We start from the raw sequence: 144,179 nt of genomic DNA, 5'->3' as shown, positions 1-144,179 counted from the left end.
CATACCCAGGGGGCAGTTTGTTAGACTTAAAAAAAATTTCTCCAAGGCGGAGGATTTTGGAGAACAGGCTGCTATTTTTGAGGAGAAATTTATACAGAAAGGATATGATAGGACGTTGGAGAATAGACTAGAACTAGATGAGGTGAAAAACATGGAAAGAAATTAGTTATTGACAACTAAGGAGAAGGTACATAAGAAGGAAGGAAATGAGTATAGGATGGTTCTAAATTACAATATTCAAAAGAACAAGATTGAAAATATTATTAGGAGGCATTGGAGTGTGTTATTAAGAGACAAAATATTGGGAGGTGTTCTTCCCAAACACCCCTCATTTCAGGGCCGATCCTAGAAGGGTGCATAGGGTGCACCACACCCAGGTGCCGCAGAGTAGGGGGGCGCTGAAGTGCCAGAGTGCTCCCCTCCCTCCTCCTTTCCTTGTGTGCTTTTTCTTAAAATGCCCGGTGTTCGGGCAGCGACAGGGGTGGACTGAGCATTCAGGTCAGCTTACTTGCCACTGTGGGGACAGCAGTCATTGCTTCTAATTACATACACTGCCCAGCGATTTATGTACAGTCAGAGCTTTTTTTTTCAGAAAATAGGTGCAGGAACTCAACCACGACCCGTTCAGATTTCACAAACAGTAGAAGGGTCTTAAAGGGGCATTAAATACCAGGATTGCATTACATACAGAGTGTAGAGTTCAGGGGGTTACACACAGAGTGCAGAGCTGTCACTTGTAAACACAGAAACCAGACTTCTTTGTTTACAAGTGATTGTGGTGAGCAGGCACCAAAGGGTCTGAGCCAGAGGTGGTGGAACTCAGTTCCCCCAAGTTCCCCCTGAAAAAAAGCTCTGTGTACAGTAGTTAGAAGCGCCTATCCTGGCGTGTGTCTCCCCCTTCCCCAGTAGTGTCCTGCACTCACTGTGTAATCTCTGCTTAACATCCTCCCTGCCGCCTCCCTACCTTCCCATCATCCCTCCCTATTCAACCCTCAGACACTGCCACTTAGGCCACTTTCACACTGAGGCATTTTACAGGCATTTTTGTGCTAAAAATAGAGCCTGAAAAGTGCCTGTAAACTGCCTCTTCTGCAGCCCCAGTGTAAAAGCCTAAGTGCTTTCACACTGGGGCAGTGTGCTTGCAGGACAGGAAAGAAGTCCTGCAGGCAGCATCTTTGGAGTGGTTTAGAACCAGTGAATACAGCGCTCCCAAAACACCCCTGCCATTGAAATTAATGGCCAGCACTGCCCAAGTGCCTGCAAAGCGGTTCAGGAGCGGCGATTTGCAGGCGCTTTTAACCCTTTTTGGCCGCTAGTGGGGGTTAAAAGCGCACCACTAGCAGCCGAAAAACGCAGCTAAAACGACATTAAAGCACCACTAAAACTAGCAGCGCTTTACCACTAATGCAGCCAGCACCTCAGTGTGAAAATGGCCTAAAAAATATCTCCCCAACTAAAAGACACCCCCCCCACAACTGCCTTCATACCATCTGCACCTCCCACCTGCATGCAGTCATCCCCTCCGCACTCCTCTCCTGTATATACTGTCACTCCTCTCCTGTATATACTGTCACTCTTCTCCTGTATATACTTCCACTGTCAGAACCCCTCCTCACTCATCTCCTTTACATACTTCCCACTGTCATACCCTCCACACGCCTCTCCTGTACATACTGCGCACTGGCATACCCTCCACACTCCTCTCCTGTACATATTACCCTCTGTCATATCCTCCACACTCCTCTCCTGTACATACTGCCCTCTGTCATACCCTCCACACTCCTCTCCTGTACATACTGCCCTCTGTCATACCCTCCACACTCCTCTCCTGTATATACTGCCACTGTCATACCCTCCACACTCTTCTCCTGTACATAATGAGCACTGACATACCCTCCACACTCCTCTCCTGTACATACTGCCCTCTGTCATAGTGTGGAGGGTATGGCAGTGGGCAGTATGTACAGGAGAGGAGTGTGGAGGGCATGGTGGCAGCCATCTTTAAACCTTGGGGGCCCATGATTTCCTATTGCCTGGGGGCCCCAAGAGTTGTCAGTCCACCCCTGGGAAGTGCTGTAACAAAGTCCCGCCTCCTAGAACGGCTCCTGTAATAGATAGAACACTGATCCAATGCAGTGAAATTTAATCAGTGTGACGTGTATCATAGGAGCCGCAAGCCGGCCTAGGAGGTGGGACTTTGTTACATCGGCCACCTGGCAGATCAAAATTCAAGCACCGTGACAGCAGGAGATTGTTGCCCCTCTGTGTAATCCAGGAGCACTGGAATGCTAAAATTGGTGGGCACTGGCAGGCTGTATTTGTTGGGCACTGGCAGGCTGCATTTAGTGGTCACTGGCAGGCTGCATTTGGTGGGCACTGGCAGGCTGCATTTGGTGGGCACTGGCAGGCTGCAGTTGGTGGGCACTGGTAAGCTGCATTTGGTGGGCACTGATACGCTGCATTTGGTGGGCACTGATAAGCTGCATTTTAAGGGGCACTAATAAGGCTGCATTTGGGGGGCACTGGTAGGCTGCATTTGGTGGGCACTGGAAGGCTGCAAATGGTGGGAACTGGCAGGCTGCAACTGGTGGGAACTGGCAGGCTGCAACTGGTGGGCACTGGTAGGCTACAATTGGTGGGCACTGGTAGGCTGCATTTGATGGGTGCTGGTAGGCTGCAATTGATGGGCACTAGAAGGCTGAATTTGATGCGTTGATCTCTTGTATCATTTCCACAATCTCTGACCATCTCTTGTATCCTGTCCGCAGTCTCTGACTATCTCTTTTATCATGTCTGCAGTCTATGTCCATTTCTTGTATCGTTTCTGCAGTCTCTGACCATCTCCTGTAGTATGTTTGCAGTCTCTTACCATCTCCTGTAGTATGTCTGCAGTCTCTGACCTTCTCCTGTAGTATGTCTGCAGTCTCTGACCATCTCCTGTAGTATGTCTGCAGTCTCTGACCTTCTCCTGTAGTATGTCTGCAGTCTCTGACCATCTCCTGTAGTATGTCTGCAGTCTCTGACCATGTCCTGTAGTATGTCTGCAGTCTCTGACCTGCAGTATGTCTGGGGGCTCATTAGAGAGACACCCCTCCAGGTCCCATTAGAGTACTCTCTTTCTGTATTTTTTTTATTGTTAACAGAGCATGGGAGGATCCCAGGGAAACAAAGAATCCTTAGGGGAGCATCTCTGGGTTTATGTCGTTGCACACAGAAACATTTGTAAAGGGGTGGAGTTAGTAAGATGACCACGCCCGTGTGGGGGCGCCAGAAATATTTCTGCACCCAGGCGCCTGTGACCCTAGGATCGGCCCTGCCTCATTTGTATATAAGAAAGTACCCAACCTGAGAGACATTTTAGCCCCAGGAGCCCTAGACCCCCCTAATAAACACATTAACAATATAGGAAGTAATGTTAAAAAGAAAAGTGAATTTGTAGCTACAGTCATGGGAAGAGTACATAAGATTAAAGATTTTATTACTTGTTCATTCAAAGGGGTTGTATACATGTTGGAGTGTTCATGCAAACTCCAGTATGTAGGTCGAATTTCTAGACCACTGCTGGTAAGGGTGCGCGAACACATCAATACAATTAAAAAAGGGAAAAAGTAATATTGTGTTTCTATATTTTGAGAGCCGGTTCACACTGGGGCGACTCGTCAGGTGACTCAGTCGCCTGACAAGTCGCATCCCATTCTATTCACCAGAACCGTTCTAATAGGAGCGACGCAAGTCGCTCCGACTTAGAAAAAAGGTTCTTGTACGACTTGAGGGGCAACTTGCATTGACTTCTATACAGAAGTCATTTTGCAAGTCGCCTCTGATGTCGTCTTCAGGACGACTTGCCGAGTCGCCCCCAAAGTCGTGCCGCCCCAGTGTGAACCGGCTCCTAGATTATTCCCCTTATATTTTTTCCAAATAACAATTTTTTATTTTTCAAAAAAAATTTCAGTACAGAGTATAGCAGCAGTTCAAGTACAGAAGAGGAGCGGAGATACAAAATTCCAGCTAGGTGGGCTTACACAGTGGCTCCGTATCTATGTCTGCTATCAGTGACATGTAGCCCAATTGGAGATCTAAAAGAAAGAGTAAAGAAAAGAAGAAATAGGGAAAGAGAGGGGGTGGATGTAAGGAGGGAGTGGGGTGAGGAGGGGGGGACAGGGCGGAGAGGGAAGCGAGAAGGAAAAAGGTAAAGAGGAGAAGGGACAGGAGAGACGGGGGGGGGGGGGAGGCAGGCAAGATTGTCAGGGTGAGCAGTGTACCTTGGCGGCCCATTGTCGACTCACGGCGGGTCCTCCACCGCATGCCACCTCTCCCAGACCAGATCGTGGGCATCCAACCTATCCTGGATCCTAGCCGTCATTTTTTCCATGAGTTCTACATCTTTGACCCTAGCGTAGAGGGCTTCTTGTGATGGGGGGGTTGGTTTCTTCCAATGAAGCGCTATCAAGCACCTCGCAGCTGTGGTTATGTGTCTCAGCAGTTTCTTGTAGGGTTTAGCTATGCGAGGGAGGGATAGGCCTAGCAAGAACAGCTTCGGGGAGAAGGGTATGGGCGCCTCCAGGAGGCGAGATAGGAGCTCTTGCGTTTGAGTCCAGAATGGGACAATCAGGGGACACGTCCAGTAGATATGGAACAGTGTGCCCTTGGCTTGGCCACAGCGCCAGCATCGGTCAGAGGTGGAGGGGTAGATCCTATGGAGGACGTCCGGTGTCAGGTACCAAAAGAACAGCACTTTATACATGTTTTCCTTATAAAGGGTGCAGATTGAACTCTTGGCCGCCTGCCTCCAAACTGCCCCCCACTCGTCCTCCGAGAGTACCTCCCCCAGCTCCTTCTCCCATCGGAGCATATATGTATGTTTACCTTTGGTTTGTATGGGGTATTCATTAAGGATTTGGTAAATGTCTGATATGAGACCCCTTCGGGCAGTGCCCTCGAGAATGATTCGCTCAAATGGGGTCGGTTTTGAGAATAGGAGCCGGGGAGCGATTGTTTGGGCGTAGTGCCTGATCTGTAGGTAGCTGAAAAAAGCTTGCCGTGGAATGTCATGTTTGGCTTGGAGATCAGTGAAGGAGTGTAAGGTGCGGGATCTGGGGTCTACTAAATGACCAAAGTGGAATAGGCCTCGTGAAGCCCAGGGCCAGGACATCTGGTGGGTGAGACTGGTCGGTACTTTAGGGTTGTAGAGGAAAGAGGTCAGCAGGGAGCTATCGGACCTAAGTCGACCGTCTCGGGCTAGCCTCCTCCATGTACTTTGAAGCTGCCGCATGGAGCCCAGTAAGCGTCCGGGCTCCACTGCCGCATCTGCGTTCCACAGGAGGTTGTTGGGGTGTATCGGCGCCAGCCAGATCTTTTCCACCTCCGTCCATCTATTGTAAGACTTTTGGGGGAACCATGATGCCACCGCCCGGAGCTGCGAGGCCTGGTAGTATTTGACCAGGTCTGGGAAGGCCAGACCTCCCTCGGCTCGTGATGCCGTCATAACCGAACGTGGGATCCTGTGGCGTTTGTAGTTCCACACGTACCGGAGGAGGTCAGCTTGTAGGGTTCGCAGATGTGCGCAGGGGACCGGGACAGGGAGGGTCTGGAAGAGGTATAGTAGTTTTGGGAGGACAACCATCTTTATTGCCGCTATCCGGCCCAATAGGGATATCTGGTGGGGCTTCCATTTGTGGATCAGCGCCCTTATTGAGCTGTATAGGGGGGGGAAATTGGCCTGGTACAGGGATGCAAAGCTTGGGGTCAATTGGACCCCCAGGTATTTCAGGGAGGTGCTCTCCCAGTGGTACGGGAAGACAGATTGCAGGTGTAGGGCCTCTGGTTCGGGCATATTGATCGGCATGGCCATAGACTTAGACGTATTAGTCTTATATCCCGAGAGGGCCCCGTAGCACTCTAGTTCCCTGTGTAAGTTAGGCAGGGAGATGCGGGGGCGCGTTAGTGTCAGGATGATGTCATCGGCAAAGAGGGAGATCTTAAATTCCCTCCCCCTTACTGGGATTCCTCGGATGTCCGGGTTGCCTCGGATCGTCGCTGCTAAGGGCTCGACGCAGAGAGCAAAGAGGAGGGGGGATAGGGGGCACCCCTGGCGTGTTCCATTAGTAACGGGGAAGGTGGATGAAGTGGCAAAGGGGGTTTTCACCTGCGATATCGGGTTGGTATAGAGGTGTCGGACCGCCCGGAGGAAAGGTCCCCTAAATCCCATATGCCTTAACGTGGCGAGCATGAAGGGCCAGCCAAGGCGGTCAAACGCCTTTTCTGCGTCCAGACTCAGGAGCAAAGACTCCGGTCCCTCCCTGCTCGCCACGTCAATTAGGTCAATCACCTTCCTCGTGTTGTCCCCCGCTTGGCGGAGGGGGACAAAGCCCACTTGGTCTTTATGGACCAGAGAGGGTAAAACTACATTTAGGCGGAGGGAGAGGACCTTTGTGAAGATCTTGAGATCAGAGTTCAGCAGGGCTATCGGCCTGTAGCTAGCGCATAGTGAGGGGTCCTTGTCTGGTTTGGGGATGAGGGTGATGAATGAGCGCTGCATGTCTTGCGGGATGGGGGTCTGCTGTAGGAAGGCATTGAAGAGCTTCGTCATGTGAGGGAGGAGTGTGGGGAGGAAGGTCTTATAGTATTCGTATGGAAACCCGTCAGGGCCTGGGGATTTGTGGGCGGGTAGGGACTTAATGGCCGCGGTCAGTTCCTCTCCTGTAATGGGAGTGTTAAGGGAGGTTAGGTCGTCCGGTTGTAGCCGGGAAATGCCCGCCCGAGTTAGGTATTGTGTCATCCTGTCTAGCAGGTCGGGGGGGGGTGGGTCATGTGGGATTTCTGGCTTGTTATACAGGTCGGCGTAAAATGCTGCGAAAGTATCCGCAATACTCTGTGGGTGTGATATAATATTGCCCGAGCCGTCCTGGACCTGGTGTGGGGTGGACGCGAGTGAGCGGTCCACTAGTTTCCTCGCCAGTAGCGCCTGTGCCTTGTTACCCTTGTCATAGTATACCTGGCGGAGGCGTACTAGAGCTTTCTCGACTCGACCCAACGCAAGGTCCCGGAGTGTTGAGCGTACCAGGGCGATACGTTTAAGTAGCGTCAGGGAGGGGGAAGACTGTAAGCGAATCTCTAGGGCCCGGAGCTGCGCTTCCGCCTGTTTTCTAGCCGACTCGGCATTCCTCTTAAGGGCCGAGGATATGGCCATGCACCGTCCCCTAATTACCGCCTTGTGGGCGGCCCACAGTGTGGTAGTGGAGACGTCCTGTGTGTCATTTTCACTGAAGTAAAGTTGCAGGGTGGAGTCTATTTCCATTTTGGAGGGGGTGTGTTTCAGGAGAAAGTCATTCAGGCGCCAGTTATAGGGCCTGCGGGTGGGGGTGTTGAGGTCAATGGTCAAGGTTATGGGGGCATGGTCGGACCAGGAGATGGGCAGGATCTGTGCGGAGTCAGTAACACGCAATGTAGTATTGTTGACTAAGAAGTAATCTATACGTGAGTGCGTATGGTGGGGGGATGAATAGAAGGTGAACTGGCGATCCCCTGGGTGAAGCGCCCTCCATGCATCGAATAGAGCATGTTTCCTCGTCAGCTGACGGAATAGTTTAGAGTCCCGTAGGGCTTTTGTTTGAGAGGCTCGGGGGTTCACCACCAGGCGGTCCCAGGTCGCCGAATGGGGCAAGTTAAAGTCCCCCCCCACTACCAGTAGGTCATGGGGGGATTTAGCCAGGCGGGTAAGAACCCGGCTTAGAAATCTATGCTGATGTGCGTTGGGGGCATACAAGGTGCATAAAGTTATGTCTCGAGAGTGCCATGTCCCCCTCAGAATGATGAAGTGGCCCAGGGGGTCGATGTAGGAGTCTGTGCAAGTGAAGGGAGTGCCCCGTTTGATCAGGATTGCAACCCCTGCCCGTTTGCGTGGACTGAAGGCCTGGTATATTAAGGGGAAATACCTGGATGCAAAGGTAAAGGAATCGCCCTTGGAAAAGTGCGACTCCTGTACCATTATAATCTCTGCCCCTGTTTGCCTGAATTCCCTAAGTGCTAGGTGACGTTTTCTGTTAGAGTTAAGCCCGTGTACGTTTAGAGATAGCAACTTAGCCATACTGTGGGTGGAGAGATCGTGGTTTGTACTTAGCTGGAGTTGGTCGAGCTGCATCTGGTTCTGGGAGGGCGAGTGGGGAGACCGCCGGGACGACAGCAACCAAGGCGTGCTGTCGGGTGCTGCCTGCACGGGAGAGGAGAGATAGGTGTCTGAAAAGAGAGAAAAGAGTGAGAACAAAGACAAAACATAACACTTCAACAATCAACAATGGGGGCCCGAATGGCCCGAGGGCCCTCAGGTCCCAACAGTTCCTTAAGGACCTCCCGACCAAAAAGTCCGAAGGCATAGGTCGGGGGGGCAGGGGGGTGGCGTGGAGGAACTCCACTGTGGGGGTTAGGGGAATAGGAACTCTTAGGCTATCAGCCATGGGGGGGTCCGTGATCAAAAGGACAGCCTCTTCGACTTCTCATCCGAGATAGGCCCGATGTGTGGCGTAGGGGTAAGGCTAGGGCAACCGGGGGTGAATGGTGGGGTAAGAGCACAGAAAAAAGCAAAAGTCCAAAAACAGCAACAGGACCGGAGAGTCTCCAGCAGTGTTCGAGGCGAATTTCGTGGCCGGGGCGACCAACTTAGGAGTGCTTGTGCCTGGGGGAGTTGCGGGCAGGGTCCCGGCCCCTGGGACGTTTAGGCGGCGGGACTCTCTGCCAGACTACTGGTGGGGGGGGCGGTGTGGCCACGAGGTCCCAATCCGGTAGCCGGGGGACGGGAATGTCCAGAGTTTTGCAGAAGTCATCCAGGTCTTCTGGGTAGCGTAGGGTGGCTGAGGTCCCCTGGTGGTTGGCGGACAGGCTAAAGGGGAAGCCCCATCGGTACACAATGTCCTTGTCTTGCAAGGTGCGGAGCAGGGGTTGTAGTAGGCGTCGTTTCTGCAATGTGATCCAAGATAGATCCGGGTAGAGCTGTAGAGGGTTGTTGTCAAAGCGGAGGTTGCGCATGGGACGGGCTTTGCGCATTATGTTTTCCTTCAGCGGGTAGGAGTTTATGCGGCATATGACGTCCCGTGGTTTGGAGGCTGGGCCCTTTGGTTTAAGGGCTCGGTGGGCTCTGTCCATCTCAATGGTCTTGTCTGTTGGTTCCCCCAATATTTCGTTAAATAAATTCTGAAGGGTGAGCTGCAGATCTTCTGCCCCGTCTGCCTCAGGGAGGCCGCGTATGCGGATGTTGTTGCGGCGCCCCCTGTTGTCCAGGTCTTCAACATGCCGCTGCATGTCCCTTAACATGAGACGGTGGTCTGACGCCTGAGTCTGGGTGCGATGTACTGCTAGTTTAGTCTCTTGGATCTCCTCCTCTGCCATTTCCATTCTGTCGTTCAAATGTTTGAGGCCCGTTTGGAGGACTTGAATTTCAGCGCGGCATGTCGCCTTAACGTCCTCCACAAGCTGTTTGAAATCATCTTTAGTGGGGATGGCTTGCAAGTAGGACTGCCATGGTGGGGGGGGGTGGTAGGGGGGTCCCCTGGCATCATAGGTGGGCTGTAGTGGGTCAGTGGGGGATAGGTGGCGAGCGGAAGCTGGTTCCCTGTGCTGTCTAGCCTCTCGGGGGGGTTGCTGGGGTAATTCCCATGGGTTGGACCAGGCCTCAGCCTGATCCCCGGGTGGGGTGTGGGCCCTCCCGTGCCAGGGAGCGCTGGTGCTGGTCATGGAGGCATATGAGGGGGGAGAGATCCCCAGCTGAACCCCAGGCTCCAGGTGAGTAGGTGTTTGGGTCTGTCTCTGAGCTGCTGGGGAGGTGGAACCCGGCCTAGTAGTAGCAGAGGAGCTGCTGCGTTCTGGAAGGCCCATGGAGGCCTGGGAGCATGCGGAGGCCTGCAGGGCCGGAAAATCCTCCTCAAGCGTGAAGGAGGGGGAGAGCTGTGATCCGCCGTGCTGTTCGGGGTCCGGGGCCGTTCGTAGCAGGCGGGGGAAGGCCCCTGTGCATTGCGTGTCCCGCTCCAGAGAGGCAGTGAGGGCTGGGGCCTGTGACTCGTGGTCCGCTGCGGGGGGGTGGGGGTGCACAGATTCACTCACCCACGGCTGCGAGCCATCCTGGCTCAGGGATGGAGCGGTGGACTGCCCTCGCGTCGGGGATGGCTCCGGATGGTGAGGCAGGAGGGAGCGAGGCGGAGAGACCTCCGTTCTGTTGGTGGCCGCGTCCGGCGCCATCTTGTCTCCTCCGCCCGGCGGCATGTCGGGCGGTTTAAAGTAGTCCTTGAGGGTCGCAGCGGAGCCTGGCGGGGGTTGGGATGATCCCCTTGTCTTGCTGGATCTGGTGGTCCGCGATCCGCCCATGGATGGCGGCGATTACCCCCGGTTTTTTGCCTGTAAGCTGCGGGCTGGAGAGGAGCTCTCAGGGGATGCTTCCTTCCAGGCTGGCTTCCGGTCACGCCCCCCCTTTCCCCTTATATTTTATTGACATTTTAATTTCAAATTTTTCATAATGTTTAAATATATGTGTGTAATTGTTAGCTGCGGTAGTGTATTTGTGCCTGTAACTGGACTGTAACTGGAGATTGCTGTGTATGTCTGTGGGGGGTCATGAAGAAAAACACCCTAACTGTGAGCTGATGGTGAGCAGTAGGAGTGACATGCTCCCACGTCTTGGAATTTGTACTTCCTGGAGACGCAGAAAGTGGGAGGATCTTTATGCACCTCAGACATGGACGTAGTGACGCCCGGAGGGTTGCTATAGCAACGATATACTATGTAGCGCCCCCTTACTTTCAGTAAAGGCGCTACGCTAAAGTTGGTGGGAGAATGAGAGAAATAATTTGCTCTCATTCTGGATTATGTCAAATTTGGCTGTCGCCAATTCTGGATTGTTCTGTGTGCTAGACTGTGTTCTAGGGATGAAACACCATCCCTGGGCGGCAGATGGCGCCAGAGAGGTCCAGGCGGAGCCGCTTTTCCCTAGCAGCCAATTAGAGGAGTTTTCCCTCGCGGGGCATGCTGGGGAGGAGTATTTCTGTGGTGGAGGCCGTTGTTCTGGGTTCTTCGTGGGTTCCTGGTTTCGGGTGCGGCACCCACATTTAGGGTGTGCGCACATCGCGGGCCCCACCACTATGGCCTACCTGGCCTGAGGTCGCGCGCAACGTGGCGTTCCTGACTCTGGGCCCTCATGGCCTGGAGCAACTGATGCTACCAGGGGCCCCAGTGACTTACTGGGTTCCCAACTCTACTGAAGAGATCCCAAGCTGTGTGCTGTGCGGTGGGGGATCGGCTCAAGGAGAACCAAGAGGCAGATTGTCTGAGAAGCTTGAACGAACCATCGGGGATCTGGGTGACCTTAATACTGTCAGTCGGTGACCCCAAAGCACAATTTACTGGGAGGATAAGCTCAACTATTCCGCTCATCCAATTTTTTGGCCTGTGGCAGAGGCCCCACTAGAGTCAGGCCTGTGGCAGAGGCCTGTTCCTCCCAGCAACCTTAAGGTGACACTTCGGCTGCCAGGCTCGTGGCAGGAGTCTGTCGGGGGGCACTACTACTGAGAGCAGGATTGCTCGTCTCTTATCCAAGCCTGATACTGCAAGGTTCTCTTACTTCATCAACCTTTTCTGTCCTATCTCATGTTGATGTTGGTCGTGTTGAGCCGAGACAATAAAGCATTCAGAAAATCTTATCTGCTGATTGGACATTCGTTTACTGCTCTACTCACTACAATCACCCTAGACAACGATTGAAGGTAACTTAATACGCCAATCCCAAAACAACCAGCGGCTCCTGAGGGGGTAGCTCTACAACTATATATTAGCTTAGAGGTGATCGACCCACCCATCTACTGAGGAAGGCCTGTGATTGGCCGATACGTGTCTAGAAGCGAGGAGCCGATTGTGTGACGTTCAGCCAGGCACTGTGAGGCCCCGTACTCACGACCAAACATGTCTGCTGAAACTGGTCCGCGGACCAGTTTCAGGGGACATGTTCGATCGTGTGTAGGCAGTAACGGACAGGATTCCAGCAAACATTCGTCGGCCAGACCGTTTCCCAACGAACAACTGTTTCCTGGTCTTGCTTTAAAACAGTCCACTGGAATCGTGTCCGCTCGGACATGTACGGTCGTCTGTACACAAAAGCAGCGTACAAAAACCCTGCGCATGCTCAGTCAAAATGAGGAGACGGGAGCGCTCGTTCAGGTAAAACTCGCGTTTGTTTGGGATATGGCACATTCGTCATTTGCAAGCTTTTATTCTAGCAAGAGAACAATGTCTTAAAACGGCGCACTAAACCACAGTTTATTGCCTCGTTTTATTAATTCTTCTCTTGCTAGAATAACCCCGTTCTCTTGCTGATGCAATTTCAATTGAGTTGTCCCATACTGAAATGTCACATTTCTTGCTTGCGATGTAATCATTTAAAAATGTTTTCTAGGCCAGACATGTGTTTTTGTTGGTGGTCCTCCATATTTTTTAAATTAAATTTTGTAAAGGAATGTTCATCTTCTTTTTTTTGTGTGTGTTTCTAGTTATGTCACCATTTTCTTCATTTTGTTCTTACATGTTCTTTTTTTTTTTATAGGGCATTTTTTTTTTTTTTTTTTTTTGGTTTAATTTGAGAATATTGAACCATGTTGGCACACCAAATGTCCCCCCCCCCAAGGAGTGTGTCCTTTGTAAATGACCCATTGTATATTTTTTTAAGGTTTGCTGCCTAATAATCCCCACAGTATAACAAACAATAGACATGTTTTCAAATGATAGCAAAAAGACATTTATTTTGTCAAATGTCATCCAAACAAAAAAAGAACGGCAGCACTAGAACAGATAGCAAACTATATGCAAACTTGCATTTCCAACATGGTGAAGGATAAACTACCAAGCCTCAGGAGGCAAAAAAAAAATCTGAAGCAGCAGCACAGAACCAAAGGAACCCAAACTGTGGTAGTCCAAACAAGATGTCCTTTGTGTGGAAGGAAATGGAAGGCAGGGAATCACCGTTTCCTCCTCTTTCCAGCCTTCCCTCCAGGCTGCCTTCCAGCAGATCTTAGACAGGCTCTTGCAGGTGGGGTCGATGTGGCAGCAGGAGGATGGTGTTCAGCAAGCCGGGCCGGATCACATAGCCCAGTGTCTGGGGTCAGCAGGCCCTTCTGCATCCACCAAAGGACCTGGTTCATCAGGGCCTTTGCCAGTCTTCTCTGCTCCTCCTCCCCTTCATTTAAATCGTGTGCCAAGGAGGCACTGAAGGCCTCTGTGGGGTTGAGGGGGGCCCTCATGATGGCGCTTGCCTCCTGGATCATGCGGAGGCTTGCCTCCTCCACAGGCCTCAACTGCCTCCTTCGGCCTGATGGCCTTACCTGAGGGGGAGAAGACTGGCTGGTGGTGGTTGTCCTGGGCGGGGGGACCTGCTGCAGGCCACTGGGCCCGGCCTCCTCCTGGCTGCCACTGACCCCGGGCTCCTCCTGGCTGACAGAGACGTGAGGATATGCCACCTCCTGGCTGATCTCTTCTTCCTGTGTCAAAAAAAGGGAAATTTTTTACTATTTCGCCAAATCAAACCACACTCATTTTCCTGTTTTTCGTTTAGTATTTTCGGTTCATTATTACTTGAATAGACTCTCCTTCTGACCCCTGCAGTTGTCATCCCTGACACCTATTTGTCTGGCCCCCTTTTTTTTGCTTTTTCCCAGCTTGGCTTTTCTTTTACAATATCAACTCATTAATCCACCAATAATTATTTACGCAAGAAATATAGAGGAAACTACTATACCTCCTCATCGAAGGGTGGCAGATCTGCATCTCTGTCAGCCAGGCCCTCTTCCTCCGACTCTGCAGGGCTGTGGTCATCTTGGGAAGGTCCGCTGGAATGTAGCGTGGAGGGAAGGTTGGAAGCAAGACTAGACATCGATTTCCTGCCCTCCATTTCGTTCCGCAAAAAAGCCATCTGTTCGTAATACCACAGTTTGGGTTCCTTTGCTTGTGTTGCTGCTGCTCCAGATTTTTTTGTTTTATTAGCATTGTATGCTCTTCTATATGTGCTTCTCAGGTTGGCAAGTTTATCCTTCACCATGTTGGCAGTGCATCCTGGCACCCATGTTTGCATATAGTTTGCTAGCTCCTCTAGTGCTGCCGCTCGTACATCTTTATTGCAATATAAAGAGTTTTTGGAATCCCACAGGATGGGCGTGTCCTGAAATTTTTCTAGTAAGGCCTCTATTGATTCCTTAGTTTGGAGGAGGTCCATTTCCCGGTCTTATTTTCTAATTGTTTTTTGGAGTCTAGATTAGCAAAACATAAACCAAAGAAAAATAGATATTAAAAAGGATCAGCGTTGACCTTGATATAATATGTGTCTCCAAATTTATGACCTATATCTAATTACAAACACAGTCTCTCTTGTTGTAAAAATGATTGGCAGCTCGGCCGCATTGGTTGTAACAAACATTGATTTGCTACATGCAGACCCATTGTTAACATTGCAGTAACTAATTTTAATCTAGAAACCTAAACAATGCTTACAAATGAGAGCATTCATCTAGGCACTCTTTCATGTGTAGATCTCCTGCCCCTGACAATGGATGACATAAAAGACACTTCCTAATGACCTCTGTACAACCAACACTGAACAATACTTTGCCTGATCTGAATACACCATTCAAAAACTTTTCAATGAGGTACAGCATTGTTCACATCTCTATTTTGTGAGGTGTCCAAAAGCATTTGGAGACCAAAATAACATTGTGGTACTCAAGAGACAGAATAGCTTAAAAAGGGTGCAACCAACAGACCAAACCCCCATCCCATGGCTCTCCATTTTCTAGGCCTCTGCTGATCCCATTTTGAATTTCCTTACCTTCCTGTCTCTCGCTCCTCGTTTCTCACGCTCGCCTAATTACCGCGTAAGCTGCGTAATCACGGCGTGCGCCTTTTAAACACTCCGCGTATGTATGAAACGCCGCCCTCGTCAGCTTTGCCATGCCCCTAATCAATGTGTTTCGGAAATATGGCGCTAACTGTGAATGTTCTGGATGCGCTCGAATATTCTCCGCGTAACCTACGTAAACACGTTGTTTGCATTCTCTACACTCCGCGTATGTATGAAACGCCGCCCTCGTCTCCGCCCATGGCGGAACATTTCCTCTTTTCCCCGCCCATAATCTCTGTGGGAAAGGAAAGATGGCGATGTCACACGAGCGGGCACGATGCTCTCAGGCCGCAAGTGAAGGGAAAGAGGCAGGGACGTCCCAATCCAGGCAAAGAAGATACAAAGCCACTAATATGCGGTTCGAGGAAATGGTGGAGTTAGTTTCCATCATGCGGAGGAAGGACTATGATGGTGAATTAGGGCCATACAAGACCCCTAACCGCCGAAAGGCACATATTATGGACAAGGTGGCGAGGAGAATGCAGAGGATGTTTGGGATCACCAGGTTCAAGGAACTGCTGAGGAAACGCTGGTCCGACTTAAAATTGAGGGAGCCACATCAGATGAAGAAGATCCTTAAAATGATGCGTAAAAGTAAGTAAATATTTTTGGGGTTGGGGGGGGGATTGTCTGCAAGAATGTGTTGCCATGTATATTTCACCATCTGCCTCCTTGGCCTGCTTGTACTTTTGAAGACATATTGTCATTTATTTTTTCTAACGTAAATACCTACCTATTTACAAATAGTGTTCTTAGTAAACCGCGTAACATCACATCGTTTCTCAGAAAGGCTCGGTTATTCCAGGAACAACACACCTGGACATGGCTCACTGGCCAAAAACTTTGTTTGTAAACATTGTGTAAAAGCTAGTTTTTAAAAATCTAATTAATAGAATGTGAAAGGCAAACAGGATTCATTCTAAAAACAGTGATAATAAAGCAGATTTTTTTCCCATCTGCAATGCAGAGCACCTGTGTCTCCCCAAATAAATTTAGGTTTTTGGTAGGGTCTCCCAGAAATACAGTTTAGGGGGGACATCCATGTGTGTCACTTTGCTAAAAAGGGGCAGGATCAGAGCTTGCCATAGAAGTCTGTCAAAAATGTAGGTTTGGTGAAAGAAAAAACTAAATAAATGAAAGCCTCTTCTAAACAATGTGTGCGATTTCTGCTCTCCAATATCTGTGTGCTGATGAGTATACCTTTTGTTTTGTGTTATTTAGGGGAAAGAAGTCGCCAGCATTTGGAGGAGGCAGAGAGGGCCAGACAAGGCCAAAATCTTCCATCTCGCCATGTGGAGGAGGAGGAGGATGTGGAAGGAGAAGAGGATGTGGAAGGAGAAGAGGATGTGGAAGGAGAGGAGGATGTGGAAGGAGAGGAGGATGTGGAAGGAGAGGAGGATGTGGAAGGAGAGGAGGAAGTAAGAAAGGAGGAAGGAAGAGAGGAGGAAGAAGTAATTTTGGACTTAGAATTTATAGCAGATGAAGGGCAAGTGGCGGAAGAAGAATTTGGCGAATTGAAAGAAGGTGGATTGATGGATGAAGGAGGAGTCGATGATGATGGGGAAGTGGTTGAAGAAGGAGGAGTCGTGGAAGATGATGGGGAAGTGGTTGAAGAAGGAGGAGTCATGGAAGATGATGGGGAAGTGGTGGAAGAAGGAGGAGTGATAGAAGATGGCGAAGTTGTGGAGGTGGAAAGGAGAAGACCATCAGGTCAGTGTCACCCCAGCTTGATTTGGAAAAACATATGTAGATAGGCCTCATCAAATATTTAAGTTTTGATTGCCCATTTTTATTTATTTTATGGGAGGAAGATGGTGTGGCAATATTTTCGCGTGCAAGTGCTGCTATAATTATTCAGCAGGTAATGGAGTGCAGCACTGAAATGCATAATATGCGTGAAAGGATGGTTGTCATGGAACAGAATGTAACAAATGTCCTTTTGGAGTGCAGCACGGAAATGGACAATATGCGGCAAAGAATGATGGTCATCGAATCAAATTTTAAAAATATTATTGACATGATGGGCCGTGTCAAAGACTGAAACACCCCCCGCCCATCCCCCGCCCCCACAACCATTTTGACTGTTTTAATAATGAATACGCCAAAATTTGAAGATGCACACACAGTGTGGCAACATGTGCTATCTGCCATCACAGAATATCTAGTGTCTGTGCTTTTGTGGGTCCAACCCCCTCCTCCATCCTCAAGTAGTTGAGAGGAAGGGTTTGATCCCACAAAACACAGACATTGATCACCCATGATGTCAGATAGCACATGTGGCCATTTGTCTGTTGAACCAATGACATTTGGCGAGTTTTCCCTGAATGTGTGCATCTTCAAATTTTGGCGTGTTCCAGTGTGAAAGCACACCATGACTGACTGCTGTTGTGAATTCTTATATTTTTATAAGGTTTATGTTCTTTTGTTTGTCCATTTTGTTAATTTTTCCACACTATAAAGTTTAGACCATAAACAATCAAAGAATAAACACCAAAAAAATAAATAAATATATATATATATATATATATATATATATATATATATATATATATATATATATATATATAATAATATATCTCTAAAAATCCAAAATTTAGTGAAGTCGAGATTTGACACCAAAATCAAAAACAAATATAATCGTATTTCAAAAAAAATAAAAAAATATTTATAAATTCAACAAGAAAAAAAGAAAAACAAAAAAATTATATATATTTGGGAAAAAATAGAAAAATCAAAAATTAAGAAAAATATAAAAGAAATATTTAACCAAAAGAATTGTGTTTTTCGGGAAAAAAAAGCTAAAAAAAAAATAGAGGATTTTTGGCGAAAAAAATATGCAAAAAAGAAAAAAGGAAAAATGCGGTAAACACCCCACCAAAAATATTCGATATATATATCTCTCTATTTTTGGAGTTTATTGGCAAAAGTTTGACGACATTATATATATTTATATCTATGTAAAAAAGAAATAGAACTATATTTGATAACCAAAACTGTGAACTTGTTTAAAAATGTATATTCTTGAGAATATTTTTTGTTAAAAATACTACAAAAAGGACTAAAAATATTGTAGACTCCTAAGTCAAAAAGCAGGGAGTACTTAAAAAAAAATTAAAAATTGTTGTGGTCATGAACAAGCAGAAATTAAAAAGCTTGACCTCAAACTTTGAAAATGGAGTGGCTTCTTATTTCTAGACTCGATACCGTGTTTGTAGATGAGTGAATAATGTGCAAATGTGGTTATTTACTAAAAGTGGAGAACTAAATTTTGCACTATAAGTGCAGAAGTTAGTTTGAGAACCAGGAAGACAGATAAAAAGAGAAAAAGCATTAATGACAAACAACTGTATAAAGTCCAATGGTCTAATTATTTATTAGTTCTGAGAATATTTCTTTCTTTTGGGGGCCGAATTAGAAAGAAATATGATCTGGCATAGCAATGGCCCCCCGACCCATGAAGTACTCAACATATTTGTCGCGTACCTCACGAGCTGATTGGGTGGCCAAGCCAGCGCGACCAGTGTCCAGCCCGGGAAGGGGATCTGAGGGTAGTCTTGCCTCAGAACCGATGTCGGGTAGGTACGTCTGGGAGTGCCTGCGTAAAAAGTTGTGCAAAATGCAGCAGGCAAATACAACGGTGTTCAATTTATATTCCGCCAAGTGTATCGCTGTCCTGAACAGGCGGAACCGGTTGGTGAGTATCCCAAAGGCATTCTCGACTACCCTCCGAGCCCTGGCCAACCGAAAATTAAACACACTCCTCTCTGAGGTGAGGGTCCTCTGGGGAAAAGGCCGCATGAGGTGAGGACCAAGCCCGAAAGCCTCGTCCGCTAGGAACACAAACGGAAGTCCTTCCACATTATCTTCATCTGGTGGCAATGCCAGACCACCAGCTTGGAGACGATCATAGAAATTAGTCTGTGCGAACACTCCCCCATCAGACATCCGGCCGTTCTTCCCCACGTCCACATATAGAAACTCATACTGTGCCGACACCACCGCCATCAACACAATACTATGATAACCCTTGGGGTGGGGTGGGGGCACTATGCGGACGTGTTTCCCATCTATTGCTCCACCGCAGTTTGGAAAATCCCACCGCTGGGCAAATTGGGAAGCCACAGACTGCCATTCCTGTGGTGTGGAGGGTAGCTGTGGGGACAAACAAATAAAGAGATTTAGTACTTTGGCACATAAACATTCAAAACATAATCCTACAAGCATCCTTGTGATACTTCACAGTATTAAAATTGCATTTCAAAAATGTGCAGGGAGAATTTGGGGAAATGAAATATATAGGGACACTTAATTAAGAGACTCCGCAGCCCTCTGATGGGGACTAAAAAAGTTTTAAGGGGGGGGGGGGACACAAAAACCAAAAAGTCCTGTTTGAAAAATTGGCAAGGTGGGTTTGTCCCTAGGATAACATGCTGGACAGGTTAATATTGGGTAAGGGACAAATATGCAGGTAGGCCAAGAAGAAAACATGGAAAGCTGATATCAACATGCATAGGGAGAAAAGGGAACGTTAGTTAAACACACAGCATATCTGGGAAATAAAAAAAATGGTTAGTTGCCCCCATTATTACAGCCAGATTGTGAGGTTATAATGAGGAAACTTACCTTAATATACTCCTCCTGCAGAACTTTGATGATGGCAGCACACGTGTCCGGTATGATGACCCCAAGCGCCTGCGGAGAGATGCCTGTGGAGAACTTGAGGTCCTGCAGGCTCCTCCCAGTCGCCAGGTACCGCAACGTGGCAATAAGCCTCTGCTCGGCCGTGATGGCTTGGCGCATCACAGTGTCCTGCCTCGTGATATAGGGGGACAGAAGATCCAGCAGACGGTTGAATACGGGGTCCGTCATGCGGAGAAAATTCCTAAAGTCATTAGGATTATTCTCCTGGAGTTCCCTAAGCAGAGGCATATGTGAGAACTGGTCACGCTGGCGCAACCAATTCTTGGTCCAGAAACGCCTCCGCCCCCTGTTTCTGGCCAAAGTACTGGAATGATGAACATATCCAGCAGCCATCCCATAAACAGCACCAACTCGCGAAAATTGACGCTGCTGCTCCATCATGGCTTCAAACCGGCCGGCTGGTCAGTCAAGAACACACTCCAACAGAAAGCACTCGCAAATCCAGCACTACCTGCGACGAACGCGTGACAAACAGATACGAGCGCACAGGATGCAACTGCAAAAGCAGAAACAACCTGCTAGCCTATAGCCGAATGACAACTACGATCCCGCAAGCACACGCACTGAACCTGTGAATACAAGCTGTCAAAGCGTGGAGACCGAAAAGCGCGAATCAGCTCTGACCAAACCTTCACTAACACGAGCAAACACGTAACTAGCAAAAGAGGAACAGAGGGCGGCGCCATTAACTTTGGTCTTCCCCTTTATAGTGACGTCGTACGTGGTTTACGTGCACGCGTTCCGGTACGACGGGAATTTGGTCCGCTGGTGTGTACAAGCCAGCGGAACAAAACAAAAATCAGCCTTGTTCGCCGGAAACTGTACGTCAGACAGTTTTCAGCGAACCCACATCCGGTCGTGAGTACAAGGCCTGAGTGTGTACATGATGGCGCTACTGTGGAGGTTATTATATGTGATTTTATCAGTTTTATCTTGTAAGTGTAACCTTTTTTTAGGGGCTTTGAATAAATTGGCATACGGAGAACACTATGATTTTCTGTATTTATCATTTACATGTCCTGAACTCATGGAGTCTTGAGCAAAGCTGGGAGGTGATTTGTTTTCCTAGATGCAAGTGTGCTAAGTTACCACTAGAAAGGAGCAGTCTGCAGATTGCCTGATTACCCACTATTGATTACTTAGGCCTTGTACACACGACTGAGTTTCTCGGCAAAAACCAGCAAGAAACTTGCTGGGACATATTTTTTTGCCGTGTGTACATTTTCGTCAAGGAAACTGTCAAGAAACTCGACGAGCCAAAAAGAGAGCATGTTCTCTATTTCCTTGTTGGGAATGGAGAAAATTGGCTTGTCGAGTTTCTCCTCGACAAGCAAAACAATGTTTCTCCTCGACGAGCAAAACAATGTGTTTCTCCCGTCGAGTTCCTCAGTCGTGTGTACAAGGCTTAAGAGAAGGAGATTGTAAAGGACTTGTGGAGAGACCTGTTTATGAGTTTTAACTCATCTGGGAGCCGAGCGCTTATTTTTACTGGTGGTGGCGTGCACTCCTTTTGAGGACAAACAATCACTGGGGTGGATTTGTGTGGAAACACTGATTATAAGAAGAGTTTTTTCATCTAATGGACTATATATTATTTATGTGTATGATCTATTAATGTAGCGCCTGTGTACTTTATGGTACCGGTGCTAGTTAAATTTAAGGGTAGATCAGAGTGTAGTTTAGACTCTGATCCAGATTGTTAAGTGCAAAACAAGGTCTCTGTCTCAGCTTGGCTTTGCTGTGGGCTTATTCTGTTGTACTGGGGTCTTCTTCCAGCCCCGGTGCTACAGGTGGCAGCAGTGGAGTCAAGGTTTGGGTGCTCTTTCCCAGCATCCAATCAGGAGGGTTTGACCTCACTGTGCATGCTGGGGAGGGGTATGTATGAGGCAGACGACATTAGTTCTGGGTCTTCTTCATCCAGCGTGGCACCCATCTTTAGGGTGGCCACATCACGGCGCCCCGGCGTTATAGCCTACCTGGCCCGGGGCGTGCGTGCCACGCGGTGTTCCTGGTGCCGGGGCCATGCTGGCCCGGAGCATCTGAACAGCGACGGGGACCCAGTGAGTGACTGGGTTCCCACATTTGAGGATCCCAAGCTGTACTGCTGTTCAGTGGGGAGTCAGTCTGAGGAATGCCATTGAGAGGCTGGCAGTCCAAAAGGGCCTGGACAAACCACCGGGGATCAAGGTAGCCGGACACTGAGGGATTGATCACCCGTCAGTCGGTACCTGGGCGACAAGTTTAAGGAGATCCAGACGTAACTCATCTAAGGAGGGATATCTCCAAGAATTCAATCCAGAGAGGGCCTGTGGCAGAGGTATCTTTCTGAGGCTCACCGAGGAGGGTCTGTGGCAGAGACTTTTCCTCAAGTTCAAGTTTACCAAGGAGGGTCTGTGGCAGAGACTTTATCCTACAATTGTCCAAGTGATACTCCGGCTGTCAGGTCAGTGAGAGAGGCCTGTCCGGGTACACTAAACACACTCCGGCAGGAGGGGCGCAGAGAAGTGTTACGCTTGGGAGCAGGACTGTTTCCTATAATCACGCCTGAATTTGCTATTCTCCTTCAATTTTACTTTCCTCACCACAAGTTTACTGTTTTTACTTAGCTGGTTAATAAAGAGCACAGCAAAGAGCACCTGTCGTGGACATTCCTTTACCTCTACTATATGCAATACGCATCACTCACCCCTAGGAATTCGGAGGTGCCATGAGGTAATGTGCCGCCCAAACATCCAGCAGCTCCTCCGGGGGTAATGCTACATTAATATTATATATTTGCGCCTGTATTTTATTCAATTTGGTATACATAGCGCTACATTAATTTATTATAATTATTTGCAACCAGTGTGGTGTATCACTAAGAATGTTTAGCAGCTGTGCACATTTATATTAGGGTATATCATAGAGTAGCACAGGATTTATTCACTGAATATTATTTCACTGTAAATTGTATTTTTATTTTTTGGCGCTGATTGTTTCTTTTCACAATTTGTTAAGAAAAAGCACGGGGGAGAAGAGGGCATTCACGTATTTAAATCTATTCCTTAAAGTGATTGTAAACTCTCAAAAACAAACAAAAAAAAACAACAACCTGCAAGACAAAGGCATAATGAGCTTGTATGCATCGCATACTAGCTCCTTATGAATTCCTTACCTTAGATCAAAGCTGTTGCAGTGGTCCCCATACCGCTGTGACCGTCGGCATGTCTTCTGGAGTTATTTCTGGGTTCGCCGGCTTCGGTGCTGTGATTGGCCTATGCCGCAATGACGTCACTCCCACGTATGTGCGTGGGATCTGCCTGTCATGGCACAGCTCCTAAAAGAAATTGTACAAGTGAGCTGTTTCTTCAGTGCAAATGTGCCAATGTTGTCAGCATAGGAGATATTCATGGTACCTACAGGTAAGCCTAATGCCCCGTACACACCATCACTTTATGTGATGAAAAAAAACGACATTTTCTGTGAAGTAAAAAACGACGTTTTGAAAAACGACACATAAAATTGAAGCATGCACACGGTCAATTAAAGTGACGTTTTTAAAAACGTCGTTTTTTTTCATCACATAAAGTGATGGTGTGTACGGGGCATTAGGCCTCGTACAGAGGATAAGTTAACCAGAGGACACCGGTCTGATGGACCGTTCTCATCGGTCAAAACCGATCGTGTGTGGGCCCCATAGGTTATTTAACCATCGGTTAAAAAAAAGCCAACTTACTTTAAGTTTAACCGATGGATTCCTAACCGATGGGAAAAAAAGTAGGCACAACCATCGGTTAAAAATCCACGCATGCTCAGAATCAAGTCGACGCATGCTTGGAAGCATTGAACTTTTTTCAGCACGCCATTGTGTTTTTTCAAACGATGGTGTGTAGGCGTGACGGACCATCAGTCAGCTTCATCGGTCAGACCGTTCTCATCGGGTGGACTGATCGTGTGTAGGAGGCTTTATTGTAGGTTTACCTCTGGGTAAAAGTGGTAGTACAGGCTTTACAAACCCTTTAACCTGCCTGGCGGTCTTCCCGAGTGTGACTCGGGGTGAGATTTTCAGGCTGCGAATGGTTACCCCGAGTCACACTCGCTCGATGCAGAAAAAAGGTTTTCTTACCTTTTCTCCGCGATCCAGCGTTGAATCCTCGCAGTGCACGGCGGGCGGATGTCCGCTCGATGCTGTGTGTTCCCCTGATTCCCTTCCCTGCGAGCGTCGCGACGCAGGGGGCGGAAGGAGGGGGGGGCGGCGGGAAATTCAAACGTATAAAAAGTAAAACACAGTAAAAACACACTGATATCATTGGATTAAATTTTAAAAAAATACAGTGACCTTTGATTGCCCCCCCCAGTGCTTTCCAGTGCCCTGTCTGCAGAATTACTGTATCAGTGTCTGTATATTGCACAGCAATAATGGCAAAGCGCGCCTCTGCATCAAACTTATTATGCGACTTGCTGCCAAACAGCGACAGCGATGCCGAATCCATTGCGGAGGAGCTGAGCGACAGCGACGCGTGGGAAAGTTCATCGTCGGATGCAGAAAGTGATGTGGTTGACGATCCTGCACCTGTGCCCAGCGACGTGCGGACCTGGTGCGCAATTGATTGCGCTACGGAGCACGTAGCGCCCCCTAGGTTTCCGTTCACAGGATCACCTGGAATAAAAGTGGACATAGAGGATGACAATCCCTTAGAATACCTCCGACTATTTTTGACCGATGAGGTGATCGACAAAATTGTTTTGGAGACCAATCGGTATGAAGAACAGCAATCTGCTACCCAGCAGTTATTTTCAAGACGCAGAAAATGGGAGCCTGTGACCAGCGAGGATATATGGAAATTCCTTGGCCTCCTAATTTTGCAGGGAGTGGTGGGAAAACCACTCCAAAAGTGGTACTGGACCACAAATAAATTATTGGCCACACCTTTTTTTGGAACAGTAATGTCTGAATATCGGTTTTCACTTATAATGAAATATTTGCACTTTGCAAATAATGAGGAATTTGACGAACGGTCTCATCCAGCTCCAAAGCTTAAAAAAATTTGGGATATTTACCAAATGGTCCTGCAGAATTTCCAGCGGACCTACATACCTGAGAGGGACATTTCAATAGACGAAAGTCTCATGGCCTACAAAGGTCGCCTAAGCTGGATTCAATTCATTGCGTCTAAGCGCGCTCGCTTTGGGATAAAATCCTTTATGTTATGTGAGTCCAGCTCGGGATATATTTGGAACTCAGTACTTTATACTGGCAAAGGGACCAAATTCTCCCCGAGATTCAGTGATTTTGGGATGGCAACCGCGTCAGTGCTTTCATTGATAGAGCCCTTGCTCAACCAGGGCTACTGTATCACTACGGACAATTTCTATACGTCCCCAGAACTATACGAGTTCCTACTTCTGAATAGGACAGACGCTTATGGGACTGTGAGGCCTAACCGGCGTGACATGCCGTCAGGATTTCCAAACAAAAAGCTCGGGAAAGGACAAGTAGCTGCATGGCAAAAGGGGAAAATGTTGGCTCTGAAGTGGCGGGACAAAAAGAACGTTTCCCTTTTGAGCACGGTCCACAACACCTCGACCGCCATGGTCCATACCAAAGGTGGGAAAGACGTTCTAAAGCCACAGGTGGTGTTGGACTACAACCACACGATGGGAGGTGTGGACAGGGCTGACCAGGCCATGACTTTTTACCCTGCAATGAGAAAGCAGCAAAAAAAATATTATAAAAAGATTTTCCGACATCTTTTGGAGCAATGTCTTTGGAACTCTTTCATCCTGCTCAAAAAAAAAAATGTCAGGTCTATCGTCCATGCGGACTTTATGTGGAAGGTGGCTGAACAAATTTTCCTCAAAAACCAAACACCAACGGTGGTAAACCGTTCTGGACGACGGGCTTCTGGGGTTGTAAATCCAGAGCGACTAACTGGTCGACATTTTTTGGAATATGTACCACCCACTCCAAAAAAAGCAGCACCCACACGGATGTGTGTGGTTTGCTGCTCCAAGCGCGACGCCAGCGGAAGGAAAATTCGCAAAGAAACGCGCTACTGTTGTCTCGACTGTGATGTTGGACTTTGCGCCATACCGTGCTTTAAGGATTTCCACACCTGAGACATTTATTGAATTATCATTTTGCACCCCTGTTTGACCCCCCAAAAAATCAGAGTATCTGAATATATTATTTGTTAAAATTTATTGAATAAAAACTATTGTTATTATTAAATTATTATTTGTTATTATTTATTATATTATAATTTATGATTTTGTGTTTCAAACTTTGTCATAGTCTATTAGAGACTCTGGTTTGGACAGATTTAGGTGAGTTATTCCTAAGAATTGCAGGCCTGCAATCTAAAACGCCAAATTTCCATGCAAAATAATGGTACCGCTTTCAGCACCTTTTTTCAGAAAGAATCATACCGCCAGGGAGGTTAAAGCGGGGGTTCACCCTTAGAGGGCACTTTTCCCCCTTAGATTCCTGCTCGTTATTACTAGGGGAATCGGCTATTTATTTTAAAATATGTGCAGTACTTACCCGTTTACGAGACGCATCCTCTCCGTCGCTTCCGGGTATGGGCTTCGGGAATGGGCGTTCCTTCTTGATTGACAGGTTTCCGAGAGGCTTCCGACGGTCGCATCCATCGCGTCACGATTTTCCGAAAGAAGCCGAACGTCGGTGCGCAGGCGCAGTATAGAGCCGCACCGACGTTCGGCTTCTTTCGGCTACGAGTGACGCGACGGATGCGACCGTCGGAAGCCTCTCGGAAGGCTGTCACTCAAGAAGGAACGCCCGCTCCCGAAGACCCATACCCGGAAGCGACGGAAGAAGATGCAGCTCGAAAACGGGTAAGTACTGCTTATATTTTAATATAAATAGCCGATTCCCCTAGACCGAACGAGCAGGAAGCTAAGGGGAGATTTTTTTTTTTTTTTTAAATGGGTGAACTCCCGCTTTAACACTGGCCAGAAATTCCTGTTTGTTTGCCTTGTGTTTTTTTTCCTCCTTTACAATTATGTAACCAGGAAGCATGATAATTTGTCATTGGTAACAGAGTATATTTGCTGTACAGATTACCTCTGTAAGGCTGTTTAGTCATATAATTAACTGCAAGGAAACTACATTATTTCTCAACGTAGGGTTGGACTAGTAAAATAAGAGGTGGCATCACACACCCATACCTATTTACACTGAACAAAGAGTCATTACTGTGCTGCGGAGTCTCTGGAGTCAGCTGCAATTGTAAGTTACACTTCCAAGCATTGCATTTTCTTCAATGATAATATCTGATAATCAATTGTATCATTTAAGTCATGTTGTATTGATTTTCTGTCCACCCTAATCTGTTGTGAACCAATATAACCTGATAATGCAGAAAATTGTTATGTTGGCAAAGCAAGCAAGCAGTTATTTTTTTATCTGCTATATGGTATGAAGGTTTGTGCCGTATATTAGACCTATATGGACAGAGGAATGATCCTGATCAGTGTAATTCTAATAGATGAGAAGGCTGCATAAAGTTATTTATAAATAAAGGAGGCGATGCGTAATAATGCAATATGTTCTGAAAGTAGTCTCTACTTAAAATACGTTGTATCCATAAAAGGTTAACCACTTCTATACCAGGCACTTGCACTCCCTTCCTGCCCAAACCAATTTCCAGCTTTAAGCGCTGCCACTGTTTAAATGACAATTGTGCGGTCATGCTACACTGTACCCAAACAGAATTATTTATCATTTTGTTCCTACAAATAGAGCTTTCTTTTGGTAGTATTTGAGCACCTCTACGGTTTTTATTTTTTGCTAAAAAAAAAAAAAAAAAAAGATGTATATATGAAAAAAAAGTTTCTTTTGTTTCTGTTATACAATTTTGTAAATAAGTGTGTTTTCTCCTTCACTGATGGACACTGATAAGGCGGCACTGATAAAGTGGCACCAATGAGGTGGCACTGACGGACACTGATGGTGGGCACTGGTAGGCGGCACTGATGGGTGGCACTGAAATGCAGCACTGATGTGCATTGATAGGTGGCACTGATGGGCACTCATGGGTGGCACTGGTGGGCACTGAAATGCTGCACTGATGGGTACTTATGAGTGGCACTGATAGGTGGCACTGTTGGGCACTGATAGGCAGCACTCCTGGGCACTGGTGGCCACTGATACGTGGCACTGATGGGCACTAATATGCAGCACTGATAAATGGCACTGATAGGCATCACTGATGGCACTGGCAGGCATTGGGAATGGGCACTGATTGGCAGCTGCCTGGGCACTGATTGGTATTTCCCTGGTGGTCTAGGGTGGCATACCTGGTGGTCCAAGTGTTGTGGCCTTCCCTGGTGGTCCATTGCGGCATCCTGGTGGTCCTGGGTGGGCATCTGAGGGGGGGCTGCGCTGATAAACAATCAGCACAGACCCCCCTGTCAGGAGAGCAGCCGATCCTCTCTCCTCTACTCGCACCTGTCAGACGTGAGGAAATCCGATCAACAGCTCTTCCTGTTTACATTGTGATCAGCCGTGATTGGACACGGCTGATCACGTAGTAAAAAGCCTCTGTCAGATATCGGTATAGCGGTGTGTCAGACTGACACGCCACACCACCGATTGCTGCGATGCGTGCCCCCACGGGCAAGCGGCGGCTGTTATCCTGCTGGACGTCATATGACACCCAGTCAGGATAACTGAACCACCGCCCGGCCACCATTCTGCTATAGGCCAGGCTTGAAGTGGTTAAAGTAGTATTTTAGGCGAAATCTAACTCCCTCCTCTTCCTTACACATATGTTGACTAATCTGTGAAAGAAAAATCTGTATACTTACCTATTTTCAACTCACTTCAGTCTGGTCATGTGATCAAGCTCCTATGTGTCAGTCAGCGGCGACTGCAGAGGAGAGAATGGAGCGCCAAACAATGGTTAGGCTATAGGAGCCTATGGGTGACGTCACCACTTTACCACTTTATCAGCCACCACCAAGCACTCTCTTCTCTTCCCTGCAGCCATCACTGGCTGACAGAGGGAAGATCACATGACTGGAACAGAGTGGGCAGAAAATAGGTAAGTTCTATACATGCATACTTTCTTACACAAATTAGTCAGCATAGGTGTTAGGAGGGGGAGGTGGCATTTTAAGACTAGTTAGGGTTTAGTCTGTTATTCTAATTTAAAATTGATTCTTCACTATTCTGATTTTATGTCACCTTAAGCTAAGAACTTTAGAGATCTTGGCCCGGATTCACAAAGCACTTACGCCGACATATCTCGAGATATGCCGCGTAAGTGTAAATATGCGCCGTCGTATCTATGCGCCGTGGCCACAGAACTAGATACGCCTGAAAATAGGCTTCATCCGACCGACGTAACTTTCCTACGCCGGCGTATCGTGGGCGCATATTTACGCTGGCCGCCTCATTGCAAATATGCAAATGAGGTAGATACGTCGATTCACGAACGTAGTTGCGCCCGGCGCATAATATACGTGGTTTACATAGGTCGTACGCCCAATGTAAAGTTATTCCCCATCTATGAGGCGCAACTCATGCAAAGGTATGGACCAGGGAACAGCCGTCGTATTTTACGTCGTTTAGGTACGTCGTTCGTACATAATTAGGGCTGGGCGTAGGTTATGTTCACGTCGTAGGCAGTGATCTGTCGTATCTTAGGGAGTAGTTCCGACGTGATTCTGAGCATGCGCACAGGGATACGTCCACGGGACGGCGCATGCGCCGTTCGTTTTTAAGTACTTCTATGACGCTTGGCCCATCATTTGCATGGGGTCACGCCTCATTAGCATGGCTCACGCCCACTACCACCTATGCTGGCTTACGCTGAGGAAACCCAGCGTATCTTTAAGAGCGAGTGGGAGCAAGTGCTTTGTGGATCCAGTGCTTGCATCTGTGCGCTACGCCGGCGTAGCGTAAAAGAGATACGCTACGCCGCCATAAATATGCGCCAATGTATGTGAATCCGGGCCCTTGTATTTAAAGATCAGGCATAACCCTCTTTGAGTTTCCAGGTATACTTAGCAGGAAAAGTTTAATGCTGATTATAGGATTAAATACATCAGAGTGACTCTTTGGATCTTGGAGTTGACATTACTACTCATTAGGATGGAAGAAACGGCAACAGAATCACCTGTCTACATGGTACTAAGGACTGGTATATATTAGGAAAAACATTGCCATAAGCATTTCAGCCCAATTTATCTGAACATGGGAAAGTATTCATTCGGTATAACATTTCCAAACTCAATACCATAGGCTTATAAATGTGGTCCTAAATGCCATACAAATTGCCATGCCACAACATTGTAAAAGACTGGTGTAGAGGTTCTGAATCTGAATTTAAAAGCCTGGGCAGTTGCCCAACCCTTACAAGGAAAGAAAACAACACAAAGTACAACATGCCTAAGAACTTTAGACAGGAAGAATGATTGCATCCAGAGTACACTTCTGTGCTGAATGACAAAATAATGTCTTTTAAATCCACAGATTTGAAAAATAAATAAAAATGGTATTACCATGGATTAGTGATCACTGGAAATAATAGGATCTAATAGGCAAGCATCGCTAAATGCACATGTAAGAATTTCATCAAATGTGAGTGGCAGCAGAAGTCACTGAGCTGAAAAGCAATAAACCACATGCTGAAAAGGGTTAAATGGATACAGAATATGATAAACCACCCTTTTATGAACAGAGCATAGTGAGCAAGGGGCAGACAAACCTTATGTTGCATTGATAAAATTACGTACTAGATATCTAAGCTTTTGAAAGCATTTAAACTAATTTAAAATTATGCTATTTACTAAGATTAATGTCACTTGTTTTTAATAGTCTGCCTATACCAGACATGTCCAAAGTCTTTTTTTGGTTTTGAACGGCGCGTCTGGTTGTTTGGACATATATCTTTTGTGGCCCCCGACGATATCCCAGCGCCAGGGCCACAAATATGTATATGCCCGCCTCGCACAGGCTCGCAGCGTGGCCATTTCAATAGGAGTAAAACAGCCGCCTGGGACCTCCCCCTCCTTCTCCCTCCTGCTGCATATCCCTCCCCTGCTCTGACTCCCATTGAGAGTCCACAATGTGAGCCTAACAGCTCCACCTCCTTCCTGACACACGTCTCCGCCCTGAATAAGCTCATATCAGGGCTTTCAAAGGGAGTCAAACAGCCGCCTGGGACGGCCCCCTCCACCTCCCTCCTGCTGCACATCCCCGCCCAGAATAGGCTCACTTCATGGGCTTTCAATTGGATTAAAACAGCCGCCTGGGACCGCTTCCTCCACCTCTCTCCTGCCACACAGCTAAGGAGTGGCGCGGTGTATATCTCTGCAGGGCAGTCCTAAGTGGGCGGGCTCAAACACACTTTGAGCCCAAGATAATAAATTCTGAACACGTAGACTCAGTGGAAATGGAGGGAGAAAAAATAGATCCTCATAGTGTAGTATATCCAAAGAATTTATTAAAAAAACACTTTAAAAACTTCACAGCAGGCACTAATCCACTTTTAAAATTCTCACAGCAAGTCACTTCATCATAAAAAAACGGCATCAAAATAAATATATTGTAAATAAAATATACAGCCAAGGAACAAACCAAAGAGCTGGAGTATATGAGTGTGATGGCGTTTTAAGAATAGCTCCACCCGACATGTTTCTCCATAACTGGCTTTAACTGGGAAAGGAGTCATTTTTTTATTCCTTCCTCTATTTAGAGGTCATATATCAATTTTTCCTCACTTGTAAGTGGGTTTAGTGCAGAGTTTTCCCCCCTTTGTTTTTTGGAAAACCACATTTTCCTGTCTGATGAGGCTGAGATGATGGGCACTGGTGAGGCTGCATTGATGGACACTGATAAAGTTGTTGTTAATATTTATTTTTGTAACTTAATTTTGCATAAAACATTTAACAGTGTAATTTCACTGAGGGCGTGTTTAGGGGTGGAATCAGTGGTGGGGCAGGGTAGGGGTTGGGTGTGCCAACTGGTGGCGATTAACTCCTATGGCCTGGCTAGTAGCTCAGGACTTGAAATTTTGAGCCCTGGTGAGTGCATTCCTGGCAATGGTGAGTGCATTGCTGGCAATGGTGGGTGCTGCATTTATGGCAATGGTGGGTCTGCAGATGGGCACCTGTGAGGCTGCAGATGGGCACTGACCCTTATTTTGCTTCACAGTTCTTTATTTAAAAAAAATAATCCTGAAACTTCGATCTTAAAGTGATATAAAGTGACAGACGGTCGTTTTTTGTGATAGAAAAAAACGACGTTTTATGTGATGAAAAAAAATGAAGTTTTTCAAACTTCATTTTCAAAAACGATGGAGCATACACACCATAGTTTTTTCCAAAAGCTCTAGCAAAGTGCGGTTACGTTCAGCACGTACAACGGCACTCTGTTCCATTCAAACTCGCGTCCTAACTTGCTTCTGAGCATGCGCGGGTTTAAAAACGTCGTTTTAGCCTACACACGGTAATTTTTTATGACACAAAAAACGACGTTTTGAAAAACGACAAAAAATTGAAGCATGCTTCAATTTATTTTTTGTCGTTTTTTTTTTTTTTTTTTAGAAGACATAAAACAACGTTTTCCCCACACACGGTCATTTAACCACTTGCCGACCGCGCACCGTCGTTATACGTCCACAAGGTGGCTCTGCTGGGCGAGAGCACGTAATATGACGTCCTCTCTCCCAGCCGCCACTAGGGGCGCGCGCGCCCGCCCCCCGCTCGCCCCCGACTCCCGTGCGTGTGCCCGGCGGGCGCGATCGCCGCCGGGCACACGCGATCGCTCGTTACAGAGCGGGGACCGGGAGCTGTGTGTGTAAACACACAGCTCCCGGTCCTGTCAGCAGGGGAAATGCTGATCTTCGGTTCATACAATGTATGAACCGAGGATCAGTGTTTCCTCTAGTGAGGCCACCCCCCCCCCCACAGTAAGAACACACCCAGGCATACTTAACCCCTTCCCCACCCCCTAGTGTTAACCCCTTCACTGCCAGTGGCATTTTTATAGTAATCCAATGCATTTTTATAGCACTGATCGCTATAAAAATGCCAATGGTCCCAAAAATGTGTCAAAAGTGTCCGAAGTGTCCGCCATAATGTCGCAATACCGAAAAAAAAATCGCTGATCGCCGCCATTACTAGTAAAAAAAATATAATAAAAATGACATAAAATACCCCCTATTTTGTAAACGCTATAACTTTTGCGCAAACCAATCAATAAACGCTTATTGCGATTTTTTTTTACGAAAAATATGTAGAAGAAAACGTATCGGCCTAAACTGAGGAAAAAAAATGTTTTTTTATATATTTTTGGGGGATATTTATTATAGCAAAATGTAAAAAATATTCATTTTTTTCAAAATTGGCTCTCTATTTTTGTTTATAGCGCAAAAACTAAAAACCGCAGAGGTGATCAAATACCACCAAAAGTAAGCTCTATTTGTGGGAAAAAAAGGACGCCAATTTTGTTTGGGAACCACGTCGCACGACCGCGCAATTGTCTGTTAAAGCGACGCAGTCCCGAATCGCAAAAAGTACTCTGGTCTTTTTTTACATCACATAAAGCGACCGTGTGTACGGGGCATTATACGCCAATAAATATGCTATATCCAAATAATACGCCCAAGCTCATCTATTCACCACACACAGCCACAAAGGCAAGAGAATTCTTGTTGGGCAGTGTATTAGTGCTTGGACTTAACACACTCAGACCGAATTTTTATGGTTCAAAGAATGTCAGGCAAAATGGTTGGCCCTCACGCATGTTCACTTAATCAAATCTGGCCCTCTTTGAAAAAAGTTTGGACACCCCTGGCCTATATGGAGCACATTTATAAAGCATTTATAAAGCATTGAATGTGACTTTCACCAAACATTCACTGGTGGTGAATTAGTGAACATTTGATGAATGTGATGTTCACTGCTTTAAAAATATACTGTAGTATACCTTCCATATGATATAACATAACTAGAATTTCCAGATTACCATAGTACAGTAAGAGTTACCACAAGCATTCAGAAAATATTCAACTTGTATAAACATTTCAACTAAGATTTTTTTCAAACATTTGTTTCCACCTATACCTCTGGAAAGTGCCAAGGAGGCAAGAGGGAGAACACATATGTATCATCGGCCGTACTGGGTATTTTTGGTTGCCCATAATAAAATAAATAAGTGCATAATCTCTGCACATGGCACCTATATAGAAAGTTAGTTAAAGTGGAACAATAATCAGAAAATGAAGTCCTGCTAGATCACTCCAAGCTGGCCCCTTTTGCAGATATAGCTATGTAAAACATTACAAAAAAGTGTCCATGCTGTTTAAAATCCATTAATATTCTGTCTCACCCTGTTATGCACATGCTCAGTTGCTGAGCATCCATTTTTGGCATTGTGCTAAAAATTTGAGCCACTAGAGGCCAATTGGCTGACAGCCAAAAGATATACGGCTGTTCAGGGACACTGGGCTTTAGCAAAATGGCAGCCTTAGGCAAGAAGCAACAGAAGCAATGCTGGAGCAATATACAGCACACATCAATTTTGGTAGAAGAATTATTAGCCCCGGTTCACATTAGACCCCACATGTGAATTGCACAGGAACCAAACCGCATTCCTGTTAACCACTGCAGCCTCGGAAGATTTGGCTGCTCTATTTTCGGTGCCATTTTTTGCCATACGGCACTGCGTCGCTTTAACTGACAATTGCGCGATCGTGCGATGTGGCTCCCAAACAAAATTTACATATTTTTTTCCCACAAATAGAGCTTTCTTTTAGTGGTATTTGATCATCTTTGCGGCTTTTATTTTTCGTGCTATGGCTGACGGCGGTGACATTATCTATTCCAAGGCAACCCCAATTGAGCTTGTCCACCTTCTCACCAGTGACACACCTGGCCAAAAATCAGCATTACACCTATTTCCAATAAATACATAGGTTTAGGAGTTACACTGACGCTGTGTCGGCTTCAGTTTGGCGCCTTTTTGGGCTTGCTTGGATTTTTGGAGGTGGTTCAGTCCCGCTGTGTGTCCCCCCGTTCACTTGCTATTAGGGGATTGTTCTTGCCATCGCCTGGATATTTGCCGGTTCAGCCGCAAGTCTATTTACATGGTGACGGTGTGACGAAGGGACCAGTCCCAAAACACGTTGGGCCTCATTGGACTACTGTGGAAAAGTCACGCACCAATGTATCAACTATGTTTTTAACAATTTTTGTATAAATTGTCCAATAGATTTTGTAAATTATTACTTTGTTTAAAATCGAGTCGTTACCTTTAAAGTCCCACCTTGGTTTTTTTTCTCCTTTCTATAAGCAAAAAAAAAGCGAAAATTTAGAAAAAAACACCATGGGCCAGATTCACATACCTCGGCCAACGTTGCGCCGGCGTAATGTAATTTCGTTGGCGTAAGCCAGCGTAAGTGTAAGTGGGTGTGACCTTATGCAAATGTTGATCCGAGCATGGAGCAGTGTTTTACGCCCGTCGTATCATGCTCACAACTACGCCGGCGCTACTTCCTGGGATACGCCGGCCCACCGGCTTACGCCGAGCGCATAAATACGCCCAGCCATACGCCCGTCCGGCGCAAAAGTACATCCTGTTTGTTTCCCCCCCCTGAAGCAAGGTACTTTTGCTGAGCGATGGCGGCAGCTGGAAATGGAGGCAAGGACAAGAGTAAAAAAAACTTTAACAAGGAGGAGAGGGCAATTATTATCAGGGCAATTGCCAAATATGATAAATTCCTCCATGGTGCCCACAGTACCCAGACCAGCAGGGCATGTAAGAGGGAGATATATGAGGAGATCACCCTGGAGGTCAATGCCGTGGGTAACGAGACCAGGACCCCCAACGATGTGTAAAAAAAATCAATGACCTGAGACGTCGGGTCCGTGACAAGTTGGCCCTTATGAGCAAGCACGCCAGGGGCACAGGAGGAGGACCAGCCTGTGATCTGCGGTTGACGGATGAGGAGGAGGTTGTCGCCCAATGTCTGCAGCGGGATCAGGTGGAGGGATTCGACTCCGGTGACCAGGCCTTGAGGTCAGGTAAGTGTGTTTTATCTCCTATCCGGTGTGTAGCATGTGAGGGGGTGGAAGGGAACATGTGACAAGTGTTTGGGTCCACCAACATGTGAATGCTTTGTGTCATCCACAGATGTGCTGGAGGGAGCTGGGCCGTCGTCGGCTGCTGGGCGACCCACGCCATCCCAGGAGGAGAGTGCCCACACCTCTCCTCTAGAGGAAGTTATGGAGGAGCACGGGGACCTGGAGGAAGTGGTCTACCTCGTTGAGGATCGTTGAGGATCCCATCATCCCTGGACCCTCCCAACCCTCTTCCCTCATCAGGGGAAGCCCCTCACCCTCCTCCCACCCTCCTCCCACATCAGGGGAAGCCCCTCACCCTCCTCCACCATCAGGGAAAGCCCCTCAAGGGCCTCCCCATATACACGGCCCCAAGCCTCTCCTGCCCCCAGGAAGGCTACAGTACCAGCAAGACCAGGGGTGTTCCTGAGTCCCTTCAGGAAAATCTTGCCAGGGATCAGGCCCGCCAGACCTGCCATATGGGTGCTGTAGCCAGGGATTTGCGACATGTGGCAGACAGCCTGGCCTCCTCGGCGCAGATTAACGACAGTCTGCAGGATATCAGTGGCAACTGTGCAGCTGTGGTCACCTGCGTTAGTGATCTGCAGGCAACAACCTCATGCCTCGTGGCAGAGGTCAAGAGCCTGACAGTGGCTGTAAAGGCCAATAGTGCTGCCATTGAGGCGGAGGGGAGGTAGAGGAGGCGCCACCAGCAGCACACCACCACCCGCCAACTGCGGATGCAGGCTTAAACAAACGTGGTGCTCACCCGCATTGCCCTGGCGTTGGAGGGCAGGCAGCCCGCACCTGCCAGGAGTGGCAGACCTGAGGATGAGCCTCCTCCTGATGCCCCACCACCCCCACCCGAGGTTCCCCCCAGACAACTAAGGAGCCAGACATAGCCCACGACGGGGCAATTGATTGCCTTTTTTTTATTTTTTAATGCTCAGGTTATGAGCCTTTTTTCCCCCTTTATGCTCAGGTTATGAGCCTTTTTTTCCCTTTATGCTCAGGTTATGAGCCTTTTTTTTCCCTTTATGCTCATGTTTTTTTTTTGTAGTGTATGCATACGGTGAGGAGTGCAGGCTACAGTGTGACTGGTGTGTGAATGTGGGGGTGACATACCTGCCAGCAAGGTGTGTCACCCTGGGTCGCCGGGGAGCGGTTATCCCCACGACAGTGTGAATGTGGTATGAATGGACAGCGACACTATTGGGGCCTTGGCGTGGCGTTGCTGCTACCAAGTCCTGCATGGTGGACTTGGGCTAATCCAATGTGATGTGGATGTGGTGTGTGTGAGCTAGGGACCACAGTGGCGTGAATGCGTGCATTCTCCTTGTGCCATGATGAATGTGTGTTTAACGTGCAAAGATGCGTTCCACGAGGCAACTCCTGACTGCTGTTCCCTCAGCAGATGGGTGAGCCTCGAACAGGGGAGGACTGTGTGGTTGGGGGGTCAGGTCATCACATATGTCAATCTCCAGGCCCTTTCTTATGACGTAGTTGTGCAGCACGCAACATGCACCGATGATCTGGCACACAAAGTTTGGGGAATACAACAGGGTCCCCCCGGACTTATCCAGGCATCAAAAACGGGACTTAAAGAGGCCAAATGTGCGTTCCACCATTGCACGGGTACGTATGTGTGCAGCATTGTATTTTCTCTCTCCTCTGGTTTGGGGATTCCGGTATGGAGTCAGGAGATGGGGCCCAAGTGCATATGCAGAATCATCTGGAAGGGAAAAGACAGGAGGATGTTAGCCGTGCATGTGCCCCTCGTGATGTGTGCATCATGGGGTCGGACAGTCATGCCTGACACCCATGTCACTCACCAACCAGCCAGCTGTCCCTGTACACATTCTGTTTGAATTCTGTTGGGATGGTGCTTTGACGGTATATGTAGCTGTCGTGGCTGGCCCGGGGTGTTTGGCACGGACGTGCCATATGAGGCATTGGGCATCGGCTATCACCTGTACGTTGATGGAATGCCAATGCTTACGATTGCGGTATATGTGCTTTGTGGCACGGGGGGGGGGGCGTAGTGCCACATGTGTGCAATCAATGGCCCCCACGGTGCGTGGGAATCTGGCAATTGTGTAGAAATCCTGCATTGCCTTCTGCCGCAGATGCTCATGGGTGGGTTTGATTATGTGGTGGAACATGCATGTGAGGATTGCAGGGACAACCTGGTGCACACATCTGCTCATGCTGGATTGTGACATCCCAGCCACAATTCCACTTGTACACTGAAAAGATCCACTGGCAAGGAAATGCAGTGTTGCCAGTACCTTGACCAGTGGCTGCACTGCATGTGAGCGTTGTGTCTTGCTGGTGATGTCATCATGCAGGGCTTTGGCTAATTCCAGGATGGCAGCAGGGCTGAATCTGAAGACGCGATACACCTCCGATTCACACATGCCAAAGATGTTCATGCGCTTTCGGTATATCCTCTCCCGTGCACTCCTACGTGCCTGTGGACACAGTAGTAGTGCTAGGACCACGGCTGCCCCTGGCATGTTGGCATACAGATGTGTTGTCCTGCAAGTGTGGTTGCTCAACTCGTCCGTAACGGTGCTGCTGCAGCTGCTCTCCAGCAGACCTGTGCACGTCTGTTGCTGAGTTACACCAGCTTTATGAGGGATAACTTTAGGCCGGACGTACAACTTACGCCGGGCGCACGTACATTCGTAAATCGCTGTATCTCCCTCATTTGCATATTTGAATAGGAATTTAATGGGAGCGCCAGATGCGTCCAGCGTAAATATGCGCTCACGACACGCCGGCGTAGGAAAGTTACGTCGGTCGAAAGAAGCCTATTTTTAGGCGTATCTAGTTCTGTGGGTACGGCGCACAGATACGGCGGCGCACATTTAGACTTACGCGGCGTATCTCGAGATACGTCGGCGTAAGTCCTACGTGAATCTGGGCCCATATCTTTTACTTTTTGCTATAGTAAATATCCCAATTTAAAAAAAATATATTATTTTTTTCCTCAGTTTAGCCGGATATGTATTCTTCTACATATTTTTGGTAATACAAATTGCAATAAGCGTATATTGATTGGTTTGCGCACAAAAAGATTTATGGGAAAGATTTATGGCATTTATATGGCTTTTTTATTTCTTTTACTAGTAATGGCAGTGATTTGCGATTTTTTGCAGTATTGCAACATTGCGGCAGACAGGTCGGACACTTTTGACACTATTTTGGGACCAGTCACATTTATACAGCGAACAGTGCTATAAATATGCATTGATTACTGTGACTGGCAAGGAAGGGGTTAACACTAGGGGGCGATCAAGGGGTTAAATGTGTTCCCTAGGGAGTGATTCTAACTGTGGGGGAAGGGGACTGACTGGGGGAGATGACCGATCAGTGTCCCTATGTGCAAGGGACACACCATTGGTCTTCTCTCTTCCTGACAGGACTTGGATCTCTGTGTTTACACACAGAGATCCACGTCCCTGGCTCTGTAACTGCCGATCGCAGGTACCTGGCGGACATCGCGGCCACCAGGCACGTGCATCGGCACCCGCGGGACGCGGCGGGCACACATGCCCTTTAGCGCCCAGGAGGCCCGAGGACATCATATTACGTCCATCCAGGATGGCAGATCCACCTTGTGGATGTCATTTGACTATACGCCAGTATTGAAGTGGTTAACTGACAATTGCAATGTCATGCAACACTGTGTACGCAAATTAAATTTAGATACTTTTTTCACATAAACAGAGCTTTATTTTTGTAGTATTTGATCGTATTTTTTATTTTTTATTATATAATCGACAAAAAAAGAAGGAAAAAAATATATTTTTTACTTTCTGCTATAAAACATATCCGATAAAAAAAATCGAATTTCTTCATTTATTTTGCTACATGTCTTTGGTGAAAAAATAAAATAAAATCCCAATAAGGGATATTGATTGGAATGTGTGAAAGTTATATTGTCTACAAACTATGATATAGATGCTGATTTTTTTTAGTAATGGCGGCGATCAGTCACTTATAGTGGGACTGAAATAGTACTGTGACATTGACTGACGCTGGCTGGGGATTACACTAAGGGACAATGACAACAATAGTAACACTAATACAGTGATTAGTGCTAATACTGTACACTGTCACTGTACTAATGACACTGGCTGGGAAGGGGTTAACATCTAGGGGCAATCAAGGGGTTAACTGTGTGTCTAACAATGTGTAATGATATTATGTGCTGCTTTTTACTAAGCAATCTTGTTGTTTTTTCCTTTGCTTTGCAGGGTAATAGCAAGATTGCCTGTTAGTGTACAGTGCTCTGTGTTGTGTACAACACAGAGCTCTTTTCCATGAATTATGGAGCTGATCAGTGGGTCCTGGTGATCAATCATTGGCCAGGACCCACTGATAGGCTTGCCGCAGTACATGTGTGTGGACCGGTCTGGTAGCGGATATACAGTATATTGAAAAAAAAAGATGGCTGATTGAAAGGTTAGTGTCTGCAGATGAGAAGCTGAACAGGGATCAGTAATATAAAGCTTATCACGGTCCACTATGGTGTGTGTAAGAGCTTTCTCACTTAAAACTGTTTGCTCATCTATTATCACTCAACATAATCATTACTTTACACTCTAAGCTGGACTCAGAGTTAGGCAAGCCATAGATGATTCAATTTTGTTTCCTATAGTCACTAGGGTGACCACCTGTCCCGGATTGCCCGGCACAGTCCCGCATTTTGCAGGTCTGTCCCGGGCACATTAATTCCAGGACAATACAGTGTCCCGGAATGAAACTGACACAGCCACCCCCCACCCCCATGGCCAATCTGATGCCCCCAAAAAAGGCTGCCACATCACCGCTTTACTCACTGACAGTACTTGCCCTGGCCGGGAATGCCTGGAGGAGCACAATCCCGCCCCCTGCTTGTTATTGGAGAAATAATAAATCCCGGCTTTTGTGTCCAATCACTGTGCTGTGATTCATTACAGCACAAGCTGATTTTTGGGAAGGAGGGTGTCCCTGAATGGTGGTTTGGAAATGTGGTCACCCTAATAGTCACTGGTTGCAGGAAAGAAAATCACTTGATTCCTCCATCGACACAGTGTTCATGGGGGAATTCCTCCCACAGAACTACTGAGTTCTCCCAGCAGAGGCGTGGGGCTGGGGCAGGGGGGGTGGGTGAGTGGAGCTGTCCCTGCTGGGAGAACACAGGCTGCTAGCAATAAACACATGTTTAAATCCGACATGCTTTTTGGTCTGGTATGGATTTTAAGGGGATGGCGTGGGGTCCCCCCAAAATCCGTACCAGACCCTTATTCGAACATGCAGCCCGGAAGGTCAGTTAAGGGGGTGGGGACAAGCGAGCGCCCCCCTCCTGAACCATACCAGGCCCTCAACATGGGGGGTGCTTTGGGGCAAGGGGGGCCCTGTGCCCCCCACCCCAAAGCACCTTGTCCCCATGTTGATGAGGACAAGGGACAAGGGGAGAAGTAGTCAGAATAGCCCCCGGGAGCTGCTTAATAAATTACTTTAAAAACCTGTGTAATGTGTTTTATTTTTGACACTTTTTCAGGTAAATGGGTAGGGGTACAATGTACCCCATACTCATTCATATAGGGTGGAGGGCTGGGATCTGGGGGCCCCTTATTAAAGGGGCTTCAGATTCGGATAAGCCACCCACCCGCAGACCCCGACAACCAATGGCCAGGGTTGTGGGGGAGAGGCCATTGTCCTCATCAACATGGGGACATGGTACTTTGGGGTGGGAGGAGCAGGGCCCCCTACCCCAAAGCACCCACCCCCCATGTTGAGGGTATGCGGCCTGGTACGGTTCCTGACCTGCCGGGCAAGGCTCGGATAAGGGTCTGGTATGGATCTTGGGGGGACCCCCACGCTGTTTTTTCGGCTTAGGTTTTTTTTTAATTTGCCGTGGAGTTCCCCTTTAAGATCATCAGAGCACAAGTCACATGTCAAAATTGGATCATGCAAGACGGCAATCTGACTTTGATCCGACTTCAATTATATTCAATGGGCTAAAGTAGGATCAAAGTCAGACCAAAGTAGTTTAGGGAGCATTTTCAAAGTCGGAACGACTTGTGTTGGACCAGTTAAGAGGGTTCCCTATGGGAGCCAGAAAAGACGTCGCTCTAGGCAAAGGAAGTCTTGATAATGATCCACCTCACAGAGACCACAGGTGCAGGCAATGCATATAGCAAGGCAGAAAAAGAGTTTTTCTGGACAGCCGCACTCCAAACAAAAGTTGCCTTTATTAAAAATAAAACAGCACTACAAGCCACAGCAAACTGGACAGCTGACGCGTTTCACACTATTTCTAGTGTTTAATCATAGCTGACTAATACACGAAAACATTTCAAATAAATACCACTCTTGAATAACCATGTGACTGGAGGGAGGGATGGTGAGTTGCATCTAATTAACAAATTAGTGATCATTTGAACCTCCTTTGAAAGGGTGACCAGTCAGAATTTGAAAAAGTAAAAGCAAAAAGTGTGGTGTTAAAATAAATGGATTCAAATAGTACGTGTATATATTTATACGTGTCATGACAGCCTGTGTAAAAGCTATAATTAAACACTAGGAATAGTGTGAAACGCGTCAGTGTCCAGTTTGCTGTGGCTTGTAGTGTTGTTTTATTTTTAATAAAGGCAATTTTTGTTTGGAGTGCGGCTGTCCAGAAACAAACTTTCTTTTTCTCCCTATGGGAGCCGTCTTAACTGGACCGTGTCGGACCAGTTAAAGGGGTTGTAAAGGTAAATGTTTTTTCACCTTAATGCATCCTATGCATTAAGGTGAAAAAACATCCAATGGTACCCCCCCCCCCCCCCCGAGCCCCCGTTTTACTTACCTCACCGCTCGAAAGTCCCGTGCTCGTCCCCGTCATCCTCTTTGGTTCTCAGTCTGGCCATTGATTGGCTAGGTTGGAAGGTTTGATAGCAGTGCAGCCATTGGCTGGTGCTGCTGTCAATCACATCCAATGACGCGGTGCGCCGGGGGGCAGGGCCGAGTGATACAGTCACTATGCCCACTGCTGTATCACGGGAGCGCGCCTGAAAGAGCTTTCCGCCATGCTTGCTCGCTCGCATGAAGGTGGAAAGCTCTTGCGAGGGAGGAGCCGAGACAGCTGCCGAGGGGCCCCAGAAGACGTGGATCGGGGACTCTGGGTGCAAAACAAGCCACACAGTGGAGGTAAGTATAACATGTTTTTTATTTAACCAGTTCCCGACGGCCGTACGAATATGTGCGGCCGCAGGGTGGCTTCGAATCTCTAACAGGACGCATATATGCGTCCTGCTCTTTCCTCGTTCCCCGCGGGCGCTCCCGAGCGCGCAGCGGGGAACTTCTGTACTGGCCGTGTCCCCTGGACACAGCCAATCACAGATCGCGCTAAATAGCCAATCACAGCGGCTATTTACAGCGCGATCTGTGTGGCCAATGGGAGATGATCTCAAATGTAAACATATGAGATCATCTCTCATTGCCGGCTCTCTCTCCTCACACAGACAGCGCGTTTGTGAGGAGAGAGAGATACAGTGAGTGATACAAAGTTGTTACAAAGTTCCCAGCGCCCAATCCAGTGCCCAGTGATTCCTGTGCCACCAGTTTCCACTTGTGCCACCAGTTCCCACTTGTGCCACCAGTTCCCACTTGTGCCACCAGTTCCCACTTGTGCCCACCTGTGCCCAGTGATCAGTGCCCACCTGTGATCAGTGCCCACCTGTGATCAGTGCCCACCAGTGATCAGTGCCCATCTACCGCCTCAGTGCATATCAGTGCCCACCTGTGCCACCTCATTAGTGCCCATCTGTAACGCCTCATCAGTGCCCATCTGTGCCGCCTCAACGCACATCTGTGCCGCCTCATTAGTGCCACCTGTGCCGCCTCATCAGTGCCACCTGTGCCGCCTCATCAGTGCCACCTGTGCCGCCTCATCAGTGCCACCTGTGCCGCCTCATCAGTGCCACCTGTGCCGCCTCATCAGTGCACATCTGTGCAATCTGTACACATCTGTGCTGCCTCATCGGTGTACATCTGTTCCGCCACCTGTGATCAGTGCCCATCTGCCGCCTCAGTGCATATCAGTGCCCACCTGTGCCACCTCATTAGTGCCCATCTGTAACGCCTCATCAGTGCCCATCTGTGCCGCCTCAACGCACATCTGTGCTGCCTCAACGCACATCTGTGCCGCCTCAACGCACATCTGTGCCGCCTCATTAGTGCCACCTGTGCCGCCTCATTAGTGCCACCTGTGCTGCCTCATTAGTGCCACCTGTGCCGCCTCATTAGTGCCACCTGTGCCGCCTCATCAGTGCACATCTGTGCAATCTGTACACATCTGTGCTGCCTCATCGGTGTACATATGTTCCGCCACCTCAGTACACATCTCTGCCACCTCAGTACCCATCTCTGCCACCTCAGTACCCATCTCTGCCACCTCAGTACCCATCTCTGCCCATCTGTGCCGCCTCAGTGCACATCTGTGCCACACCACTGTGAAGTCGCTAGCAACCATGTCGAAACGTCTCTTTTCCCTTGAGCAGGCATATCAAATTATTTCCGCGCCTGACGAGAGCAACGGGGAGCTCTCTTCTTCCGATTCCTATTCGGAGTCTGATTCGGATGTCGACTATGAGCCAGTCTACACCAGTGAAACAGCGACAGGCTCAGAGGGGGAAGATAGGCAGCCCGCCAAAAGAAGGCACTCTGGTGAGGAGGCAGTGGCATCCACCAGCACCGTCATGCCATCCACCAGCCCCGTCATGCCATCCACCAGCCCCGTCATGCCATCCACCAGCCCCGTCATGCCATCCACCAGTCCCGACATGCCATCCACCAGCACCGAAGTGCTATCCACAAATACAGAAGTGCCATCCACCAGCACCGCAGTACCTCGGCAACAAAGGCCAAGGACCCATGCAAGCCTTCCCTATGCCCTTCAGTACCCCTTGTGGCTTCCTCCTAATTCCGGAGAAGCCAACATTCCCCCTTCCACTGCCCAGCCAGGAGTCCAGGTGGACACGGACAATTTTTCACCAATACATTTTTTCGATTTATTTTTCACCGAGGAATGCTATCTAGCATTGTGGCCCAGTGCAACCTTTATGCCCAACAATTTATCACCAACAACCCCACATCATCTTATGCCCGTCCCTTCCAGTGGAGAGACCTAACAGTGGAGGAGTTCAGGATTTTTTTAGGCCTCACCTTCTGCATGGGACTCAACCCAAAAAATGAAAAACATTCCTTTTGGTCAAAACGCCCCATTTACCACATGCCAATTTTCTCCGCAACAATGCCCAGATCCCGATATTTTATAATCATGAGGTTCCTCCACTTCAATGATAATACACAGTGCCTTCCCCGAAATGACCCCAATTTTGACAGGCTTTTCAAAATTCGCCCCTTATTAAATTATTTTTCGGAATTATTCCCCCAAATATATACCCCGGAACAACACATATGTGTAGACGAGTCCCTCGTTAAATTTTGTGGCCGACTGAAAATAAAACAGTTATCCCAAGCAAAAGAGCCCGCTATGGGGTGAAGATGTACAAGCTATGTGAACGAGCCACAGGGTACTTGTATTCCTTCTTGGTCTACGAAGGGAAGGACACCCAGCTGAATCCCCCCGATTGCCCAGACTACTTGGGATCAAGTGCAAAAGTTGTCTGGCAACTCATCACCCCCCTCCTGGATAAAGGATACCACCTGTACGTGGACAACTTCTATACGTCTCTTCCCCTGTTCCACAACCTGCACCGGAAGAAGACGCCAGCATGTGGCACGGCCAGAAAGAACCGGAAAGGCTTTTCTCAAAGCCTTGTAAATAAGAAGCTGAGGAAAGGGGAATCGGCAAGTGTGTGCAACAAGGAGGTTCTTGCAGTGAAGTGGAGGGACAGAAGAGACGTATATATGTTGTCCTCCATCCACAACGATTCCTTTGTAGAAACCCGCAGAAGGCGTGGCACCACCATCCAAAAGCCCACCTGCATCCGGGACTACAATTCGTTCATGGGGGGAGTCGACTTAAATGATCAAATGATGGAACCATATCTGGCCACAAGACGCACGTACCATTGGTACAAGAAAGTAGCTATTTATTTTTTTCATTTGGCGGTCTACAACTCCCATATTATTTACCGCAAATCCACCCAAAACCCCCTACCCTTCCTTGGCTACCTGGAGGAAATTACCACTACCCTGATATTCCCGACCAACCTACCCCAAAACATCCGATCAGATGTTCTAAGTCGGCTCTCCGAACGGCACTTCCCGGATAAGGTCCCTCCCACAGCATCAGGCGGAATAGGTAAAAAAAAATGTAAAGTGTGTGCCAGTGAAGGAGTCAGACGAGAGACAGTTTATTATTGTGCCGAGTGTCCTTCGCAACCAGGCCTCTGTGTAACTGGCTGTTTTAAACGTTACCATACTAAACTAAATTATTAGTTTAGTATGGTAAACATAATCCTCCGTTCCTGCCTTCACACACCTTCACACCCCTTATGCCACTGCCTGCTTTGTAACTGACCCCGGCTTGTTATTGGACCACGCTTCTGCCTAACGATTTTGTAATACCTCTGCCTGATCTGGAATTGACCCTGGACTGTTTTTCGACCATTCTTATGCCTAACGATTCTGTAATGCCTCTGCCTGATCTGGAATTGACCCTGGACTGTTTTTCGACCATTCTTCTGCCTAACGATTCTGTACTGCCTCTGCCTGATATGGAACTGACCTCGGACTGTTTGACCATGCCTTTTGCCTGCCTCTTAGACTGATCTTGTACCCTGCTACTGGACTAGTGGGATTCAACACATGGGTCTCACATATGTGAGGGGCTCCAGAAAAGTTTTTCTGGATGAAGAAAACATTTTTTTTGTTTTCTCATCCTAGATCAGGGTATGGTTGCCCGGAGGCTTCAAAGAGATTTGGGTGGGAGAAGCCTCTACCCCTGTCCCCATTCTGTCCTGAACGAGGCCCTACTTCTGCCTGCTGCCTGTAGGACCTATGCCATCATGCCTCTGCCTGTTGCATGAACTGACCACCTGCACTAACCCTGACGGGACAGTATCCCTGCCTGGACGTTGCTGACCAAGTCCCTGCCTGCTGCCTGGACCAGTGCTATCCTGCTGTGTAGAACTGCGCTACTATTACCACAGGTAATCTTTTGTTTACGCTTTGCTCAGCATAATGTATTTTGGGGTGTAATTCTTGGTATGTGCATACTATGTTTCTCTGGAACACCTGACGGTGTTCCTTGCATGTTGGGCCCCTGTATGTGGTCAGGCTGTGTAGAAGTCTCACACATGGGGTATCGTTTTACTCAGGAGGAGTAGCAGAATGTATTTTGGGGTGTCATTTTTGCTATGTACATGCTATGTGTTGGAAATATTTTATCAATGGACAACTTTGTGTAAAAAAAATGCGTTTTCATTTTTTTTCCACATATTCCAAAAACGTCTGGAAAAAAATTAACTGTTCAAAAGACTCATTATGCCTCATAGATTATACGTTGGGGTGTTAGCTTTCCAAAATGGGGTCACTTTGTGGGTAATTCCATTGTCCTGGTGTTCCAGGGCCTTCAAAAGTGTAATAGGTAGTCAACTAGTTAGATGTGCAATTTATGCTCCTAAAACCCCTGATGGCGCTCCCTGCATGTTGGGCATCTGTATGTGGCCAGGCAGTGAAAAAGTCTCACACATGGGGTATCGTTTTACTCAGGAGGAGTAGCAGAATGTATTTTGGGGTGTCATTTTTGCTATGTACATGCTATATGTTGGAAATATCTTATCAATGGACAACTTTGTGTAAAAAAAAATGCGATTTCATTTTTTTTCCACATATTCCAAAAACTTCTGGAAAAAAATGAACCATTCAAAAGACTCATTATGCCTCATAGATTATACGTTGGGGTGTTAGCTTTCCAAAATGGGGTCATTTTGTGGGTAATTCCATTGTCCTGGTGTTCCAGGGCCTTCAAAAGTGTAATAGGTTGTCAACTAGTTAGATGTGCAATTTATGCTCCTAAAACCCCTGATGGCGCTTCCTGCAGGTTGGGCCCCTGTATGTGGCCAGGCAGTGAAAAAGTCTCACACATGGGGTATCGTTTTACTCAGGAGGAGTAGCAGAATGTATTTTGGGGTGTCATTTGTGGCATGCACATGCCATGTGAGAGAAATAAGCTATTACAATGACACTTTTGAGAAATTTTTTAAATAAAAAATAAAAATCTTAATTTTGCAAAGTGTTTTGGGAAAAAATTACAACTTCAAATAACTCACAATGCCTCTTACTAAATACCTTGGAATGTGTACTTTCCAAAAAGGGGTTATTTGGGGGGCATTTGTACTTTTCTGGCTTGTTAGGGTCTCAAGAAATGAGATAGGCCTTTAGTACATCAGGTGTGATCATATGTGATAATTTATTATGATTTGCACTATAGCTTGTAGACTCTAAAACTTTCACACAGACCAAATAATTTCCCAAAAATTTGGGTTATTTTTATCAAAGACATGTAGCAGTATAAATCGTGGCCAAAATTTATGAAGAAAAATTAATAATTTGCAAAATTTTATCACAGAAACTAAGAAAAAAACGTTTTTTTTCCAAATTTTCGGTCTTTTTTCATTAATAGCGCAAAAAATAAAAAACCCAGAGGTGATCAAATACCACCAAAAGAAAGCTCTATTTGTGGGAAAAAAAGGACAAAAAAATCATTTGGGTACAGTGTTGCATGACTGAGTAATTGTCATTCAAAATGTGAGAGCCCTGAAAGCTGAAAATTGGTCTGGTCAGGAGGGTGTTTAAGTGCCCAGTATGGAAGTGGTTAAAAGAAAAAATATGTAACTTTTGGGTTCCTTTAAGACGGCTCCCATAGGGAAACATTGATTTTCACATGAGCTCCCAATGTCGGGGCGTTTGTCGTACCAGTGTGATCCCAGCCTTAATCCATATAGCACTTGGTCCCATTCTCGTCAGTAGCCCCATTGTCCCCAAAACACAACTTTATATGCTGAGTGCTGACTTTAGCTTCACCCCCTGTTGAAGCACAAATTACAGGCATTTATGTGAGCGGAGATACAGCCAGTACAGAGCCACGCACCCCTTTATAAGCTGGGTGAGCTGTCACCATTATAAAAGAACAATCAGCGTTGCTTGTTCATTCATAATAATAAAAGATGACGTAGAGCTGTGTTTCTGTGAGAATTATCTTCTGACACCCTGTTTGAAGTTAAAGCAATCACAGATAGATTACATAGGGCTGCAGCTGTGAATGATGTTACTATTATGAATGAACAAGCTGCACTGATCATTATTATTATTATACAGGATTTATATAGCGCCAACAGTTTACGCAGCGCTTTACAATATAAAAGGGAGACAATACAGTTACAATACAATAAAATACAAGAGGATTAAGAGGGCCCTGCTTATTCACTTATGTGACAGATCACTCAGAGCTGTGGCTCTGTGTCTATCAGTGGCTGCTTTTACACATACACAGCCCGGCTGAAGGATCAAACATCGCTATGGAGCTCTGTGACCCTTCACTTTTATAAATGAACAAAAAAAGATGACGGGCCGGTACCATGTATGACACAGCCCGACACTGCTGATCGCTCAGTCAGCATCAATTGCAGCACATTGGCCTATAGGTGCACATTGATATCCAATGGAAACCCCCAATACGACATAGAAGCATTGGAATGCATAATTGTAGAACATGTGATTACTGTTCTTGTATGGTAAAGGGGGATAGGGTGGTCTTGCCCACTGGAAGGACCATCGGGTGCAACTAATCTGATGCCATGGGGTGATCTATGTCATTCTATGCACCTGTGGGTCCTTCTATATTGGGAAGACCATCCGTACTGTCTGCAGGTGCTTGCAGGACCATTTTTTATGAAATGTCTACGTATCATTTAAAAGCCCCCATTGGGACAATAGGGACCCAAGGTGCTTGAGATGTTGGGTAGTGGAGATGGTTCCTAGCAGCAGCAGAGGGGGTGACTATGAGGCCAGGTTACGTGAGCCATGACACGATGCGTTATGACATGTCACGCATGCTCAGTAGAGCTCGGGTAGCCATTTTAAGAGACAATAAAAAATGTTTGGGAAAATGTGCCACCACTGTGTCATAAGCCTTTGAAGCAGCCAAAATTACCAGCAAAACTGGTCAGGCTCCAGCCCTGCTGCCCACCTCTACCCCTTGAGGTGATACCCAGCATGGAGCTATCTGCATCTATACGATAAGTATTGCCTGTCTGCTAGGGATTGTTTTGTGTACAAGTATCTACTGGTACTGTGACTATGCACAAGACTTTATATGCCTATAATGCCCTATTCCTTTCACCGTGTATGTGGCATTGTGTATATGTGTCAGCTGGCACTGAGTAAGCTAAAACCTGGATGTAAATCGTTTGAATGATGAGCAGCCTGATACCTGCAACATGCTTTGCTTCAACACATACAGTGCCTTGCAAATCCCCCCCCCCCCCCCTGGCTTTTTACCTATTTTGTTACATTACAGCCTTTAGTTCATTATTTTTTTTTAATCTGAATTATATGTGATGGATCAGAACACAATAGTCTAAGTTGGTGAAGTAAAATTGGAAAAATATATACATAGAACTATTTTTCATAAATAAAAAAACTTAAATTGGCATGTGCGTATGTATTCACCCCCCTTTGTTATGAAGCCCATAAAAAGCTCTGGTGCAACTACTAATTACTTTCAGAAGTCACAATTAGTGAAATGATGTCCACCTGTGTGCAATCTAAGGTTGTATCCCTTTCCACGGAGTGGATAGATAAACTCCCAGACCACTCTTCCGCTATCTCCAATGTACTCTGGTCATTCAGACACCAGGAAGGAGTAGATGTACCCCGTGGCACAGTCACAAAGTTTGTACATTTTAACCCCATACTGGGCCCTTTTGCTGGGGATAAACTGTTTGATGCCCAGCCTGCCTGAGAACTTTACAAGGGACTCATCCACGGCGATATTCAGTTCTGGGGAAATTTTTCAGAGAAATAATTTAGGAGTGGCCGAATTTTAAAGTTTGTCAAAAGCTGGGTCATTTCAGGGAGGGCACTCGGTGTTGTCATTATAGTGGAGGAACCGCATAATCAGAAGGTATCTTGATCTTGGGATAAGGGATGAGAAGAGTGGCTTGTGATGGATGGGTTTGGTACAATTGTGTTTTTTTTGAGAGTCCCATCGTAAAAGTTAGGCCTAAGAAAATGTTGAATTCCTCTAAGGTTGGTTCTCTCCACTCAAAGGGATGGGCGTAACTAGAACCAGGGTTGCTTACTATGTACTGCTGTGCGTAGAGGTTGCACTGGGCCACAATGGACGATAGTAAGTCTTCGGTGAAAATCAAATGAAAAAAGTCAAGCATGGCAAAATCATTGGTGTTCTCCTGGACACCTGGCTGGGTGGTGAAAGGGGGGGGGGGTATTTGCTGCTGCGGAATTAGGGGGAAGCCACAGGGGGTTTTGAAGGGCATAGGGAAGGCTGGCATGGCCCCTATCCCTTTGGGGCTGAGATGACATCCTACTGGTGCCTGGCCTCTGTTGCAGTGGCACTGTTCGCGAGGTGGACAGCACTGCTCACGAGGTGAACGGCATTACGCTGCTGGTAGTAGGTTGCTGCTCCACGCCAGAATGCCTTGTTTTCAGAGGCACACGTTCTTCTTCCGATTCTGTATCAAACCCACTGCTTGTAACGGGTTCATAGGCTAAATCCGAATCGGACTGAGACTCCCCGGTGCTCTCATCGGTGATGATTAGATGCTAGTAGGCCTCCCTGCTAGTAAAATATTTTTTTTGCCATACTGGTGGCTGGTGAGTCTGCACTGCAGAGCACTGTGGTGGCACTGGTGGGCACAGTCTGCACTGGTGGCCCTGATATGGCACTGATGGGCACAGGCGACACTGGTGTGCATTGTAGTGGCACTGGTGTGGCTCTGGTTGCACTGATGTGGCTCGGATTAGCACACAGGCGGCACTGGTGGGCACTGGCAGCATTGGTGGGCACAGGCGGCACTGATATGGCACTGCAGTGGCGCAGATGAGCACTGATGGGCACAGGTGGCACTGATGTGCACTGGCACTGGTGTGCACTGGCACTGGTGCAGCTCTGGTGGCACTGATTAGCACACAGGTGGCACTAGTGGGCACTGGTGCGCACTGGCGGCACTGGTGGGCACAGGCGGCACTGATGTGGTACTGCAGTGGTGCAGATGAGCACTGATGGGCAGAGGTGGCACTGGTGTGCACTAAAGTGGCACTGGTGGGGCTCTGGTGTGGCTCTGGTGGCACAAGTGGTACAGATGACACAGATGTGGCACTGTTGGGCACTGCTAAATACTCAGAGTTGGCACAGATTGCTCTCCCCTCACGCTGCATTGGTGTGAGGAGAGGAGAGCGATGAACTTGTAATGACCCTGCTTCCTTGCTTTGTTTACATTTGTGATCGCTCCGTCATTGGACAAAGCAATCACGTGGTAAAGGGCCGCTGTCATTGGCCCTTTACCGCAATCCAGCGAGCACGGATGTTCCTGTGTGCGTGCCCCAGTGTGCGCGGGAATGATTCTCTGGGAGGACGTCCATGGATGTCCTCCCAGAGTTAAGGAACCGCCCTGTAGCCGTAATTTGTCTATGGGCCGGTTATTAAATGGTTAAATGAACCTATTTATAAAATAAATAAAATAAAACCCCTTTAAATGACAACATTTTTAATGATAGTTCTTTAACAGAAAATGCAACCTGAGAGTAGGTTCCCTTGGTTGTTTAGTAAATACATGGCAGTAAGTGGATTATAGAGCATGCCACTGGCATTTTCACTTAGAAAATGAAAATTAAGATTTTTAGTTATAAATGTTAGTTTTGTTAGTAAATACATAAGAATGTATCGGCACAATTTTTTTTTACTTTCCCTTAGCTTTATTGGGAACTAAATGAAAAGACAGCCTAGTAGAGCAATCTGCATGCAATAAAATGCACAAGCAGTGTAGCCTAGTACCACACTGAAAGCCCTGGATATTTTATTTTTATTATTATTTACAGAATGAAAATAATATTTATTTGTGTTTGCTGAGAGTCAAGTATTGAAAAAGCCAGCCTCGCTGAAAGACATTCTTCACTATGGAAGAGCCCTGGGGCCATCATAAAAAAAAAAAATACTAAATTCTGAGATTAAATGTCAGAATTCTGAGATTAAATGTCAGAATTCTGAGATTAAATGTCAGAATTCTGAGATTAAATGTCAGAATTCTGAGATTAAATGTCAGAATTCTGAGTTTCTAAATATAGTAGTCTCTATTAGGAGGATTTTAGGAGCAATTAGCAATAATGTAGTAACACCCATAGACCATCATTCTGCAGACATACAAGTCTTGTGCTCTAGATATAGATCTGTAAATCTATCTTATTTACAGCATACAGTATGGGGAAGCAGGCAGTGCTGGGCTCTCTGGTTCCTCTACTGTATTAATAGTTCCTCCATTTGCTGTCATCTGCTCTAACATAAAGAGGGATGCTGAAAACGAGTGTATTGTGTGTGTGTGTGTGTGTGTGTGTGGGGGGGGGTGATGACACAGCTTCCATAGATAACAGAACACAATGCACCCCAACTTTTAGGAAACATTGCACTGTGGCCCCAACATGAGAGAATTGTGAGCACAATTGAGCTTGTGAGCTTGATCATAGCAATTACATGTCTGGACTAATTCTTACAGAGAATGAACCCCATATTACACATAAAAATCAATACAATTATATAGCTTGAGAAATAGCTCAATGCATAGAGTGACAGATTTGTGTTTGATATTTTGTGGGTTCAAATCTAGGAGAGAGCACAATTTGTTTTTAAGTTATATATATATATATACATATTATTTTATACATTGCTCTTAGATTAAATAGAGATGTCCCAATACCAATATTAGTAAATCAATATATTGAAAATGTATATGTCTTAAAAAAATTAAGCTCTGAGCTGGATTCGAACCCAAAACTTACACCCACAGAAGTCTATTACTCTAACCATTGAGCTATTGCTCAAGTCATGGAACTCTAATGATGTTTTAGGTTTAATATGAGGTTCATTCTCTGTAAGAATTAGTCCAGACATGTAATTGCTATGATTAAGCCGTTCTGACCATAGACACACATTGTCCTTCTGCCTTCTAGCCATTCACAATTCTCTCATATTGGGGCCACAGTGCAATGTTTCCTAAAAGTTGGGGTGCATTGTGTTCTGTTATCTATGGAAGCTGTGTCATCACCCCCCCCCCCCACCCACACACACAATACACTCGTTTTCAGCATCCCTCTTTATGTTAGAGCAGATGACAGCAAACTGAGGAACTATTAATACAGTAGAGGAACCAGAGAGCCCAGCACTGCCTGCTTCCCCATACTGTATGCTGTAACTAAAATAGATTTACAGATCTATATCTAGAGCACCAGACTTGTATGTCTGCAGAATGATGGTCTATGGGTGTTACTACATTATTGCTAATTGCTCCTTAAATCCTCCTAATATAGACTACTATATTTAGAAACTCAGAATTTTGAGTTTCAAAGTCAGAATTCTGAGATTAAAAGTCAGAATTCTGAGTTTCAAAGTCAGAATTCTGAGTTTCAAAGTCAGAATTCTGAGATTAAAAGTCAGAATTCTGAGATTAAATGTCAGAATTCTGAGATTAAAAGTCAGAATTCTGAGTTTCAAAGTCAGAATTCTGAGTTTCAAAGTCAGAATTCTGAGATTAAATGTCAGAATTCTGAGATTAAAAGTCAGAATTCTGAGATTAAAAGTCAGAATTCTGAGATTAAATGTCAGAATTCTGAGATTAAATGTCAGAATTCTGAGATTAAAAGTCAGAAATCTGAGTTTCAAAGTCAGAAATCTGAGTTTCAAAGTCAGAATTCTGAGATTAAAAGTCAGAATTCTAAAATTAAAAGTCAGAATTCTGAGATTAAATGTCAGAATTCTGAGTTTCAAAGTCAGAATTCTGAGATTAAATGTCAGAATTCTGAGATTAAAAGTCAGAATTCTGAGATTAAAAGTCAGAATTCTGAGTTTCAAAGTCAGAATTCTGAGATTAAATGTCAGAATTCTGAGATTAAAAGTCAGAATTCTGAGATTAAATGTCAGAATTCTGAGATTAAAAGTCAGAATTCTGAGATTAAAAGTCAGAATTCTGAGATTAAATGTCAGAATTCTGAGATTAAAAGTCAGAATTCTGAGATTAAAAGTCAGAATTTTGAGTTTCAAAGTCAGAATTCTGAGATTAAATCTCAGAATTCTGAGTTTCTAAATATAGTAGTCTATATTAGGAGGATTTTAGGAGCAATTAGCAATAATGTAGTAACACCCATAGACCATCATTCTGCAGACATACAAGTCTTGTGCTCTAGATATAGATCTGTAAATCTATTTTAGTTACAGCATACAGTATGGGGAAGCAGGCAGTGCTGGGCTCTCTGGTTCCTCTACTGTATTAATAGTTCCTCAGTTTGCTGTCATTTGCTCTAACATAAAGAGGGATGCTGAAAACGAGTGTATTGTGTGTGTGAGTGGGGGTGGGAGACACAGCTTCCATAGATAACAGAACACAATGCACCCCAACTTTTAGGAAACATTGCGCTGTGGCCCCAACATGAGAGAATTGTGAATGGCTAGAAGGCAGAAGGACAATGGCCCAGATTCAAGAAGCTATTGCGCCCGCGCAACCATAGGTTGCGCGGCGCAATAGCTGTTTTGCTCCCGCGTAGCGAATGCCCCTGATTCAGGAACATCGCTAAGCGGACTGCAGCCTAGGATATGACAGACATAAGCCTCCTTATGCCTTCATATCTCAGGCTGCATTCTTGCGTTGGCCGCTAGGGGGCGCGGCCATTGTGATCGGCGTATAGTATGCAAATTGCATACTACCACCGATTCACAAAAGTTGCGCGGGCCCTGCGCACGCAAGGGCCCAGATTCAAGAAGCACTTGCGCCCGCGCAACCATAGGTTGCGCGGCGCAAGTGCTTACTTGCTCCGGTGTAACGAGTGCTCCTGATTCAGGAACCTCGTTACACCGAATGCAGCCTAGGATGTGACAAACATAAGCCTCCTTATGCCTTCACATCCCAGGCTGCATTCTTGCGTTGGCCGCTAGGGGGCGCGGCCTTTGTGATCGGCGTGTAGTATGCAAATTGCATACTACCACCGATTCACAAAAGTTGCGCGGGCCCTTCTCACGCAAGGTACGGAGTTTCCGTACGGCGCCTTTAGCATAAGGTTGCTCCTGCTATAGCAGGCGCAGCCAATGCTAAAGTATAGCTGCGCCTCCCGCTCGCGACGTTCAAATTTAACGTTGTTTACGTAAGTGAACCGTGAATGGCGCTGGACGCCATTCACGTTCACTTACAAGCAAATGAAGTCCTTGCGACGTCATTTGCCGCAATGCACGTCGGGAAAGTTTCCCGACGGAGCATGCGCTGTTCGCTCGGCGTGGGAGCGCGCCTAATTTAAATGATTCCCGCCCCCGGCGGGATCATTTACATTAGGCAGCCTTGCGCCCGGCTGCTTAGCATATTGCCCGCGCAATTTACGGAGCAACTGCTCCGTGAATCGCGGGCAAAGCGCAATATTTGCGTGGACGCAGAGAAAAAAATTTGCTCTTTGCCCACGCAAATATTGCGCGATTCTACTTGAATCTGGGCCACGGTACGGAATTTCCGTACGGCGACTTTAGCGTAAGGCTGCTCCTACTCATAGTAGGCGCAGCCAATGCTAAAGTATAGCCGCCCTTCCCGCTCGTGAAATTTAAATTTCACGTCGTTTACGTAAGTGATTCGTGAATGGCGCTGGACGCCATTCACGTTCACTTAGAAGCAAATGACGTCATTGCGACGTCATTTGCCGCAATGCACGTCGGGAAAGTTTCCCGACGGAGCATGCGCTGTTCGCTCGGCGCGGGAGCGCGCCTAATTTAAATGATTCCCGCCCCCGGCGGGATCATTTACATTAGGCGCCCTTACGCAGGGCAAATTAGCATAGCGCCCGCGCAATTTACGGAGCTACTGCTCCGTGAATCGCGGGCAAATCGAAATATTTGCGTGGGCGCAGAGCAATAATCGTTGCCCTTTGCCCACGCAAATATTGCGCGGTTCTACCTGAATCTGGGCCAATGTGTGTCTATGGTCAGAACGGCTTAATCATAGCAATTACATGTCTGGACTAATTCTTACAGAGAATGAACCTCATATTAAACCTAAAACATCATTAGAGTTCCATGACTTGAGCAATAGCTCAATGGTTAGAGCAGGGGTGGGCAATTATTTTTTCGATGGGGCCACATGAGAAACTAAAAATATTTTGGAGGGCCGGGCCAAAAGGCTAAACTCAATACTGCATAAAATCAATTGTATTTCTTTAAAAAAAGCAGTAAATATCATTGTTGGACAACTGGTACGAGTACTTGTTATAGACATGGCACAGGAGGGGGACAGAGGCTGGGGACATGGCACAGGAGGGGGACAGAGGCTGGGGACATGGCACAGGAGGGGGACAGAGGCTGGGGACATGGCACAGGAGGGGGACAGAGGATGGAGACATGGCACAGGAGGGGGACAGAGGCTGGGGACATGACACAGAAGGGGGACAGAGGCTGGGGACATGGCACAGGAGGGGGACAGAGGCTGGGGACATGACACAGGAGGGGGACAGAGGTTGGGGACATGACACAGGAGGGGGACAGAGGCTGGGGACATGACACAGGAGGGGGACAGAGGCTGGGGACATGACACAGGAGGGGGACAGACGCTGGGGACATGACACAGGAGGGGGGACAGACGCTGGGGACATGACACAGGAGGGGGACAGAGGCTGGGGACATGGCACAGAGGCTGCAAATATATTATCATATCACTTCTTCACATCATCAGTATGCTGTGTCTTCCTCCTGTGCCCCTTTCACCTCTCCACAGATCTGACCTGTGGAGAGGTGAAAAGGGCACAGGAGGAGGACACAGCATACTGATGATGTCTAGGTAGGATAGCACTTCACACTCTGCTGCTGGACTGAGGAGGACTCACCAGACAAGGCCAGGGCAGTGGCACTGAGGGCAGGCAGCAGGCGTCGCGAGGAGTCCTACTCCAACGAAGAGAGTGGAGACCAGGGTCCACTCCAGGTCCAGGCACCAGCATGGCGGCTGGCCGACTGCTACAGTCAGTCAGTCGGGCGGGCAGAGCAGGCAGGCAGGCGCACTGGTCGGTCTCCGTCTGCCTTCACTCAGTCCACTCCGTCACAGTGGGGGTGCGTCTGCAGTGTGTCCACTACATCTGCTGCTGTGTGCTATCCCGCCGGTGCCGCTTTCCACAGAGTCCACACATTCTATGATGTTCCTCAGTTTCCCCGCGCTGCTCTTTTGAATAGGCTGGCAGCAGTGTTGTTAGCGCGAAAATGCGCTTTGATAATTGGCTGCGCGGCGGGTGGTGGTGGGCTGGGCGGTCAGAGAGGGCGAGGCTATGCATAATGTAGGAGGACTAGACGCTGCCTGCGCTGCGGCTCACATTCGGATCTTTTTACGGGCACATTTCCCTTATTACGAACTTTTACGAACAGGGAAAAAGTGCCTTTTATTTACGTACTGTCCGTAATTCTACGGACGGTTCTCAACTAGGGTTGTCCCGATACCACTTTTTTAGGACTGAGTACAAGTACCGATACTTTTTTTAATGTACTCGCCGATACCGAATACCGATACTTTTAAATGTGTCCCCAAATGCAGCCATGTCCCCCGTATAGCAGCCATGTCCCCCCGTATAGCAGCCATGTCCCCCCGTATAGCAGCCATGTCTCCCGTATAGCAGCCATGTCCCCCATACAGCAGCCATGTCCCCTGTACAGCAGCCATGTCCCCCGTACAGCAGCCATGTCCCCAGTACAGCAGCCATGTCCCCAGTACAGCAGCCATGTCCCCAGTATAGCAGCCATGTCCCCAGTATAGCAGCCATGTCCCCCGTACAGCAGCCATGTCCCCAGTACAGCAGCCATGTCCCCAGTATAGCAGCCATGTCCCCAGTATAGCAGCCATGTCCCCAGTACAGCAGCCAGCAAGTATTCTATTTTAGTATTGGGGGTATTAGCGGGAGTACGAGTACTCCCGCTAATACTCGGTATCGGGACAACCCTATTGGCAACACTGCCCGGGGGCCGGATTAAAAGGTCCGCCGGGCCGTATACGGCCCGCGGGCCGTAGTTTGCCCAGGTCTGGGTTAGAGTAATAGACTTCTGTGGGTGTAAGTTTTGGGTTCGAATCCAGCTCAGAGCTTAATTTTTTTAAGACATATACATTTTCAATATATTGATTTACTAATATTGGTATTGGGACATCTCTATTTAATCTAAGAGCAATGTATAAAATAATATGTATATATATATATATAACTTAAAAACAAATTGCGCTCTCTCCTAGATTTGAACCCACAAAATATCAAACACAAATCTGTCACTCTATGCATTGAGCTATTTCTCAAGCTATATAATTGTATTGATTTTTATGTGTAATATGGGGTTCATTCTCTGTAAGAATTAGTCCAGACATGTAATTGCTATGATCAAGCTCACAAGCTCAATTGTGCTCACAATTCTCTCATGTTGGGGCCACAGTGCAATGTTTCCTAAAAGTTGGGGTGCATTGTGTTCTGTTATCTATGGAAGCTGTGTCATCACCCCCCCCCCCCACACACACACACACAATACACTCGTTTTCAGCATCCCTCTTTATGTTAGAGCAGATGACAGCAAATGGAGGAACTATTAATACAGTAGAGGAACCAGAGAGCCCAGCACTGCCTGCTTCCCCATACTGTATGCTGTAAATAAGATAGATTTACAGATCTATATCTAGAGCACAAGACTTGTATGTCTGCAGAATGATGGTCTATGGGTGTTACTACATTATTGCTAATTGCTCCTAAAATCCTCCTAATAGAGACTACTATATTTAGAAACTCAGAATTCTGACATTTAATCTCAGAATTCTGACATTTAATCTCAGAATTCTGACTTTGAAACTGAGAATTCTGACATTTAATCTCAGAATTCTGACATTTAATCTCAGAATTCTGACTTTGAAACACAGAATTCTGTCTTTTTAATCTCAGAATTCTGACTTTGAAACTCAGAATTTAGTATTTTTTTTTTTTATGATGGCCCCAGGGCTCTTCCATACTTCACAATCTGATTCTACAAACTCTGTACAATCTTCATTATATTTAAACAGTACTTTATAGTGCTACAGCCTACCTTTATAAGCCATTTCATGTATATCTTAGCTTAGCCCAACGCGTATAATTGTTTATACACCTAAAGCAAATTGAACATTTTACCAATATTACAGGAGAGTTTGACCGGGTCTCAATGGAGCTGCTTCACACATCTCCGGGGGGGGGGGGGGCCAGGTACTGTCAAGCCAGCACCCCCCCACGACTGAAGCAAAGAGACAGCGGGTAGGTTTAAGCAGTGACAGGGCACAATGACAGGCAGTGGCGGTAGGTAACACACACACACACAGAGGCTCAGCCTCGCTTTGCAAGGGGGGTGCGAGCTGCGGGTGGGAGGTGCGAGCCGTACCCGAGTGACACCCGTCGGCACACCCGGGACCCGGGCACAACGATCCCCTTCACTCGTGGCCGCACCGAAACTCTGATAAGTCTCAGCTGTCTTACACAGCTGAGCAGAGTAAAGCTGCCTCCCCCTCCGTTATGTCTACACGTGCTGTCTGTGCATGTCCCGCACTGATCATCTGAGCCCTGACGAGGTACATTATGGGTCTGCACTGTAGGAGGGGGGTCTGTACTATAGGAGGTGGTCTGCACTGTAGGGGGGTGGTCTGTATTGTAGGGGGGTCTGTATTGTAGGGGTGGTCTGTATTGTTGGGGGGTCTGCACTGTAGGGGGGTCTGCACTATAGTAGGGGGTCTGAATTGTTGGGGGTCTGCACTGTAGGAGGGGGGTCTGTATTGTTGGGGGCCTATATTATTGGGGGGTCTGCACTGTAGGGGGGTCTGTACTGTAGGGGGGTCTGCACTGTAGGGGGTCTGTGTAACATACAGGCGTCTAGAGCTGTGGGGGGCTGTGTAATGTAAAGGGGTCCAGTGGTGCAGGGTGCTGTGTAATGTAAAGGGGTCCAGAGGTACAAGTGCTGTGTAATGTAAAGAGGTCCTTAGGTGAAAGGTGCTGTGTAATGTAAGGGGGTCCAGAGGTACAGGGTGCTGTGTAATGTAAAGGGGTCCAAAGGTACAAGGAGGGGGAGTTTGCTTAATTAGCAATGGTATTGGTAATACCATGGGCACCGGATGACCTTGTCCCGGCACTGCCTGCGCCACACAGTGTGAACCCAGCCTTACCCTCGGTATAAATATCTAATATCTTGTGTTCAGAATATGAGGATGATGAAATTTTGAGTATAGCCTCACATATAACTCTGTAATAATTTAAAAAAAGTACCATCATCCAAATTGAATAGAAAATTGGAAAAGTAAACATATGTTGGCAGTTGCTGAAGCTGACTAACTATGTAATCACCTGGAAAAAGGGCGTGCTGGACTGTCTCGGTACTGATAACGTTGACACAATTAGTATCATAAAAATGTGTTTATTACATATAAAAATGTACAACATTCTAAAAGACAACAAGCCATACCCCACCCAAAACCAACAAATTACTGCGGGTGACCCCGTGAGGTTTCTATTGAGGTGGAGTGTCAATGTCATCAGTACCGAGACAGTTCAGCACGCCATTTTCCGAGGTGATTACATAGTGGTTAGACAGCTTCAGCAACTGCCGGAATATGAGGATGTTATGGAATGAACTAGTATAACTTGCATACTCCTAGAAACTACAGTATAGCATGGGTTACTTAGTTAGTCAGATTGATAAAAAGAAACAGGTCCATTTAGTTCAACAAGTCCATCTTGTTTCTACTTCAGCTTTTGAGACATTATGGGGTTGATTTACTAAAGGACTATAGGCGGTTTATCTAGAAAAGTAAGGCCCCTTTCACACTGTGGCGGTAGCTGCGGTGGTGGTAAAGCGCCTCTATTTTTAGTGGCGCTTTACCGCAAATTTCGCTGCTGTATTCGGCCGCTAGTGGGGAGGTTATACCCCCACTAGCGGCCAAAATAGGGTTAAAAACAACCGCAAAGTGCCTCTGCAGAGGCGCATTGCCGATGGTATAGCCGCGGTGTCCCATTGCTTTCAATAGGAAGTAGCGGGGGAGGATCGGTATACACACCGCTCCAAAAATGCGGCTAGCAGGACTTTTGTAGCGGTCCTGCTAGCACACCGCTCCAGTGTGAAAGCCCTGTTTAGGGTCGATTTGCAGGCACTATTTTTAGCGCAATAGCCCCTTTCAAACTGCCCATTGTGAAAGAGGACTTAATGTTAGCATGCACAATTTTTTTTAAAATATCGTACTGGGAGTTTAAAAAAAGCAGTTCTGGCTGTGATACACACCTTTAATCTGCAGATACCCATCACAGTACTTCTTTGCCATAGAATGTAATGTCCTCATTCTTTTGGTTTAACTGACTCCCAAAATGAGGAAAAACTGTGAGTACATGGACCCCAGGGCACCTTGAGCTTGTCAAACCTGCAAAGTTTTCAGGGATCGCCTAAAAGTAGATAGATTTGGAGATAGTCTGACAGCTTGGGTTAGGGGCTGCATGCTGCAGATTTTTGGGTCACATGGTTTTGCACCCCCAGATCTAAGTTGCGCCCCCCCCCCCCCCAGCTCCCTGACCACCCCGTCCACCCTGGAAGCTATGCCCGGCTGCTGAGCTCCTTTCCCATTACAGAACTCTTACTGCTCCTCCAAAGGTCGGAAATAACATTAATTTACAACACAGCCACACTCTGCACAGGGTGTATCTTCCTACTGCAACTACACTGCCGTTTTGATCAGAGAATTTCACAGGTCAGAACGGCAACATAAGAGCCAGATACACCCTGTGAAGATCATGGCTGACAGACTGTGTGTAAGGGAATGTGATTTCAGCCCTGTGTAGTGTGGGTGGGAGGAGCTGTAAACAGTTCTGGGATGGGAAAGGAGCTCTGCCAATTGACCTGCCAGGGGTGATCCCTGTCCTTTGATTCTCCAGCGGTGATCCCTGTCTTTTGATTCTCCAGCGACGATCCCTGTCCTCTGATTCTCCAGCGGTGATCCCTGTCCTCTGATTCTCCAGCGGTGATCCCTGATTCTCCAGCGGTGATCCCTGTCCTCTGATTCTCCAGCGGTGATCCCTGTCCTCTGATTCTCCAGCGGTGATTCCTTTACGTTGATGTCAGGAGGAACTCTGGGGACCCAAAACTCTTAAGCCACTTTGAATATCTTGGCGTGCTGTGTATATGCATGCACAGTGGAAACGGCGGATGGTATGGGGGGGCCCAGGTCAACTTTTGCATCAGGGCCCACAAGCTTCAAGCTACGCCTCTGGTAACAGGCAGAGACTTCCCACCAGAAACAAGTAAATAAATGTCACCCTTGCACTTCCTGTGCAACAAGTGTTCTGTGTAATGAAATGTGTCCTCTACGTAATGACAGCATTTTAGCTCCAGAGTATTATTTTGGGGGTCTATTTCTACATACTTTACAATGAAGACTTACAGTGGGTGACTGCGATAGTGTTTTTAGCACGACAGCATCGCGCTGATTCTCGGCGACAGGGTGCCGACATCTCGCACTCGCTGGAATAGACAAAGCACATTCCAGCGAGCGCGTCATAGAAGCGACGGGAGATCCGACTTGGATTCCCGCCAATTCTAGCGTCGGCATTTGGTATGCATTCCTGAGAGGGAGAACCCCCCCCAGGAGCAAACCAGGCCCTTAGGTCTGGTATGGGTTGTAGGAAGACCCCCCCTCTACGCCGAAAAACCGACGTAGGGGGTCCCCCTACAATCCATACCAGACCCGTATCCAAAGCACGCTACTCGGCCGGCCAGGAAGGGAGTGGGGACGAGCGAGCGCCCCCCCCCTCCTGAGCCGTACCAGGCTGCATGCCCTCAACATGGGGGGGGGTCGGGTGCTCTGGGTCAGGGGGGCGCACTGCGGGCCCCACCCCACCCCAGAGCACCCTGTCCCCATGTTGATAAGGACAGGGCCTCTTCCCGACAACCCTGGCCGTTGGTTGTCGGGGTCTGCGGGCGGGGGGCTTATCGGAATCTGGGAGCCCCCTCAAATAAGGGGGCCCCCAGATACCGGCCCCCCACCCTAAGTGAATGAGTATGGGGTACATCGTACCCCTACCCATTCACTTGCAAGAAAAGTGTTAACACAAATAAACAACACAGGGTATTAAAATATTTTATTAGACTGCTCCGGAGGCCCCCCTGTCTTCTTTAGGTCTTTCAGCAGGGGGGCTTCTTCTTCACCGCCGTCTGGTTCTCTTCCGCTCTCCGGGGGGCTTCTTCTTCTTCCGCTGTCCGTGGGTCTCCTCCGCTCTCCAGGAGTCTTCTTCTATTTTCGCCGCTCTCCGCTGTTGACTCGGCGCACCCCGGTTCTTCCTCCCACTGTCCAGTGCCTTCTCCTTCAGGGCTGGCCGCCGCTATACTGGCGGCAGCCAGTCTGCTCTTCTGTGACGTCATCTTCTTCACTTCTCTTCTTCAGCCTTCTCCCGATGTTGACCCGCCGGCTCTTCTCGCTGCAATGACGGGTGCGCGGCTTGCATCCGACTTATATAGGCCTCACAGTCCCATCATGCTCCGGTACCTACCCACGTGGGTAGGTACCACGTGTGTAGGTACCACGTGGGTAGGTACCGGAGCATGATGGGACTGTGAGGCCTATATAAGTCGGATGCAAGCCGCGCACCCGTCATTGCAGCGAGAAGAGCCGGCGGGTCAACATCGGGAGAAGGCTGAAGAAGAGAAGTGAAGAAGATGATGTCACAGAAGAGCGGACTGGCTGCCGATAGTATATCGGCGGCCAGCCCTGAAGGAGAAGGCACCGGACAGCGGGAGGAAGAACCGGGGTGCGCCGAGTCAACAGCGGAGAGCGGCGAAAATAGAAGAAGACTCCTGGAGAGCGGAGGAGACCCCCGGACAGCGGAAGAAGAAGAAGCCCCCCCCCCCCAGAGAGCGGAAGAGAACCAGACGGCGGTGAAGAAGAAGCCCCCCTGCTGAAAGAGTTAAAGAAGACAGGGGGGCCTCAGGAGCAGACTAATAAAATATTTTAATACCCTGTGTTGTTTATTTGTGTTAACACTTTTCTTGCAAGTGAATGGGTAGGGGTACGATGTACCCCATACTCATTCACTTAGGGTGGGGGGGCGGTATCTGGGGGCCCCCTTATTTGAGGGGGCTCCCAGATTCCGATAAGCCCCCCGCCCGCAGACCCCGACAACCAACGGCCAGGGTTGTCGGGAAGAGGCCCTGTCCTTATCAACATGGGGACAGGGTTCTCTGGGGTGGGGGGGGGCCGCAGTGCGCCCCCCTGACCCAGAGCACCCGACCCCCCCCCATGTTGAGGGCATGCAGCCTGGTACGGCTCAGGAGGGGGGGGGGCGCTCGTCCCCACTCCCTTCCTGGCCGGCCGGGTAGCGTGCTTTGGATACGGGTCTGGTATGGATTGTAGGGGGACCCCCACGACGGTTTTTCGGCGTAGGGGGGGGTCTCCCTACAACTCATACCAGACCTAAGGGCCTGGTATGCTCCTGGGGGGGGAACCCATGCCGTTTTTTTATTTAAAAATTGGCGTGGAGTTCTCCCTCTCTTGAATGCATACCAAATGCCAACGCTAGAATTGGCGGGAATCCAAATCGGATCTCCCGTCGCTTCTATGACGGCTTTGTCTCCATCGCGGCTGGCCAGCTCGGCGCTGGCTCCCGCGATGGGGCTCGTAGGTGCTCAATCTCGCCGAGAAAGGGAGCGAGATTGACACAATATCGCGGTCACCCACTGTTTTTATCCTCAAAGATCACAACAGACATTCTGAAGTTCATTCGCAGCGGGTTGCATCTGCTTTTTGTTTACATTGAAAATTATCAGTAGTTTATGTGCATCTTTTCTGAGTTTCTTTAAGGTCAGTGAGATTTTTTTTAAAGCTCAATTACTTCATAATAAGAATGTGTAAATATTTGAATGTCCATAGCCTGTCTAGTGGTTTAATTAAAGTCTTTGTTTATATTATTTATTTTATCCACTATGCAGTACAATATTTCTGTGCACATTTGATCATAGGTGCAAATTATGGAATTGGGCTCAAAAGCAGGGATTAGGATGGGGCTCCCCATTGGGCTATAAATTAACAGGTCATGTAAAGAGGAGACACACCAATTGTTTTTATTATATGAAAGTGAAGGGCTGTTGAGGAGCAACGTTAGGTAGTAGTAGTAGCAAAAATGTACAGAATTTATAGACTTTACAGGAAAAGCACCATGCTCCCTCTTGGTCAGGTCACTGAGTTTTTTTGTGTGTGTTTATGTACTTCACTGTATATGTTTGACCTCTGTTACAAAATGTTTTTTATGTCTTTATAAGTGTAGCGCCCCCTTACTTTCAGTATGGGCACTACGCTAAAGTTAGTGGGGAATGGGAGAGTTACTTTGCTCCCATTCACAATTTGTTTAAATTTTGAGACTTCTGTCATTCCAGAAATGTCCACTGGGTCAGTCTGTGGTCCAGGGATGCAATGCCATCCCTGGCCAGCAGTTGGCGCCAGAGGGGTTCTGGCAGAGTAAGTTTCTCCAGCAGCCAATCAGAGGAGCTTTTTCCCTCGCGGGGCGTGCTGGAGAGGAGTATATCTGTGACAGGTGTCATGTGTTCTAAATCTTCGCGGGGTCCCCGTTCCAGGTGCGGCATCCACCTTCAGAGTGCGCGCATCCATGGACCCCGCCAGCGCGGCCCACCTGGCCAAAATTGCAGACTACTTGGAACCTCACCTGGAGGTACAAGGGGACCCCAGTGACTTACTGGGTTCCCGGTTCAATTGAAAGGATCCCAGGCTGGGTGCCGTTCGATTGGGGAGTCGGTTTGAGGAGGACCCGAAGGCACGTCGTTCAACAGAGCCTGAACGAACCAATTGGGAATCCGGTGACCAGAGTACTGACAGGTATGCTTGCTGTCATCTGGTGATCAATGCAGAAATCTACTGGGAGGATTCGCTCCATTTATCTATCTAGCTCAGTTATTGTAATTGGCCTGAAATAGGGGCCCTAGAGCCAGATCTGTGAGACAGGCCTGTTCCTTCCAGAAATCCTAAATGACATCTCGGTTGCCAGGCTTGTGAAAAAGGGTCTGTCCGGGGGCACTTTACCCACTCAGTTGGAGTGGCGACGAGTTACAAATTTGTACTACGCAGAGCAGTACTGACTGCTCCATTTAATATCCAGGCCTGATACTGCAAGGTTTTCTCTCTCTCTCTCTTCATCAACCTTGTCCTTTCCAATTTATGTTGATGTTGGCCTTGTTGGCCTGGAAAATAAAGCATTGGAAAACCCTTTATTCACTGTCTGGACTTTCGCTCACTGTTTTGTCTCTAAAACCGCACCCCTGGGCCACATTAAGGTAAATCAATATGCCGATCCCAAAAACAAACCAGCGGCTCCTGCGGGGGTAGCGCTACATAAGCACAACACATGTGCAAAATGTTATCTTAAATATTTTTGCTGTATAAATGATTTGGCTTTGGTCACACTATCTATTGTATTAAATTATTTTAACCTCCCTAGCAGTATTCCCGAGTCTAGCTCGGGGTGAATTTTTCATACCAAAAGCGGTAACCCGAGCCAGACTCTGGATCGCATTGCAGGATACAGGGGGAAGTTACTTACCTTGTCCCTGGATCCTGCGATGTGTCCCCGCTGTGTGCGTGAGGTGTCATCTTGCTCGATTCACACACTGGTGATTGCCAAGTGCCGCCGAGCTACGTTCCCGAGCGGCGCGATGCACGGGGGCGGAGTTCGGCACCAAATTCAAAAAAGTAAAAACACAGTATACATACAGTATTTTATCTTACAGATTACAGTACTGTATCAAATAATTACACATCCCCTTTGTCCCTAGTGGTCTGTCCCGTGTCCTGAATGCAGTTTTATATTATAAAAACTGTTCTTTCTGCCTGGAAACTGGAGATTGTCCATGGCAACCAAAAAGTGTCCGTTTACGTCAAAAGTGGTTTTAGACCAGCTAGAAAACAGCGATAATAAATTAGAATCACTTTCAGAAATGAACGATAGCGATTTGTGAGGAAATTCATCATCAAACACTGAAAGTAATGACAGCGAAAATTCTGCAACTGAGCAAATTTCAGTGTTTTTGATTTGATTATAATTACATTATTATTTGTTATAATTATTTATTATATTATAATTTATGATTTTGTGTTTCAAACTTTATCATACCCGGGATGTCTACTAGACTCTTGTTTGGACAGATTTAAGTGAGTTATTCCTAAGAATTACAGGCCTACAATATAAAACGCCAAATTTCCATGCAAATAAATGGTACCGCTTTCAGCACCTAAAACCAGAAAGAATCATACCGCCAGGGAAGTTAATTAACAGTCATGCTTGCTCTGAACAATAGAAAATAGCACAGTACCCAAGTTAGGTGTATTTTTAAAATACTAGAAAATAAATAAAAAAGTTGCTCATGTGATTGTAGCCTTTCTGTTCTGAATTGTATTTCATTTTTTTTTTTTTACACTTATACAGATTGGCATCGTACATGAGCTGTATGGTTCAGACCTGGTTCAGGCTTATGCAGGTTGCAGTTTGCATAATGCAGGTGCATTTTTCATTTTTCAATACATGCTTTTCATCCATTGAAGTCTATGGAACCACAAACCAGAAAAAAGTCCCTGACCTTTTCCATAAAATGCACAGATTTGAACTACATCCATAGGAAACCAGCCCATTGAACATGTAATTTGTTTCTGTAAAACTGAAAACAAGCTAAGAAAAGCATAGGTGTGAACCAGGCCTCCGTATGTATCGTACATGTTATTAAAGCGGAGTTCCAGCCACAATTTCACTTTTTAAATATAAATACCCCAGTAATACACAAGCTTAATGTATTCTAGTAAAGTTAGTCTGTAAACTAAGGTCCGTTTTGTTAGGTTGTTACAGCATTTAGACACTTTATAAAATAGAAATTGACTGGGGCCATCTTAAGTGTGGGCATCATGAAGCCAGACTGTATGACTTCCTGGATTTCAGCCTTGCACATGCTCAGTGCTGCACAAACAGTGTAATAGGTTTCAGATCAGGTTTCAGCACCTGTACTGTCCAAGTCACATGATTCTTCGAGACTGGGGAGTGCACAGACTCCTGGAAAGTTACACCCACTACATTCCCAGGAGTCTGTGCAGTGTAGGTTAGGAAGCTTAAGCACCTAGGTGCAGGAAGAGGGAAGATTAACTATTCTGCCTAGCAACAACACTTTGAAGGCATCTAAAAAAAAAAAATTCTTAAAGGACTAATGACATTTTTTAAAACTACTGATGTAATCTTATATTTATGGGTGGAACTCCACTTTAAATCTTTTACCAGTCTTGTAGCTGTTTGTGTATTTTTAAGGTTGTGCTACAGAAAGGAACATTAAACTTGTGTAATGTAATGTTAAAGTACATACAATTTATGGTTGTTACCACAACACCAGAAAATAAGATTAGTATTCCAAAGCACACACACAAGGTTTTATCTGTATGCTGAAGTTAATACCTTTTATACAAAAAGTGGAAATGACAGCAGTGTTCACATTCATAGTGGATTGTTTATTAACTAGAACAACTTCCCTTTTGACATCTTCTGTTCACTCACAGACAGATGGATGTTTTCATTTTTAATCTAAAAGCTGAACACAATCAAGTGACGCATGTAACATTTTGAAATTCTGTCTTTGAGACAGCAATGTTACAATCCTTTTCTGGTCATGGATTGAGCTTCTAAGTTCCATGGTAGCGGTTGTGACTTTAGTTGAATATTCCCTGACAGAATACTGTAAACATAGCAGTTTTATTAGTCTTGGATTTTCTAAAGAAAAAGTGCAAAAGTAGAGTCACTAAAATGCATTGGCAGTGTGGACTAATATTATGATGAGCTTAATGCCGCGTACACACGATCGAAATTTCCGTCAAGAAAAGTTTGTGAGTCTTTGGTCGGAAATTCCGACCGTGTGTAGGCCCTATCAGACTTTTTGTCGGAATTTCCGACAGCAAAAATTTGAGAGCTGGTTCTCAAATTTTCCGACTGGAAAACCTCTTTCGGAAATTCCGATCGTCTGTATGCAATTTTGACGTGCAAAAAAACATGCATGCTCTGAATCAATTTGACGCATTGAACCTAATTTTTCTCGGGACGTTGTAGTGTTGTACGTCACCGCGTTCTTGACGGTCAGAATTTTGTGTGACCGTGTGTATGCAACACAAGTTTGAGCCAAAATTCAGTCGGAAAAAAATCTGAGATTTTCTTGTCGGAATTTCCAATCGTGTGTACACGGCATTACAGTTGTTTTTTTCTCCCAGAATGAAAACAATAATTTTTTTAAGAGATTCCTCTATCTCTGTTAGGCTGGATTCACACCTATGCGAATTGGATGCAGGTTTCTTCTCATCCAATTCACATAGCAGGTGATTGTGACTGGCTCTATGGAGCCGGTTCACACATCTCCGCAGCGGCTCTGGTGCAAATTGCACAGAAGCCCTGTGCATCTTTTAGTCAATTTCAGGTCCATATTCAGCCCAAAATTTGGGTTGAAAGCAAACCTGAAACGGTGAATGGAGATTCACCGGACAACTTCTGAGAGCTGCTGCGTGTTCTAGTGTGAGCCCAGTTTTAAGCCGAGTTGATCTACAGGGCACATAGCACAAGGGCACATGGAAAACAGATGTGGTAAAGTGAATTGCTGTGTGTTTGCATGCAAATGCAGACAGGTTGTATTTCTATGCAACGTAAGTCACCACACCTTGGGGGTTATTTACGAAAGGCAAATCCCCTTTGTTCTACAAGTGTAAACTACAAGTGCAAAGTGCACTTAAAATTGCACTGAGAGTGACGGGACAAAACAGCGTGTGCTGAGATGTATTTTCCCTGATCAATCCTGACAGGATGTATACTTTTGTCACTTTGTATGTTTAGTATTACTGTCACTAGGCTCTTTCTACGCAGATCCTGCACCTATCTTTGGCTTAATATCCATAGGGTGATTCCATTACCAACAGTCTTACAGCAATACGTCCTCCCCTGTTGCTTTATATTATCGTTCTGGATTAACTAAACATTGCCATATGTGACTAGTGCTTCAGCGATTTGTAGTATCAATATCCGTACGGACATTTATACCCCAGTCCACTCTACATGCCTATTTCCAATAAGTGGAATTATCTATAATATATATTACATAGTTACATAGTTAGTCAGGTTGAAAAAAGACACAAGTCCATCCAGTTCAACCACAAAAAATAAAAATAAACAAACAAACAAACAAATGGGTTGGCCATTTAGATGCTTGCAACACTCCTGCAGGAGGCGGTGAATGTGGTACGAAAGGTTGTGGTGGCCACCTGTGTCCTTATGCAGACTAGTGTCTATTTTAATGGTGGGTTTTTTTCAATATTTGTTAAAGAATTTCATATGTGGATGTTAAAAAAAATAACTGTAGTCTAACCTAGCAGTTTCTCCCTGATTAATTCCCTTGAGATTTCTTATCTCACCTCTTTTTTTCATATGCTATATTAATTTAGAGGAACTTACCTAATTGGTTATTGCCTTAACAGCTTACCACTTAGGTAACAGGATTTCTATTGGGTAAGTGTGACACCTGCTGATTTGCATCTGTTCCCCACACCCTGACTACTGTGAATGAGCCTTGCATACCTTCCATGCGATTTTTTTAAAGTCTCAGCATCAGCAGTTAGTCTCCGCTCCGTTCGCACAAAGTGTCAGAGGCGCAGCGGTGGCAGAGGACTGTGTCTGTGTCCCAACTCCCGAATGAATGGAAGCAAGCAATCATTCATTGATGAGCACTGGTAGGCTGCATTGATGGGTGCTGGTAGGCTGCATTGATGGGTGCTGGTAGGCTGCATTGATGGAGACTGCTAGGCTGCATTGATGGACACTGCTAGGCTGCATTGATGGACACTGCTAGGCTGCATTGATGGGCACTGGTGAGGCTGCATTGATGGGCAGAGGTAGGCTGCATTGATGGGTACTGGTGAGGCTGCATTTGATGGGCGCTGGCAAAAACTGCATTTGATAGGCACTGGCAAAAGCTGCATTTGATTGGCGCTGGCAAAGGCTGCATTTGATGGGCGCTTCATTAAAAAGTTGGGGTATACATGAGCAAGGCACAGGGGTGGAGTCAGGGGTGAAGCCAGGGAAGGGGGGGGCAGCAAAATGAGGTTTCGCCTAGGGTGTCAAAAGTCCTTGCACCAGTACTGCACAGGGATCACATGATCAGGGGACTGCACACGGAGTGACGTGAGCGTTGCTGGTTGTAGGAAGTTAGATGTGATCCTGGCTTGCTAATTTCATACTACATGCTGCTGTGTATCTTCATGCTTATGTGAGTGTAAGTTTTTAACTTTTATATAAATTATCATCAGTATGTACTATACTATAGTAGCCGTTTTATTATTTTTAGTACCCACAGTATCTACGTGGCTTAAAGGAGCAGCATTAGATTGGGAGAAGGGTGTGGTGAATATGATCCTGTATGATTGTCTTTGTGACCGTGAAAGAGTGGAAAGCATGGCATGACCTGTATGATCTGGTTTGAAGGTGAGAACACTGAACTTCATGCCAGGTTTGCAAGTCTTACAGCAGTGGAATTGTCTGCACAATGATTAGGCGGAAAAGAGTGACTCACCTTGTGAAATACAAACCGTTTATTTCATTTTTCACTTTTTACTTTCAGGCATATGTTTTATTTTTATTATTACATTTATTTAGTTTGGTTTTTGCAGCACTGGGATTTTGGTCACAGTGTCCACTTATATTCTTTTTATACTGGTGCCAATATTGTTTCTTTGCCTTTGATTACATATATTTAGTTTGAATTATTTACAGCACTAAGATTTTGGTCTTAATGACCATTTTAAGAAATGCAGTGCTACACTAATTTCATTTTTTTTTTTCACTATTGGTGTGGGAACACGCTCTTTAGGTGTTGGCAGCAGCATTTCAACTGAAAGGTTTTCCAGTGTTTTTCCAAGTATCTGGCAGCGCACTGGTTACTATTATTCTATTCTATAATGACATTATTGGAGTTCGGTTTATCATTTTTTTAAGTGTAATAGAAGTGTCCTTGAGTCAGAGAACACCTTGGGGGTTATTTACAAAAGGCAAGTCGCTGTAAATCTGAGGGGTAGATCTGAAATGGGGGGAAGCTCTGCTGATTTTACCATCCAATCATATGCAAGCTAAAATGCTGTTTCTTATTCTCCTTGCATGTCTCCCTCAGATCTACAGCGACTGCACCTCCAAGTGCACTTTTAGAGCACTTGGAGGTGCAGTGCAAAGTGAATTTGCCTTTCGTAATTAACCCCCCCGTGTATATCTGCAGTTACCTTACTATATGCAATATCTATGTTGTAAATTGTGTTCAGGTATAAGGAAGTCATTAAATAAAGTATGACTTGCATTCTTCAGAGAAACTGTTTTACATGGGTTACTACTTCATCTGTTGTGACATTATGAATTTGATTTACTAAAAAGGAATATAGGTTGTTGATCTAAAAAAAATATTGTTAAATTTGCAAAGTATATATTTACTTTAAATGAGAAAAAACTGCGCTATGGCAAATTAAGCATAAAAAACATAGGCAGCAGTACTGGTGGAATAAACACAAATATACACAAATAAAGAGAAAACTGCGTCAAATAAATCAGAAATATAAAAGGGTAAGATAATCCCAAGGGTGAAAAGGTGCCAGTAAACACAGTCGACCATAGATTGTACAAGGCCAGGAAATCCAATCAAGTGACAACGCGGTGCTTGCAAACCGGAGTCCCACCACCATAGATAAATTGGCCGCTTACCAAATATAGGCCAAAACGCACGGCTGCTATGACCTAGCCGCGGCCTTGCTTGTGTGCAGTATGGGATGGACCTCAAAACCAATGCGGACACCGTGGACCCTCCTCCAGTACCAGTCTCGTAGCTAAGTGATAGGTTCAGTACAATATGGATCGACCAGCTCGCAGACAACCAAATGACCTGTCTAACAGTATGCGTTAAAATTTTGTCCACGCGCGTTTGCAAATGCATACGTGAGCCACAGAGCCGCATCACGGCACCCTGGAGTCTGTGGTCCTAACACTAAACTAAGTAATAGAGGAAAAGAGATTTCTTTCAACTCCAAAAATGGAAAGGTTTCTTCACAGTAAGAGCTGAAAAAATGTGGAATAGACTCCCTGGGTACTGACATTTATAGGTAAAGTTGATTCTCCTGCTGTAGCAAATTGGATCATGCTCTGCTGGGGTTTTTTGCCTTCCTCTGGATCAACTGTGGGTATATGGGATTGTATGATATTATTATTATTATTTTATTCCTTATGGTTGAACTTGATGGAATTGTGTCTTTTTTCAACCTGACTAACTATGTAACTATGTAGCTTTGGCTGTTATACTGACTAAGGATGAGCTCTGGCGTGTTCGCATAGAACACGTGCAGAGCCCGCCAGGAAGTGTGCACGGCGCTGCGCTAATAACAGCCAGGGAGACATTTCACGATCCCCGCAGCCGAGCATTGGGCCAATGTCTCCCTGGCTGTGATTAGCACAGCGCCGTGCACACTTCCTGGCGGGCTCTGCACGTGTTCTATGCGAACACGCCAGAGCTCATCCTTAAAACTGACTTTTGTCGTAAAGGGGTTGATTTACTAAAACCAGAGAGGTGCATCAGGTGCATCAGGTGCAGCTGTGCATGGTAGCCAATCAGCTTCTAACTTCCGCTTGTTCAATTAGGCTTTGACAAAAAAACAAAAAATGGAAGCTGATTGGTTTCTATGTACAGCTGCACCTGATTTTGCACTCTCCAGTTTTAGTAAATCAACCCCCAAAATGTCCTTAAGCCCAGGTTCACACTGGGTACGATTTGCTTCGATTTGAGATGCGATTTCACTTGTGAAATCGCATCTCAAATCGGCGGCATTTGCCGGCAATTGTCGGCAATGACATTGTCCTAATCGGTGCGACGCCGCACACCGATTTCAAAAAGTAGTTCCTGTACTACTTTTTGTGATTTAGGGCCGCGATTTACATAGACATCTGTGCAGAAACCTGCACAGATGTCTCTTAAATCGCGGCCGAAATCGGGACTGCCAGCGGGAGTGAAATCGTGCGAGTTCAGCTGAACTCGCACGACTTCACTCCCGCAGCCCAGTGCGAACCAGGGCTAAAGTGGAGTTCCACCATAAAAATCAACTTTCTGGCTGTTACTAGGCAGATTTCATAATCTGCCAAGTTCCTGGTCCTAGGTGGTTCAACGTAAAGCCACTTGGATCTTTTTTTACTGGAAAGCTGATCACTGACTTGACACCAGGATAATGGCTGCAGCATACTGCCCAGAATGTATAAATACATACATTGGGCAGCAAGCGATTAACTGATATTCACTTTACAAAATAAAATATCTTTACTCTTTAGTAAATCAACCTCAATGTGATCAACTGATAAGTGACTAATGCTTGAAACTCCATAAATGCACCTGCTGTTTGACTTGAATCCACTATTTTTTTTTGAGTCACTGGCCTGGAACAAGTATGAAGAGATTACATTTCTGGGATACGCTCATGTCTGTTTCACTTCACAAAATCAGTAGTGAGGCATACTGTACATAGGGTGGCAGCCAGCTTGCATCTTCATGAACAGCAATGATGGTTTACTGCATATATCACTTTCCTGAAAGGATCCTTGACAGTGGAGGTAAGGTCACAAAAGCTTACAGTAAGCAAGAGCAATGTATTGTGATACAAATTAAAACATGTCAGCTCAACAAGTTTTCAGAGATTGCAGTGTCTACACAACTGACCATATGTTACTTGTTTGAAAGGGTGTCAACTGGAACCTTTTTTTCTGATACGTGATTAGAGAATTAGCTCTAAGGCCTCGTACACTCGACCGAGAATCTCGTCGTAAAAGAAACTTTGTTTTCCTCGACGAGTTTCTTGACAGGCTTGTCGAGAATCTTGTCAATCTTTCCTTGCATACACACTGTCAAGATAAAATCTCGTCGTTCTCAAACGCGGTGACGTACAACACGTACGACGGCACTATAAAGGGGAAATTTGATTCCATTGGCGCCACCCTTGGGGCTGCTTTTGCTAATCTCATGTTACTGTGTGTTAAGTAAAAGTTTGGTGAGAGACGATTCGCGCTTTTCAGTCTGTTACAGCTTGACGAATGTGCCATCTCCATTACGAAAGCTACTTTACCGAAGGTGCGCTCCCGTCTCATACTTTATTCTGAGCATGCGCGGGTTTCTAAGCATACACATGAACGTGTTTCTCGTCGTAAACCAGCCCGACGAGAAACACGACGAGGAAATTGAGACTTCCGACGAGAAAAAAAGAGAGCATGTTCTCTTCTTTTCTCGTCGAGATCCACGACAGTTTTCTCGACGAAAAACATACACACGACTGTTGTGGCCTGGTATGTTTCAGGAGGGGCGCTCGCTCATCCCTACCCCCTTTCCTGACCGGCTGGGCTGCGTGCTCGGATAAGGGTCTGGTATGGATCTTGGGGGGACCCATGCCGTTTTTTTATTTGAAATTTGGCGTGGAGTTCCCTGTTCAGAACGGAACACATGTGTGAATCAGATGCGTGCCCATAGAAGATAATGGGCCTGAATTCGCACCTGAACCTCACAGCAATGCCTAGAAAACGCACACAAACTGAATTTGCCTTTCGTAAATAACCACCACAGTCAGGGAACACATTTAAGCCCTTTATCCCCCCCAGTGTTAACTCCTTCCCTGCCAGTGACATTTATACAGCAATCAGTGGCTATTTATAGCATTGATCTCTGTATAAATATCAATGGTGTCAAAAGTGTCCAATCTGTCTGCCGCAATGTCACAGTCACGATAAAAATCGCAGATCACTGCCATTACTAGTAGAAAAATAATAATAATAAAAATGCCATAAATCAATAACCTATTTTGTAGGAGCTATAACTTTTGCGCAAACCAATTTTTTTTAATATATATTTGGGATATTTATTATAGCAAAAAGTAAAAAATACATTTTATTTTCAAAATAGTCAGCCTTTTTTTTTGTTTATAATCGAAAAAAAAAAAAAACCTGCAGAGGTGATCAAATACCACCAAAAGAAAGCTCTATTTATGTGAAAAAAAATGATCAAAATGTCATTTTGGTACAGTGTTGCATGACCGCATAATTGTCAGTCAAAATGAAAGCTGAAAATTGGCCTGCGTAGGAAGGGGGGTAAAAGTTCCCTGTATTGAAGTGGTTAAAATCCAGTAGTACACTGTCTCACCCTGCTCTGAAAATGCTCAGTTGCTCTCTATTTGTAGGCACTGCCAAGTTTGTAGATTCGATCTGCTGACAGCCTTAAAGCGGAGGTTCTGTGGGAAAACGTTTTTTTTTTTTAAGACAAATCTGCTGCTGTTCCTATACTAATTATTTTACTCACTAGTGCCGTTCTTGCAGCCGCCAGGATCCTCGTTTCCAAGAAAATAATATTTTATAAAATATTATGATGGACATTGCCATCTTAATTGTGGGCTGAAGCGATCCTGTACCCTTTTCCGGGATGCGGCGAATGCTGATCTCCCAGCATTCACCGCGTAATCCCGCGCATGCGCAGTGTTGACGGCGAGCCGCGCCGTCAACACTGCACAGTTACCATCACAACGGCGGGCGGCGTCCTGAAAAGGACACGCCCCGCTGTGTCCATCACACTAGTGCTTCTCTATCAGCGCTTTGCGAGTCACGTGACCCACCTCCCGCGTCACGTGACTGCCCAGCTAGCGCGAGACCAGACGCCTAGCTATTTCTGAGGATGTGCTGTGATTGGCCTGAACGTCACTCCCTGGACACCATACAATCTGCTCCCACAATGCACAGAGCGGTCGGGGAAAAGAGCAACACGCCCACTCCCCGTAGGGATGAATACCCGGAAGTGGAGCAGATTAGAGGTAAGGGAGCATCGTGGACAAAAAATGTAAACAACATCAATCTTTAATGGCCTGAAGTGTATAAATGCAGTAAACTTCGTTTTGAGGGTGAACCTCCGCTTTAAGGTTGAAGTAAACTCTCCAATCCTTTTCAGCCAATAAGGAAGCTGCCATCTTGGCCTCTGTTTAATATTCAACTGCCATGAAGCTGCACCTGTGAACAGTTATGGCTCCAGTCATTGAATGATTTGAGGCTAGATTTACACCTATGCATTTTTTGTGCTTTTTGCATTTTGCAGATTTGCACTATAAAATGTGTTCCATAGGGAACCATGTTAAATGGACTGTAGTGCAAATATGCAAAATGCAAAAAGCACTAAAACTGCATAGGTGTGAATCCAGCCTGACAGTTTGGTTGAGAGCACAACCATTCTGACAGTTACATTTTTCGGCCTAATAAATGTAACAGTTTTTTTTAAACTGTTTAGTTGATGGGTTTACTTCAACTTTACTTCAACTTTAACTCATGCACACAGGACGTTTCAAAAACACCAGAGCCGCAACCAGCAAAAAGTGCTGTTAGCCATGTTTTTGAATAGCGTTTATAGGCGTTAGCGTTTTTTCAGTAAAAACACTCCCTAGAATGTAACAACGTCTAAAAATGTAAACGACGTGGCTAAATGCGACTTACAGCATTTTACAGCATTTAGGGGCGTTTTTAGAGCTCAACAGCCCCTGCTTCTAGATGGACAGGCTGACGTTTTTGTCTACTGCTCCTAAACGCTTATGCCTCCAAACGCCTCTGACAGAATAGGTGTTATTTACGAAAGGCAAATCCACTTTGCACTACAAGTGCAAACTACAAGTGCAATGTGCACTTGAAATTGCACTTAAAGTGCACTTTCGTATATATATCCCCACAGTGCCATATTGCAAAAAATTGCATGAAAAGAGGTAAATCTTCCAGAGATCAGGTGGTTAAACACTACTATTCCTTTACAGCCAAGAAAGCTGCTTCTGTTTGATCAGTTATGACACCAGCCATTTGATGGTTTGGTTGATGAGGACACAAGCAAATGTGACAGTTGGAAATACTGGCATTTAATGGATGCAACTGTTCTTTGAAACCGTTAAATGGATGGATTTAGTCCCGCTTCATGATTTACGTCTGTTCAGGGACTCTGGGCTTCAGTAAAATGGCAGCCTCTAGCAGGAAGAAACAGGAGCAATGCTGGAGGCAATTTACAGCACGCACTAAATTTTGGTAGCATAATTATTAATGTGGAATGTATGTTCCTTGATAAAGAACATTATTTTTAAAGTTGTTATGGGTAAAGTTCCACTTTATAGTATTACTCTCAATGGTTGTTTCAATAGTAATAGCAGTTGTGGTGCGTCCATAAGGGGTGCATGGGCACCACCCCCTTTCTCCTGCCCAGGGCCGGTTTTGCTCTCCCTGCCGCCTCAAGGCCAGGTTTCCGCAATGCACCCCCTCTCCGCCAACCGAACCCCCCCCAAATCAACAGGGAATGGCAACCGGATGGCAGGGGCGGCACGGTTAGTTCAAATATTTATTTATTTATTACTTTTTTTTTTGTAGCTTGTCGCTTACTTTTTTTTATTTTTGTAGAATTTTCTTATTATTTTTCTTATTATTTACTTTTTAATTACTTTTTTATTTTATTAATTAAATTATTATTTCTTATTATTTATTCATTTTTTTAGCAATTTTTTTTTACTTAACTTTTTTGCTATCACACAGGAGAAAACAATTCCCTGTGTGATAGCAATTGGAGGTGACATGTTCTCTTTATTGACCCTGTCACCTCTAAAACAGGAGTCCTAGCACTGTGCTAGAACTCCTGTCACAGCTGAGATGGGAAGTGTTATACCTGAAGGGTTCCACATGTACTGGCTCTCCCCTCTCACTGTGTACATCGGCAGCAGGAACAGGAGACAGACTCGGTGGCCGGGGGGAGGACGGAGTCCCGAAGACAGAGCCAGCAGAGAGAGGTATGTGGGGTGGGGGGAGGGGAGGACGGACGGGAGAACACATTTTACAAGTGATTTCGGCGACATCGCCGCAATCACTTGTTAACGAGCGAGCAGATTTCCCCATAACTTACTGCCCTTAACTGTATGTTCAGGGCGTCAGGGGAATCTATGCCACTGCCGCCCCTTGGCTTCCTGCCGCCCCAAGGCCTGGCATCAGTGGCCTTGTGGGAAATCCGGGCTTGCTCCTGCCACCTCTCTATCACCAAAGATAGATTCATGCATTGCATGAATCTATCTATGGTTGCCGCTGCCACCTGCCATTTAGGTGCCCGACCCCTTTTCGGCGCTGGGCACCTGAATTACAGTGGCGGGATTTTTTTTGGAAACACCTGATGAGAGCCATAGGCTCTAATAGGCGCCCAAAAAGGTTAACATCTGGCACTCAGCGTTGTGATAGAAAAGCGAATGAATGATACTGCTCCTTCACCGCTCCTGCCCATAGAAATCAATGGGACACTGTGGCTATCCCGCAGAGGCACATTGTGGGCCTAATTGCGCCGTGAAATTAGAGGTAAAGCGCTGCACCTCCCGCCCCAGTGTGAAAGGGGCCTTAGGGTCAGTAGCAGAGGCAATTCAAAGACAAGGAAAGACTTGTCACATGCTCAACGCTGTATCCTGGCCTAGGCCAACAAGGCCCAGGCCTAGGGCAGCACTTTGCAGGGGGGCAGCAAAAAAAGAGTCCCACTGGCTTGCGCTACACTGTTAGGCGAATGGGTCTAGCGCCCCCATAAAGCGGCCGCACTGCTTCCGGTATGCAGGTGACCGGCATTCCGCAACTGTGGTGCGGGGGGGGGGGGGGGGCGCTGCTTCAAATTTTGACTGTCCTATCATCCTGGACCACAAACCTTCCTCACTGTGCTCTGTTTTTGCTGCACCTTTGGCATAATATCTTCTTAGTCCTCTCCATAAAATTATCAGAATTTATCAGAAATGTGTGCTTAAAGTAGAACTATAGGCAACACTCAGTTTATTTTTTACCATCCCTGTCCCATTGCAGAGATTTCCCTTCACTTCCTGCCCTATAGCAAAACAGGAAGTGAGGAAATATATGCAAATTAAGGGAATCCATTGCCCCCCCCCCGCAGGCCCTCAGAACTAGTGTCCCCACTCGAAAATTTCGGGGTGGGGGGGGGGTCTTAAACAGCAAGGGTGTGGCTTTGACAGGAAGGGGTGGGTCATATTTAACCGCTTAAGACCTGGACCAAAATGCAGCTAAAGGACCTTTCCCCTTTTTGCGATTCGGCACTGCGTCGCTTTAACTGACATTTGCGCGGTTGTGCGACGTGGCTCCCAAACAAAATTGGCGTCTAAAACGGAACCCCAAATGGGACAGGGGTTAAATCCTTTCACGATATTCCATTCCACCCAAGACAGCTTATCGACACTCCACAATCAGGCAAACGAACACGACCCATAAGAATTCCCCCCAGAAACGAGACACACAGCTCTGTTTGAGGTTCAAAACAGGGAATGAATCTTTATTATCTGCACATGGTAACACATTTCTCTTCAAAATACATGCCTCCCACCCTTGGAAAACAGGGTGGGTTAAATTGTCCAATGACAATGGTGATACAGGTCAGGTGTGTTCAAACTTCTCCTTCAGTAAACAGTCTTAGCAGGGGGGGGGGGGTGCTGGAGTGACCCCCCCCTTTCCTCACAGCAAGACACTTTAACATCCCATAATAGGTATCCAGACTGTCTACCAAGCTCCAATCCACATCATTCACCACAGTAGCAGACTAAATTACCACAATAGACAATAGGATGCAATCGCACCCCACCCCTTTCATCACAGCAAGCTTAAAAGTACACATCAGCCAACACACAATATATATACAATATATACAATATCTGACCGCATTAAATGTGACTAGCACAGACCATAGTGGGGTTCTCATTCACCCTGTGCCCCTAAAGTGACTCCCGTTACAGCGTCCCACAAATAGAGCTTTCTTTTGGTGGTATTTGATCACCTCTGCGGTTTTTATTTTTTGCTCTATAAACAAAATAGAGCGACAATTTTGAAAAAAATTCTATATTTTTTACTTTTTGCTATAATAAATATCCCCCAAAAATATAAAAAAAAAAAATTCCTCAGTTTAGGCTGATACGTATTTTTCTACCTATTTTTGGTAAAAAAAAAAATCGCAATAAGCGTTTATTGGTTGGTTTGCACAAAATTTATAGCGTTTACAAAATAGGGGATAGTGTTATTGCATTTTTATGAATTCTTTTTTTTTACTACCAATGGCGGCGATCAGTGATTTTTTTTCGTGACTGCAACATTATGGCGGACACTTCGGACAATTTTGACATATTTTTGGGACCATTGTCATTTTCACAGCAAAAAATGCATTTAAAATGCATTGTTTATTGTGAAAATGACAATTGCAGTTTGGGAGTTAACCACTAGGGGGCGCTGATGGGGTTTTTGTGTTCCCTGAAGTGTGTATACAACTGTAGGGGGGTGTGGCTGTAGGTGTGACGTCATCGATTGTGTCCCCCTATAAAAGGGATGACACGATCGATGCTGCCGCCACAGTGAAGAACGGGGAAGCCATGTTTACACACAGCTCTCCCCGTTCTTCAGCTCCGGGGACCGGTCGCGGGACTCCAGGGGCGATCGGGTCCGCGGGTCCCGCGGTCCCGGAGCTTTGGACCCACGGCTGGGTACTAGTACAGGACGTACCTGTACGTACATGTGCCCAGCCGTGCCATTCTGCCGACGTATATGTGCAGGAGGCGGTCCTTAAGTGGTTAAATTATGGGGTGCACAAGCTTAGTCAGGCCTAGGGTAGCACAAAACCTAAATACACTACTGCAGCCCCAGACGAAGTGCTATGACCACGAAACGCGTCGGGAGGACTCCACTGCCGCCCCATTTGTATACAAAGTGCTTTTAACTCCAGCTAAATGTAAGTTTTATAGCTGTAATTAAATAATTCCATTTTAAACGGGATTACGCTATGTGGCCTCTTTTCTCCTATCTCCATATACCATTAACACACTGTGAGGAATAACCAGCCTGGGGACTCTATCGTCAGCATAGTATCCAGTCTCTTTCCATCCACTTATCTCATAGAGGATACGATGATCGGTTGATGTACTACTCTGCCTTGGATCGTATATGACACCAGTCATTATAAGCCTCCCTTGACTTTCAGTGGCATATGTCATCTTAAGTCAACACGCTCCGGTAAGCCTGCATTGCTTTCGGTGGTGGTTTTATCACGTATTGGAGAAGTCACTCATCTCATCCATTCACTTTTTCACTAGATTGATTTTGTTTTGGTTTATGTGAATATTTTCATCGAACTATTGTTGATTGAATCACTTTTTGCATTTTGGCACCAACCAACAGGCGCAACAGTTCACACTGCACCACGTGCCCAGCGGCACCATATTTATTTCCTGCAATATGGGACTTGTATGTTGTTGATGCACATTCTGTTTATAATTGTTATGTGTTTCACATTCTTTGGCAATTGATTTTCATTATTGACAGTCAGTTTGAGCGCTACACATTTATTTTCCTTTTCGCTTTTTATTCAAATGCGCGGTGTGAGTAGCTTCCATTCACTTATTACTGGCAGCGCAGGGTATCCACCTTTTTTTACACTACTGCACATGCTCCTAACATTTGTTCAGAATCACTTAAATGCAAGTTTCTGTCATGTGTGGGAGACACATGGGATGTAACTAGAAAATTGAATGACAGTTCAACAGCCCATGAGAACTTTAGGGTTTTGATGTAGAGAGGGAAAGGTGTGGGTAGTATTCCTATAATGAGTTGCGTGAAAAAAAAAAAATCATAAATAGGGGACATTTATCATGAGAAAATAATTAGGACCAACAAGTACACAAAATATAGAAAGTCTTGTTCGTTGTTCGGATCAGTGTTAGCATGGACTTTAACTGTCCCTGCTAACAATAGGCATCAGATTTTTTTTTTTTTTTTTTTACAGAGATGTTTATTGGAAATCAAATCAGCATTACAAAGTCATAGAGACATATTCATTGACATGAAAATGGTAGCAGTGCATGGTCTTATTCCCAGAGCACCTGGGACACATCACAGTATACACTGGATATTCACAACAGCAACCAGGACACTCCATAAGCATAATGGTTATAGTTTCTATACCCGTATCAATGCCCTGAATAAATGAAGGGTAAATCAAACCGGGGGGGGGGGGGGAATAATATTAAAGTAAGGGACACTGTCCCATGCAATCTCCCCATTCTGGTTCAGTTATACTAGCCATTGGCATCTATCCATCCCGACCAAATTTTGTCAAACTTTGCTGGGTATTGTCTGCTCTGATAAGTTAGTCTATAGGGGGGGAGCACCAAGTTTCTCTGGTGGGCGGCTCCATCAACTTCCATCTAAGGAGGCTTTCCCTCCTGGCATAGACCAGGAGGAAAGTCAAACAAAGCTTAGTGTATCTGTCTTCCTGTAAATCCTCCATATGACTGAGCAGTAGGGTCAAGGGATCTAGCGGGATCCGCATGCCATACACCCCGTTCACGGTGTCAACAGGCATCAGAATATTTAAATGCATAATAGAAAATTACAGGTATTTTCAAGATATTACTAAATTTATTATATTTTCCTTTTTTTGTCATGTAGGTAGATAAACCATGTATCAGCCAGAAATGGATAAAGGATATCCAGCATCAGCACCATCTTACCCACAGCCAGGTTGGTATATAGAAATGTATTTTTAATGATGGATAACACTTATCCTGTATGGGTGGTTGTAAATGATGTGTTTTTACCCCCAATGTGGTTCCTGTTAAAGTGGTTCTAAAGGCTTATGTTTTTTTTTTTTTACCTCCATGCATTATTTGCATGAAGGTAAAAAAAACTTCTCTGTGCAGCTCCCCCCGAACACCCTAATACTTACCTAAATTCTATCGCGATCCTGCGATGTGCACAAGAGCCTTGGCTCTCTCCTGGGACTCTCACTCCCCATTGGCTAAGGCAGCAGCAGGAGCCATTGGCAATCACAGCCAGTGAGTCAATGAGAAGAGAGAGGGGCAGAGCCAAGCCGTGGCTCTGAGTGTGAATGGACACACAGAGTAGGGGCTCAGGAGCGAGCCTGCTCGGGTGCCCTCATAGCTAGATTTTTGCTGTGGGGCACTTGGCAGGAGGGAGAGGCCAGGATCATCCGCGGGGAATCCGAGAAGAGCAGGATCCGGGCTGTTCTGTGCAAAAGCATAAGCAGAGCAGGTGATTATGACATGTTTGTTATTAAACAAACCAAAAAAAAAAAAAACAGGAGCCTTTAATATCACTTTTAGGGATGAGGATCTGAGTGTTTTGGGTCACCAAAAGGAATGATATTAAAGCGTTTGTTACCCCAACACTTCATATTCCTGACATGTATTGTATGAAAAAGTATTCTGTTCTCTTTGTATTACTTCCTCTGTGTGAAATCCCTGGTGTTCCTGTCAGTCCCCCTGCTTTTCTATTAAAAACTAACCACACTAAGCAGGAGAGCACACCGTGATCAATTCTCTAGTTGTGCTGGGATTTAGTGAAAATTAACAAATAAATAATAAGATCACTTCACTTTTCACATGATTCATCAATTCCATATAATTTATGGCATATCAAGTTCTCTTGTGTCAGGTTGACTTCTGATTTGCACCTGCATAACAGTTTAAAAGACTCAAGCATATAATTAATTTATAAATGTAAAGGATATATCCGCTCTAGGAACTCAAATTTAATTAGCAGCTGTGCACTATAACTTAGACACCAGGCACAGATAATATATGTCAAAAAAAAGCAGAGCTAAAAAATAAAAGTGAATTTGTGCGAATACAAATATCAAAATATACTAATATGCAGACAATTCATTATATATAAACAATAATAACTGAATAAAGTTTGAAGACACATATGCAAAACTACATTGTGCAAACAAAAAGTTCATATAAACCTGGATTCTATCAAAGAAAGTCCCATGGGAGAAGAGTGTTTGGAAATGACAATCATACACCTGATGGCGTGACACCTTCACCATAATAAAAAATGGAGGCTTACCGGAAAACCAGTGACCCCTCTTACTCAGAGGTCACACAGTGCTTGGTTGGATCGCTGATCCACTAAGAAAGAAATCCGGACATTCCTCTCCTATGGCTGTGGGTGGTATACACCAGGAAGTTCACAGCAACTCAGAATACAATACTAGGAAGCCTCGCTAGCAGTATGTTTAGGAGACAAAAAGACTACACATTGGGGGTTATTAAGAAAGGCAAATCCACTTTGCACTACAAGTGCAAACTACTGTACAAGTGCAAAGTGCACTTGAAATTGCACTGAAAGTGCACTTGGAAGTGCAGTCGCTGTAAATCTGAGGGGTAGATCTGAAATGAGGGGAAGCTCTGCTGATTTTAGTATCCAATCATGTGCAAGCTAAAATGCTGTTTTTTATTTTCCTTACATGTCCCCCTCGGATCTACAGCGACTGCACCTCCAAGTGCACTTTCAGTGCAACTTCAAGTGCACTTTGCACTTGTAGTTTGCACTTGTAGTGCAAAGTGGATTTGCCTTTAGTAAAAGACCCCCATAGTGTGATACTGTCTCAATATCAGGTTTAATAAACAGTACACTTACATAAAAGTCCAAACTATGATCATGTCACAATCAACAGATCAAACAGAAAAATTCCTTGTGAGTTTTAAACAGCGATTGCACAGGCACAGCAGCATGTGTATGTATGGATTACAGCGATTGTTTCGTCATAAATGACATCATCAGGGGTGTCATTTATGACGAAACGATCTTAGGGATAGTTACCTACCCATGCTGCTGCGCCTGGTGTATATGCTACAAGGGTTCATTCTTTTTCATTTTTGTTCCCATTAAAACTAGATTTTAGAAAAGAGAGAACACCATTATTCACTTCACAGCCTTAGTTGGTTATTTATGAGAAACCTGTCTAGAATTTAATTTTTTGCATGATATTGTTTTAGTTCTGACCAAGATAGAAGAAGTAGCAGGAGTGTCAGTATTAACAGGGATGTTGAAATCAGTGGCATCTTAATAGCATCATGGGCCCCTGGGCAAAGAAATGCATTGGGGCCCAAACAATGAATATGGTGACCTGCGACTTGCTACGCTGTCTGAGTCTGAAGATGGCAGAGGTGGGTGGAGCCAATCTAGTTTTCCAGCCACGGAGGCCACGCACTCTGAATGCTGGGGCGGCGGCGGCCTCTGACGTCACTGGTTGCTAGGCCCGAGATTCTAGCAACCAGTGCAGTCAAGTGGCATGCTACAGCTTCGGAGGCTTGGCGCCCCTTTTCTGCAGCATCTTACAGTGCCGGGGTGCTGTGCACCCACCTGGGATCGGCCCTGCCCGTCCTGATGGGGCCCCATGGACACCTGGGGCCCCTTGGCTATGCCCAGGTGTGCCCACTGGATAAGATGGCCCTGGTTGAAGTCACCAAGAATGATTGTGGGGATTTCAGAAGAGAGAAAAGTAGGGAAGCCAGGCAGAAGTAGTCAAGAATGGCTGATACTGGTCCAGGGCGTTAATATGAACTATCACAATTACTGTGAAAAATAGGCAGATTAACTTGATATCTATGCTAATAGCTGCTTTAAATTCATGTGTAAATTTACTATGCATATTCAATTTGTTTGTGAAGGTGTAGGAGCTGCTTATCCACTCCCTCCACCCTATGGAGTACCTCAACCAACAGGTAAAGTTATATCAATATTCTTATCAAATGCTTTACAAAGTTTAGTAACAAAAAAAAGTCATCAAAATAAATATGTGTGTGTGCGCATATACTGTATATAAGAGAGAGAAATCGGACTCAAATCATGCACTTCTACTGAAAACCATTTGAGCAGCACCCAGTCCCCATTTCCTATGCCTTTTGTATAGAAGAATCTCTTTAACAATACAAATTCTCAGAAGGAGCCAGGAGTAGAGTTTCCAAGTTAAAGGAGTTGTAAATAAAAACATATTTTTTTGCTAAAATGACTGTTTACAGGGTATAGAGACATAATAGTTAACTGATTCCTTTTAAAAATGATTAAAAATAGATAAAAATCTATCATATAATGTACCTACAGTTTCTAGTTTCGTTTTTGCATGTTTCCTGCTTCTGTGATGTACAGAGCCACAGAGCCAATACAGAGCAGTGATGGTTTGGAAAACGAAACTGATTGGTGCTGTGGGGTTTTAGACACACAGTAATCACACCTCATTGAAGTTAGTGACCACAGAGAGAAAGCTCCCAGTACTGTGGTTATCAGGAAACAGACAACCAGGAAGTGTGGAGATCAGAGAAGAATTACAGCAACTTGAGAGCAAAAACGAACAATGAGGACATGAAAACAGCACTGCATTAAGGTAAAGGAAGCTATTAACCAGTTAGCAACCGCCCTATAGACGAAATACGTCTACAAGGCGGTTGCTTAATTCTAGGAGGGCGTCAATGTACGTCCTCCTAGAATCGTGCTCCCGCGCGCCCTGTGGGGCGCGCACACGGGAGTCTCCATGACCGCCGGGTCCTCCGGACCCGACTGATCACGGATCACGGTAAATCGCCGCTGATAGCGGCGGTTTACCACGTGATCGCTCCGTCCAATGACGGAGCGATCACTAGTAAACAAACCGGCGTCATGTGATGACGCCGGTTCCTCCCTCTCCTCTCTGTACCGAACGGTACAGTGTGAGAGAGGAGAGGGGAGAGAGCGGAAGCAGCAGCAGCTGCTGCTGCTGCTGCGGGCTGGATCTGTGACACATGCAGTCACAGATCCAGCCATCGATCCCTCCCTGTGCAATACTCTGCAGTACCAGCCATACTCTGCAATGCCCCCACACTCTGCAATGCCCCCACACTCTGCAATGCCCCCACACTGTGCAATACCCCAAAATACTCTGCAATGCCCCCACACTCTGCAATGCCCCCACACTCTGCAATACCCCAAAATACTCTGCAATACCCCAAAATACTCTGCAATGCCCGCAATACCCCGCAATACTCCGCAATACCCCGCAATACTCCGCAATACCCCGCAATACTCCGCAATACCCCGCAATACTCCGCAATACCCCGCAATACCCCACAATACCCTGCAATACCCCGCAATACTCCGCAATACCCTGCAATACCCCACAATACTCCGCAATACCCCACAATACTCCGCAATACCCCACAATACTCCGCAATACCCTGCAACGTCGTCTATGGGGATTTTTAAGTAGCGAAGTTTGGCGCCATTCCACGAGCGTGTGCAATTTTGAAGGGTGGCATGTTGGGTATCTATTTACTCGGCGTAACTTCATCTTTCACATTTATGCAAAAGAATGAAGAAAAAATTATTTTTTTTTACAGAATTTTCAGTCTTTTTTCTTTTATAGCGCAAAAAATAAAAAACCCAACGGTGATTAAATACCACCAAAAAAAAGCTCTATTTGTGTGAAAAAAAGGACGAAAATTTTATTTGGGTACAGTGTTGTATGACTGAGTAATTGTCATTCAAATTGTGAGAGCACCGAAAGCTGAAAATTGGTCTGGTTATTAAGGGGGTTTACGTGCCTGGTGGTCAAGTGGTTAAGATAAAAAAAAAAAATACTTTACAAACCCTTTAATAAGCACGAGACACTCGTCCCATCCACTTTCCGGCACAATAAGAGGGTACGATTCATAAATTATATAAGATAGGAAGGCACAGACATAGTGCAAACAGTTTTTTGCAAGTTTATTCACAATCCCCGCTATAAATCACACTTACAAGAATCCACATTAACCAATTAAGGACCGGAAGATTTGCCCCCGTATTGACCATGCTATTTTTTGCGATACGGCACTGCATCGCTCTAACTGACAATTGTGCAGTTGTGCAATGTTGTACCCAAACAAAATTTTCTTCCTTTTTTTCCCATAAATAGAGCTTTCTTTTGGTGGTATTTGATCACCTTGGCGGTTTTTATTTTTTGCGATATAAACAAAAAAAAGCGACGATTTTGAAAAAAAACACAATATTTTTTACTTTTTGCTATAATAAATATCCGAATAAAAAAAAATCTTCATCAGTTTAGGCCAATATGTATTCTTCAACATATTTTTGGTAAAAAAAAAAAAAATCGCAATGAGTGAATATTGATTGGTTTGCGCAAAAGTTATAGCGTCTACAATATAGGGGATATAGTTTGGCAGTTTTTAGCGGAACTGCGACATTGCAGATCGGACACTTTTGACACTTTTTTTGGGACCATTGACATTTATACAGCAATCAGAGCTAAAAATAGCCACTGATTACTGTATAAATGTCACTGGCAGGGAAGTGGTTAACACTGGGGGGCAATCAAGGGGTTAAGTGTGTCCTAGGGAGGTGTTTCTAACTGTGGGGGCAGTGTATTGACAGGGAGTAGAGAGAGATCGCTGTTCCTGATCTCTAGTAGATGATAGGCTCAGCAATGGCGTGCTTCTGCTAACAAAGCAAACAGAATATTGACATGCATTAAAAAGGGCATTACCTCAAGAGATAAAATGAGAATTCTCCCACTCTACAAGACACTGGTCCGGTCTCACCTGGAGTAAGGATTATGTCCAGTCCTGGGTACCAGTCCTCAGGAAGGATGTACTGGAAATGGAGCGAGTACAGAGAAGGGCAACAAAGTTAATAAAGGGTCTGGAGGATATTGGTTATGAAGAAAGGTTACGAGCACTGAACTTTTTTCTCTCTGGAGAAGAGACGGTTGAGAGGGGATATGGTTTAAATTTACAAATACCATACTGGTGACCCCACAATAGGGATAAAACTTTTCTGCAGAAGGGAGTTTAGTAAGACACGTGGCGATCGGGACCCCCCCCCGCTACATGCGGCGGTCGGGTTCCCTCGGGGAGCGATCCGGGACGACGGCGCGGCTATTTGTTTTTAGCCGCTTCGTCGCGATCGCGATCCGGAGCTGAAGAACGGGGAGAGCCGTGTGTAAACACAGCTTCCCCATGCTTCACTGTGGCGGCGTATCGATCGAGTGATCCCTTATATAAGGGAGACTCGATCGATGACGTCAGTCCTACAGCCACCCCCCCCTACAGTTGTAAACACACACTAGGTGTACCCTAACTCCTACAGCGCCCCCTGTGGTTAAATCCCAAACTGCAACTGTCATTTTCACAATAAACAATGCAATTTAAATGCATTTTTTGCTGTGAAAATGACAATGGTCCCAAAAATGTGTAAAAATTGTCCGAAGTGTCCGCCATAATGTCGCAGTCATGAAAAAAATCGCTGATCGCCGCCATTAGTAGTAAAAAAAAAAAAATTAATAAAAATGCAATAAAACTATCCCCTATTTTGTAAACGCTATAAATTTTGCGCAAACCAATCGATAAACGCTTATTGCGATTTTTTTTACTAAAAATAGGTCGAAGAATACGTATCGGCCTAAACTGAGGGAATTTTTTTTTTTTATATATGTTTTTGGGGGATATTTATTATAACAAAAAGTAAAAAATAATGCATTTTTTTCAAAATTGTCGCTTTATTTTTGTTTATAGCGCAAAAAATAAAAACTGCAGAGGTGATCAAATACCACCAAAAGAAAGCTCCATTTGTGGGGAAAAAGGACGCCAATTTTGTTTGGGAGCCACGTCGCACGACCGCGCAATTGTCTGTTAAAGCGACGCAGTGCCAAATCGCAAAACCTGGCCTGGGCATTAAGCTGCCTAAAGGTCCGGGGCTTAAGTGGTTAAGGCCCCTTTCACATGTGCGGACCGTTCGTCCGTTTTTTACAAGTCCGTTTACGGACTTGTAATGCATCCCTATGGGATTGCAGACGTTAGCGGATGATGCATCCGCTAACGTCCGCAAAGATCCGCGTCCGTAAAGATCCGGTTTTTCGGACGGAAGAAAACCCTATTTTTCTTCCGTCCGGCGGATCAGATCGGATGAATATAGACAGACGGTCCATATTCATCCGATTCCCCATAGGGGAGAGCGGAGGAAAGACAGGGCGGTCTCTGCACAGTGTGCGGGGACCGCCCTGTCCGCCGACAGCTCAGCGGGGATTACGGATGATCCCCTCTGAGCCGACGGACACACACACACGGAGCGGACACAAAAACGGTCCGCTCCGTGTGAAAGGACCCTTACTGTAAGAGCGGCAAGGATGTGGAATTCCCTTCCACAGGCAGTGGTTTCCAGTGGGGAGCATCAATAGTTTCAAAAGACGATTAGATAAGCACCTGAACGACCACAACATACAGGGATATACAATGTAATACTGACCTATAATCACACACATAGGTTGAACTTGGACTTTTTCAACCTCACCTACTATGTAAACTATGTAAACTTCCCTGTCAGAATGAGAATCTGTCTTTTTACATTGACAGATCCCTGTTCTGGCTCTGAGGAGCGATCACCGGTCGCCGGCAGACATTGCGGCCACCGGCCACGCGCATCAGCTTCGATGTCGATACCAGGGGCACATGCGCCCTCTAGAGTCTTTAAAGCGCCCACCGTACAGCTACAGTGAATTGCGCAGGGAAGCCAACCTGCCTCCGTACAAAGACGGCGGCTGGTCGGCAAGTAATTAAAAAGGGTTTTACATATACTGTCAATTGCCAGCTTACCACCGCACTTGGCGAGACTCTGGCATGACAACACAGGCTCGGCTCTTCCTCCTAGATACGTATATGGTGAGGTGTTGCATTACACTGTTTTTTCGTACATTGGTATACATGTGTAACTTATCTCCATATCTCCCCAAGCATGCAAATGACAAAGCCCTGTTGGCCTTCTCATTGCATGGATTGGTTTATGGCAAGCACCAGGCTTTAGTTTGGGAACCGCTGCTCCAAACTATCTGAGCTACCAAATTGGGATATTTACATTGGTATACATACATTGAGACCTACCTAGAGGCAGACCCATACTCCTTAAATGTGCAGCAACAAATCAGTAGCCCAACATTTCTCAAGACAGCTAGAGGATTTATTTACTAAAGTAAAATCCACTTTGCACTACAAGTGCAAACTACACTTGAAATTGCACTGAAAGTGTACTTGGAAGTGTAGTTGCTGTAGATCCAAGGGGGACATGCAAGGAAAATAGAAAACAGCATTTTAGCTTTCATATGATTGGATGATAAAATCAGCAGAGCTTCCCCTCATTTCAGATCCACCCCTCAGATTTACAGTGACTGCACAAGTGTACAAGTGTACTTTCAGTGCAATTTCAAGTGCCCTTTGCACTTGTAGTGCAAAGTGGATTTTCCTTTCATAAATAACCCCCAAAGTGTTTTAGGACTACTGGGCACTACAACATATCCTTCTCTATTACATGGAGGGGGAGGTGTTTTTTAATGTCATTTCAATAACAGTCTAAGAAAAAAAAAGTAAACAGTGCGGTGTACTGGGATTGACACATCGGCATAGGGGGTTATTTACGAAAGGTAAATCCACTTTGCACTACAAGTGCTCTGCAAGTGCGCTTGAAGGTGCACTGAAAACGGAAAATTTATATCAAATACTTACCGTAAATTTCCTTTCCTGATGGACTCCATGGCAGCCTACATGTGGGTTAATCCCGCCCCTCATACCACATAGGACCCTTCTCCCATAAATCTTTGCTCTGGGCCAGAGGCCGTGTTCCATAATTTAGCCTACTCCAGCCACTGGGAGGGAACTCCTGCTGCCATGGAGTCCATCAGGAAAGGAAAATTACGGTAAGTATTTGATATAAATTTTCAGTTTTCCTGACAGACTTCATGGCAGCCTACGTGTGGGAAATAACTAGCCATACACACCCGGGTGGGCAGAGTGCTGGACAAAAGAAAAAAAAGGTTTAATTGGCACCATCAACAGACAATATACGTAAACCAAAATTAACGAGGCTGGCTCTACGCAGTAGTGTGCCTTGAACGTGTCAATTGAAGACCACGAGGCCGCCTTGCAAATAACTTCTGTAGCCACGTGACCCATGATTAAGACACACTTCTAGTTGAGTCAGCATTCACCGTTTCTGGAGGTGCCAAGCCCTTGGCTTTGAAGGCCCACTAAATGGCCTGAACAATCCATGCTGCGATAGATCTGGAAGAGGCACACAGGTGGTCGGTCTGACGGAAAGAAGCTGTAGCTTCAAGATACTGACTCAGAGCTTTTCCAATATCTAAGGGATGAACACTGGAATCCTCGGTAGATCTGAAAGTTGGAAGAGCAGTCTCCTGATTGTCATGAAACACAGATGCTACTTTGGGTTTTAAACCCAACATAGGAATTATAAAAAGGTTAAAAATGGCTCCTTGCATCCCAGAGAGCTGATTTCAGAGACCCTCTTGGCCGATGTTATAGCCACCAAGAAGGTAACTTTTAGAGAGAGTCATTTGATAGATGACTGATCTTCATGTTCCAACTCTCTACCTGAGAAAAAAATCCAGGACAAGGGGAAGATCCCAATTAGAGAATCTTGTCTTTTTCTGAGGTCTGAGCTTTATTGCTCATCTAAACAACTACTCAGTAAGAGGGTGTCTAGCCCAGGAAACACCTGTAATGGCAGAGATTGCAGAGACTTGGACTCGCAGCGAGCTGACTGACAATGAGATCCAAGCCTGATCGTAGGAAGCCCAGGATATCATGTATCTTTGGGTTATTGCAAGAACCTGCAGTGGAAGTGGTGTAGTCTGCAAACTTTTTCCAAATCCTCTGGTAGACCCTGTTGGTGCCTTCTAGTGGCATTTAATAATGTGGAGATGGCCCTACTTGGACAGCCTATGGCCTCCAACCTTCCATTCTCAAGAACCAGATCATCAGATGTAGATGGGCTGGCGGGCATGGATGTCAGTGGCGTCACTAGGGTTGGTGTCACCCGGTGCGGTAAAATATGGTGTCACCCCCCCCATAATAACATTTTTCAAATATTTTTTACCCTACTGTTTGCTCTCTGTTCTCCTTTCTTCCCCTTTTCCCTCTCTCCCTATCCATCTTTCTTGTTTGTTCTATCCCTTCTTCTTTCTCTCCATTTTTCTTTGTCCCCTCCCCCCACCTCTCTTTCTCCAGAACCGGAATTCACATCTCAGGAGCCTATAGGCCAGGGGCGTACCTAGAGCATTTGGCACCCGGGGCGGATCCAATATCTGGCACCCCCCCCATGTTAAAATGTAAAAACACCCCACTGTGCCCCCTGCATACCTCTGCATCCTTCAATATCTTTTTGTTACTACTGTGTACCCCTCTCCACAACTGCACCTCTGGACCACTTTACATTGCACAGCACCCTGCATCACTGGACCCCTTTACATTACACAGCCCCCTGCATCACTGGACCCCTTTACATTACACAGCCCCCTGCATCACTGGACCCCTTTAAAATTACACAGTACCCTGCATCACTGGACCCCTTTACATTACACAGCCCCCTGCATCACTGGACACCTTTACATTACACAGCCCCCTGCATCACTGGACCCCTTTACATTACACAGCCCCCTGCATCACTGGACCCCTTTACATTACACAGCCCCCTTCACCTCTGGACCCCTTTACATCTCACAGCCCCCTTCACCTCTGGACCCCTTTACATTACACAGCCCCCTGCATCACTGGACCCCTTTACATTACACAGCCCCCTGCATCACTGGACCCCTTTAAAATTACACAGTACCCTGCATCACTGGACCCCTTTAAAATTACACAGCACCCTGTATCACTGGACCCCTTTACATCTCACAGCCCCCTTCACCTCTGGACCCTTTTAAATTACACAGCACCCTGCACCTCTGGGCCCCTTTACATTACACAGCACTCTGGACCTCTTTACATTACACAGCCCCCTGCATCACTGGACCCCTTTAAAATTACACAGTACCCTGCATCACTGGACCCCTTTAAAATTACACAGCACCCTGTATCACTGGACCCCTTTACATCTCACAGCCCCCTTCACCTCTGGACCCTTTTAAATTACACAGCACCCTGCACCTCTGGGCCCCTTTACATTACACAGCACTCTGGACCTCTTTACATTACACAGCCCTCTGCACCACTGGACCCCTTTACATCATATAGCCCCCTGCACCTCTGGACCCCTTTACATTACACAGCACCCTGCACCTCTGGACCTCTTTACATTACACAGCCCCCTGCATCACTGGACCCCTTTAAATGTACACAGTACCCTGCATCCCTTTACATTACACAGCACCCTGCATCACTGGACCCCTTTACATCTCATAGCCCCTTGCACCTCTGGACCCCTTTACATTACACAGCACCCTGCATCACTGGACCCCTTTACATTACACATCCCCCTGTACCACTGGACCCCTTTACATCACATAGCCCCCTGCACCTCTGGACTCCTTTACATTACACAGCACCCTGCATCACTGGACCCCTTTACATTACACAGCACCCTGCACCTCTGGACCTCTTTACATTACACAGTACCCTGCATCACTGGACCCCTTTAAAATTACACAGCACCCTGCATCACTGGACCCCTTTACATCTCAAAGCCCCCTTCACCTCTGGACCCTTTTACATTACACAGCACCCTGCACCTCTGGACCCCTTTACATTACACAGCACCCTGCACCTCTTTACATTACACATCCCCTGCACCACTGGACCCCTTTACATTACACAGCACCCTGCACCTCTGGACCCCTTTACATTACACATCACCCTGCATCACTGGACCCCTTTACATTACACAGCACCCTGCATCACTGGACCCCTTTAAATCTCATAGCACCCTGCATCTCTGGACCATTTTACATTACACAGCACCCTGCATCACTGCACCCCTTTTACATTACACAGCCACCTGCACCTCTGGACCCCTGCATGTTTCACAGACCCCCTTCAGTGCAGACACCCCCCTCAGTGCAGACACCCCCCTTAGTGCAACCCCCCTTCAGTGCAAAACCCCTCGGTGCAACCCCCCCAGTGCAAACACCCCCAGTGCAACCCCCCCCCTTAGTACAACCCCCCCAGTGCAAACCCCCCTTAGTGAAAACCCCCTCAGTGCAAACACCCCCTTAGTACAACCCCCCCCTCAGTGCAAACACCCCCCCTTCAGTGAAACCCCCCCAGGTGCAAACACCCCCCCTTCCCATTCAGTACCTCAAATAATCGCAGGCAGTGCCACGGCACATGGACAGAAGGTCCCCTCGGCCCCTCCCCCTCTGTACACACAAACAGAGAGGAGGGGGCTGTGCCTGTGTGTCGACTGCCGAGCACCGATAACAGCCCGTGGCTGTGAGAGGAGGGGATGGATGGTGCTGCGGTGTTACCCCGCAACCCCCCCTCCTCTTGTACCGCGGCGCTTTGCGCTCTGATTCCGCGGCGCTCATCGCTGCAGTCGCGGGGGGGCCGCCCCCCCCACATGTCAGCTAAAAAAATATTTATTTATTTTTGAATCGGGATGGTGTCACCCCTCTAGTGGGTGTCACCTGGTGCGGACCCCCCGCACCCCCCTAGCAATGCCTCTGATGGATGTATAATTGCCCCTTTTGATAGGAGATCTGGTCTGAAGGGTAGAGGAACTGGGTCCCGGAAGCTGAGTTGCATCGCAGTGAAAACCATGGCCTGTTTGGCCAGTACAGGACTATTGCCACTATCTCTGCTTCTTCTATCCTGAGCCTCGACAGAAACCAGAGAATGACAGGAATCGGGGGAAAGGAATAGGCCCTGTGGAACCACCAATGGTCTCTCAGAGCATATACCCGAAAGCCTGGGGATACCGAGACCTCGTGTGGTATCTCTCTAGTCTGAAGTTGCACAGGAAGGCGTACAAGTCTACTTCCAGAATTACTCCCAGGGACAGGACCCTCCTGAAGACTTCGGGGGGGAAGTCCACTCATTGTCCAGATAAATTTGACAGAAAATCTGCCTGAACGTTCTGGACTTCAGGGAGGTAGACAGCTGTCAGGTTTTTCTGGGCCCAGATCATGATGGGCTCTACTTCCTTCGACAGGGAGAGACTGAGTACCCCCCTGTCTCTTGATGTATGCGACTGCCGTCGTGTTGTCCAGTCTTAAGAGGACTGAGGCTCCTGCTGTTAAGTGGTGAAAGGCCTACAGAGCGCAGAATGCTGCTCGGAGTTCCAGAACATTGGAAACTATCCTGTGAGGGAAAATTCCATATGCCTTGGGCTACTTCTGTCAGCCCCTGTTGCTGGCATCTGTAGTGATGGTGACCCAAGACACAGGTGCGATGGAGTGACAATTGAGGAGGTCCCTCTGTTGTAGCCACAAAGAAGGGCTCTCCCGCATGGATGAGATTATTTGGATAGAGTGATCCCGAAGCCCTGGGTTCCACTGCTGAAGGAAACCCTTCTGGAAGGGCCATATTTTCCACTGAGCCCACTTTACCATGGGTGTTGTTGCCACCATGGTGCCAATGATCTTTAGGCATTGAGAGGCTCGGAGATGAGAGGACGACATTGAAAGACGAACTCTGTCCCGGATCACTGAGATTTTTCCAGGGGAAACAAGATGGTGTTCTTGATATCGTTGATGTGTGCCCCGAGAAATACCAGGGACTGCATAGAATCCAGATGGCTCTTTTCCAGATTCAGAAGCCAACCAAACTCGAGCAGAGTGGACATGACCTGGGATCTGTGGATTAGCAACTGCTCCCTGTCCCGAGATAACAAAAGCAGGTCGTCTAGATAGTGATACAGATGGATACCTCTGGTCCTGATCAGAGCCACGACAGCCAACAAGAGTTTTGAAAACACACAAGGCAATGTCATAAGCCCGAAGGAGAGACAGGTGAACTGCAGATGGATTTGATCAACAGCAAAGCAAAGGTATTTCTGGAATTCTGACGCTATCGAAACATGGAAGTAGGCGTTTTCAGGTCTATAGACACAAGCTAATCGCCTGGTTAGATTGCTTGACTGATCATGAGTAGTATCTCCATCTTGAACTTCTTCTTGATAAAATAATTCAAGTGGGTTAGGTCTATAACTGGCCATTTTTCTTCAACACCATGAAGAGGGAAGAGTAGACCCCTTGAAACCTTTCGTCGGCTGGAACCGGAATTGCAGCACCCTGAACCACAAGAGAGTCTGCATAGGACAGGAGAATTAGCTTTTTCTCTTCCGAGAGAGGCAAGGATGCCGACTCACTCTCTCTGGGCAGGCGCAATATCATAAAGACTTAGGGGATTCTTGTCCACCGGAAGATGCCCCTTTTGAAAACTTCTGGCCTGAAGGCTATTTTTTCTTTCAGGTCTTCTTGAACTCATGGCCAGGCCTATAGTAGCGAGCATCCCTTGCTCGATCTGAACCTTGCCTGGGCTGTGTTCTCTTCTGGTTTAGCAGACAGCGATCCTGGGGAAGGAACCCCGACTTGCCCCCTTTGGCACGGGTGATGGCACTGTCCAATTTGTTCCCAAAGAGGGACGAACCTTCCAAGGGAATCCTGCACCATGCCTGCTTGAAGGCAGGCTCAGCTACCCATGGGCGCAGCCACAATGCACGCTTAGCCGTGACAGATGACAGAATGATCTGAGCCACCAGGTGAATTATGTTTAGGGAAGCCTCACCCAAAAAAGCCAGCGCCAACCTTAGCCCATGAATAGATGAGCTCCTGGCCAGTTCTTCTGAGATGCTCCTCAGAGAAGCATCTATGTCGTCCGCACAGACTTCCATCTCTTTAGAAAGAGCTGTGAGAGCTAGAGCTGGTTTGCATCTCATACCCGCTGTAATGTAGATCCGCTTGAGGTCGGTCTCAATTTTCCTCTCCAGGCCATCCCTAAAGGAAACAGTATCCTCCAATGGGAGTGTGACGTGCCTCACCATCCTCATTAGGGCTGCATCAATGAGAGGAGCCGACTCCAGGTGTTTTACATCCTTGCTTTTAAATGGGTACATTTTTGACACCTTTGTTAACAGGTAGGGTTTTCCCGATACCACTTTTTTGAGACCGAGTACAAGTACCGATACTTTTTTTCAAGTACTCGCCGATACCAATTACCGATACTTTTTTTTACAACTTTTATTTTTTACTATTTTTTTTTTTTACAGTGATTTTTTTTTTTTTAGGGGGGGGGGTCCCCCCCCCTAAAAAAAAAAAATCTCAGTGTGGATTCTCAGTGTGGATTCTCAGTGTGTTTTTTTTTTTATTTACATTTTTTTAATTTTTTTAAATAATATTTATTGCAATTTATTTTTAATTTTTTATTAATCAGCCCTGTTGCGGGTCTTTGGAGAGATATCAGGGGTCTTAACAGACCTCTGACATCTCCCCTTTAAAACAGACACATCTTGATGGCCTCAAAATACACCAAACATTACATTATCCCTTTTGCAGCAGAGGCTAGCAATGTTCATCGAGAGTTTTATAGACACTCATTAGAAATCTGTCTCCCGTCTATGCAACAAATAGCGCAAGCATAAAGGTTCAATGAAGGATGGATGGCCGCACTCCAAAAACCGTACAGGTTGTCTTTTATTAAATGAACAGCAAAAGCATTACCAGATCACAGCAACAGAAACAGGGGACAGCCGACGTTTCGCACAAAATCAGTGCTTTTTTTATGGCGCAACTTGACACAAATTCACGTGGTCTGTGAATCTGTATGTAAAACTGTTGCAGAGTTGCCCAATACAACTGCCGGAAATAAATGTCAGCAACATACGATCTTTCAATTAATACCTAAGTTGCTTGCAACTGCGATATAGTACTAGTGAGTGACAGTCACAGCAGTATTCAGTGTTCACATGACACAATCTATTTTTCTTCCTTACCCGAGGACTGCTCCGCTCTCGGTCCTGCTTGTTCTTGTTGCTCCGCCCACTCTCCGCCCCTCTCAGGCAGTTTCTCATCCTGCTCTCCGCCCCTCAGCACGTTCTTAGGCCTCTCCCCGCCTCCTTTAAGCCTGTTCTCCGCCCCCTCGTCACTGAAAAAAAAATAAAAATAAAAAAAAGTATCAGGTGAAGTTCTCCGCCCCTCAACACGTTCTCAGCCGGCTCTCCGCCCACTGTCCGCCCTTCAGCATGTTCACAGGTTGCTCTCCACCACCTCTAAGCCCACTCTCCGCCCCCGCTCTCTTCTCACAAAAAAAAAGTATCGGGTGAAGCATCGGGTCATTTGCGCGAGTACAAGTACTCGTGCAAATGCTCAGTATCGGTCCCGATACCGATACTAGTATCGGGACAACCCTATTAACAGGCAATACTTCCTTTCAACACCGCCACATTCATCTGTAATTATTGCGCCAAGTTTACCCACAAAGGAGAAATTAGGGTGTTCTTTTTTGAGGCGTTTAAAATATTTCCTCTGTTTGGAGGGTGCCCCCACTGGCTCTTCTCATCTCAAAGCTTCTTTGACAGCTTTGACCAGTTGTGGTAATGGAGAAAATTCAAAACCTGCACCAGGGTCATCTACCTCCACCCCACTGTCCGAGGCTTCAATTGAGGAATTTCTCAGCTGTGAAGGGCCTGGGGCCTCGAGATCATCCCTAATAGGGACTAACATAGTGTTGCCAGCAGGGTTGTGGGTATGACCAAAATTTGCTTTACTCAGGGATTCATGGACCACCTTTCTGACCAGTGCTTCCACTTTTTGGTCTCCACCCTCTCTTTTGCGACTTTAGAAAAGCATCGCTCGCAGAGCGATTTACCTTCCGGAGCCTGGGGCCCACATACCCAGCAGGCTTTCCTCACAGAGCGGCTGGAGTGGTGGTGAGAGCGTCGCCCAGAGGTGGTTTTAGACTCCTCTCTGTGGTACCTAGATCTAAAGAAAGATCTATGACGTCTGGAGCTTGAAGAGGAGTGATGACGTTGAGACCTAGGACGGTCTTTGCCATGCTTTGGTGTTCAGACCTAGAAGTGCTGTGTGAAAAGAAAGGGTTAATAGCTCCCGAATGAGTGAACCCAAGCATCACAGGCAGAAAAGAACTAAATCTTATCTGCAGCGCAAGGGTTGGCCACAGGAGGGCAGTGACATATCCATGGCAAGGCAGTTTGAAACTGAAATGAACCATTGAAGCCTTATGAGAAACAGGAGTGACAACAGGCATGAGAGAACACATAACAAACATAGCCAGCACCTAGGGAGCATGCAGCAAACAATTTACCTTGTAAACCAGAGACCATTGCCTAGGGAAACCGCTGCATAAGCCTGCAAGTCATCCCAAGTATTTGCTGCTTTGACAGCTATTTAAATCTGCCGCCGATAATGTCACCGCCCCCACAGCGCGCCTGCGCTGGAAAAACGTCGCGACCAATCACATTCGCAACCGCCGCAACCATTTTGGCGAAATCGCGGCTGCTCGAACCAAGCACTGAATCTTCGTTCGTGGCTTGCAAATGCGCAGACAGGTCCTGGCGACTTCCTGAAGCAGCGAGCTGGAACGCAGCTGCGCTCCAGCCGCCATGGCAACTCACTGGAGTTTGATAGAAAATAAGGAGACAAACAAAACACAGGGATACGGCTGCTATATAAAACGAATATCTTTGTACTTTACCACCACCATGGCACGATCCGGACCAGAACCTGGGACTGGGGAGCTGTTCGCTCGACCCACTGCACGATCGGGCGTTTACAAGGCCTCTCGCTAATAGCTGGGACGTTTGGCCATATTGCCGCTTGCCTGCCAATGGCCAGGTTAGTAAGCTCTTCATGGTATCGCATCATATCGCCCATGTTCACCTGCTAATAGCTAGGATTGCTGGACTGCAGAGAGGATCACCGCTAACCACCAACGTATCGCAGTGCACACCACCAGGCCTGGATTACAGAAAACTTAATGAAAAGGTAAGACTATATCTTGGTCCTAGGAGGAGGACAACAAAAAAAAGGAACACGGCCTCTGGCCCAGAGCAAAGATTTATGGGAGAAGGGTCCTGTGAGGTATGAGGGGCGAGATTTACCCACACGTAGGCTGCCATGGAGTCTGTCAGGAAAGTGCACTTTTAAGTACAGTCGCTGTAGATCTGAGGGGGACATGCAGGGCCGATCCTCCCTATAGGCTCACTATGCAAGCCGCTTAGGGCCCTGCAAAGCTGTGAAGGGCCCCCCAAATTACTAGAGGCCCCGCCTGGTGAGAAGTCATTTTCGCCCCCTCACCCCGCTTCTAAACTCGCTGGCTGAGTCATTTCCGACAGCAGAACACCCCCTCCCCCCGCTTCTCAACTTTCTTTAATGTGACATGTCACTGTCGTCAGCGCCCTCCGCTTCTCATTTTTAATGTGCCATGTCATTTTGCTTAGGGTCCCAGGGAGGTCAGGATCGGCACTGGGGACATGTAAGGAAAAAACAACAACAAAAAAACAGCATTTTGCTTGCACATGATTGGATGATAAAATCTACAGAGCTTCCAAATTTCAGAGCTTCCCCTCAGATCTACAGTGACTGCACTACAAGTGCACTTGTAGTTCAGAGTGGATTTCCCTTTAGTAAATCAACCCCTTTGGCTTTTTTAGGCATTTTCAGGCATATGCTCGTACAGGCAGAACAACCCCCACCAAACTCAAGTTTTGAAGAGCAGCTAGTGTCCCAAAGAGTTCAAAAAAAGCTCAAAGAAGCTCAAAAACACGCAGAAACATTTGTTCAAGCTTTTTGTTTTGTTTAGACAGTGGTCAAGAAAATACTATCTAGGAGGGTTTGTGGAAAAAAAAAATATTCTCAAAAAAGCTCAAAGAAGCTTAAATTAGCTTGAGGAAGCTCAATTAAAACATGCACAAGAGCACAAAAAAAGAACAAGCTTCTTCAAGCTGAAATAAAAGCTCAAAATCCTGCAAAAGCAGCTTTTTTTTTTTGAGCCCTAACAAAGTTTTACACCAAAACCACAGTTTGTAACACATAATTTCATGATGCAGTGCAGTTTCCTTTTTATCTGGTAAGTGGAAATTGCCATGCTGCGAGTTTGATTACAACGGTAAAGTGAATTGCTATAGATTATATTACTGGTGACCTGTAAGGGAGGTTTATATACTTTGATTGTTAATTTAGATAATCAGAGAGGGTTACAATTTTTTTTATTACATTGTTTGTCAAGTTTTATAGCATATTTGTAGCAGCCCAGAATGTATTCTTTGTAATAACAAAAACATTGGCATTCCTAGCATATGTTTGCTGTACACATGCTTTGGCTTATATTGGTCTCACTGTTGCATAAAGAGGTATAAGACCTAAAGAATAATAGTGTTTTGTCTTTTCTTTTGTCCATTCAGTTGTTATGACTCCTGTCACATCGACAACAGTGATCATGACGACCTCATTCCACGAGTCACCTTCTGCTTGCATGTGTCCAGTCTGTCGCCAGAACGTAGTGTCAAGAGTGGAGTATAACACAGGCCCCCTCACCTGGCTTATCTTTTGCATTCTGATCTTTTTTGGGTAAACATCACAACCTGGTTATAAGTACAGCTATTAATTTACCAAGTGCAATAACTACCATACAAAATGTTTGCTCATTTTATTAACTTATATAAAACTTACTTTCACAACATGTAAGATTTCTGAACCAAAGAGCCGGTTCACACTGGGGCGCTGTGGCGTAGCGTGGGGGGGGGGGCAGGGGGTGCTAGGGCCCCGGGCGAAAAATTTAGGGGGGCGAAATTCCGTGCCTCGCCTCTTCCTAATTTTTATTTTCTATGTCCCCCCCGATCTCTGGCCGCCATGTTTAATGTCCGGCGCCCTGTGATTGGGTGTATGGGGGTCATGTGCGGTGTGGGGCTGGCCAGTCCCCGATCCGCACATGACCCCCATATGCCCAGAGTGCGCCGGGAAACATTGAACATGGCAGCGGGAGACAAGTGCTGAAAGGAACCCGCTGTCTCCTCCTCCGTCTGTCCCTGTGGTGCAGTTCTGTGTGTGGAGCGGGGCTCAATGGAGATGGGACTGGAGCATTGATGTCTGTGGATTGCCTCGGGTGGATGACGCTGCCTGGCGGGGACTCTAACACTCTAGTGGAGCGCAGTGGAGGGGCGACTCGGCTCAGTAGAGATGGGACTCGGAGCATGGATGGAGGTGCAGCGTCTAACACCATGGAGCACGCTGCGGGTGGATGGCGCTGGCGGGGAGTCGGGACAGAGACAGAGGTAAGGAGGACTCAGAGGATGGATTTGCACACAGCTGTGGGGAGGGGGGTGTGAGTAGTACAGGAAGTACTGTAGGACGCAGACTGTAGGTTTTGGGGGGTCAGTGTAGGTGTCGGGGGTCAGTGTAGGTGTCGGGGGTCAGTGTAGCTGTCGGGTAGGTGTCGGGGGTCAGTGTAGGTGTCCGGGGTTAGTGTAGGTGTCGGGTAGCTGTCGGGGGTCAGTGTAGGTGTCGGGTAGGTGTCGGGGGTCAGTGTAGGTGTCGGGGGTCAGTGTAGGTGTCGGGTAGATGTCGGGGGTCAGGGTAGGTGTCGGGGGTCAGGGTGGGGGTCAGGGTAGGTGTCCGGGGTCAGTGTAGGTGTTGGGTAGGTGTCCGGGGTCAGTGTAGGTGTCGGGGGTCAGTGTAGGTGCCCGGGGGTCAGTGTAGGTGTCGGGGGTCAGGGTGGGGGTCAGGGTAGGTGTCCGGGGTCAGTGTAGGTGTTGGGTAGCTGTCGGGGGTCAGTGTAGCTGTCGGGGGTCAGTGTAGGTGTCGGGTAGGTGTCGGGGGTCAGTGTAGGTGTCGGGGGTCAGTGTAGGTGTCGGGTAGATGTCGGGGGTCAGGGTAGGTGTCGGGGGTCAGGGTGGGGGTCAGGGTAGGTGTCGGGGGTCAGGGTAGGTGTCGGGGGTCAGTGTAGGTGTCGGGTAGGTGTCCGGGGTCAGTGTAGGTGTCGGGGGTCAGTGTAGGTGCCGGGGGTCAGTGTAGGTGCCGGGGTAGGTGTCGGGGGTCAGTGTAGGTGTCGGGGGTCAGTGTAGGTGTCGGGTAGGTGTCGGGGGTCAGTGTAGGTGTCGGGGGTCAGTGTAGGTGTCGGGGGTCAGATAGGTCACATATGTTCAAAAAATGGAAAGAGTGCAGCGCTTATGTGGTTAAAACCATGTGTGAAATAAATGTTATACCTTGAAATGTAAACAAATGATATGTGATAAATGTATTAAAAGGAAAACTAATGCAGAGTCCAAAAAGAACACAACATAGTCCGTGAAGAGTTAATTCCAAAAGCAAATCCGTGAAGGGTTAATTCCCAAAAAGACACATTGCTTGCCAAGAAAGTGAAGATAGAGTTCTGTGAATAATAAGTCCCCAAATTCTCTGGTAATACCCTGGTTTATTTTGGGACTTATTATTCACCAAACTTTATCTTCACTTTCTTGGCAAGCAATGTGTCTTTTTGGGAATTAACCCTTCACGGATTTGCTTTTGGAATTAACTCTTCACGGACTATGTTGTGTTCTTTTTGGACTCTGCATTAGTTTTCCTTTTAATACATTTATCACATATCATTTGTTTACATTTCAAGGTATAACATTTATTTCACACATGGTTTTAACCACATAAGCGCTGCACTCTTTCCATTTTTTTTAGATCTATCCTAAGGTTTTTTTTTTTTTTTGTAGTGAACTTAAGTGCCAGCTGCTTTCTTATACACTTTATCATCATTTTTTTATTATCTTCTTAAATTAGCGCAGCGTTTGCCTTAGGGCTTCTTTTTTTCTAAGGTCAGGGTAAAGTGGTTCAGGGCGGGGGCGCCAACAATCCTTGCACCAGCCCTGGTGGTCAGGTTAGTGGTCAGTGTGTGGGTTAGTGGTCAGTGTATAGTGGTCAGTGTGTGGGATAGTGGTCAGTGTGTGGGATAGTGGTCAGTGTATAGTGGTCAGTGTGTGGGTTAGTGGTCAGTGTATAGTGGTCAGTGTGTGGGTTAGTGGTCAGTGGTTAGTGGTCAGTGTGTGGGTTAGTGGTCAGTGTATAGTGGTCAGTGTGTGGGATAGTGGTCAGTGTGTGGGTTAGTGGTCAGTGTATAGTGGTCAGTGTGTGGGTTAGTGGTCAGTGTGTGGGTTAGTGGTCAGTGTGTGGGTTAGTGGTCAGTGTATAGTGGTCAGTGTGTGGGTTAGTGGTCAGTGTATAGTGGTCAGTGTGTGGGTTAGTGGTCAGTGTATAGTGGTCAGTGTGTGGGTTAGTGATCAGTGTGTGGGTTAGTGATCAGTGTGTGGGTTAGTGATCAGTGTGTGGGTTAGTGGTCAGTGTATAGTGGTCAGTGTATAGTGGTCAGTGTGTGGGTTAGTGGTCAGTGTATAGTGGTCAGTGTGTGGGTTAGTGGTCAGTGTGTGGGTTAGTGGTCAGTGTGTGGGTTAGTGGTCAGTGTGTGGGTTAGTGGTCAGTGTATGGGTTAGTGGTGAGTGTATAGTGGTGAGTGTATAGTGGTGAGTGTATAGTGGTGAGTGTGTGTTAGTGGTCAGTGTATAGTGGTCAGTGTGAGTTAGTGGTCAGTGGTTAGTGGTCAGTGTGTGGGTTAGTGGTCAGTGTGTGGGTTAGTGGTCAGTGGTTAGTGGTCAGTGTGTGGGTTAGTGGTCAGTGTGTGGGTTAGTGGTCAGTGTATAGTGGTCAGTGTGTGGGATAGTGGTCAGTGTATAGTGGTCAGTGTGTGGGTTAGTGGTCAGTGTATAGTGGTCAGTGTGTGGGTTAGTGGTCAGTGTGTGGGTTAGTGGTCAGTGGTTAGTGGTCAGTGTGTGGGTTAGTGGTCAGTGTATAGTGGTCAGTGTGTGGGATAGTGGTCAGTGTGTGGGATAGTGGTCAGTGTATAGTGGTCAGTGTGTGGGTTAGTGGTAAGTGTATAGTGGTCAGTGTGTGGGTTAGTGGTCAGTGTATAGTGTAGTGGTCAGTGTATAGTGTGGTGGTGGTGTGTGGGTTAGTGGTTCGTGTATAGTGTAGTGGTCAGTGTTTACTGCATACTTGCTAGTGTAGTGTAATGGTCAGTGTGTAGTGTAGTGGCCAATGTAGGAATCGGGTAGGTCAGTGCAGTGGACAGGTAGGTAAGTGTAATGGTCAGTCTAGAAATCATGTAGGTCCATGTAGAGGTCAGTGTAGTGGTCAGTATAGGAATCGGGCTGGTCAGTACTATTGTAAGAAGGGAAGGGACTCGGGGAGTGCAAAAAGTCCGCAGGTTAGGGGGGGGGCGCAAATTTCTTGCCTTGCCCCGGGCGCTGACAACCCTAGCTACGCCACTGCTGGGGCGGCACGACTTCGGGGGCGACTCGGCCAGGCGACCTGAAGACGACTTCTAAGGCGACTTGCAAAATGACTTCTGTATAGAAGTCAATGCAAATCGCCCCGAGTCTCCCCCAAAGTCGTACAAGAACCTTTTTCTAAGTCGGAGCGACTTGCGTAGCTCCTATTAGAACGGTTCTATTGACTACAATGGGATTCGACTTGTCAGGCGGCTGTGTCGCATGACGAGTCGCCCCAGTGTGAAACGGGTCTAAAGATGAACTCCAGGCAAACCACTAAATACACTGAATAAATACATTCCAGGGAGTTGTTTTATATGTCCATACACCCCTGAGATCCACACAGCTCTGCCACACAGAATAACCGTGCTTGGTATGATAGATTTTCAGTGCTGCAGGGCTCATTCATATTAGATGCGGGGACTGCATAGTTGGCAACAGTCCCAAATTGTGGCAGAGAGCAACATGTTTTTTTTATGCAGCCACTGGACTGTGACAAATTAGGCTGAAAACTGCTCTGCTCAATTTCTCAGTTAGAACAGTGCTGCGGGAAAAAAAAGATACCAACTTAATATTGGGAAGGAGCTGTATACATGACGCTCCTCTCACCGCTCCAAAGATGCCGCTGACAGGAGATTTTTTTCTCTCCTGCCAGCGCATCGCCTCCGGCTTTCACATTGAGTAGGCAGTGAAGGAGTTTTTCAGGCGGTATAGCAGTGCTATTTTTAGCGCTGTACAGCCTGAAAAACTCCTCAGTGTGAAAGGGGTCTTAAAGCAGGGGTCTCAAAACTGTGGCCCGAGGGCTAGATGTGGCCCTTTGCTAGCTTCTGTCCGGCCCTTGGGGCACTATTCCTCCCACTGAGACCAGCAATGGGGCACGCTTTCTTCCACTGATACCAATGGTGGGATACTATTGACCTATTGACCACCAATCCTGAGGCCATATTCTCACTGATGCCGACATTTTATGCCCTTGCTGGCCACAATCCGGCCCACATAAAGTCTGAAGGACAATAAACTGGCCCTTTGCTTGAAAAGTTTGGAGACCCCTGCCTTAAAGATAATCACATATCAGTTGGGTCTGGAACACATAAACTGAGAAAATGTTTGCCCCGGGAGCTGTGGTGACAGTAACCCCAGGGCCATATATAGAAGTCCCCAAATGATAAGAAATGAGTGGTCTCAAATCCAAATCCAAGTGATGGTTTTTAAGGGCTCCAATTCTGAGTGAAGTTAATTGAGTACAGCTAAGTATATGCTGATGTTTAAATAATAAGAAATGAATGGGGGCCATCACCAAAGTAAAAAAACTAATGACAAAGGGTGTAGAAAGACTGTCCACGTCCAAAGAAACAAAACCTCAAAGTTGAGGAAAGGGAGCATGGGTCAAGTAAGTGATGTGTGTTACAAGCCCAGATAACCGTAACACCAAAGATTAAAAAAACAATGAAAAATAGTGCTAAAAGAGCCTTAAAAGAGAATGTGCACAGTGATTACCATGATCCATGATCCAAGTTTATGAGAGTTCAGTGTGCACGGGAAGTGCTGTAAAGAGGGCCAACTAGCACCGATGGGGGTTGTATATACACCTAGCATGATTATTGGGTATATACTGGGTATATAACACCCCCATCTTGAACAGCAGGATCTAAATGCGTATACTGATGTGCAGGGCTTTTTTTCAGGGGGAACTTGGGGGAACTCAGTTCCACCACCTCTGGCTCAGACCCTTTGGTGCCTGCTCACCACAATCACTTGAAAACACAGAGGTCTGGTTTCTGTGTTTACAAGTGACAGCTTTGTAACCCCCTGAACTCTGCACTCTGTATGTAATGCAATTATGGTATTTAATGCCCCTTTAAGACCCTCCTACTGTTTGTGAAATCTGAACGGGTCGTGGTTGAGTTCCTGCACCTATTTTCTGAGAAAAAAAGCTCTGCTGATGTGGTATTGCGTTACATACTAACCTGTGTAGATAATGTCACAGTGGTTAAACACATCAGGGTTTTCTCTAATCAGAAGCCCTGGATGACAAAGAGGGTTAAGTGTCTTCTGAGAGAACAGGGTCATGCCTTTAGGGATGGTGATAGGATACAGAAGTACAGAAAGGCTAGGGCAAATTTAAAGAGCGGTATAAAAGAGGCCAATTGAGGAATACTTTAAGGTAAATAACCTGCGAGAAGGTTGGAAAGGGCCACAGCATATTCTTAATCACAGAGAAGGTAAGAACATAGATGCTAAGCCTATTCAATTAGCTGAGGAAATAAATTTTTTTTTTTTTTTAGGTCACAAATTCTCAGGAAACATATTTTCCAGAGTTGGGTCTGGATGACATCTTGCCTCTTGTGCAAGAACATGAGATGCGATGGGCATTTAAGTCCATAAATACTAGGAAAGCAGAGTGTCCCACTGGAATCACAGGGATGAACTGGCAGGTGTCTTTACTAAGATACTTAACATATCATTATCCCTACCTGCAGTACCAACTTGCCTAAAACCAACTATTATTACTCCAGTCCCTAAAACTACAAATATAGATAGTTTAACCTCCCTGGCAGTATGATTATTTCAGAAAAAAGGTGTTGAAAGCGGTACCATTATTTGCAAGGAAATCTGGCGTTTTATATTGTAGGCCTGTAATTCTTAGGAATAACTCATTTAAATCTGACCAAACAACAGTCTAGTAGGCATCCCGGGTATGACATTTTATTTTAAAAACAAAATTATAATATAATAAATAATAATATATATAACAAATAAAAATATAATTATAATAAAAAGTATTCAATAATGTAATCAACTCAAAATCACTGAAATTTGCTCAGTTGCAGAATTGTCGCTGTCATTACTTTTATTTTTTTTATGATAAATTTCCCCACAAATCGCTATCGCACAATTCTGCAAGTGATTATAATTTATTATCGCTGTTTTCTAGCTGCTCTAAAACCATTTTTGACATAAAGGGACACTTTTGGTTGCTATGGACAATCTACAGTTTGCAGGCAGAAAGAACAGTTTTTATTATATAAAAGTACATGTAGGACACTGGGCAGACCACTAGGGACAAAGGAGGGTGTGTATTTTTTTTACATACAGTACTGTAATCTATAAGATTACAGTATACTGTATGTATTGTGTATGTTTAACTTTTTGAATTTGGCGCCGTTCTCCCCTCCCGTGCGTCGTAACGTCGCAGGGAACGGAGATCGGCGGCACAGGAGGACACTGTGTGAATCGAGCGAGGTCCCGCTTGCTCACACAGCGCGGTGGCATCGCTGGATCCAGGGACAAGGTAAGTAAACCATGCCTGTGGATTCAGCGAGGCAAGCCCGAGTCTGACTCGGGGTTACCAATCGTAGCCAAAAAATCTCACCCAGAGTCAGACTCGGGAATACCGCCAGGGGTTTTAAAAGACTATAGGCCCATTACATTAACTTCAGTAGTAATGAAATGTTTTGAAAGAGTAGTGTTAGGGCGTATTAAAACAGCCTTACCAGACAATCTTAATCCTTATCAGTGTGCATATAGGGCAAACAGAAGCACAGAGAATGCTATTGCTTTTGCATTGCACAGGGCTCTAAGTCCCCTAGCAATTATGTAAGAATGCTGTTTATTGATAACAGTTCTGCATTTAATAATTCTGGACTTACTAGTTTCTAAAATGCTGAAGCTGATGTTGCCAGGGTCCCTTTGTTTATGGACAAGGGACTTTTTGGTGAATTGCCCACAACCAGTCAGACTAGGTAAACAAGTTTCCTCTGAGTGCATTATTAGTATAGGAGTGAATCCTGACTGGGCGTCATATGACATCCAGCAGGATAACAGCCGTCGCGCGCCTGTGGGAGTGCGGTCTGACACACCGATCTCGGTAAAGAGTGGTCCGACGGAGGCTCTTTACCACATGATCAGTTGTGTACAATCACGACTGATCACGATGTAAACATGAAGAGCCATTGATCGGCTTTCTCTGACGCAAGCAGAGGAGAGCCGATCGGCTGCTCTCTTCACAGGGGGTCTGCACTGATTGTTTATCAGTGCAGCCCCCCTCAGATGCCCGCCCAGGACCACCAGGGATGGCCATCCACACTGGACCACCAGGTATGCTACCCTAGACCACCAGGGATATGCCAATCAGTGGCCATGCAGCTGCCAATCTGTGCCCTTCCACAATGCCTGCCAGTGCCACCAAGGATGCCTATCAGTGCCATGTATCAGTGCCACCCATAAGTACCCATCAGTACAGCCTTTCAGTGCTGCCTATCAGTGCCCACCAGCGCCATCCATGAGTGCCTATCAGTGGCGCCTATCAATGCCCATCAGTGGCGCCTATCAATGCCCATCGTTAGTGCCACCTCATCGGTGCCGCCTTATCAGTGCCCGTCAGTGCCGCATTATCAGTGCCCATCAGTGAAGAAGAACGTATTTAAAATGTTATAGCAGAAACAAAAGAAAAGTTTTCTTCAAATTCTTCTGTATTTTTTTCTTTGTTTAGCAAAAAATAAAAACCAGAGAGGGAATCAAATACCACCAAAAGAAAGCTCTATTTGTGGGAACAAAATGTAAAAAATTCTGTTTGGGTACAGTGTAGCATGACCGCGCAATTGTCATTTAAACAGCGACATTGCTGAAAGCTGAAAATTGGCTTGGGCAGTAACATGGTTAAATACAGGAAAGACCAAGAAAGTAATACTAGATTTTAGGAAGGGTAAAACTGATCTGGCACCGCTCTACATTAAAGGAGAATTGGTAGAGCGAGACCCTGTTTTTAGGTTCTTAGGTGTTTATATTACCAAGAATATAACTTGGTCAGCAAATGTGAAAGCAAATTTAAAAGCTGTCACTAAAAAGTGTCAGTAGCGTTTGTATTTCCTGCGAAACATGGTCTAGGTAAAAACATCTTAGAGTCCTTTTTTTCAGTCCTCTATTGAGAGAGTGCATCCTGGCTTGGTATTCTAAAGCTGCGTACACACGATTGGAATTTCCGATGGAATAAAATCCGATGAAGCTGACTTGCATACACACTGTCAGACTAAATTCCGACCGTCCAAAACGCAGTGACGTAAAACACTACGACGAGCTGAGATAATGAATTTCAATGCTTCTGAGCATGCGTGGGTTTTTTCTCCGTCAGAGTTGCACACAGACGATAGGAAAAAAATAAATAAAACATGTTCTATTTCTAAACACCGACGGAAAAAAGTCAGATGGGGCCCACACACGATCGGAATTTCCGATGAAAAAAGTCCATCAGACTTTTTTCATTGGAAATTCCGATCGTGTGTACACGGCATAACTGTAACCGATCGTGTGTACGTGGCATAACTGTAAAGGCTGCGCTCCAAAGAATTGTAAACATTGCACAAAGAGTTTTGGGCTATAAGTTTATCTCTGTAGATGAAATTTATCAGTCACGCTGTGTTGGTAGAGCAGGAAGGATAGTGAGGGTTATCTAAATATATAAATAAATATATAAATAAGAGAGCTCGCAAGCTCAATATAGGATGAAACTGACAATAAAAGTGCAAAAAAGTCCCAAAAATTGTGAATAAATGAGTGATATCACCAATAACAATAAGGAATGCTAAAGTGACAATGTGCAAAAATAGTCCTATATTGAATAAAATAAAAAACTGCCAAAAAGGAGCTGCTGGTGTTGCTGAATTCCACTTAATCAGATAAGGATTGTTGATAGATGAACACACCTATCCCTCCCTGGGCTCACAGAACTCTTACCTCCAGGCCAATAGTAAGGGGCATCCAGTATAAGCCTCACTGGCAGTCCTCTATGGGTGATCGCAGCCAATCTGTACACGTCTCCTCAGCTAATCCAGATAGTGCTCAGACCCGAGTGGAAAAAGAGGGAACAAAAGGAGGGGCTCCAATCGTGAAATACGTAAGAATCAGGGGTATTAGTGAAAAAGCCTGTGCTTACATCAAATAAAATAAATAGTGCAGCAAAATTTAAAACGAGCGGCGTCCACAGCGCCAGCATACGTCACTCCAGGTGTACGTCCGTCCGTCCAATCCCTACGCGTTACGACATGGGATCACGTGTCTTCGTCTGGGGAATCTGATTGGCGGAGATGGTATTGTTTATATATCCGGAAACCGGAAATAGTATCGCGGCCATTTTGTTGGAGTCCACAGTGCTGCATATGCTATGCATTGATTACAATGCAATGCAATACAGGTCACTGAGAAGGACGACTCGGCCTATATATATCTGAAGGAACAGCATAAAAATGGCATCAATTACAGAAAGCTGCACAATGGGCCGATATATCACATAGAAAACAGTGGGATATATATAAAAACCTTTAAAAGAATAGTTCCACAGCTCAAAGGTAGGAGCCACCACCGGGGGCCAGCCAGAAAATATCTCAGATAGGACCAAGCTCCTAACCTTATGATGAGACTGATATGGAATGCAAATATATATATATAAAAAATTATACAGTATATATATATTTAAGTATAAAACAAAGGGGAATATATTAGATATAAAAATGTCTATAAATTATTAAAATCTAGATCAATGTGACAGACCCATAAAATAAATATAAAATGTGGATAAAATCCTAAAAATAAAAATAAAAATGGTGGTCGCACACCTGGTTTGTCGCATAATTCAAAACATCATTTGAATACACATAATATTAATCAAGCTTACAGAGTGATCCCACTCAGCAGAAAATAGCAAACCGATCCAATATTGCCTCTCAGACTAGATAACTGGGATCAAAAATTGATAAGGAAGCAGTTGAGATCGAATTCAACATTCATTCCTCCTGGTACTAATGTACGCATAGTATGGATCCATTTAGATTCCTTTTGACTTATTGTACATATCTTGTGACTCCCTCTCCATGAGGGGTTGTATTTCTCAACCCCCCAAAATTGAAGTTGGGTGGGATCACGATTGTGTATCTGGTCAAAGTGTCTTGAAACACTATGTTTCGGGAAGCCTTTTATTATGTTTTCAACATGTTCACTAACCCGTACCTTCAAAGCCCTCTTTGTCCTCCCAACATATTGAAGGTTACAACTACATTGTAGCACGTATACCACACCCTCAGTGTGACAACCGATAAAGTCTATAATCACATGGGTTTCTCCTGTGTTTGTCGCTACAAACTCAGTACGTTTCTTTTGAAACCTCTGTGACTTACGGCATGCATTACAGTTCTTACATGGGTAAAAACCCTTTCCTGAGAAGAAGGTATACCCAGGTTTCGGTGGTGGTTCGACTACTGTTTTAACAATCAGGTTTCTCAGAGTGGGTGCTCTCTTATAAACTATCCTTGGTTTCTCTGGAAGTATTTGTCCTAGATCTTTGTCTCCTTTCAGGATGTGCCAATGTCTCCCAATCAATTTGGCTACATCTTTATACTGAGAATTGTAATCTAGGATAAGCACCGGTGCTACTTGTTGTTGATTATTTTTCGGTTTGTTCTGTAGCATCACATTCCTATCCAACCTCCTGACAATATCTATTTGATCCTTGACCCATGTTTCTTCATAGCCCTTTTCTTTAAACCTTGAACCAATGATGTCTGCTTGTAATAGAAAGTCACTCTCTTTCATACAGTTCCTTCTTATTCTAACAAGTTGTCCCCTAGGGATGTTGAAAAACCAAGGTTTAAAATGGCAACTGTCCATCGAAAGATAACTGTTTGTATCCACATTTTTAAAATGTGTTTTAGTGACTAGCTTGTCTTTTTCTATGATGATGTTCAGATCCAAAAAGTCTATAGACTTCTCATCAATTTTCCACACTAGGGTGATGTTCTTGTCGTTCCTATTGAGTGTCTCCAGGAAGTTCTCAAGGCTTACTCTGCTCCCACTCCACAGGATAATAATGTCGTCTATATACCTTCTATACAGAGATAATTCAACTGGAGTATTCTCGTATATAGCCGACTCTTCCCATAGTGCCATAAAGGCGTTCGCCACACTAGGTGCAAATTTTGCACCCATGGCAATGCCGATGGCCTGATTGAAATAATTCTGATCATACCAAAAGTAGTTGCACTTGAGGCAGAAATCCAGGCATTTGATGAGGAACTTTCTCTGTTTACAGACGAGACTACTAAAGTTGCGCAGAAGCCACTTGGTGGCAGAACAGGCATCATGGTGTTGCACGATCGTGTACAGTGATGTAACATCTGCCGTAGCCAGTAGTGTTCTTCCTTCACATACCGTCACTGTATCAAGAAGTTGTAATATATGTTTCGTGTCTTTCAGGTAGGCTGGTGTCGCTTGGACAGCGGGTTGGATAAAATAGTCAATATACTGTCCCATCCTTGCCGTGAGGGAATCTATCCCATTGACTATGGGCCTCCCCGGTGGATCTTCACGAGATTTATGAATCTTGGGAATGGTGTAAATAACTGGTATTCGACAAGTTTCCGGCAACAAGAATGTAGCTTCCTTCTTATTTAAGATCTCTTTTTTTCTTTCCAAGATCTATAAGTAATCTTAATTCTTTTTTATATTTCAAAGTCGGATTACCCAATAGCTTAACAAAAGTGTAGCCATCTTGCAGTTGTCTACTCAATTCACTCTGAGGGGTTGTATTTCTCAACCCCCTAAAATTGAAGTTGGATTGTATCACGACTGCTCCTCCCTTATCCGCAGGGCGGATGACAATGTCGCTTCTTTCTGTAAGTAGTTTAATACCTTTCTTTATATGTATCGGGTCACTTCTTTTCTTTAGTTTAAGAGACTCCAGGTCTTGTAAAACTAATTTTTTTAAAACATCAATGTGTTGGTTATTGGATATCTGAGGGTTGTATACAGAGTTGTTTCTCAGAGTACTATGCAATGGTCCAATCAACTCGCTTTATGGAACATTGCGAGGTGTAAAGGGGTGGTTTAGAATAGACTTCTTAATAGTGAGTTTCCTCACATATTTCTGTATTCCAATGTACGTTTCGAATTTGTTGAGGTTTTTTTGTGGGAGCATGTTTCAGCCCTTTATCCAAAACGGCCAGTTCTTCTGCAGTAATGAATTTCCCACTCAGGTTTACCACATTTTCACCGACTACTCTCTTTTTCGCTTGGAATCGCGTTCCCGCTCGATTGCCTCTCTTTGTTTGGGACTTAACCTGTCCTCCTGAGTTCTTCTTGGTGGTGAGCGGTGAGCGGTATGGTTCTGAGATCTTAAATAAGAAGGAAGCTACATTCTTGTTGCCGGAAACTTGTCGAATACCAGTTATTTACACCATTCCCAAGATTCATAAATCTCGTGAAGATCCACCGGGGAGGCCCATAGTCAATGGGATAGATTCCCTCACGACAAGGATGGGACAGTATATTGACTATTTTATCCAACCCGCTGTCCAAGCGACACCAGCCTACCTGAAAGACACGAAACCTATATTACAACTTCTTGATACAGTGCCGGTATGTGAAGGAAGAACACTACTGGCTACGGCAGATGTTACATCACTGTACACGATCGTGCAACACCATGATGCCTGTTTTGCCACCAAGTGGCTTCTGCGCAACTTTAGTAGTCTTGTCTGTAAACAGAGAAAGTTCCTCATCAAATGCCTTGATTTCTGCCTCAAGTGCAACTACTTTTGGTATGATCAGAATTATTTCAATCAGGCCATCGGCATTGCCATGGGTGCAAAATTTGCACCTAGTGTGGCGAACGCCTTTATGGCACTATGGGAAGAGTCGGCTATATACGAGAATACTGCAGTTGAATTATCTCTGTATAGAAGGTATATAGACGACATTATTATGCTGTGGAGTGGGAGCAGAGTAAGCCTTGAGAACTTCCTGGAGACACTCAATAGGAACGACAAGAACATCACCCTAGTGTGGAAAATTGATGAGAAGTCTATAGACTTTTTGGATCTGAACATCAGCATAGAAAAAGACAAGCTAGTCACTAAAACACATTTTAAAAATGTGGATACAAACAGTTATCTTTCGATGGACAGTTGCCATTTTAAACCTTGGCTTTTCAACATCCCTAGGGGACAACTTGTTAGAATAAGAAGGAACTGTATGAAAGAGAGTGACTTTCTATTACAAGCAGACATAATTGGTTCAAGGTTTAAAGAAAAGGGCTATGAAGAAACATGGGTCAAGGATCAAATAGATATTGTCAGGAGGTTGGATAGGAATGTGATGCTACAGAACAAACCGAAAAATAATCAACAACAAGTAGCACCGGTGCTTATCCTAGATTACAATTCTCAGTATAAAGATGTAGCCAAATTGATTGGGAGACATTGGCACATCCTGAAAGGAGACAAAGATCTAGGACAAATACTTCCAGAGAAACCAAGGATAGTTTATAAGAGAGCACCCACTCTGAGAAACCTGATTGTTAAAACAGTAGTCGAACCACCACCGAAACCTGGGTATACCTTCTTCTCAGGAAAGGGTTTTTACCCATGTAAAAACTGTAATGCATGCCGTAAGTCACAGAGGTTTCAAAAGAAACGTACTGAGTTTGTAGCGACAAACACAGGAGAAACCCATGTGATTATAGACTTTATCGGTTGTCACACTGAGAGCTGGTTCACACTAGGGCGACACGACTTCCAGCACGACTTTCAGAGGCGACTCCGACACGACTTGAACATGAACCACAGGGCGATCTGGGGCGATTTACAACACAACTTGAAGTCGTCTCCAGGACAGGAGACTTTCCAGTGGCCAATAAAACAACAATCAGCTCTGGGAGAGGGAGGGGGAGGGAGGGGTTTGCCTGAGAAATGTATGTTATCTTCCTGGAAAGTAGCTTCAGATAAGACAGTGATCCGACTTCTGAGGCGACTTCCATTGAAATCAATGGGTACAAATCGCCTACAAGTCGGATTGAAGTAGTACAGGGACCTTTTCTGAAGTCGGATCGCCTTGAGTCATGTGTATTAACACAGCTCCCATTCACGTCCATTGTTTTTCTCTACAGCGGACTTCGGACGACTTGAGGCGACATGAAGTCGGATCGCAAGTCGCCCCAGTGTGAACCGGCTCTGAGGGTGTGGTATACGTGCTACAATGTAGTTGTAACCTTCAATATGTTGGGAGGACAAAGAGGGCTTTGAGGGTACGGGTTAGTGAACATGTTGAAAACATAATAAAAGGCTTCCCGAAACATAGTGTTTCAAGACACTTTGACCAGATACACAATCGTGATCCCACCCAACTTCAATTTTGGGGGGTTGAGAAATACAACCCCTCATGGAGAGGGAGTCACAAGATACGTACAATAAGTCAAAAAGAATCTAAATGGATCCATACTATGCGTACATTAGTACCAGGAGGAATGAATGTTGAATTCGATCTCAACTGCTTCCTTAGCAATTTTTGATCCCAGTTATCTAGTCTGAGAGGCAATATTGGATCGGTTTGCTATTTTCTGCTGAGTGGGATCACTCTGTAAGCTTGATTAATATTATGTGTATTCATATGATGTTTTGAATTATGCGACAAACCAGGTGTGCGACCACCATTTTTATTTTTATTTTTAGGATTTTATCCACATATTTTATATTTATTTTATGGGTCTGTCACATTGATCTAGATTTTAATAATTTATAGACATTTTTATATCTAATATATTCCACTTTGTTTTATACTTAAATATATATATACTGTATAATTTTTTATATATATATTTGCATTCCATATCAGTCTCATCATAAGGTTAGGAGCTTGGTCCTATCTGAGATATTTTCTGGCTGGCCCCCGGTGGTGGCTCCTCCCTTTGAGCTGTGGAAGTATTCTTTTAAAGGTTTTTATATATATCCCACTGTTTTCTATGTGATATATCGGCCCATTGTGCAGCTTTCTGTAATTTATGCCATTTTTATGCTGTTCCTTCATATATATATAGGCCGAGTCGTCCTTCTCAGTGACCTGTATTGCATTGCATTGTAATCAATGCATAGCATATGCAGCACTGTGGACTCCAACAAAATAGCCGCGATACTATTTCCGGTTTCCGGATATATAAACAATACCATCTCCGCCAATCAGATTCCCCAGACGAAGACACGTGATCCCGTGTCGTAACGTGTAGGGATTGGACGGACAGACGTACACCTGGAGTGACGTATGCTGGCGCTGTGGACGCCGCTCGTTTTAAATTTTGCTGCACTATTTATTTTATTTGATGTAAGCACAGGCTTTTTCACTAATAAATACCCCTGATTCTTACGTATTTCACGATTGGAGCCCCTCCTTTTGTTCCCTCTTTTTCCACTCGGGTCTGAGCACTATCTGGATTAGCTGAGGAGACGTGTACAGATTGGCTGCGATCACCCATAGAGGACTGCCAGTGAGGCTTATACTGGATGCCCCTTACTATTGGCCTGGAGGTAAGAGTTCTGTGAGCCCAGGGAGGGATATGTGTGTTCATCTATCAACAATCCTTATCTGATTAAGTGGAATTCAGCAACACCAGCAGCTCCTTTTTGGCAGTTTTTTATTTTATTCAATATAGGACTATTTTTGCACATTGTCACTTTAGCATTCCTTATTGTTATTGGTGATATTATCACTCATTTATTCACCATTTTTGGGACTTTTTTGCACTTTTATTGTCAGTTTCATCCTATATTGAGCTTGCGAGCTCTCTTTATATATTTATTTATATATTTATATATTTAGATATTTTTCACTTATTATTATTTTTCATTTACCATGTGTGTGTGATAGGTTGCGCAGAATCCCATTTCTATTGATTTCTGTATTTGTGTATTGTAAACACTGTAGGTTTTGCTGCACTGTATTTATTTTATTTTGTTTGGGTTAGCACTTATTAAGGGTCCTTATTAGCGCAAAAGCACTTGTCACTTTATTCAAGGATAGTGAGGGACTTGTCCCATCCTGGACATCATCTTTTTGAACGGCTGCCATCTGGCAGATGGTTTAGAAACACTAGGGTGAGGACAAATCGTTTCAGAGTAAGTTTCTTCCCAAGAGCCATTAGGTGTATGGGTGAAGCCTTCCATAAAAAATAAATAGATAGTAGTTAAGATTAGGCATCTGCTGAGACAATTGCTCCTGTAGTGGGGAAAGGGGGGTTTATTTACTCTTTTACAAAATGTGAGTGTTTTTATATGAAGAAATTTCATTGTGACTGGTGGCAATGACAATTAAGAAATTATCTTATCTCATCATGGTTTTCTATAGCAATGGTTCTCAGCCCTTTCCTCAAGTACCCCGTCCCCCAACAGGCAATTTTTGCAGATTTGCCTTTATCTTGCTTTAAATCAGAGTCAATGGCTTGGTATTTTGGACAGCTACTTTATCTAAAAGAAATTCCCAAAACATGGCCTGTTGGTGGTACTTGAGGACAGGGTTGAGAAACCACTGCTCTATAGCACTAAAAGGTAATCATTTCAGCACTATCTTTCACTTCTTTATAGTTTATCTGGTTATCTGGTCTTGCAACACACCATTTACTTGATCCATGCTCAGAGGCGTATCTAGTGAAAATGGCGCCTATGGCAAGCACTGAAATTGCGCCCCTGTCAAAACATAAATGCGGCCTTACCAGCACCCATGAGTGCAGTAATATCAGCACCCATAAATGCAGTCTTTACCAGCACCCATAAATGCAGTAATATCAGCACCCATAAATGCAGTCTTTACCAGCACCCATAAATGCAGTAATATCAGCACCCATAAATGCAGTCTTTACCAGCACCCATAAATGCAGTAATATCAGCATCCATAAATGCGGCCTTACCAGCACCCATAAATGCAGTAATATCAGCACCCATAAATGCGACCTTACCAGCACCCATAAATGCAGTAATATCAGCATCCATAAATGCAGCCTTTACCAGCACCCATAAATGCAGTAATATCAGCATCCATAAATACAGCCTTTACCAGCACCCATAAATGTGGCCTTACCAGCACCCATAAATACAGTAATATCAGCACCCACAATTGTGGCCTTACCAGCACCCACAATTGTGGCCTTACCAGCACCCACAATTGCGGCCTTACCAGCACCCACAATTGCGGCCTTACCAGCACCCATAAATACAGTAATATCAGCACCCATAATTGTGGCCTTACCAGCACCCATAATTGTGGCCTTACCAGCACCCACAATTGTGGCCTTACCAGCACCCACAATTGCGGCCTTACCAGCACCCACAATTGCGGCCTTACCAGCACCCACAATTGCGGCCTTACCAGCACCCACAATTGCGGCCTTACCAGCACCCACAATTGCGGCCTTACCAGCACCCATAAATGCAGAGGAATCATGCGGTGTACTGGCACAGCATTGAGCAGAAAGTCAGAGCGGAACGGAACATCAGAGATAGTGACTGCGCGCAGTGGTACACATACAGGTCACACTCACTGGCAGTGGCACTTTGATGATCAGGGACACGCAGCAGTGCAGGGGATGTTTCCTCATAATGGATATAGTCCTCTGCCAATGCTGCGCCAGTGCCTCTGACACTGTACAGGGGGAGAGAGGGAGTAGGATCACCAGGGGCACTGTCTTAGCACACACGCACATCATGATGACTTTAAGGCCCCTTTTCACACTGGGGCAGGGACATCAACAAGTAAAGGGCAGCTATTTTTTTTTTCCAAATTTCAACAAAGAAAAACAGAAAATTACAGAACAACTGTGGTCTCACTAGACCATGTCATACATATGTACACTTTGCATTGAGAGTCACATTTCAACTGTACAATCAAGCATATAAACTGTCGCCCCAAACCTGTTTAGTACCAGGGCACTCCCATAGGTAAACCATAGACAGTTCCGCTCCAGCGAGCTAGCACCTGCAATAGCAACTTGCGTAATCCATCCCTTATCTAGTCAAGGTTATTTTGTAGTCGGAATGGCTGCGTCTCTAACACATATTAGGACTCCCACGGCCTATTATAAAACCAGTAGTCGAGGAAACCACAGAGAGAAAGACAGCGCGAAGGAGGTAAGAAGAAAGAGAAAAAATGAGTAGAGAAAGAAAAAGCAAAACAAAATATATATATTATATATATATATATACACACACACATAAACAAACAATAAAAAATAAAAAGGGAGACTTGAGACATGAGAGGGGGAAAAGAAAAAAATGGGGGTGGGGGTATATTCGGCACGGGGGTGATGAATATGTTGCCACCGTCGGCCTGTGTTGGGTCAACATCCAAAAGTCTATTAAGAGTTCAGTAGGGATTGCCCTTCATCAGAGTATATGTATAAGTTCCACAGCATCCAAGCTTTAGAGTGTTTTTCCTGTTTATTCTGGGCTGTAAGCACAAGGTCTTCCAGGTTCTTAATTTCCTCCACTTTACGCAACCACAGCCCAAGCGATGGAGGCGTGGTTTGTTTCCAGGTAGCCGGAATGCATGATTTTGCTGCATTAAGTAGATGCCTCACAATGGACTTTTTGTAAGATCGAGCCGGGACCGTGGAAGTGTGAAGCAGGAAGAAAGCTGGGTCTTTTTGAATTGTGTGATCGGTGAACTTTTGTATGGTCGTCCCAACAGTTGTCCAGAAGTGAAGCAATAGTGGGCATGACCAAAAGACATGGAGTAGAGTTCCTCTATCCTTTAGGCAGCGCCAGCATTTATCAGTTGTGGTAGGGAAGAATTTATGTTGGAGCTGAGGTGTATAATACCACCTGGACGATTTTAAAGAAAATTGAAGGATATTTTGCAAGGGCCGCTATTTTTAGCGGCACTATTCAGCCGCTAGCGGGGTGCTTTTAACCCCCCCCCATGCTAGCAGCCGAGAAATGGTTAAAAAAAACGCCTGCAAAGCGCCGCTTTGATTTCAATGGGCAGGGGCGCTTTAGGAGCCGCTCCTACAGCGCCTCAAAGATGCTGCTTGCAGGACATTTTTTAATGTCCTGCCAGCCCACCGCTCCAGTGTGAAAGCACTTGGGCTTTCACACTGGAGTGAATGGATCCACTCTTTCAGGTCACTTAGCAGGCGCTATTTTTATTGTTATAGCGCCTGCAAAGCGCCTCAGTGTGAAAGGGGTCTTAGGTTACTTTCACACTGAGATGCTTTGCAGGCGCTACAAAATAGCGCCTGCAAAGCGCCATGAAAGAGCCTCTTTTCTCACTCCAATGCAAAAGCCAGAGGGCTTTCACACTGGAGCAGTGCGCTGGCAGGATGCTCAAAAAAGTCCTGCTAGCCGCATCTTTGAGGCCCTGTAGGAACTGCTTCCCAAGCGCCCCTGCCCACTGCAGCGGCACTTTGCGGATGGTTTTAACCCCTTTTGGGCCGCTAGCAGTGTGCTGGCAGGATGCTAAAAAAAGGCTTTGAGGCGCCCCGCTAGCGGCCGAATAGCGCCGCAAAAACGACACTAAAGTGCTGCTAAAATAGCGGCACTTTACTGCCGACGGCACAACGCCCCAGTGTCAAAGTAGCCCAAATCACCATGTGCCAGGCACATTCCCAAACAGAAACAAGCAGCCAATCAAATATAATGCTTGCTTGCTCAATATGTATTATAAATATTATATTATTAAATAAATTGTAATTATGCAAAGCCATAGATATCATAAATAAAGTGATTTGTGCAACAGCAGGTACTACTTGCACAAATCACTTTATGATATCTATGGCTTTGCATAATTACTTTTTATTTTATCCATATTAAGCAAGCAAGCATTATATTTGATTGGCTGCTTGGCACTGGCAGTTGGAACTTGGCACAACTTCATAAATGCACATGATATGTAGATTAGGTACGTTGTGACTTCACATGTGTGATTATAGTACGGTACCTGGCCTGGCTGCTGCTTGGGTGGTTCCCCTAATGGTGCAGGTCTCCTCTCGGTCCTCCTCAGAAGAAACCTCGCGTGACGGGTGACGTCACTCACCGACCCGCTCGCTAGGGGGGTAAAGATGAGGGCGCGCAGAGGAGGGTAGGCGGAGCTATAGGCAGAGCCTCCTCCAGTTAACCGAATGACGATCTGGCCGAGTGTCCGGTCACATTTGTCAGCCCCGCCTGTCACACTCCATACTGCCAAGCAGCTAAGTAGAAGTATTTTCAGGTGAAGTGCCGTGCCGGGACTATAGTGCGGGAGGCAGCCGCAGGAGGACGGGTGGGATTTTTTTGGCAGTTTTTTTTGGCGCCCACCCCCCCATGGCACTTGCCATGGCTGCCATACCGTGGATACGCCACTGCCCATGCTCCCTTTCCCCAACTTTGAGGTCCTGCTTCTTTGGACATACACAGTCTTTCTACAGCCGTTTGTTTTTTACTTTGGTGATGGCCCCCATTCATTTCTTATTATTTTATCATCAGCATATACTTAGCTGTACTCAATTCACTTCTGTTCTGACTCAACTACAAGGCCATAAACTTTATCTCCAGCTTCATATAGTTTCATATAGTGCGGACACGAATAAGTCTCTTGAACTATGGGATCTAGAAGACTTTTTAGAACATCTGGTTGAAACAGATCTGTGAGATGCAGTGTCCTGTAGCAGCTTTATATTTGCTTCTGCCCTTAAAGGGGTTGTAAAGGTTTGTTTTTTATTTTCTAAATAGGTTCCTTTAAGCTAGTGCATTGTTGGTTCACTTACCCTTTCCTTCGATTTCCCTTCTAAATTATATTTTTCTTTGTCTGAATTTCTCACTTCCTGTTCCTCCTCAGTAAGCTTGCCCCCATCATCTGAGACATTCTGGCTGGGGGTTAGTAAGCGTGCTCGCCCCCTCCCTTGGGACTATATCCCTGTGGGGAGACGCTGTGTTCACAACGTCTCACCGCAGGGATTTAGTCCCAAGGGAGGGGGCGAGCACGCTGACTAACCCCCAGCCACAATGTCTCCCAGCAGGGATGTAGTCCCAAGTGAGGGGGCGCGCACGCTGACTAACCCCCAGCCAGAACGGCTTGGATGATGGGGGCAAGCTTACTGAGAAACAGGAAATGAGAAATTCAGACAAAGAAAAAACATTTAGAAGGGAAATCGAAGGAAAAGGTAAGTGAACCAACAATGCACTCGCTTAAAGGAACCCATTTAGAAAATAAAAAAAATAACCTTTACAACCCCTTTAATCTGGTTTGCTGGATAATACTGTCTCTTTATAGATTAAGAAACTTGAAGCTCTTGAATTCCTCCCGTGAACCCTCCGTGTTCATACTTGGTAAGACATTAAAGGGGTTGTAAAGGGAAAAAAAATAAAAATGTTCCCCTAAATAGCTTCCTTTACCTTAGTGCAGTGCTCCATCACTTACCTCATCCTTCAATTTTGCTTTTAAATGTCCTTATTTCTTCTGAGAAATCCTCACTTCCTGTTCATCTGTCTGTAACTCACCACCGTAATGCAAGGCTTTCTTCTTGGTGTGGAGAAAGCCTCTTGAGGGGAGAGGGGGCGAGCAGGCAAGTCAGGCACACCAGGAAGAAAGCCTCACATTACGGTGGTGAGTTACAGACAGAAGAATAGGAAGTGAGGATTTCTCAGAAGAAATAAGGACATTTAAAAGCAAAATGGAAGGATAAGGTAAGTGATGGAGCACTGCACTAAGGTAAAGGAAGCTATTTAGGGAAAAAAATAATTCCTTTACAACCCCTTTAATAAACCTGTTACTGGTAAACTGATAGAGCTCATATGAGGCAGAAAGTTGTTTAATGGTGCCCTCTAGTGTCAGTAGTTCACATTCAACAGACACTGTATTATGCCCCGTACACACCATCACTTTATGTGATGAAAAAAAATGACGTTTTTAAAAACGTCACTTTAATTGACTGTGTGTGGGGGAAAACGTCGTTTTATGTCTTGTAAAAAACGACCAAAAAAAATTGAAGCATGCTTCAATTTTATGTGTCGTTTTTCAAAAGTGCACTTTTTACTTCACAGAAATTGACCGTGTGTAGCAAAAAACGTCGTTTTCTAAGACGTTTTTTCATCCACGCATGCCCAGAAGCTAGCTTCAATGGTAAAACGTGGTGGAACGTAACCTCACTTTGCAAGAACATTGTGAGAAAAACGATGGTGTGTAGGCAACTTCGTCTTTGAGAATTGAAGTTTCAAAAACGTAATTTTTTACTTCACAGAAAGTGTCGTTTTTTTTCATCACATAAAGTGATGGTGTGTACGCGGCATTAGATTCAGAAACAATCTTCTAGCAAAATAATTTCAAGCTAATCGACAATTCAGTTCTTAAAGCTTCATAATTTTCTATTACTTTCCAAATTGGTTTGACTGAGCGTTTGATTAATGTTGTGTGTTTACATCAAGTGGCAACTCATGGCAGATAAGCAGGCAGGATCTGTGTGCTGTAATATGACACCATGCAGCCTGGACTCAGGTTATGAGGCTTCCACGTGCTGCTCTCTTTTTCTTTCTTGCAATGAGGGCAGTAAATTTTGTCTGTAGCCGTATTGTCATGCAGAAATCTTGTAATTAGTGAAACTCAGTTTTTCTACTGTTCTGACTACAAGGCCGAAAAACTTTATCTCCAGCTTCATATAGGGCTTACACGCAGGGGTCAAGTCCTGGGGGGAAAAAGTGTGGGAACTCCCACCCAAGATCCACTCCCCCACCAAAAAAATAAACAATTATGGGGGTGGGTGGTATGTAGATGAGAGGGGTGCGGAGTGTATGGGGTGGGTAGTATCAAATACACCACTGGCCACTGATGCATTGGTGACCAGTGGCAGGTAATTAACCCCTTTGTGCTGCATTAGTGACACCAGTGTCAGTGTTTATGAACCCTTTCATGCTGCACCAAATAGGGGTAATAAACACTGTCACCAATGCATCAGTGGAAGTACATTAGCCCCCTCATTGCTGAATACCATTGTAAATTAACCCCCCCCCCCCCCCAAGAAGCAAAAACGTCAGACAGTTAACATAGCTAAGCCACTGTGATACAACACTGTCTTAGGTAGGTTAGGTCTCCACAACTGCACCTCTGAATCCCTTTACATTACACAGCACCCTGCACCTCTGGGCCCCTTTACATTACACAGCACCCTGCACCTTTGGGCCCCTTTACATTAAGGTGACCAGATTTTTTAAATTAAATCCGGGGACATATTTTTTCTTTACTAGTAATGGCAACAATCAGCGACTCTCTGCTTGCCTCACAGCCTCTCAAATCTTACTCTTCGGGCCCCGGCTACTACTAGATGGGGAGCAGAGGAAGATCACTCCACCAGGGAAGGCAAGGAGATAGGCAGGTGGCTGGCCAGGATTTGAGCCAAGGCAGTAGAACATGCGAGCGAAGCTGAATGGGTATGCGCCCGAAATGGAAGAAATATTCCCTCCGCTCCGACCAGCACATGATCATCAGAAAGGGGCACAGATAATGTGAAAAATATAACCCCGTATGCTAGTAGGCACGGCGGAGTGGAGGGGGGAGGGTGTAATTCAAATTTTTTATTTGAATTCTGCACTGATTGTCTTTGAAATTGCCCCTGCTCCCTATTAAATCCAATCTGGGGACAAAACCAGGGACAGACTTAGTCCGGGGACAGTGTCCTCAATCAGGGGACTGTCCCCTGAAACAGGGGATGTCTGGTCACCCTACTTTACATTACACAGCACCCTGCACCTCTGGACCCCTTTACATTACACAGCACCTTGCACCTCTGGGCCCCTTTTACATTACACAGCACCCTGCACCTCTGGGCCCCTTTACATACATTACACAGCACCTTGCACCTCTGGACCCCTTTACATCACACATCACACTGCACCTCTTGACCCATTTATATTATACAGCACCCTGCACCTCTTGACCCATTTATATTATACAGCACCCTGCACCTCTGGGCCCCTTTACATACATTACACAGCACCTTGCACCTCTGGACCCCTTTACATCACACAGCACACTGCACCTCTTGACCCATTTATATTATACAGCACCCTGCACCTCTTGACCCATTTATATTATACAGCACCCTGCACCTCTGGGTCCCTTTACATACATTACACAGCACCTTGCACCTCTGGACCCCTTTACATTACACAGTACCCTGCACATCTGGGCCCCTTTACATTACACAGCACCCTGCACCTCTGGACCCTTTTACATTACACAGCACCCTGAACCTCTGGGCCCCTTTACATTACACAGCACCCTGCACCTCTGGACCCTTTTACACTACACAGCACCCTGCACCTCTGGGCCCCTTTTACATTACACAGCACCCTGCACCTCTGGGCCCCTTTACATTACACAGCACCTTGCACTTCTGGGCCCCTTTACATTACACAGCACCTTGCACCTCTGGACCCCTTTACATTACACAGTTCTTGCACCTCTGGACCCCTTTACCTTACACAGTCCTTGTCCCTCTGGACCCCTTTACATTACACAGCCCCCCACAGCTCTGGACGCCTGTATATTACACAGACACCCCCCCTAACAGTTATGGACCCCCTGCATGTTACACAGACCCCCTACAGTGCAGACACACCCCATTCAGTACAGACCCACCCCCCTACAGTAGACCCCCCCCCATTCAGTACAGATCCCCCTCTTTCAGTACAGATTCTCCCCCCCCTTCAGTACAGATCCCCCCCCATTCAGTACAGATCCCCCCCCCATTCAGTACAGATTTCCCCCCCGCCCATTCAGTACAAATCCCCCCCCCCATTCAGTACATATTCCCCCCCCCCATTCAGTACATACACCCCCCCCAGTACAGATTCTCCCCCCCCCTCTTCAGTACAGATTCCCCCCCCACCCCATTCAGTGCAGATACCCCCCCATTCAGTGCAGATTCCCCCCCACCCCATTCAGTACATACCCCCCCCCCAATTCAGTAACCCTTATGTACCTGAGATGATCGGGACATGCCAGACACTCGTGAACCTGTCGGATCCCCTCCCCCTGTGTAGACATACAGGAGGAGGGGGAGGCGGGCTGCTTCACTCGGCTGTGCCGAGACTGATCAGAGCACGGAGAGCAGAGAGGGATCTGACGGCCGGGTGTCACTACAGTGCGGTTCGCACCCCCGCAAAGCCACACTACCTCAGTCTCTTCTCTCCGCGTGTTTTCTAAAAATTGCGCGCCGCTGCCTAATCCCGCCCGCTCAGCCTCGCTGTCTCTTCAGTCGCGCGGGGGGTGGGTGCCTGTCACTCCGCTGCTTAACCTGCCTGCAGTCTCCGCTTCAATCGGAGGGGGGGCGCCGGCCTGACACCCCCAGTGTGTGCCCCCCCCGCCCCTCACTTAGTAAACACTGCATTCCCACCTATTCTCTGCTCGAGTCCTGCAATGGGAACGCGCGTTCCTGCTGTGAAAAAAGTGCAGGGACGTCGTTCCCATGCGTTCCCGCAGGACTCGAGCCCTGCTTACACGACCGGGTGTTCTATTAATCCCTTGCATCAATTCAGACAGCTTAACTCAATAAATAAACTCACTGTAAATGCCCGTACACACGTTCGGACTTTTTGCCAACAAACTTCAAAACGAGCAAGTTTTCAAAATAGTCTGACCATGTGTACGCTCCATCGGACAAAAAGTTTGGTCTGCAAACGGACAAACTTTACGTCAACAAGAGTCCGATGGTGCCTAGTCCGACCGTGTGTGCAGCAAGCAATCGGACTTTTGTACAAAGTACAAAACGCGCATGCTTCAGAAGCAAAGACCAACCGGAAGCGTTCTGTCTGGTAAAACTAGCGTTCGTATTTGAAAGAGCACATTTGTGACGCGGCAAGTTCTGAAATCAAGAAAAGCAGCGCACATTCTCTTCTTCTTTATAATGTGATAATACTAAAAGCTGCTTTGCTGGTGATACTGACGGAGTAAAAACAAATGTCCTTACTTTGGATTAGTGTATTTTGGTTATATGAATCAAACATATTTCTATATTTTTTTGTGGGTCAAGTTAGCACAACCCCATTGCGCAACATGTCTGCTTGACGAACGGACATTCAGAAAACAAACAAGATTGCACGAAACTGAAAATCACGAATGCACACAGATGAAACCTCTACTAACTCTCGATTCGCAGAAGGAGCCCTAAGGTTGACGCCAGAGAATTGAACTTCCTCTTTTAAACTCTCGTCAGTGCGTTGAAATGTCACTACGTTTGTGTTTTTTGCCGAAAAAGTCTGAGCGTGGGTATGCTATGGGTGTGACCGGACAACTCCCTTCGGACAAAAATCCAAGGGAAAGTTTGTTTGATGTCCGATCGTGTGTACGAGGCTTTAGAGAGACAGACAATGAATCCTTTTGAATGTTCCATTTAATGATTGATATTCATAAGTAGAAAAACGTTGGTGATGTAAGCCACTTAGAAAGATGTTACAGCATGGTGTATACTGAGCAAATCAGTTGTAAGGGCTTTCCTTGGCTGGAGTCCATATTGCAGAATTGTATGCTCACCCTTACAAATACACACAGCCCACGGTAACAAGGTAAGAAGCTACCTGGGCTGTGAGTCTGTGCACAGGGGCTTGACAGGGATTTGCCAAAGGATGGTCAAAGTTAAGCCGTGGTCAGGGATTCCAGAATTCAGAGTACACGATAAACATAGCCAGGGTCAGAAGCCGGAGTCAGTCTTGTAGCTGAAACAAAGCACAGAGATACAGGAACCTTTGGCAATGACAGGACAATCACAATCACCTGCCCTGAAGTCCATGATGGAGAACTTTATCTGGACATACATTCCGACAGCCTCTCTCCAGACCCTCTGCTTCAGGAACTCCTCATCTATGACCGTGTAAAGATGAAGACTTCACCCATTACCGTGTAAGGGTGAAGTTCCCTCACAGCTCTCCCAGCCTCTTCCGCGTTCAGTGCACGCCACTTTATATTGCGATCTCCAGCGCACTCACTTCTTAATTTTTTGCACTTATTCTTATTACCTCACAACATCAGCACATTCACGTTTTCACTCCTCACCTTCCTTTTTCTTTTTCCCTTCCCTTACCTCCCCTTCTCCCCCCTCCCCCCCCTTTTCCTGCCCGTCCCTGTATATGTCCCTAAATGTTTTTTTTTAAATGTTGGCAACTATGGGACTTGTGTTTTTCTGCATTGGATCAACACCATTCACCACAAGGGCTCAAAGGAAACATTTGTTTTTTCTTTGTGCCCTGTTCACAATACAGTGGGGTTCCTTGGTGCCGAACAGTGCAGTGTTAAAGAATACACTGAATGCATTTTTCAGGCAATGGATAGGAGCTTACCCGAAAGCATCAATTTCTAAGCATCACAGCTCAGCATAGAAATTAATGAAATGCCATTTTGACATTTCAGCAAAATTGGATAAAAAGGACAAAGGAGAAGAAGCAGACTGATGAGCTCATCTCTTTAGCTGCTCTCATCTCCTATCAGCATGCTTCTTTTATGACATGAACACTAGGGATGAGCCAAACACCCACCGGTTTGCATCAGAACCTTTGAACGGACCGAACGTCCGCGCAAACTTTAGAACCCCATTGAAGTCTATGGGACTCGAACGTTCGAAATCAAAAGTGCTCATTTTAAAGGCTAATATGCAAGTTATTGTCCTAAAACGGGTTTGGGGACCCAAGTCTTGCCCCAGGGAACATGTATCAATGCAAAAAAAAGTTTTAAAAACTGAAGTTTTTTCGGGAGCAGTGATTTTAATGATGCTTTGAAATATTCCTTTAAATATCGTACCTGCTGGGTGTCTATAACATGCCTGTGAAGTGGCACATGTTTAGAACTGTCCCTGTACAAAATTAAATTTCTATAGGAAAAACGTCATTTAAAACTGCTTGCGGCTTTAATGTAATGTCTCGTCCCTGCAATATGGATGAAAATCATTGAGAAAAATAGCATGGGTTTCCGCCCTCCCCTCCCCCCAGGTCATTGCCAGCCCCTTTGGCCCTATATACTTTGAACAGCAGTATACAGGCGGTGCAAACAAGGCAGGGTCTGTAGGTTTGTTGTTAAGTAGAATCTGTTTGTAATTTTGAACTGGTGCTTCTTTAAAGTGTAGCACAAGCCATAAAATCTATTTTTAAGCTTTTTGGAAAACATAGTTAAGGGTTATCACCCCTGTAACATTTGTTTTGCTGTGTGTGCGCATCTGTTCAGAAGATTTCACCTCACTTTCTGTCCCAATTACAAATGTTTTTTTTTTTTTTTGAAAATTTGTTTTCTTTAGTGAAACAAGGATTGGTGATAATTTGCATCAGTGGACAGGAGACACCTCTTACAGAAAATAATTTCCCTTCCTAGGGGTAGTTTTCCTCTCACTTCCTGTTGTCTCCCTCCGTTTGCAAGTAGGAGTCGTTTGTAAGTTGGATGTTTGAAAGTAGGGGCCTGCCGTATATATTCTCTGCACAAATTTGGGCCCTAGGGTTGCCACAACACTGTAAGACCTCACAGTTAGTCTTGGTGGGTGCTGGAATGGCCTGCTGTGAACTATTGTATCAAGAATTGTAATTACATGCCATTGTTGAAAAGTGGTAGAAAAATTGGGCCTTTGGTGCTGGCGCTGGTGCCACAACACTGAGTCCTCACAGTTACTCTTGGTGGGCGCAGGAATGGGCCCTGCTGTGAAATATTAGATCAAGAATTGTAATTACATGCACCTGTTAAACAGGGGCCAAAAAATTGGGCCTTAGCCACTGGTGGCGGTGCCCAGAACCAAAAATGTTCTTACAAGCTATCAGCATGATCATTGAGGAGGAAAAGGATAGTCGCTCAGCATAACAGGATAGTCACTCAGCATGACAGGATAGTCACTCAGCATCAGCATAGGCAGTCTTGGGGGATCTGACATTTCCAAACAAATTATTCCATCACATCAGCATCAGGTGCTTGGTAGCTGGTGGTGATCCAAGCCTGATTCATTTTTATGAAGGTCAGTCGATCGACCGAGTCGGTGGAGACGCGCACCCTGTGATCAGTTACAAAGCCTCCAGCAGCACTGAATGTGTGTTTTCCGAAAGAACGCTGGATGCAGGACAGGCCAGTAGCTCAATTGCATACTGTGCAAGCTCTGGCCAGTGATCCATCCTCAAGACCCAGTAAGCCAGAGGATTTTCAGTGGGAAAGGTGTCCAAGTCAGATCTTGCCCCTAGGTATTCCCGCACCATGTAAAACAGACGCTGGCGATGGTTGCTGGAACCGGTCATACCTTGGGGCTGCGGACTAAAAAATTGTCTGAACGTATCGGTCAGACGGCCACCTTCTCCACTGCTCCTTCTTTGACTGACCAAAGCCTCAGCAACACGTTGTCCAGGACCAGGATTTTGTAACTTCACAGTCTCTGGGAACGCATTGCACAGACCTTTCTGCAAGGCCTCCCAAAGATGTTTTATCTCCCTCTGCGCCGGCAAGATAAGTTCCGCAACCTTACCCTTGTAATGTGGATCAAGGAGGGTTGCCAGCCAGCAATGATCCCTCTCTGGATAAAGGGGGCCTTCCTCCTACTGTTCTGCCTCAAGTGCCCTATCCATTATTCCACGCAGCGTGTGCTCCAACAGATGGATAAGAGGGACAGTGTCACTGATGCATGCACTGTCACTGCTCACCATCCTCCTGGCCTCCTCAAATGGTGACAGGACAGTGTATGTATCCCCGATCATGGCCCACTGGCGTGGGGAAAAAAACCAAGCTCCCCTTACCCTGTCCTGGTGCCATATTGGCACAGAATGTCATTGATGGCCCTCTTCTGCATGTGCAGCATGGCCAACGTAGAGTTCCACCTGGTGGGCATGTCACAGATTGGGCGGTTCTTGGGCAAGTTGTATTCCTTTTGGAGGTCAGCCAGCCGAGCACTGGCATTACAATTATTGGCCGAAATTGTTGGCACCCCAGATTATTTTCCTGAAAATAAAGTATTTCTAATGCCGCGTACACACGATCATTTTTCGGCATGAAAAAAAAACTTTGTTTTTCATCATGTCCAAAAAACAAAGTTTTTCCAACTTCATCATTAAAAACGACGTTGCCCACACACCATCGTTTAAAAAAAATGATGAACAAAGCGTGGTGACGTACAACACGTACGACGGCACTCTAAAGCGGAAGTTCTATTCGCCTTTGGGCTGCTTTAGCTGATTCCGTGTTAGTATAAGACGATTCGCACTTTTCTGTCTGTTATAGCGTGATTAATGTGCTTACTCCATTATTGTAGCTTTACCAGAACGAGCGCTCTCGTCTCATAATTTGCTTCTGAGCATGCACAGGTTTAAAACGTCGTTTTAGCCCACACACGATCATTTTTTACAACCTGAAAAACACATTTTTTTTCAGAAGCCAAAAAATGATTTTAACCACTTGCTTACTGGGCACATATACCCCCCTCCTGCCCAGGTGAAATTTCAGCTTCCGGCACTGCATCGCTTTAACTGACAATTGCGCGGTCGTGCGACGTGGCTCCCAAACAAAATTGACATCCTTTTTTCCCTTCAAGTAGAGCTTTCTTTTGGTGGTATTTGATCACTTCTGCGGTTTTTATTTTTTGCGCTTTAAACAAAAAAGAACGACAATTTTGAAAAAAAATACAATATTTTTTACTTGTTGCTATAATAAATATCCCCATATTTTTTAAAAAAAAAAACTTTTTTTTTTTCAGTCTACGCCGATACCTATTCTTCTACATATTTTTGGTAAAAAAAAAAAAAATCGTAATAAGCGACTGGTTTGCGCAAAAGTTATAGCGCCTACAAAATAGGAGACAGAATTATTATTTTTTATTATTTATTTTTTTACTAGTAATGGCGGCAATCTATGACTTTTATTGGGACTGCGACATTATGGCGGACACATCGGACACTTTTGACACATTTTTGGCACCATTCACATTTATACTGCGATCAGTGCTATAAATATGCACTAATTACTGTATAAATGTGACTGGCATTGAAGGGGTTAACACTAGGGGGTGAGGAAGGGGTTAAATGTGTACCCTGCATAGTGTTCTAACTGTGGGGGAAGGGGGGTGACAGGGGGAGGTGACCGATCTGTGTCCCTATGTACAAGAGACACAGATCGGTCTCCTCTCTCCCTGACAGGACGCTGTCTCTGTGAGAGCCGGCAATGAGAAATGATCTCATATGTTTACATATGAGATCATCTCTTATTGGCCGCACAGATCGCCTACCAAACGGCCACTCCGATTGGCCGTTCACGGCGATCTGTGATTGGCTGTGTCCAAGGGACACGGGCAGCACAGAGTTTCCCCACTGCGCGCTCGGGAGCGCGCGCGGGGAACGAGGAAAGGGGCGGACGTCAATTGACGTCTTGTTGGATTTTCAGGTCTGCGCTGTAGCCGCCATTCTGGTGGTTAAATTAAGTTTTTAAAAACGTTTTTTTCATGCCGATAAATGATCACATGTACGCGGCATCACAGAAAAGTATTGCAGTAACACATGTTTTGCTATACACATGTTTATTACCTTTGTGTGTATTGGAACAAAACAAAAAAAGGGAGGAAAAAACGCAAATTGGACATAATGTCTCACAAAACTCCAAAAATGGGCTGGTCAAAATTCTTGGCACCCTTTCAAAATTGTGGATAAATAAGATTGTTTCAAGCATGTGATGCTCCTTTAAACTCACCTGGGGCAAGTAACAGGCGTGGGCAATATAAAAATCACACCTGAAAGCAGATAAAAAGGAGAGAAGTTCACTTAGGGCCCTTTCACACGTACGGACCGTATGTCCGCATTTTTATCCGTCCGTTTGTGGATGAAAACGGGACATACATGGGTCCCTATGTGATTACGGGTGTCAGCGGATGACCATCCGCTGACACTCGTAATTGTCCGCCTCCGCAAAGATCCGCATTTGCGGACGGAAGAAAACCCGATTTTTCTTCCGTCTGGCGGATCAGATCGGATGAACACGGACATATGGTCCGTGTTCATCCGATCCTCCATAGGGGAGAGAACCAAAATTGTGGAAAAATATCAACCATCTCAAGGTTACAAGTCCATCTCCAGAAATCTAGATGTGCTTTTGTCCACAGTGCGCAACATTATCAAGAAGTTTGCAACCCATGGCACTGTAGCTAATTAATATGGGTGTGGACGGAAGAGAATAATTGATGAAAGGTTGCAACGCAAGATAGTCCGGATGGTGCATAAGCAGCCCCAAACAAGTTCCAAAGAAATTCAAGTTGTCCTGCAGGCTCAGGGAGCATCAGTGTCAGCGCGAACTATCCGTCGACATTTAAATGAAATGAACCGCTATGGCAGGAGACCCAGGAGGACCCCACTGCTGACACAGAGACATAAAAAAGCAAGATTACAGTTTGCCAAAATGTAACATGAGTAAGCCAAATCCTTCTGAAAAAACGTCTTGTGGACAGATGAGACCAAGATAGAGCTTTTTGGTAAAGCACATCTACTGTTTACCGAAAATGGAATGAGGCCTACAAAGAAAAGAACATAGAACCCACAGTGAAATATGATGGAGGTTCAATGATGTTTTGGGGTTGTCTTGCTGCCTCTGGCACTGGGTGCCTTAAATATGTGCAAGGCATCATGAAATCTGAGGATTATCAAAGGATTTTGGTAGAGCCCAGTGTCAGAAAGCTGGGTTTGTGTCCGAGATCTTGGGTCTTCCAGCAGGACAATGACCCCAAACATACGTCAAAAAGCACCCAGAAATGGATGGCAACAAAGTGCTAAAGAGTTCTAAAGTGGCCAGCAATGAGTCCAGATCTAAATCCCATTGAACACCTGTGGAGAGATCTTAAAATTGCTGTTGGGAAAAGGCGCCCTTCCAATAAGAGAGACCTGGAGCAGTTTGCAAAGGAAGAGTGGTCCAAAATTCCCGGTGAGAGGTGTAAGAAGCTTATTGATGGTTATAGAAAGCGACTGATTTTAGTTATTTTTTCCAAAGGGTGTGCAACCAAATATTAAGTTAAGGGTGCCAAGAATTTTGACCAGCCCATTTTTCGAGTTTTGTGAGACATTATGTCCAATTTGCTTTTTTACCTCCCTTTTTTTGTTTTGTTCCAATACACACAGGGAATAAACATGTGTATAGCAAAACATGTGTTACTGCAATACGTTTCTGTAAAGAAACACTTGATTTTCTGGAAAAATTCCTGCGGTTCCAACAATTTCGACCATGACTGTATATGACCGTCGGAAATGCACACAGTTTCCTGGCCTGCTTCAGGACATCTTATAAGGCCGGGTACCTGCCCAAGAACCGCTGCACCACCAAGTTAAGGACATGAGCAAAACAGGGCACATGGGTCAGTTGTCTGTAAGGTACCAGTGGTTGGTAGTGTCCGAAGTGGAACTTGTGTGCTGAGGATTCAGGCAAAACATAGTCAGGCAGATTAGGTTGGCAACAAATCGGGCAAAGCAGTACACGATTAAAATCCAGAGAGTGGTCAGGCAGGCAAAGGTCATACACGAGCTGGCGTTGAAGTACAAAATCAGTAGGCTAGAGAGTAGTCAGGGATTCAGGCAGAAGTTCAAGACGACAATCGAGATCACAAGCAGTCAGAACATCCAGGGAGCTAATCCACATAAACGGGCGCTGAGTGATAGCATCACTTCCAATTTATGGGCTGCATTGATTAAAAATTGTCCACAGCTGGCAGCAGGTGGGACTAGTGAGTCCAGGGTAATGCTGCATACTGCAAGGACATTTTCAAAAGTCCAGATCTCCTCTGTAGCACAACAGGTAAAACTGCAGCTGTGTGACCAGGAAGATCCCGATACATGACACTGTCGGAGGGCGGAGAGGAGGTTGGTGCCATTGTCGCAAACCACCATTCCTGACTTAAGCTGGCAAGGTGTCAACCACCTCTAAACCTGCCCCTGCAGAGCTGACAGAACCTCTGCCCCAGCGTGGCTCCTGTCCCCCAAGCACACCAGCTCAAGCACCGCATGGCATATTTTTGCCTGCGTAGCCCCTTGAATGCCTACAGAGCACCGCTAGTTCCCGAGGACAAATCAGCACTGGAAGAGGCCACAGAGGAAGAAAAAGAAGAGGAGGGGGTGGAGGAGAGAGGTATGTCACAATCACCAGTAGTAGCATTTTAGAGGCGTGGTGGCGGAACAACCTCCAACACTACTGTACCTTGTCCTGCATCCTTCCCAGCTGCCAGCAGAGTCACCCAATGCGCGGTGTAAGATAAGTAACGTCCCTGTCCATGCCTTCTGGTCCAGCGAGGCATGGACATTGCCTTCCAAATGCCGGTAGAGAGCCGGAATCGCCTTCCATGAGAAAAAGTGGCATTTGGGAACCTGCTACTGAGGTACCGCACATTCCACAAACTCACGGAAGGGGGCAGAGTCTACCAACAGAAAAGGCAGCAGTTGAAGTGCTAGCAATTTAGCTAAGCTAGCATTCAACCGCTGGGCATGTGGATGGCTGGGAGCAAACTTCTTTCGGCGCTGCAGCAGCTGGGCAGGGAAATTTGCCTGGTACAATCTGGCGTGGCAGTTTTGGTTGTATGCAGAGCACACAGCCATTTTGCCTTGTGCTATAAGCACACACTTCATCTTAGTGAAAAAAACCATCTTTAAGCTAAAAGTTTCACTCACCATGCATTCGGTCTGCCATACATTCAAGTCAAGAGACCTCAATACCAGTCTGTTCTCATCCTAGCTCCCAGCCATCACTGACCAGGAACAGCCTGCTGTTTTTTTTATTTATAGTGTCAACACGAGTAACAAAAGAAGGTGGTGGCTTCACAAAACAGCCAATCACAGACATGTATATATTCAAATAGAATGCTAGCAGTGATGTGTGCAAATGGCTGGGTGCAGGGGTCAATGCTCTCTGTGAGACAAAGGAACTAGAAAGCATGGCTTTGCACAAAGCTGTGTGCAAACCAACTCACTGCTGCCATTGCTGCAAACCATACTTAATCATGGATCAGATAACCATAATTTTCGTATAGTTATGCTATAGTTCCCATGTACGCAGATCTGTCCACTCGGAGTCATTTAATGCAGTCGACAAGAAGTGGGCAGTCCCTTGCTGAGGCATAAATGAACATCCCTAAAAGGAGCGTGCAAATCTGCTGTGTCCATGGGAAGGTGTTTGCGCCAATGGTCTTCCACCAACGTCTGTATGTGTGAATATGCTCACATGTGCGCATTACAGCAAAACCGACACTGGGGGACAACATGCATTTATAACAATTTCCACAACACGTCGGTGTTCCGATAGTAGATTGCCCGCAAGTACTTGGCTATGACACACCTAATTCTACACCTTCAGTCCTATCAGTGCAGGCTTTAGACAGGATTGAAGGTATAGTGGGGTTGGAGATCCCAGCTGATGAGGAGCAAAGAGAGGTCCATTTTGTTCTTTGGTGTGGGTCTTTGAGGTACGCTTGCCAACGAACTGCATGGCAGGTCGACATATGTCTGGTCAAGCATGTGGAGCCCAAGCGGGTGATATTTTGGCCACGCGAGATACGCTTGCGACATATGTTGCAAATAACAGTGGTGCGATCTGATGCACTCGTCTCAAAAAAAGCCTTTTGGAATAACGCAGAGAGACAGCAGCGCCCTGCACATGTGGAGCTCTGTGGTGTGATGCATTCGGTGTGCTGGCCCCTGAAGGGCATCCTGCCTCGTTGGAGATGTGCCTCCTCCTCCTTCTCCTCTCTCCTATCAGGCACCCATGTGGAGTCAGTGACCTCATCATCCCCTCCCTCCTCATCACTGTAGAGAACCTGGCAGTATGCTGCAGCTGGGGGAACATGACTGCCAGATTGCTGTCCTTCTTGGGCACCCCCTCTCTCTGCGCTCACGTTACTGCCTTCCTCTAGCTGTGTACCATCATCGGAGCCTTCAAAACACTGCGCATCCTCCTGCAGCATGTACCCAACACTGTGGTCAACAGTTTGGGGGACTCCTCAGGAGGACATGGTGGGGCTAGGGAAGGAGTGACTGATGCCATTGAGCAGAGGGAAGAGGCTGCGTTGGCAGCTGCTTTGCCAGACAAAGTACCCTGAGCCTGGGTGAGAGAGGATGAGGACGGCTTGGTCATTCACTCTACCAAGTGTTCGGCATGTTTGGCTCAACACGGCCAGCTGACAAAAAAAAGGAAGAGCGTGTCCCACGGCCACGTGCTGATGAGGATGCACCGTGTCCACGACCAGCACTGTTGCCTCTAGACGCAGAGCCTGCTTGCTCTCTTTTATCGGCTTGTGACTCTCTGCCTCTCCTTGTTTTCCTTCCAGACATACTAATGGCCCGCAGGGAGATGTAGCTGCACAAATACTGACAATACTTGCTGATCACTGCCTGTGGTATTAATATGAGAACACAAAGCTCATCCCTAATGAACACTATAGCACAGCTGACTGGCCCCTTTTGCTGCTTCTACCTCTCTCATCTCTGTTGGGTGGAGGATTGCAAGAGTCTGATACCTTGTCCAATTCGGGTATTTGCACTACTTGCATTAAAAAAAAAGAAAAAAATTGTTGATTAAATACAGAGCTGCATTAACCTGGGTCTTCATATCTGCCTGGAGTGCACCTTAAAGTACTTGAAAGAAGATGATCCACATAACATAAAATCAGCATTTATTGAGGTCTTTTAAAAAAACATTGCAGCAATACCACAATATAAAAAGAGACTTCTGGGTCCTAATGCATATCTGTGCATTATGCAGTGCCTTCTTGTGCCAGCAGTGATGTTTTTAATGGATTATACACTGCTGACTTTATATTACATAGAGAAATGATGATCATTTTCTTTCAAGTTTATTGCGTCTTGTTTTGGCGCACACTGATTGTAAGGTCCACTGTGGATGACAGAACGAGCAGATTAAATATGAATTCTTATCTGCTTATATTTTGCCTTCACTGTTCCTCCTCTCTCCCCCACCATTAAATGAATTAAATGAATTTAGGAAAAAAGAAAATATTGTTTTTATCAGATCTAATTTTGGACACCTATACCTATTTAGACATACCAGTGACGTCATAACTGGGTTTCTGTGCTTCTTTATTAAGGCAAATATAGGCCTCAAAATAGCTTCATGAAAACACCACAACACCCTGCCTCAGTACACCTATCAAAAACCCTCAGCCCTGTGGGCCAGGTCTTGAGAGTTAAGTTAGCCAAACACAGTCAAAGCTTTGCCCAATCAGGACACAGAATGCATCGCGCAGTGTGCAGTGCATTGCAGGGTGTTTGGCAGGGCAAACGCCCTGCAAATTCGAGTGTTCGGTAAACGCTCGACACAGGCAAATGTTCGGCCCAAACTCATTCTCCGACCAAACCGTTTGCCCAACACTACCTGCTAATATCACCCTATCACCTATTGGTGTCTGTACTTACATTTACAAATCTGTTAAAAATTAGGGTAAATCCAAAAACTTTAGTTCAGAATTAGGGAGGTCTCATTGACCAGTAGTGAGGCAGTGGATGGATGTGCTTGATCTCAATTTTTTTTTAACTGAAGTTGAGGTTTGCATCTCCTGATGTGCTCAGCACCATATACTGTATATTTCTAGGAATTTGGAAGGAAGTAACACTAAGAAGGACAAATATGAATCTGGGGGATAGGTAAGATTTTTTCAGATACTAGCTTATAGAAATGTTATTTCAGGCTACCCCCCATAAAGGAACTTAAATATTCAGGTGTACTTTTAGCAGCAGCCTTGACTCATGAACATTTTGCATTTATCCTATTAGAATGATACAAAGTTCAAAGAGTTTTTAAAATAACATTTACCACATTGTTTGCAATATATCAATAAATATAACAACATTTGTTTATTTTATTATGTATTACAGCTGCTGGCTGGGATGCTGCCTCATTCCCTTTTGTGTGGACAGCTGTAAGGATGTTGACCACTTTTGTCCAAACTGCAATCATCATTTGGGAAAGTATAAAAGGCTATGAGGAATGCCTGAAGAAGCCAGTTCATATTTTTGAAAAATACTATTGTCTGTGTCTTACTACTTATTTTCAAAAATACAAGGATTTTAAGCAATCATATTTAACCATAAAAGTCTCTGCTTCTATACTTTTTAGGTTTACTGGTCATGTGTTTAATGGATTTTATACTGTGAATGTGATTTTAAAGTGATTCAAACTAGGGTGAAAAATATTTCTAATTAACATTTAGTTTTATAAAGAAAACCTTAAAATTACTTTGTGTGGAGCATGTTTGCTTTAAATATTTGTTTGTAAATTGTGAGATTTATTTATTTAAAAAAAGAAAAAACACAATCTAAGGGGACTATTTCTACAAGTTTGAAACAAAGTGTGCAAATTCTGGATAAAAGTTGTGTAAATTTTGTGTGAAAATATTTTTTAAAAGACCCCAATGTGTATAATTTCTCACAGGCCTCATCTGTACCTGTTCTGTCCCACTCACATTACGTAATTCAATTATATGAACAACGGGCCAGATTCAGATACATTTACGTTGCTCCACGGCAGCGTAACGTATCCCATTTACGTTACACCGCCGCAGGTTTACAGCGTAGGTGCCTGATTCACAAAGCTCTTACCTGTAAACTTGCGGCAGTGTAACGTAAATCCGCTCGGCGCAAGCCCGCCTAATTCAAATGGGGCGGGCACCATTTAAATGAGGTGCGTTCCCGCGCTGAACGTACTGCGCATGCTTCGTCGGGAAAATTACCCGATGTGCATTGCGCTAAATGACGTCGCACGGATGTCATTTGTTTAGACGTTAACGTAAATGGCGTCCAGCGCCATTCACGGACGACTTACACAAACGACGTGATTTTTTAAATTTCGACGCGGAAACAACGGCCATACTTAACATTGCTTAGAACACCGAGGGCTCAGCCCTAATTTTACGACGCGTATCTAGACGGAAACGAAGTAAAGTTAGAGCGACAGGTAACGCGGACATTCGTGGATCGCCGTAACTAGTCATTTGCACATTCTACGCCAAACGCAATGGCCTCGCCACCTAGCGGCCGGCATAGAATTGCATCCTAAGATCCGACAGTGTAAGTCAATTACACCTGTCGGATCTTAGGGCTATCTATGCGTAACTGATTCTATGAATCAGCCGCATAGTTAGGACGGGCGTATCAGGAGATACGCCGTCGTATCTCTTTTGTGAATCTGGCCCAACATTTCTTACTCGAGCCTTATTTAGAGTTTATACTGCCCTGCTATAATATCAAAATGTGCCCACTTGGATTTTTTGCTTCTAATGCCGCGTACACACGATCATTGTTCGGGTTGTAAAAAACTAAGGGGTAGATTCACGTACGGGCGCCTAAAATTAGGACGGCCTAGCCTACTCTTTTTAGGCTACACCGCCAGAAAATTATTTAGGTTAGAAGTGATTCTCAAACCACTTGCCTTCAAATTTTCGGCGACGTAGCCTAAAACGACCGGGCGTAAGCGC

General features: G+C 45.8%; 1 protein-coding gene across 2 annotated transcripts; it reads left to right on the top strand.

The window, feature by feature from the left end:
• The first annotated feature begins 26,748 nt into the window (after nt 1-26,748).
• Nucleotides 26,749-143,088, top strand: LOC120943596 (lipopolysaccharide-induced tumor necrosis factor-alpha factor homolog). Of its 2 annotated transcripts, none has more exons than XM_040356972.1 (5): nt 26,749-26,849; nt 84,512-84,583; nt 87,541-87,594; nt 104,045-104,210; nt 142,582-143,088. In XM_040356972.1, exons 2-5 carry the CDS (start codon nt 84,523-84,525, stop codon nt 142,688-142,690), a joined length of 390 nt encoding a protein of 129 aa, XP_040212906.1. In that variant the 5' UTR covers nt 26,749-26,849; nt 84,512-84,522; the 3' UTR covers nt 142,691-143,088. The 2 variants fall into 2 exon arrangements, with proteins under 2 accessions (XP_040212906.1, XP_040212907.1); XM_040356973.1 differs by lacking the exon at nt 26,749-26,849 and adding an exon at nt 82,890-83,077.
• The last annotated feature ends 1,091 nt before the right edge of the window (nt 143,089-144,179 follow it).

Source organism: Rana temporaria, chromosome 6, assembly GCF_905171775.1.
Source record: "Rana temporaria chromosome 6, aRanTem1.1, whole genome shotgun sequence".
NCBI classification, from domain to species: Eukaryota; Metazoa; Chordata; class Amphibia; order Anura; family Ranidae; genus Rana; species Rana temporaria.
This window is presented reverse-complemented; position numbering and strand designations above follow the sequence as displayed.

Excerpts from the sequence above, each read along its gene's own strand:
- LOC120943596 (XM_040356972.1), top strand. The coding sequence starts at position 84,523 with ATGTATCAGCCAGAAATGGATAAAGGATATCCAGCATCAGCACCATCT. Across the intron at positions 84,584-87,540 it reads ACCATCTTACCCACAGCCAG|GTGTAGGAGCTGCTTATCCA; the intron begins GTTGGTATATAG and ends TTGTTTGTGAAG. Across the intron at positions 87,595-104,044 it reads TGGAGTACCTCAACCAACAG|TTGTTATGACTCCTGTCACA; the intron begins GTAAAGTTATAT and ends TTGTCCATTCAG.